The sequence below is a fragment of the Miniopterus natalensis genome, chromosome 1 (assembly GCF_054644295.1).
Source record: "Miniopterus natalensis isolate mMinNat1 chromosome 1, mMinNat1.hap1, whole genome shotgun sequence".
NCBI classification, from domain to species: domain Eukaryota; kingdom Metazoa; phylum Chordata; class Mammalia; order Chiroptera; family Miniopteridae; genus Miniopterus; species Miniopterus natalensis.
This window is the reverse complement of record NC_142081.1, coordinates 11,436,391-11,580,271: the sequence shown is the minus strand read 5'-3', so window position 1 is coordinate 11,580,271 and position 143,881 is coordinate 11,436,391. Positions and strand designations below refer to the sequence as shown.

General features: G+C 47.2%; 1 protein-coding gene across 1 annotated transcript; it reads left to right on the top strand.

The window, feature by feature from the left end:
* Positions 1-28,373: 28,373 nt before the first annotated feature.
* KCNK10 (potassium two pore domain channel subfamily K member 10) lies at positions 28,374-121,434 on the top strand. The gene is made up of 7 exons (XM_016210118.2): positions 28,374-28,425; positions 65,193-65,527; positions 81,808-81,925; positions 94,355-94,515; positions 114,583-114,769; positions 118,786-118,928; positions 120,811-121,434. The coding sequence occupies exons 1-7, from the start codon at positions 28,374-28,376 to the stop codon at positions 121,432-121,434; spliced, it is 1,620 nt and encodes a 539-aa protein (XP_016065604.2).
* The last annotated feature ends 22,447 nt before the right edge of the window (positions 121,435-143,881 follow it).

Below are 143,881 nucleotides of genomic sequence, written 5' to 3'. Positions count from 1 at the left end.
GGTTGAGAAATAGAGTCTAGCTCCAAGCACAGGAAGAGGATGTTATGGGTTTGGTTGTGGACATGCATATTGATGCCCAAATATGAAATCATCTGTAGGGACAGGTTGGATACTCTGCACTCTAGAAATCATAGCAACAGCTACTAAAAATAGAGCTCCTCTTCCGCCTTAGTCAGAGAGAATCTCTCACTCCTTTGCTGTTGATGTGTCATCTCCGCTTTGCCCTCTGTATGAGTGGTTACTGACAAGTGCAGTACAAATGGACATCAATGAGAACAAAGCCAACCTTGCTCCAATAAACCTCAGCTGTCTGGACGCATCTCTAATACCTCAAGTTCTGATCCCAATGTTTCTTGGAAGTGACCTCTTTAAACCAAATCAAGCCACAGGCACTGAGCATTCATCATCTCCTGCTTTTCTGCTGCTCTGTAGTATGAGCTCTGAGGCCTCTTGTTGGACCCTTTGTTATTGTTGAATAAAAACACATTTGTTTGTGGGGGGAGAAAGATGGCAGATTAGAAAAGAGAGCATAAGCCCATTGCAGCAAATAAATAGGCCCACTCTTCTTCCTGGGGATGGGCTATCATTATAACCCAAATGTCCTCACCCATGGCCATTCTCTCTCCTATAGAGAGGCTAATCTTACAGTGAGGTAGTAGGGCACAATGGAGGACTCGTCATATTCAAGGTGCTGGAAAAACCACAGGCATTGATCAAAACCAATATTTCTTAGCCAAAGAACATACATGCATAACCCACAGACACAGACAATAGTGTGGTGATGGCCAGAGGGAACGGAGGGTGAGAGCAGGGGCAGGTAGGCAAAGGGGAAGGGGGGGGATATGAACATCTGTAACACTGTCAACAATAAAAATGAAGTAAAAAATGAAAACTAAAACAAACAAAAAAACATTTCCTCAGCTTAACCAAAGCACAGGGAACAATTAGTCATTGCATAGAAACGTGGCCCGGCTTTGTCCACTAGAGGAGGTTTATGTGACATCTACAATGTAAGTGTGCATGTCTTTCCAGCTGTTTTTTAGGATAGTTCATCTGCAGAACACAATGAATTGCATCTTGTCATATATTTATGCAAACCAAATGAAAATGCTATTTTGTAATATGTGAAATATAAAATGCACATATGCGATTTCTTTGCAAGAGTGGTTACACAGAGTCTAGACCCTTCCCCATTGTGAATGTACATCAGCCCTAACGTTGGACATGTTGACCACAAGTGACAATAACAATTTGGAATTCAGCACCTTTGGGGGCCTGAGCTATTGCTCACACTGTATGTTGATTAGTAGCTGAGATGTGCCGTTTTAAACCAACGTTAACCATAGAAAATGGAAGATACAGAGGAGAGGAAACAAGATGGCACATAGGTAACAGCTGCACCCGTCGCCTCCGCAACCACATAAAAATTACAACCAAAATACAGAACCACCATCACTCAGAGCCTCCTGAGATCTGGCTGAACAGAAGCCCCACAACCAGGGGACTGAAGAAGCATCGAAACCAGTGGGAGGAGCGGAGACGCGGGCAGATTGGGGCTGAATCAGGGGACACGGCTGGGGGCCCACCCCCAGGGCCGCGGGTTAAACCTGGGAGGGCATCTCGGCTGTGGGGGCTTCCCGGAGGAGGGAGGGGTCCCAGCCCCACAGCAGGGCCCCAGCACAGGGCTTCAGGGATGGGAAGAGACGTCCCCAAAGCTTCGGGCTGTGAAACCAGCGGGGACTGTCCCTGAGGGTGGCGGAGGCCGCGGGAGCCCCAGCAGCTCCTCTAAAGGGCCCGGCACGGACTCACTCGGACGCTCCCTCTGAGCCCAGCGCCGGGAGCAGCCTGAAAGGACCCGGGACACTCGGGGGGAACTAACCTGCCTGAGATCCGGGCGAGAGGCGGAGGGCGGCTTCCTCCCAGGCAGAAGGGCTGGCGGAGGCCATGGTTCCTGTGGCGAGTCCTCCCCGCACAGCCGGCAGGCGGGCGCCATGTTTGAGTCGCCAGCACCTGACTCTCACCTTTGGCCCCGCCCAGTGACTCCCAGAGGCCCCGCCCCTCCCCACCTGCAGCTCATCCAGGCCATTTCCAGGGGCTTTTCTGTGCAAGTGGCCTCTCGAGCCTCATGCTTAGGACTTTCCTAAAATCTCTCAAACAAGCAGCAGCGGGCACCATGTGGCTTGCTAAGCGGCCCCAGGCCTGGCACTAGCGGCAGCTGCATTGGCTCATAGCTTGGCCTCTCCTGGGCATCTCCAAGCCCAGCACAAGGAGCAGCCAACTACAGTTTGCTGTGTAGCTCATGCTGGGTGGCCCTGGGCAAGGCACTGGCACAGGCTGACTTTGCACCTCCCAGGAGGCCCCAGAGACAGTGCACCTGGTGGGGAGACTCCACCTCGCTGGATTACAACCCTACCACATCCACGAGGGACACAATCAAGGGGTGTACTTGGTGAACACCAAAGCTCCCCTGAAGTAAATCCTGCTCCATAGGGGTGTCTCCAGCACAGAAGCTCTTTGGCTGTAGTTGCAGCTGGTCCTCACAGCCGATTGGCCTGGGGGTCAGTTCCTCCCAGTGATGCCAACAGCAACCAAAGCTCAAGTACAACAGGACAGTGCACACAGCCCACACAGGGGAGCACCTAGAAGGCCCAGCTCAGAGGACTGGGGAGGCTGAGCCACTGGGCCCCACAGGACACCTACTACACAAAGCCACTCTACAAATTCCAGGAGGCATAGCAGCTCTACCTAATACATAGAAACAAATGCCTGGAAGCAGCCAAAACGTGGAGGCAAAGAAACATGTCACAAAGCAAAGAACAGAAGAAATCTCTAGAAGAGGAACTAAATGAAGTAGCTCCAAGCAAGCTAACAGATACAGAGTTCAGAATTTTGCTTATAAGGATCCTCAAGCATATTATTATGAAAACAACTGAGACCATAGATGACATAATAAAGTACCAATTTGAAATGAAGGCTAAACGAACTGAAATGAAGAATAATTTACAGGGAAACAACAGTAGAGTAGTGGACACTGAGAATCAAATGAGCAATTTGGAACATGAGGGAAAAAAAACACCCAACCAGAACAGCATAAAGAAAAAAGAATCCAGAAATATGAAGATAGTATAAGGAGCCTCTGGGACAACTTCAAGAGGCCCAACATCTGTATTATTGGGGTGCCAGAAGGGGAAGAAAGAGACCAAGGAATTGAAAACCTATTTGAAAAATAATTACAGAAAACTTCCCCTACCTGGGGAAAGAAATAGACTTACAAGTCCAGGAAGCACAGAGGGTCCCAAACAAGAGGAACCCAAAGAGGCCCACAGCAAGACACATCATCATTAAAATGCCAAAGGTTAAAGACAAAGAGAGAATCTTAAAAGCAGCAAGAGAAAAGCAATTAGTTACCTACAAGGGAGCACCCATATGACTGTCAGCTGATTCCTCAACAGGAACCTTGCAGGCCAGAAGGGAGTGGCAATAAATATTCAAAGTGATGAAAAACAAGGAACTACAACCAAGATTGCTCTACCCAGCAAAGCTATCATTTAGAACTGAAGGTCAGATAAAGATCTTCTCAGACAAGGAAAAGCTAAAGGAGTTCATCACCACCAGACCAGCACTACAGGAAAAACTGAAGGGCCTTCTTTAACAAGAAGCTAATGAACAGAAGAATCTGATGAACTAAATAGATTCAGAGACATTGACGCATGCAACAGACGATCATATTTCAGAGGAAAGAGGGAAGGGGGGTGGAGGGTGGGAAGAGATTAACCAAAGAAGTTATATGCATATATGCATAGCCCATGTACACAGTCAATAACATGGTGAAAGCCTGGGGAGGGAATGGGAGTGAGGTGGAGGGGGTCAATTGGGGGGGGGGGGATGGGACACCTGTAATACTTTCAATAATAAAGATAAATTAAAAAAAGAAAAAGAAAATGGAAGTTACCCATGGTTCGTGATGGATAAAAATAATTATAACTATTATAGTAATTGATAAAGTCTAAAGACACTCTAGAAGTGTCAAGGGACTAGAGAGAAAATGTCAAAGGTATAAGATATAATAATAATTTGATCAGGTAAAGGCAGAAATTTGAGAGTACAAGTGGCTTACTTGTGCCCTGGAACTGAGTGTCTCTCTAACTATGGACCTCACTCTGTTCCTCTGGGCTCCTGGCTCCAAGCCTGGTCAGGTTGGGGAGGGGAGGGGGCTTACTAGTTAGGTGGTACAACCAGTCCTAGGCTCGTTGCTTTCTAGCTGCCAGAACAGTATTGTATGGTAACAGTGAGTAGAACCATCTCATCCAAAATGAGATAATTTTCCCTTTCCAGCCAGGTCGTCAGGCAGATAGGGAGAAGCATGGACAATACTTATTGAGCATTTACCATACACGAAACACCACATTGAATACCGAGAAAATAGCACCAAGTGGCATGTTGGTAGGGGTAGGTGGGGGAAGACAAAGGCCTGGCCTTAGGAATCAGCAGATGTGACTTGAATTACTTTATGTGAGTACGGTCGCCCCTGCAACTCCCCCCCTTGCTCAGTAGACTGTGTATTCCTGAAGGACAGGAACCCCAAAGAGATACTTCATGGCATGAAGAAAGAACTCAGGGCATGGGGAGAACAATTCAGCTTTCTAGTCAGGTTGGTCTGCTCTGATTCTGCTGTACTTAACCCCTTCTGAGCCCCATATTTTCCCTCTAATAATAAGCATAAAAGCAACTACCTCACAGGGTTGTTTTCACACATGTTACATGCTCAAGGTCAGCTTCTCTTCCTCGGGGATCTTGTTTATAATAGACACTTGGTAGAGAAATGAATTAAGGACATTTTGTAGAATTGTAGAATGTTAAAACTGGAAAAGCCTTTCAAAATCATCGGGTTCAATTGTCTCATTGAATTTAATTATACTTCTCCTTTTCTTTGAGTTATGAGTTGATGGGAGAGGAGCTGCTACCATCAAAATATAATGATGTCTTGTCTACTAGATGCGAAAAGATAAAAAATAATGAGCTGCCCGATATTCGTGAGGGTGCAGAGAAACTTCATTCACGTGTCTAACAAGCCTATACATAGATTGGCTCAACTTTAGTTCTTAAATTTTTAAGAACCAAAAATTTAAATATATGCATCCTTTGACTTTGCAATCTCACATCAAGGAATTTATCTTGTAGAGATAATTGACCAATTGCACACAGATATGTATGCAAAAAGAATCTTCATTGTAGTGCTGTTCATAATAGCAAAATGCCAGGAACACTCTTAATATTCTCAAGTAGGGGATTTTTACAATAAATTATTGATACATCTATGTAGTAGAGTGTATGACAAATCTATATTAATTGGAATGGAAAGGTCTTCCCAATGAATAGAGTGGGAAAAGCCGATCACCAAACATGATGCTGAGCAGTACTTCATGGCTATGATTTCCCAGGGCCTGCGTGTGCCTGCAACGGAGGGAGCTGGGAGGCTGGGCACCACAATTTTAACACCGGCCTCGGATAATTTGGGCTGAGGTTTGCTTTCCCCTTTACACTCATCTAACATGCATGGCCTAGCTCCTTGAGCTTGTGTTCACTTTATAATCAGAAAAAAATCATAAAGATATCTTCAATTAGAAAAAAGTCAGAAAAATCAAAATCCCTTTATGTTTCGCAGTTTAATACTGAAACTTGGACTGTGTCGCTGTGCAGAATCCAATTTTATCTTTATTGTTGAACCTGACTGCCAAGGCTGTTGTTCACAGGGCCCTAGCTGTAGGAAGCCCACACGCCGATCATTCTTCTCACTTTCTCCGGGTCCCCTTTTGCAGAGTCTGGGACTTACCACAGATCTCTTTTTGAAGTAAGGCAGTGAGTAAATCAATACATAAATAAATAATAAAAATTATTCCTGTCTCTCTCTAATCGTAAGGCTTTCACTATCATAAATCCATTTCTTCCCCTCAGTAAAAGCAGATGGTTGACCATGTTAGAGTGTAAATCTCTCCTTAAATGACAACCAAACAAAACAGATTTCCTGTCTTGTGATTAAAGAATTTGAAGGACTCCCGGGCAAGATGCAGGATGTGTACTGTGTAGTGGTTGCCATGGTTTTGCCTGAGGATGTGCTATTTAAGCTCATCCTTAATTTGGACAGGCATGAGTCTCAGCTCTGCAGGGTTAAAAATGGTGCGAAAGGCATGGCTGTTTTTAGATTAGATGGGAGTTGGGGCTTATAGTAGCAGTTAAAAATAGAGATCTCTAGCTAATTAACTATTTGGCTACCAAGTTGGGTAAATAAATTAATTGCAGTGGATTCTCTTTAGAAAATAAAGCTAGTATGACAGAGAGAAAGCTGGTGTCTAATCACATAGCATTTTAAAACCAACATCCTGATATATTTTTTAAAAACCTGAAATATAAGTATATGCTTAAAAGGCCTGTTTAAGCTTTAAAGTCAATTCGTATGGCAGCTTTACTTTGTTGAAAAATTCCAGATTGTAACCAATTCAATATTTTTAGCAGATAATTTCTTTTTCCACTTGCAAATAGCACTTTGGGGCAAACAGGCAGTGGACTCTATAGTTTATCCTTAGTTCTACTAACTGTATTTTTTTATGTAGCATGCTATGCTTGATTTTGAAAAATGCAGGTGGTCTACACTGAAGTAAGAGAATCTATAAAGGCTGCATAAATAAGCATATAATAGTTTCTGCTCAAGACTTCTACCCCCCATTAGAAACTGCAGAGGCTCTTTGATGGGCCTCCGGAGGTCAGGAAAGCCCATTCAAGTCAGAGTCAGAGAACAAAAGTCCCAGTTCCAGTCCTGCCCCAGGCTAGCTCTGGGCTTTGGGGCAAATCACTTAACTGTCTTGGGACCCGGTTTCCTTGATTGTCAACTCCTCAGTTTTAAGGAACTTGAACCTGATGAGTGTGTATACTTGGAAGTTTTTATTATTTCTTATTTTTTAAGTACTTGAGTGCTTTCTTCAAATGAAACATGTGGAAGCCCCCATGAAGAAAGAAAAAGCGGAGCTCCACTTGTTAATGTTGGCCCAGGGCTGAGGAGGGTTCTGGGTGTTGCTCTCTTGGTTCTCTAACCAATCCCTGGCCCCCCCTGGACAGACCAAGCAGGAGTCTCCAGGGCTCCCTAGAACACAATCTAAGGACCATTGGTTTAAATAAACTTTAATGTCTCATTCAATTTTAAAAGCCAGTCTATGGTTCTGAGAAATCTCAAAATATAATGCCATAAGGAAAGTTCAGAAGCTTGGAGTCTCCATGGTATACCAACAAGAATAAAATATAACAACTTTCAAAAGATAAAAGTTATTATTTTCAACATTAGGGGTTAGAAAAACTGTTGCTTTGATTTTCTCAGTAATTGACATCAGGGGACATTGTGTGAGTCATCTCCCCACTGCCTATTTGTTATAAGATCTGAGAATAAAACGATTTGCTGCTTGATGTATCCCCTTTGCTGTTTTGTCTGTTTATGAATGTCTACCCATTAACTTGTTTCATAATTTAAATTTTTTTTTATATACTTTTGGATTTTTTATGGCTTTGACATGGTCCATGAACTCTTTATTCTGAATAACAATTCTGCTCATAAGGATGACTTTATTCTCAATGTTAATCCAGCTTCTATCTGTATTTATTTATCTATTATTTCTCCCTTTCACTTTTACTTACAGAGGAAATTGTAACACTTAGAAGAGCTCTGGTCGGATCAAATACTTTTGGGCTCACGTGAAGAAAGCTAAATGGGCTCCGAAACAGAGATTTTTTTAAAAACCCAACCATTGGTTGTTCTATATCTGCTAGATATCGGCTACTAATGGGAAATAGCAATAATATGAAAAAGGACAGCAAATCTTCTTCGACTTTTTTCATTATTTCAAACAAGGTTTCAGGATCGACAAGGAAGGCCTTCTCTGATTCTTGCTTTAATTCGAGGTCTCTAATAGCTGTGGTCTTCATAGGAATCGATTGTTCTACAATCCATAGCTGGAAATCGTGAGGGCTGCTGAGTACAGCTCTGCACAGATAAAACATAACACTGAGTAAAAGTACTATGACTTCATAATGTGATCTCTCAGAGAAAAAATGCTGTGCACACCCCCTAACGCTTAAAACGAGCATTTATAGTGTGCTCCCCAAACAGCTCTACAAACTATTTATAGAGCAATCACATCAACCGCCCACCACTTGTTAAAACAGAGCAAGTATTTTAACACTGAAAGGCAACTTTATAAAACAGCAAGGGAATTGGTAATGGTAGGAAATGATAGGCTGCGAGTGACTGGTTGATTTCTTCCCATTTTATTTTTAACCGTTAAAGTATAATATGTATTCCGAGAAATGCACGTAAGTGTCAGCTCGCTGAATTTTCACAAACTTAACTCCCTTGTTTCATTGGCACTCATATCAAGAGACAGAATCATACCAAACCCCCCTAGATCTTCCAGTTGCTGTCCTTCCGAGGTCACCTGGTCAGTGTCTTGTCTTCCAATCGCATAGGTTACTTTAGTCTGCTTTCCGTGTTTATATAAATGGAATGACACAGTATGTGCTCTTTTTTGGTTGGTTTCTTTCACTTAACATTATTTTTGTGAAATCCATCCCTGTTGTTTCTTGTAATTGTTGTTTGTACACTCTGCTGCAGACTATTAAATTGTGCAACTATACCACAATTTATTGACCCATCCCACTATTGATGGGCATTTTGGTACTTTTTGGGTTTTGTGCTTCTAATGAACATTCTTGATCATGTCTTTTGGGTTTATATTTAAGAGTGAAATTGCTGTGTCCTAAGATAGGCACATGTCCACATTAATAGGTATTGTCAAATAGTTTTTCAAATGGTTGTGCCAATTTACACTCTCAACAGTAGTGGACAAGAATCATGGTCACTGTATGCACCTGCCAACACTTGTTATTTTCTTGTGGGTAAGTGGTATCACGTCATGCTTTTAATTTGCATTTCCTAGATGACTAACCAAGTTGAGCACCTTTTCACATGTGTATCGATCATTGGCATAGCTTCTTTTGTGAAGTGTCTTTTCAGGGATTTCGCCCACTTTTCTCTGAACTGTCTATCTCTTTTTATTGATTTGTAGGAGTTCTTTATATATGCTGGATATTTTCTTCACTTTCTTACGCACAATGTGATTTTAAGTGTTCAGACGTATGCTAGGTATGTTTATGTTGTCAGGTACTCTGTTTACTAGGCACCTTGGGCTACTGTAGGCTCAGGTCCGGAAAGCTCCTAGCAGCACTTAGGTAGAAAAAAAACCCGTATTCCAGAATCGAAGCGCTGCTGGTAACCAGCTACCTACAATAAATGCACCATCATTATTCAGTGACATTTTACATTCACAGTATATTTTCTCTTTTTAGCTTTTTCATATTGTTCGATTCCTTCCGTGCTTAGAATTGAATATGTAGAGAAAGACAAAAAACATCAGTGGGGGGGGGGGCAACGAGCTCGCTTTAAACTTGTTCAGATAGATCATGAAGCCTCTCATTTTGGGAAGTATCTATCGTGAAGTTGATAAAATGATTAAAAATACTGGTTTGGGCTTTAGTCTTGCAGCTTACTAGTATTCTTTGGTCAAGAGACACTTAACCTTTTTGTCTGCTCCTTTTGGTGACAGTGCCCTGCATCTTTTCCAAGGGCCACGCTGATCAAGGCCTCTCCCTACATTTGAATCCACCATCAGCTCCAGCAGAGAGCAGCCGCCGCTGATTCAGACCCAGGCCACTAAGCAGCACATCCCTTGGGTCACAGTCATTGGTTCAAGGATGCCCGTGTGACAGGAGGACATCAATGACATGTAACAGCACTTGTGCTGGAACTCCAGTGGGAGAGGAAGCTTCTTCCCTCTGGCCTGGCCTTCAGGAGGCTGTGATGTGGGACTCCTGAGACCACTCTGCGAACGAGAGGCAATTCTGTTGGAAATAGAGCCACCCTGGAGGAAGTGATGCTGAGATGCAGGCAGAGAGAAATGGAATCGGCATGACATCTTGAGCCCTGTGGATCAAGTCATGACTGAAGCCAGTAATATCTGGGCTTTCCAGTAACGTGAGCCAGCAAATTCCTTGTCTGCTTAAAATGGCTTGGATTGATTTGTCTGCCACTTCAGACCTAAAGTGCCTTGGTTGATGCAAATACCTGGCCCAGGTGGGGTTTTCAACATTCCGTGTGATAAACAAAGTTAACGAATGATAGGATTTTAAGCAAAGCCTTCTCTCTGAAAGGATAGCACTGTTTGAAATGATAGTTTTAAATTTTAGGTACCAAGATTTCCAGTTTCTTAAGGACTTGTGTATGGAGTTAAAAGTTTATTATAGTGATAACATTTGGTTCATTTGGAGGGAGTAGATGGGAAGAGAGAAATGTGTGTCCTTTCTACGGTCGTGAAAAATCACTGTGCTTCATAACAGTGGTTCCCAGACACCTGTCCTTAGACCCATTCTATCAGAATTTCTTGGGAAGCTTGTTACAAACACACATTTCAGGGCTCCAGCCCTTGAGATCTGAATCACTAGCTGTGGGATGGTGTCTAGAATCTGTAGTGGGAAACAAACTCCAAAACTGGGGAATCAGTGCTTTATTACAAGATCCCACCCCCAGCCCTGGGACACTGATGCCTCCTGAGTACTTTTCTCCAGGAATTCTGAACCAGGCAAGGGAGGCAACTGGGTAGGAGAGGAAACTTAGAGAAGGGAGCGGGAGATGCAGACAGGCTGTTAGAGAAACGTAACTGCTAAAAGATTAGAGATTGCTGGGGTGGGGGGAGGAAAGAGAGACTTTATATTAAGATTATTTTTAAGGAATCAGAGCTTTCTATAAATAAAAATAAACTGATTTGGGAATGTGAAGGTGCATGTGTAACCCTCTTCTCTCCCTGGACTCTTCAATCATGTGGAAGAAAATTAAAAGAAGTGGTCCCGGAGTTCTGTCCTGCGACACAGTGGAGTCAAAATATGTTCCTGTAGTTCGCACACAATGGTCTTCGTATGGAGCCACAAAGAGGAGATCAACTCTATTGCATACTTAGCTGTTGGTGCAATAGATGAAAAAACAAACAAACCAGTCATTATAGTCTCCTCAAGGTTAAAACTTTCTAGTTCCTTCAACTCTCTTACCATACGCACCATATACACTAAAACATAAAGGATTAATTTAAGGATGTGTTGACTTTAATACAGCTCCGTATGTGAAAAGACTCCAGGCTCATTTATTAAAAGAGAGAACAGATACAAATAGATAACTATTAAACTCACTTCCCTTACAAATCTGTACTAGAAAGGAGCTAAGCCTTCCCTTCCAGCTCCAGGACTGTCTTACATTGCACTTGACCATCGCCGGTTATATGTTAGGAGAGAGGGGCACATAATTGGAACCCAGTTTTATTGGAATCCATGTAATAAAGAGCTGTGAATCTGGAGCTTCAGACTCACATATTACATTGTATTTAATAACTGAAATGTTTTAAAAAATGAAAATAACATTAAATTAAAATAAAGCTGGGAGAACAAACTGGGGCAGCTGTCTAGTCTTGCTGTTTCATGTTCTGCTTTAAAACACAAGCAAAGCAGATCCTTTTCAGTATCAACATAGAAAAAAAGCTTTTCTCTTAACCAAATTCAAGTCCTTTGATTTCAACAATGGACTCAAATCCCTTTACTTGGTGCACAAATTGCCATTTACTGAGCTCCTTGACAAACCACAATGATAACTTTTACATACAGCCACAAGATGTTCACATTTTGCTTCCTATTTGCCAAATGTGTGTGTTGACTATTGAAATTATTGTGGTTCCTTTACATCTGGCAGCACAATACTCATCAACCTGAAGAGCTCAGCTGTCTTACTTACCTTTCAGTGGGAAAGGGGTGGGCTTGGCGGCTCACCTGCATCCTGCTACTAACCAGGTGAGCTACTTTGGCAAACTGCCGGCACCCCTGGCCCTCTGTCAAACCAAGGATCTATGTAGAGAAATGGGTGAGTGGGTCTAGGATTCGCTTATAAGCAGTGGCTCCCAGAAGGCACAGCCAAGGAAACAGTACACTTGTGGCTTCTGGCCTGAACCCCCAGAATAAGAAATAAAATAATAACAAAAGTAAAATTCATGATTTCCTAATAAAAGAAAACAAAAGAAAGCCTCATTGATTTGTCATCTTTGGAGGATGCTTGGGAACCAACTCCTTATTCTGAAAAGTGGTACATAGAGAGAGAGAACTGGACATCTGTCCTGTCTTTCCTGTATGGGCTACACCTCAAGGTCATCAAATTATTTATGAGAGGACCTGGCTGGGTGGCTCAGGTGACTGGAACATCATCCTATACACCGAAAAAAGTTTACAAGTTCAATTACCTGTCGAGGCACATACCTAGGTTGCAGGTTCGATTCCAGGTCGAGGCGCCTATGGGAGGCAACTGATCGACATCAATGTTTCTCTCTCTCCCTCTCTTTCTCTCTAAACATATCCTTGGGTGATGATTTTAAAAAATTATTTATGAGGGAACGTTTTTCTTTATATAATGGTTCCAGCTAATAAATGCAAAAAAGAGTGGTGGAATTAGAATATTATCATTTGCAACCCCAAATAATGACTCTAGGTAAATGAGCACAAATACACGTAAAACGATTAGGAGAAAAGCTAACTGGATTTGATAATGCATAAGTTAGGTTAACAACACCTAAAACCACCGGCCAGTCTTAACATTGCACAAAAAGAGGCCCAAGCATGAATGTGACGCGACACAAAGCACAAACTCCACCGAGGAAGCATTCTCACCAAAACTAGTGAAGCTGAACCTGCTCAAGATCCAATTTCTAGTTCACAGGAAACACGGGAGATGGGAACATACTGAAGACCCTCAGGGATGGGTTAAAATCCAGGAACTTGTACTGTGCCAATGACCTGACCTTGTTTCTCAAAGAATAAATTAGAAGCAAAAGGAAAAGAAGAGAGAACTCATACAGTAAGAAACTTAAGAGGCATCTGAGCCAAATGCAGAATGTCCCTCTAGTTTATCTCCTGTTTCAAACAAACCAACTGAAAAAAAAACCATATTGGGCACAATTGGGGAAATTTGTATACTGAATAGAAATATCTGATATTATTAAGAACATTCTGATAATTTTTAAGTGATTTATCACATTTTGATTATGTTTAAAAAAAAGTCATTATCTTTTAGAGCTATCTACTGAAGAATTTTTAGATAGAATAATAATATGATTAGGATTTGCTTTAAAATAATGCAGTAGCAAGGGATATATCCAGAGAAGTACGGAGGAAACTAGATTGGCCGTGTATTGACAATTGCTGAAACTGGGTTTGGGGAACATAAAGGTTCATTGTGTTACTCTCTCTGCTTTTGTGTATGTTCGAAAATTTCCACAATTAAATGTTTGTTTGTTTTTAATGGGAAAGAGTAATAAACACTTTGTGATAATTAAAAACAGAGGAAAACAAAAAATCACAAATCTAATCATTGTTTCTTTCTTGCCCTGTCCCTGAAACAGTGGTCCATTCCTTCCAGAATTAAACCTTAACTCTTTGCCATTGCTTCAAGGTGGGGGGTAATTCATTCCTCAGCTCTTTGACTGTTTTTTGGGGGCCATCTCCTTGCCAACCCTCAACTGTCCAGCCCCACTGGCTTCCCTGTAGCATATCAAACATGCCAAAACTAATTCTACCCAATGTAGACCCCCTCCCCACCAAAAAGAAACCAGGCAGCCATCACCACTAGAATCCTACTGATAATTGGATAAATTGATATTTTTAAAGTGGAAATAGTAATTCACGTTGAATACAAACACATTAAAAACCATGTAAACAAAATGAAATACTCTCCCCCACCTCCCAATCGTCCTGTCCTCCAGCATGATATTTTGGTTTATGTCCTTTCAGAATGTATGTTTAAATATCATCATTAAATGATTATATAACTTGGTAACCCGCCTTTTCTCCTTAACAATGAATCGTGGGCCTGTCTTCATTGTTATTACATACACTGCTTCATCATTATTTTTTAGGCTTTTGATCCATGTTTTCTTCGCTGCCCCATCACAGACTTGCACCAATTTGCATTCCCACCAGCAGTGCCTGGCTGTGCTCATCTCCCTACATCCCTGGGAATCTTTTTAACCTTTGCCAGCCCGGGAGATGAAAAGCAGCATCCCAGGGTTGCTTCAATGTGCATTTCTTGGATGGTAGTGAGGCAGCACTTTCTTTGCTTCTGATACTGCTCACCTGTAGTCTCAGAATTGTGTCTTCAAAAGTATTAGCTTACATTTAAAAAAGACATAGCAAACCTGCGAAGGAAGGGCGAAAACCGCTGGGCCCAGCGTTGCAGGGCCTGCCGCCTGGCCTCCCGGAGGCCTCCGCGCCTGAAGCTGTTTCCCCCGGATCCGAGCACCGCTGTGCTTTGGGCCCCTCGTGGCGAAGTCGGCATTCTCTTCTTCTAAGATGTGGATCGTAGAAAATTGTCCATGGTCAGTTTAAAAGCATATTGATTATATCTTCTGAACATCCATGTGGGGAAACAACAAGAAGTTATAGCTTCAGAAGCTCAGCTTCAGCCCGTGGCCCAGCAGTTGGGACCTGCCACTGTCTGCCTTTTGATCTTCAGGTTTCAGTCTGGAGTTCAAGTAACGTTAGGTATCCGAATATCCGGTAATCATTTTTCCTGTTCTATTAATTTTAAGAAGTTGTTCAGAGGAAAGTGTTGGGAAAAAGTACCTAATACTAGGATCCATTCATTTATGTTCTTCATCTGAAAAAAATTTTAAAAACCCAACCCAGCAGGATATTTCAAGGCACTGTGCCCTATAGACTTTCAAATACACAGAAGCTTGCTCATGTGGCCTTGCCAGGGATGACAGCAAGCATACTTTCAACTGTCCAAGGTCCTGAAAGCCTGCGTATTTTTATTCTACAATCTTTAGTATTATTTCGAACACTGAGTGACTTCCTATCATTCCATCCTTCTCATGTTCCCTTTCTTGTTGTGTATCTCAAGTCAGTGCATTGAAATGTGGATTGACTGACTGAATGCAGCAATCTTGTATGTGACAGAGTGGCCATATGTTTTAAGAGCTACTTCAAAAAACAAACAAAAAACAAACACAAAACAAATGTGCTTATGGTTGTGATTGTGAGACCAACTATCTTCTACACAAATGCAAACACATAAATCAACACGATCCAAACCAGAGGCCTAATTGCAAATAAAAATTCTAAAGAGAGAGGTGAATAGATCGGGTCATTGGGGACATGAATAAATAATATATGCTCCCAAATTAGGAAGGCTTAATTAAAATTAAAAAGAACCTGTCAGATAAAAGGGACATGAGGAAATAATGTTTTATTTTAATGGCAAATAAGGAGGGCTAAGGAACAGGACAGGACGTGCGATTTCAGGGGACAGGATGATGCCACTGGAAAGACACACAATTTGTACTATTTTAGTCTTTACCAAAACAAAGGTCAGCTGCAATCAGATCTGTGTGGCTCACACACCATCTGTGATAGGAGGAGAGTAAAACTGGACCAATGATGGAAGTGTCAGCATTTATCAAGTGAGCACTCTATGAAGCTTTGTGAAATAGGCTTCGTGTGAAAAGAACAATAAATGAGAAAAGATGGCCCTCCCTCCCTCCTTTCCTTCCTTCCCTTCTTCCTTCCTTCCTTCCTTGAAGAGATGAGGTAGACATATAGAAAGAAAGGACTCAGAATCTCAGAGTTCAACCCTTTCATTGAACAACAGAGGCTCAGAAAAACTCATTGACTTGCTTAGAGTCTCACAGCTTATTAGAGCTGGGACTAGAAATTAGTAGTTCCAATCTCTGTGATGGTGGTCTTCCCACTCTGTGACACCTGTCTCATATGCAAACACTTAACATTCCTATAAACAAATATGAATTAAAGTTAGAGAAATAGAGCAATAAAATGAAAGGATGGTGAATATTGAATGGTGTGGGAAGTAACTGTGCAATAGAATTCAACAAGGGAGGCATGTCTAATTTGATAAAAGTGTTAAGGAGAAGAAAAGTACTGATCAATGGGCATGAAAGAGACGGGGGATGACTGGTGCAAAGTTACCAAGGGGAGCCCCATAAAACATAATCAAGCACATGGGACCAATCAGAGAAAAGTTTGGAGAAATGTGCTCAGCAAATAAAGGCCAAGGGTGTCATACATGCTTAAATAAACCGGATGCCTCTGAAACAAGGAGTTTCAGATAACTAAAATTTCTGGTTATGTAACTGCTTTTTTCGCAACGTGCAATCTGCACCATGGTTGAAAATGTTTCTCAAATATCTTAGTCCATTTTATGAAGACTTGAGGCCTATCAGGATATTTCTGTTCCAGTCTCAGCTCTGTCACAGACCAGCTAGCTGCTTGACTTCAGGAAATTCTTACCTCTCAGGACTCACCACCATATTTGTAACACAAAGGGCTGCCCAACGTTGCATGAAAGAATCACCTGGGGTTCCTGTTAAAGAAATAAATCCCCAGGTCCTACCTCAGCCCCACTGACACAGGGTCTCCAGAAGAAGCATTTGGACCATGGAATCTACTTCTTGTCACCAGATAAGTTTGGGAAGCTCTCACTCTATGGTCTCTAAAGTCCTATCTACTGATGATTATAGTCAATGATTCACCTTTCTCACTGAGGGTAAGCTTAGAAGTTCTAAACCAACAAAATCTCTGTTTGATGGACTGGGAATGACTGCAAGTATTATAAACTTTGTCAGGACCTGTAGCTTTCTATGGAGAAAGGGCAAAAGAATGAAAAATGGATAACCCTTGGTTATCCCCTTTTGAATATAAAATTTAATAGATGAGCTCTCTGATGTCAGCTTTAAAACTTTTATTTGCCAGGAAAAAAAATACCCTACATATCCAATGTACCTGTTTCACCAATAAAAGTCTTAGCATCAAAGACTGAAAATAATAGATGATGCTATTTCCTAGGAAAGCAAAACATAACTGTAAATGTAGGAACTTCACCTCCTCTCAGTAGCTTTCCTAATAAAATAACAATTCACCCAGCTGGTCAGAGGTAGAGTATGGCTTTCCCCCTAGTGTTTTAGAATTAAATTCATCATTTTCATCACTCGTGGCTCAGAAGCAATGGAGCTATACACTATGCTATGAAGTTCAAATTTAATGTTACAAATTTCCTGAAAGAACAGGATTATGATCTTGCAGATCTATGATAGTTTGAGCTTCTAGTAACAGAGAAAATTAAGGAAAACAAGAGAAGCTAAAAATGTCCAGAAATGAAAAACAATAATATATTTTCTCTTTCAAAATGAATCTAAAATAAATTTGAATTCACATATGACAAAAGGTACTTAAATATTTCCCCCCCAAAAAACTGACCTTGTATAATTGGAACCCATCATATACTCTCATTCATTGTATCCATCTATACACCTATGTTAAGGGCCAGAGCATACAGTTGCTAGTCTGTGCACTGCACACAGACTCCAGGCTGAGGGGGGTGGGGGAGTCAAATCCATTCCAAGTCCTGGACACAATGCCCTGCTTCCTGGTATCAGTATGTCCTTTCCACCCCCCCCCCCCCAACCCCAAGGAGCATTGAACAAAGGCAGTTTGCAAGTCAAGACAGTGCCCTGACGCTCTTTCCACTGGAGGGAGCGCCTTTCTCTAATTGTCATAGAAGATAATGACCACATCGTATAGCAGTGACCATCTAGACTTATAGTAGCCTTTCTTATATACTAGAAAATATAGCATTTGACCCTTCCAAGATGTTGCTGGGTGAGTTTAGATGAGCTGAGATTTTATTACGGTGCAACATATAGTGGGGGCAATAATTGGTGGTTTTCTTAAAAAGTTGGGTTCTTTCTAACTGAAAGTGATGGTAACTGACAACTTTTTGGAACCCAAGAATATGGCTCCTTGGAAACTGTTCTTGAAAAATAGAGTCTCTTATTTGGAAAGAAATGAAAAGGAATTATCTTCCATAAAAGATACAATGAGACTCGTAGAAATTACAGTTGTGAGCTTAGCTTTGGTTCCTGATAAAAAGAGTAGTAAGTACGGGTCATTAATTATTTTGCAGGTCTGAGTGGATCAATATTTCAATGCGTGCTGGTAACATTAGATGGCTATTTTTAAAAGTATAGTATCAGAATCTAACTATAGGAGTATTACATAAACTAGAAAAATATTTTCTTTCTATAAGCAGCATTATCAATTGACTACTGAAAGTGTGGAGTAGACCCAGCAACGTAATGTGGTCATGGAGAAGTAGGCTTGACCTGGAAAAGTCAACCTAATTCCAACAAGACTACTTATCTGACTAAATACTTGGTGGTGGCCACATATTCGGTGTGACTTGGTATAATCTCAGGGACAAAATAAAGGTTTTCCCACCTCCCTCTATGCTCACCTCTTCTATAATACTTATTTGTTTGATGATGCCTACTGGTCTAAGGTTCATATTCACTGCTATGGCTTAAAGGTTCACTTGCTGTTAAAGTGCAAATACTTCTGAGATGGGGAGAACATTCATTAGACAACATCAGTTCTTTCAGAGAGCACACTCTGATGGGGCACCCGGGGGGTAGGTAAGGGACTCCAGAAGGTGGATAGATACCATTGAGAGGAAAAAAGAGTCGAGAAATTTCAGGGGCAATTTTGAGAGAAACTGACTCTACTCCAGAGATCAAAATAACTTTATGTAATTAGCTGTTCATAAGGAATGGTAATTTGACTTACAGGTGAGTAGGGATCTGGTTTGATTTCTACTTCCATCCCTAACTCCATGTTAACTTGGAGAAGTCACTAGCCTCGCCTGGCTCCAATTTCCTCCTCAACAAACATGCACATGCCTAAACCATGCCAGGCATTGTTTTACATCAAATCATGGTGATAAGAGGGCCCATATTCTAGGACTGCTATGAGAAATCAATGGGGTAATCTTAATATGCTTGCTTGCTCTGCACCTGGTGCAGAGTAAGAAAAATCTTACAAAGCAAGTAATCATAAGAATGATCCTTTAAATCTGCAAGTCCCTACCCAGCTTTCAAAGCACTTTCACACCTATTATCTCCTTCAGCAACCCTGTAGGTAGAAGCAGCCAGATATACAGTATCCCATTTGACAGATGACGAAACTGAGTGAGGCTCGGCACAGTTCACTGGCTTGGCTGTACTTCCTACTGAGGAAGATGGCTGGCTAGCATGTGGGTAAGTTGGCCAAATACTTTGTACTCATTACTTATCCCTATTTATAGATGGAGAAACTCGGTAAGGCTTAGAGAGATTTTGGTTTTCTTTTCTGAAGCTTGTATTGAAAGATGCTTTTAAGAAAAGTATGAGTTGGCCAAATGCTTGTACATATTGGTAAAGGGGTAAAAAGAGTCACTTGGCATGAAAAAGGGAATGTTGGACAATTTAATCCCCAACTGATAAAAGTTATTGTAAGGGTCTTGTTGCTCTTTGGTTAGGTTTTGGAAAATTAAGGAAGGAAGATGTAGACTGGAAACAAGAGATTTGCCCTAACCGAAGTTCCTTAAAATATGGGAAGTCTACCAATGTGGAGTTTGGAATCTCTTTACTAGATGCATTTAGAAATCTTGGGTGGTCCTATAAATTGGAATCCTACTCAGAGGTGGAGAGCTGAATCAGGAAGTATCTTGACATGACCTCTTCCAAATAAGCTGTATGATTCAGCAGACCTTTAGGTGACAGTGGCAGGAGTGACATTTGGTCCAATCATTTCCAATCAAACACATACTTGCTTCAAAAGCAGCAAAAATGAAATGAATTTATTTCAAACATTCCCATTGGATGCTGAGACTATGTCCCACCTCCTCCTGAACAAAATCTCTTCCCTTGGTCAGACTATCTAGAGTCTTTCATCGGCTGCATGGGAGAAACATCTGTCAATATGTTTAGGTGCCTTCTAAAAAATTTTCAACTCTTTTTTTTTTTAATTTATCTTTATTGTTGAAAATATTACAGGTGTCCCATTTTCCCCCCCAATTAACTCACCCACCTTGCTCCCACCCCCTCCCCAGGCCTTCACCCCATCATTAACTGTGTCCATGGGCTATGCATATAGGTATAAACTTCTTTGGTTAGTCTCTTCCCACCCTCCACCTCCTTCCCTATTTCCTCTGAAATATGACCGTCTGTTGCATGTGTCAGCGTCTCTGGATCTATTTAGTTCGTCAGATTCTTCTGTTCATTAGCTTCTTCTTAAAGAAGACCCTTCAGCTTTTCCTTTAGTGCTGGTCTGGTGGTGATGAACTCCTTTTCCTTGTCTGAGGAGATCTTTATCTGACCTTCAGTTCTAAATGATAGCTTTGCTGGGTAGAGCAATCTTGGTTGTAGTTCCATGTATTTCATCACTTTGAATATTTCTTGCCACTCCCCTCTGGCCTGCAAGGTTTCTGTTGAGGAATCAGCTGACAGTCGTATGGGTGCTCCCTTGTAGGTAACTAACTGCTTTTCTCTTGCTGCTTTTAAGATTCTCTCTTTGTCTTTAACCTTTGGCATTTTAATTATCATGTGTCTTGCTGTGGGCCTCTTTGGGTTCCTCTTATTTGGGACCCTCTGTGCTTCCTGGCTTGTAAGTCTATTTCTTTCCCCAGGTAGGGGAAGTTTTCTGTAATTATTTTTTCAAGTAGGTTTTCAATTTTTTGCTTTCTTTCTTCCTCTCTGGCACCCCAATAATATGAATGTTGGGCCTCTTGAAGTTGTCCCAGAGGCTCCTTATACTATCTTCATGTTTCTGGATTCTTTTTTCTTTTTGCTGTTCTGGTTGGGTGTTTTTTTTCCCTCATGTTCCAAATTGCTAATTTGATTCTCAGTGTCCTCTACTCTACTGTTGCTTCCCTGTAAATTATTCTTCATTTCAGTTCGTGTAGCCTTCATTTCCGATTGGTACTTTATTATGTCATCTATGGTCTCAGTTGTTTTTATAATAATATGCTTGAGGATCCTTATAAACAAAATTCTGAACTCTGTATCTGTTAGCTTGCTTGGATCTACTTCATTTAGTTCCTTTTCTAGAGATTTTTTCTGATCTTTCCTTTGTGACATGTTTCTTTGCCTCGACATTTTGGCTGCTTTCAGGTGTTTGTTTCTATGTATTAGGTAGAGCTGCTGTGTCTCCTGGAATTTGTAGAGTGGCTTTGTGTAGTAGGTGTCCTCTAGGGTCCAGTGGCTCAGCCTCCCCAGTCACCTGAGCTGGGCCTTCCAGGTGCTCCCCTGTGTGGGCTGTGTGCACTGTCCTGTTGTAGCTGAGCCTTGGCTGCTGTTGGCGTCCATGGGAGGAACTGACCCCCAGGCCAATCAGCTGTGAGGACCAGCTGCAACTACAGCCAAAGAGCTGCTGTGCTGGAGACACCCCTATGGAGCAGGATTTACTTCAGTGGAGCTTTGGTGTTCACCAAGTGGGCCCCTTGAGTGTCACTCATGGATGTGGTAGGGTTGTAATCCAGCGTGGTGGAGTCTCCCCACCAGGTGCACTCTCTCTGGGGCCTCCCAGGAGGTGCAAAGTCAGCCTGTGCCAGTGCCTTGCCCAGGGCCACTCAGCATGAGCTACACAGCAAACCGTAGGTGGCTGCTGCTTGTGCTGGGCTTGGAGGTGCCCAGGAGGGGCCAAGCTATGAGCCAGTGCAGCTGCCACTAGTGCCAGGCCTGGGGCCACTTATCAAGCCGTATGGGGCAGCTGCTGCTTATTTGAGAGATTTTAGGAAAGTCCTAAGCGTAAGGCTCGAGAGGCCACTTGCACAGAAAAGCCCCTGGGAATGGCCTGGATGAGCTGCAGGTGGGGAGGGGCGGGGCCTCCGGGGATCACGGGGCGGGGCCAAAGGTGAGTCAGGTGCTGGCGACTCAAACATGGCGCCTGCCTGCCGGCTGTGTGCAGGGAGGACTCGCCACAGGAGCCATGGCCTCCGCCAGCCCTTCTGCCCGGGAGGAAGCCGCCCCTCCGCCTCTCGCCCGGATCTGAGGCAGGTTAGTCCCTCCCCGAGTGTCCCGGGTCCTTTCAGTCTCCTGCCTGGCGCTGGGCTCAGAGGGAGCGTCCGAGTGAGTCTGTGCCGGGCCCTTTAGAGGAGCTGCTGGGGCTCCCCGCGGCCTCCGCCACCCTCACGGACAGTCCCCGCTGGGTTCACAGCCCAAAGATGTGGGGAAGTTGCTTCCCAGCCCTGGAGCCCTGTGCTGGGGGCCTGCTGTGGGGCTGGGACCCCTCCCTCCTCTGGGAAACCCCCACCACTGAGATGCCCTCCCGGGTTTCAACCGCGGCACCGGGTGTGGGCCCAAGGCCTCGTCTCCAGGATTCAGCCCCGATCCCCCCGCGTCTCCCTCCCTCCTACCCTCTTGGTGCGTCCTCAGCTCCCTGGTTGTGGGGCTTCTGCTCAGCTGGATCTCAGGAGGCTCCGAGTGACGGTGGTTCTGTGTTTTAGTTGTGATTTTGATGTGGCTGCGGAGGTGGCGACTGGGGCTGTTCCCTGCGCCGCCATCTTGTTTCCTCCCCCAGGATTTTCTACCCTGTGCGGAGCTGAAAGGCTCGGAACTAAGGCTTTCCCATAAGTAAACAGGTTGTTGAAAACATGCATGCCTTCTACGGGCCTTATTTTGGTTCAAATTAAAGCCTTCCTAGAATGACGTCAATATCAGGCCTCACTCATTATGGTGTGGAACCTTGCTGAATTCTTGTTTTTAAATTCAGTAAAATACCATATGTGCCTGTCAACTTGATGTGTATGTGTGAAAACGCTCGTCCGTGCCTGGAACGCAGCTCCTTGAGAGATAAGAAACAGAGATAACGACTGGGACTGAGGCTAGGACCACGTCCCGGGAGAAGCAGGAATACCACTGGCCGCCTCCCATTTCAGGGACATTGGCGTGAACGCTGTGCTATTTTTTATTTTTATTTTATTTATTTATTTATTTATTTATTTATTTATTTATTTATTTATTTATTTATTTATTTTTAAACATATCTATTGATTTCAGAGAGAGGAAGGGAGAGGGAGAGAGAGAGAGAGAAACATCAATGATGAGAGTCATTGATCGGCTGCCTCCTGCACGCCCCCGACTGGGGATCGAGCCCGCAACCCGGGCACGTGCCCTGACCGGAATCGAACCCCGATCTCCTGGGTCCTAGGTCGATGCTCAACTCCGAGCCACGCCCAGCCAGCTGCTGCTGTGCTATTTTAATGAACTGCTTTGGTCTGGAAATCGTGGTTCTCCCCCCCTCCCTTTGACTCAACTATCTTTAGCTGCCTCATGACCTTAAACATTACCGGAAAGCAAATGAATTTGGACTCTTAAAAAAATCAATGTCATTAAAAAAAAAAAGATGGAGGAAATTATAGAATTAAATGCACTAAAGGTACGGGGCAACAAGTGCAATCTTTGATTGGATCATGTTTGTTACTCAATGAGCACAACCTTTCTGTGTATTTGAAAAATTTTCAAAATCAAAAAATTGAGGGGAAAACCGAAACAATCCAGCTCTCAGAAAAATTACCTGGGGTTATGTTTTGGTGATAACTCATCACCTTAAAACTTTTAGTAAGAAGCTCTGTACATTTTGGTAAAATGCTCGGCACAGTGCTTTATGGGTGCTTAAATTGTACTTTTTAGGGGCTAAAATGTAAAACAAAGAAACTCACAAAGGGAGAGGGCACCGTTCCTGGTTATGAAGCACGTTCATCAACCTCATGCTTTAATTACAGCTTCTTCGGAGCCCACAGCACGTCGCCTTCATCAATCCCCAGCCAGAGGTTTGAGCCACGGAAGTGAAGCTGCAGGACGCGCGCCGGGCCGCGCTCTGCCCCGTAGCGGCCGCTGCGCCTCCAGCTCTGCAGGAGCCAGAAGCGGAGCCCCGGAGGGGGGCAGCCTGTACTTAGGGGGTGTTTTTGCAGATGCCGGTTGGGACATGCAGAGAAATGTAGGAGTGTTTAAATGCTGAGAACAGAGGGGAAACTTCACTGGGGAAATACAACGTTCCTGGTAGAAGCAGCTTAAGTTAACTTCAATGCGTAATGACGCCCATCGGTTTTACGCTCAGCGGCTGTACCCAGGGCAGGTATGGGGTTAGCTTCACATAATGACGTGGTTCTTTGGGGAGGAGGGTTTGGAGGGGGGGGTGTCTTGGGAATGGGGGAGATCTTGGAAGAGTGGGATTCCTTCTGGACCTCAAAGGGAAACAGCCCAAGTTGATTCGAATCGGATCTATTCTGTTCTCCTCTTTCCGTTTGCCACAGCAGCACTGAGCAGGATTCCCCGCGCTGCTCCATGTGCGCCCGCGATTCGCGGTGGGGACTCTCCTGACGCACCCGAACCCCTGTTCAGCAGTTCTCAGGCTGAGCCACCCCGAGACGCCCCACGAGGCAGTCGGCTCCCCTGGGCGCTCACACGCGTCCAGGGCTGCGTCCTGGGGAGGAGGTAAAGGCGCCAGGTCCGGGAAACTTCCTGGCGGGAGGTGGCCGGGGTCTCCGCGCGCCCCAGCCCTCCCGCCGGCCCCGGGGTTTCCCTGAAGTGGTGCCGCAAGGACTGCAGGTCCCCAGCTGCGGACACCGCGCGACCTGCAGCCACGCCTCCTGGCGGGGACCTGCGTCCCGCCCGAGTGCGCGCGGACAGGGCCGCGGGGGCTGGCGGGGCGCGGGGCCCCTTTGCGCCAGGATGCTTTGTTTTCCTGCCGCAGGAGCCCGAGGCGGCCTCTTTCCACCAGACGTGACTCGCCCGCAGCAGTAGCCATGGAAGTCGAGGCGGCTGAAAACGAGAGGGGACCGCTTGGCGCGGCACCTTTTTCGGATGCTGTTTCTCTGCACAGCCCACTCCTTCCCTCCTCCTCGGGGTAAGTGGAATCCAGTTGGCAATAACGAAGGTGGAGAATTGAAACAGTAGCACAAAGGTCTAAAGTGCTAAGTTGTCTCACTTGGCGGGGTGGGGGGGCTTCCCCCTTCCCCCCACCGCCAGCCGCCGGCAGTCCATTCCAAGTACTACGCAGGTCAGGAGTTGGACTTGATTTAGGCCAGTTAGAGGGGGCTAATTAATTGATTATTTTTTTGGTGGACACCCCCCCCCCAAAAAAAACTTGTCTTTGTCTTCATTCTGAGAAAGCAGAATGAAAGCGGAGGTGAGAAAAACCCCGGAGGTGGTGGTGTTGGGGGCGGGGGAGAGGCACCTAGTGACTTAGCAAAGAGATGATCTTAAGGGCCAAGGACCGGTGCAAGTCTTTAACCCGCAGGGGGACCCCACAGCCCTGATCCTGCTCCCTCACCCCAGTAGGCCCACCCCAAACCTCCCCAGCTTCCAAATTATCTTCCTGCTGATGCTTTCCTGGGAAGGTTCTCCAGGTCCCGATGTAACTTTTAAGAAAAACTGCAAACTGTCTTGTACGCAGGAGATGCTCAATAAATGTTGGTTGATTGGCTGAAAGATGTGCCCTAAGGCTGTGTTTTGTGCTTTGGGAACTTGCCCAGGACAGTGAACTAATTCCCTGATGTAGACCCCAGGGAACAAGGTTGTCCAGCTCACTTGGCATTGGAGGGGCTGGAGTCTTAGGTTATAGAGTGTTTAGATTTCCGTTACCCAGAAGAACCCATGAAGACAGCTTCAGGGGGTCAGATTCATGGGGTCAGGGACCAGATGATGAGCTCACTGGGGTTTATATCCCCCTGTTGTGACCTTGGGCATGTTCCTTCATCTCTCTGAGCTTTGGTCTTCTCACCTGTAAAATGGGACCAGTTAGAGCTTCCTCAGAGGAAAGATGTAGGGAAGATGAGTGGAGAGAAGAGTGAGAAGGTGAGGGCTGTGTCTGATAAATGTTAGTCTTATATCTCCCTCCTCAGAGGATTTGGAGAGAGGGAATCTTTCTCTGTGGACACCTCTCTGACTTGGATGCAGGTTTAAAAAAACAAACAAAACACACACGTGGCATTGCAGTGACTGGGCTGGAGCTTCCTGCCCATGAGCAATTAAGGAGGGGGCAGAAGGGGGCTCTGGGGGCTCTCTCAGGAACTTAGAAGCAGTTCCCTTTGGGTTTGGAGCAGAATTGACATACACACTGATGTCTCTGGTGGCATGGCTGGAGAAGCAAAAATTCCTTGTTTGTCTCATTTCCATGTCTCATCCACCCTCTCTGCCTTCTAGTAGAGGGAAGCAAAGTGTGGAAAGAGTCCCAGAGAAGGTGTCTCTGACGCGCCTGGGGAACCTGAGCCTGCCCAAAGGGCATTGTCAGATTGGTACCAGTTTTTCTGAACAGGGTTTGCAGAGGACTCCAGGCTCTGGCCATGGCAGCCTGTAGGGTCAGTGACAAAGCACTTACCAACCCTTCCCACAGATGACGGTGGAGCTCTGTGGATCTTGCCCTGGAACTCAGAAACCTGAAGTGACAGTGGAGAATAGATGCTGAAAATGATGCTGCTGGCCCAAGGCTCCTCAGGAGCCTCAGGGTGCCCCATCACGCAGGCAGTTCAGAGAGCAACTCCTGGCCTAGAGGCTAGGGCCATAGCGGGCAGGCTCAGCGATGAGCCAGGCAGTGACTTTCTCTTCCATAAGTGAAGGCAAGGACCACCTAACCCACCTGGTGGCAGCAGGCAGGAAGCTCCACGAGGGCAGGTCCCGTGCCTGTCACATTCTTTGCTGTCTGGCCAGCACCTAGTGCACTGATGGCGCAGAGAAGGGGTCCAAGATCTATGCAGATGGACAGGGAATGGGCAGTAACTTAAACCACTTCCTCTCCAGCACTGCTTTGTGGAATTCATGCCTTCATTTAGCAAGTATTGCTCCAGCATGTGCTATGCGCAAGGTTCCATTACCAGGCATCCGAAGTAATTTCCAGACATTGTTCATGGGCACTTTCAGTGGCCCATTCAGGACCATCTCAGCCCACTAGGTTCTTCTGGAGGCTGAGGTCCCACGCAAGTCTTTGTGTAGCTTCAGGCAGGGGCAGAGAGAGGCGGGGAGGGGGAATTGCCAGGTTTAGCCTCTTTCTGGGAACAGGTCTGGAGGCCCTTTGCACCTGTACCCGCTGGGCCCTGGAGCTGCCAGGTCTTGGCAACTCCGCTTTCCTCTGGAGGCTCTGCGTCTCTCTCCAGCCTCCTCCCCGGGTCTCGGAACAGCGGCCTCAGCTACTGCAGGTAGCTGGGGAAGGGACAGGGCTGTGCCTGGGGAGCGAGGCCCAGGGAGAGAGAGGCTGATGCTGAGCGGCCCCAGAACAAAAGGCTCATGGCTGGCACGGGTCTCCTCCGAGCGCGCTGGGCATGCAGGTTCGGGGCGCAGGCGGGAGAGCCTGGCGCTGGAGGGGAATGGAGTGAAAAATGAAGTGAGAAAAGAAGGGGGGTGCGCCCAGGGTGGGAGCGGTGACAAGAGGTGACCCCGAAGCAGAGGTCTGCGGCAGGGCCACCGCGGCTCTTCCTCCGCCTCCTGCAGCGCCTTCCAGGCAGCCAAGCGCGTCTCCGGCTGCAACTCCACCGCGCGCCGCGGCCGCCTCCACGCCCGCCCGGAGCCAGTAAGTAGCGGAGCGCCCGCCGCCCGCGCCCCGCCCCGCAGCGGCTTCCCGGGCCCCTGCTTCCCGCCGCTGCCACCGCCCCGCCCCGCCCCGCACGGCCCCGCGGGAAGTCCGCAGCCCGCCACTGCCTCGGGCCGGGCGCCTGGGGCAGAGCCCTGGCCAGGCACCTCCACCCGCCTGGAGCTCTCCGGTCTTGGCGCAGCTTCTGCAGAGCAAAGCGCAAAGCGGGGAGGGTCTCCTTCGCTGCGAGCTCCCCGAGCGCCGCGCCACCCCTACGTCCAATGGCTTTTCAGGGGTGGAGAGTGGGGGGCGTCGCCTGCAGGCGAGGAGCCACCGCTGGGGTGGGGCGTGTGCGCGCTGCACCAGCGAGCCCGGCTGACGTGCCACCGGAGCCTGCGCCTGGCGAGTGTGTGCGCGAGTGTGTGTGTGCGTGTGCGCGCGGGAGTGCGAGCACACTCGCCTTCGGGGGCTGGAGTGACACTGCAGTGGGCTTCTCCCTCGCGCAGGCCCTCCGGCTGCTCAGCCCCAGCCAGCGCGCGGCGCATTTGGGGAGCTTGGCCCTTTCATCTTCCCGAGGCTCCTTCGTCTTCACCTCGTGGATCTTACTTTTCCTTTTTACCCAGGAGGTTGCTGCCTCCCACTCCTCAGCCGGTGCAAACACCCAAGCCGCCTCCAGTTCTCTCCTAAGCCAGTCTTTCCCACTTGTTTTCCTCTGGGGTTCCTCCACGAGCCGGTCCAGGGCTCCCCCATCCTGGGAAATTGTTTCGTTGGACTGCTGTTACCGCGGCGGTTAAAGCTTGAGGAATTTGTTATTTTGTTTCTTGTTATTTCCTCCCCGTCTGGGCAACGGAGCAATGAAATTTCCAATCGAGACTCCAAGAAAACAGGTGAACTGGGATCCTAAAGGTTGGTACTCGCTACTTTCGGCCGCCCTCGCCCGGCCTCCACCTCCCGCGTGTGCGCGCTGCCGCGAGTGGAGGCACGGGCGCTCCTGGCAGCGAGTGTCCTGAGGCAGAAAAATGCGCCTGGGAACTGCACCCGGGTGGGAGGAGGGCGGAGGCAGCGTGGGTTCCAAACCCAGGTAGCGCCTGTCATTATCACACAGTCATTGTCCCTCCTGGATTGTTGCAAAATCTATTTAAAGATGCACCAGGCTGGCTGTTTGGCTTGAAACCGCACCAAGTGTGGGTATTTGCTGTTGACTTTGTGTGCGCACGAGTGTGTGTGTGTGTGTGTGTGTGTGTGTGTGTGTGTGTGTGTGTGTCCTTTGTTTCTGGTGATCTTTGTCTCTCTAGCAGATGGGTGGGGTGCCTCCTCTTGGACCTGGGGCTGTGCCTGCCCAGGGTGTCCTCAATGGGAAAGGTTTCCTGGCAGCAAGTGGGGCTGGATGTGCAGAACAGTCCCTGGAGGTGGCCCTTCTTGTAGGTTGTGCGTAATAATGGAGCCCAGGGGGCCTTCCGAGTCTTCCCTCAATCTTATTACCAAACCAGGCAGCTAGTTTGCTCTGATCTGAGAAGGAGGAGTGGGGAGTGGTGTGTGAGCAGGGTGGGGCTGGAAAGGGCTGGGGAGGGGGCAGTCCAAGCAGTAGTATTGTTTCACAAGCTCTTAAGAATGTTGGACAACGGTTCCTCCACGCCAGCCACTAAGTCAGATTTGCGTGTGCCTAGCGTTGGCCAGCGAGTCTGTAATTAGCATGCAGATGCTAAGTAAGGCTCCTCCTGAGATCACATGGGGACAGGATAAGTTGAAAGCTAGTGTCCAGTTTTGACAAGAATGTGCTTTAGCTTTTCTCTTATCTCATCTGAAGGCTAATTCTGGCTTGGACACACCTCCGTGTGCATTGGGGTTGAAATTTCTTTTTTGATGTGTATGTGTGCATGTGTGTGTGTGTGTGTGTGTGTGTGTTTAGTGTTCTTTACAAGTGCTTTTTTTTCTTCTTTTCTCCAGACTGGAAAGAGGAAACCCCTTCGTGCATTAAGTAAATGTCTTATAAATTGACTGGCTGTTGAAGAGTGAAGAGATAGTGCCTATTTTCAACCCTGAGGCTGTTACTCCTTAAATACGACTCACACCTCTTTTGTCTCTAGATCTCTGGGAATATGAAAGTGTGCCTTGGCTTTGTTTGTTTGTTTTAATCCCTGCGAAACATTTTCATTGAATACCTACTACAAACCAGCCAGCCGCTGTCCCAGGTGCTGGAGATACAGTTAGAATAACACAGAGGCTCTGCCTTCTTAGAGTTGATTGTGAGGGAGACAGACCTAAATCAGTCATTGCACAGAGGAATGCATAATTACAGGTTATGTATGTTCCATGGGGGAGAGCAGCAGCATTTTAAGAAAGCGGTTGGTCAAGGAATGTATTCAGACACTTGTACTGAGACCTAGAGGATATGTAAGGATTAACTGACTAAGGAGGAGAACTGTTGCAGAAGAGGGGCAGCATGTGCAAAGGCCCTGAGACAGAAGGAGCATGTGCATTTGAAGAACTGAAAGGAAGTTTCTATGGCTTGAGAAGAAAGAAAGGGAATGTGTGTTTTGAGGTGTGGCTGGGGGGTCTATAGGGTCAGACCCCAAAGCCTCAGGTCTTGCAGGTAGGATGTGACTACGGTCAGCAGGATGACCATAGTCTTTATCTTAAGCCACTGAAGGGCTTCAAGCTAAGGAATGACAGTATCTGAGCTAAGTTTAAAAACAAGTGCTGTGTAGCTCTTGTGGATGTGAGGGACCAGATACCATGGTGACATGGACCAGGAATGGAAAAGTGGATGGAGTGGGGAGCTACTGAGGACACAAAATCTACAGGCTTCGGGTGAAGCAGGATTTGTGGAGATGGAGGAATGGGAATGACTGAGGCAGCAGCCAGGGCAGGACCAGTCTTGAGGGAAAGCCTGTGAATTCAGTCCAGGACTTGCTGAAGGGGAGATGTTCCTGTGTCGGTCAAGAGGCGTGTCCAGTGGGCAGTTGTCCAAAGAGTCAGATCCGGCTCTTCAAGGAACTCTGATAGGGAGGGCTGTGGGGCTGCCTGTGTGAAGCTGGCCTTGGCTTTTAAATACATTTCTATATGACTGTCTTTCTATATATTTATGCCACAGTGATAAACAGATGAGTCCCACGTTATAGCCCAACACTGAAGAAGCATGCAAGTAGCATCCACAGTCACAGCCACTGGTGCTAAAGATAAAAAGACGCTAAAAAATAACATTCAATGAGCAATTATTGCACGCCAGGTGTGTTCTGTACATTATTTCATATGATCATTCTCATAATGCTTATCTGATGGTACAACTGTTATCGTCCCATCTTGATTATCATCAGGACACCTCTGAGCTGATATCCAGCAAGGTGCTCTGCCTTCCTGCACAATTGTTCCTGAAGGTGGGGGTGACAGGCCTTTCCTAGCCAAGAGGCCAGAGGCAAGAGAAGAGTGCGGAGTGAAGGTGACACACCTCACACCTGTATAGAACTGTGCCGGACACCATGTAGTGTTTTACCTGCATTCAATAAATAAATTATTACTCAATTAATTATTATTTAATTAGAAGATTAATTTATTTAATCTCGAGAAAAAGATACTGTCCTTATTTTACAGTTGAGGGAACTGAGGAACAAAGAGGTTGAATAACTTGCCCAAGTTTACACAGATAGTAGGCGGCAGTGTTGGACTATAAGATGGACCCTCAAACACTTTTCAACTCTCTCTCTTAAGTTATTGGACCTCTGGCTCTTGCCTTGCGAGGCTCCCAGAGCTCAGGGACCAGAGAAGCTTGTTTCTAGGAGAAAGAGGAAAAGAGGGGAGGTGGGGCGAGGAGGAGGGAGGGAGGTAGGCAGCGAATCAGCCTTTTCACAGATTCCTTTCTCTACTGACCCCTCCAGCCAGATAGCACCTCTGCTTCTTCGGTGGACCAGTCACTGGCCACTGGACAGTTTGGGTCTGTCCTTTGGAGGTTTGCATTTACACAGGCCAAGTGGGCTTAGCAGGACAAAGATAAAGAGGAACCTAGCATTATACCTGAAAGGCGAAGGGGCAGTTCACATTAAACAGGCTGCACGATTTGAGTGTTCACAGATCTGAGCCTTCAGGTGGAGGCGCTCACAGATTGCGGAAGGAAGTTGTAATTATGATGTTTTGCTTACGGCCCTGTTACCTGACAATTTAATAGCACAAAATGAAGGTGGATTGTGAACAGATTGGTTTTGATTGCACTTGGGTGAATTAAGCAAAGCACCGTCAAGAGGTTTAGGTGCAAAAGTAAGACCTAAAGGTAAAATGATTACTCTCTGGTGAGCTCTGGCCTTCCTCCTATTTGTAAAGCTGAGCCTTTAATCAATAGTTACTGTTTGTGTGGGACCTACACAAAAGTAGGTTGACACTAAGTCTTAGCTTCCGTAGCAGAACGTATGGGTACTTTAAATTGGTGGGATGGCTTGATGATTTTCTGCTGAAAAGTGGGATTCGCTTGTTGGCTTTATGCATGTTAAGGGCTTTTAAAAACCAATAAAATTAGTGAACAATATTCCCACGGTTTGAGAGAAGCTGATAAATATGGCTTAAAGAACTCTGCATTTGGGAACAAAAGGATGAGTTGCTAGAATGAGCTGTAGCAATAATAAGCTGTTAGACTTTGGGCTGTTCATTTAGCCTCGTTGGGCTTCACTTTCCTCCCATGCGCAAGGGGGTCATTGACCCTGTTGACCTCTTTGACCCCATCTCTTCAACTTCCCCCCTTGGTCTGACCTTTGGACCACTTGGCTTCTTTTGGTCCCTCAAATAGAGCACCTTTGTTCCTGCCTCAGGGCCTTCGCACTTGCACTTCCCATAGCTTACAATGCCTGTTTGTGTGAATGACTGCTTTCCACCCTTTGAATCTCAGCTCAATTGTCAGCTCATTAACAAATGGCTCCCCTGTCCCCTCTGAAGACCTCTCCTCTCCTTCCCCAGCCCTGTCACTTATGTCACCTGTTCAGTTGTCTTCCTGGCACTTGTCATGATCTGAAGCCCTCTTACTTAACTCATGTGTCCTCTCCAGCATGTGAGTCCCATGAGCAAGAACTTTCCCTGTCATAAATAACCGCAATACCCAAGGAAGGGCTGGCACACAGTAGTAACTAACTCAATAACCTTTTGCTGAATGAATGGATGGTAGGATGGATTGGAGGGGATCTCTAAGGCTTCATGCAGATGGACTCCTCCAAGCCACAAATGGCAAAGTGCAAACAGGGAGAAGGAAGTGTATCTCTAAATAATGGAGCACCAGAAAGGGCATCAATACTGCCTCTTCCTTGCGGGCCCCCAGCTCTCGAAAGCCTCCAGCCCACTGTTTTCCTTCTGTTCTTCTCACCGGGAGTCAAAGGGCTGATCGGGCATGAGGTGGGGACGGGTAGGTGAGCTGGCACAGATACGCTTGGTGTCTAAAGAATAACTTGGCTCATATTGGCCATTGGTGTGAGGCTCTTTTGAGGTATTTAAATCCATGTAAGAAAGAAGCAAAGCTGCAGATCTGGAGATGTATTTTTTTAACTGCATTTTTTATGCATACTTTAATGCAAAATTCTGGAGAGGCTGTATTGTATGTGCATAACATCTTTCAGTGTACAGAACACTTTTTACAAGTTATCTCACGTGTTCTTTAAGCAGCTCTCTTTTTGTCAGTTTTGGATCTAGATTTACTGTTGGCAGCACAAAGAGTAAATTACTTATTTGGGGGGGAGGGGAAGGTGTCCAAGGCTGCAAACAGGCAGAGCTGGGGCCAACCCAGGCCTTTCGATGCTTACATTCAGGGCAGTTTCTCTCAGGCTTTCTTCCCTTTCAGGGTCTTTGTGCCTTCCACACTCCCCTGTTCCTCCTTATCCAAAAATGTGTTCAGAGGTTGCTCTGAAAGATTTAGAGAAAAAAAGGCTCTCAGTTGATCAGTGAGTTCTTAGTCAATGGCTGTTTTCTGCAGGTTGGGTTTGCACCAGCCACACATCATCCCAGGAACTCAGTGGAAGACTCTGGGATCCCACTTCTCTTCTGGCTAAAACAAGATCCCGGTCTCTTATGAATGTGAGCCACGCTCAACTTGCAAGGCCGCTCAACTGCATCTTTATTAATGTGTTTCCAAACTCATTTGTGTAGCTTAGATTTCCTGGAAAGAAAATAATCTGTTTTGATTTAATATCCAACTTTCCAGAGATCAGCTTTCCAAATGGGATTAATAATGTGCCAAAATCACCACAATTATCCTAGAAAGTAAAGAGGAAAGATGTTCCAAAGACTGCCTGAGCCAAGACTTGGTTTGGGCTTCTTTTCCAATGGTGTCTACAGGAGCTTCATTAGCTTTTGCCAATCCCAGTGATTTCTGGGTAGAATTAAGACTAAGTAGGTAGACTTTGTTATTTCACCCATTTCCAAAACATCTATGCTTTGGCTCTGTATTAATCTGCTCAGACTGTCATAACAAAATACAATAGACAGGGTGGCTTAAACAACAGAAATGCCTTTTCTCACAGTTCTGGAGACTGGAAGTCCAAGATCAAGGGCTAGCAGGGTTGATGTCTGGTGAGGGCTGTCCTCTTGGGTTACAGATGGCCACCTTCTTGCCATGTCCTCACATGGTGGAAAGAGTGTGCTCTGATGTCTCTCCCTCTTCTCAAAGGGCACAAGCCCTATGGATTAGAGCCCTACCCTTATGACCTTATTTAACCTTAATTCTCTCCTAAAGGCTTTACTTCTAGTATAGTCCCATTGGCGTTAAGTTTTCAAAATGAGTTTTGGGGGACATGATTCAGTCCATAGCAGTCTTTATTATGAGCATCATCTTAAATCAGATGTACTTAAAAGAATACAATCCACATTTTGCCCCAAATTGGGAAACTTCAACCACAACTGAGATGTGGTATAAAGTATATCTGATACAGGCTTAGAGCTAGGGACCCGCTGTTGGCAAGAAACGTATTTTTGAGATAGTGGATTCCTTTTACTTTTAGTCTCTAGGGAATGAGAGTGTGTTCAATGATGAAACAGAATGAAGTGATTTTATTGATGGCCAACGAGGAAGTTTCCGTTTGAATGGCTCCCTTGGCGGAAGCAGCAAGGAGCATATAAGTGACTATTTTTGCTGCACTCAGATTCTGGCCTAAAGGGCACTGGCTGGATGGCCAGACAGGGTTAGAGCTGGCTAGGGGCTCAGACTTGGTTACAGAATCTACCTAAACACGGCACCAGCACCATGTTGGTTATACCCAGTGGCAGATTTCTTATGGAGGAAAGAGGAAAGATGTTGAAAGTCAGCTGCCCAACCTTAATCCTACCCTGCAATCACTGAGATTGGCAGAAGGATGACAAATCTCCCCTGGATGCCACTGGAAAGGAAGCCTGAACCAAATCTTGGCTCAGACACTCTTTGGAGCATCATTTTTCTTTACGGAGGTCGAAGGGATCATCCACTTTTGGGCTCTGGTCCTAGTGGTGCTCTCAGTGGGAACTTGACTGTTTTTCTGTGTCAGAATGAAGAAACAGAAATCTCATGTTTACTTTCTAGAACATTTATTTGTGGTCTGCAGACAAAGTTTCAAACTCATTTTTCCCTCTTAGGTGCCTGGAACTGAGTACTATGAATTGAGAATGAAGTCTGACTTTCCAACCCTCTCTTTAATGTTGGGGTGAGGGGGAAGAGGGCCTGGACCATTGGCAAGGGGGGGTCACTAGGGGAATGCACTCTCTTCCTTCTGCATTCTCAGAACCAGGAAACAGGGGAGGGGTGAGCATAGAGGTTGTATGGAGGGGTAGGTGGGTAGGATTCCAAGGGATTCCAGTTTCTATGCTGCCAACAGCTTTGGTTCCATTACTTCTCTTTTCCATGGAGGAAATTTTGAGGCAGAGTGGAATGGTGGGAAAACATGGGATTTGGAGAGTTAACCACTGCCATACACAAACCATGTAATCACAGGGAACTTCACCTCCCTATCCCTCCCTCCCTCCCTCCCTCCCTTTCTTCCTCTCCCCTCCCACTTCTATGGAATTCTGGTCTTAATGTCTATTTCTTATGCAAAGGATCCTAATTTTTGTTAATTCAACTCCCCAATGGGTAGGGTGGTGGTAGTGTTTTCCTTTTAAAAAGAGGTGCTTGAAGAGATGAGGTAGATTTGGTCAAGCGATGAAAAATCTGGAAGTCACCGTGACTTTTGCAGAATGGGCTACAATGCCAGTATTTGTAATTCCGACATATAGCTAGAGACAGTTTTGCTACCAGGAAAATGAGTTCCTTATATGCAAGCAGGGCCATGGGTTCCTCCAAATAATAACATCCAATAGTTTAGCAGGACAAAGACAAAGAATATAAGGTACCAAATTTATTGTGATGGGAGCCTGGCAGTTCGAATAGGGATTCTTGGTCTTGGGTGTGATATTTGACAGTTGAACATTCACTCGCTTTTGTCATGTGAAACAAGGAAGCCATGCCAAATGTTTTTTTAAAATGATGGGAGGAAAAGCTTAGAGGTGAAAAGATTCTATCCATTAACTTATATTTTTTCTCTGCAAATTTGGGACAATCTGTTGTTAACCAATTTTAACCATAAACCAACCTGGGTCAGCTCCTAGATTCTACTGGTTGAGAATGTTGCTTTAGGCCAGGGGTGGGGGAACTTTTTTCTGCCAAGGGCCATGTGGATATTTATAACATCATTCGTGGGCCATGCAAAATTATCAGCCTAAAAGTTAGCTATGAAAAAAGCTCCTACATTTATTGAATTCCAAGTCCCGCCTATGGTTGCTTTGGCAGGGCCAGACCAAACAATTTCGTGGGCCATATACGGCCTGTGGGCTGGACGTTCCCCACCCCTGTTCTAGAACAAAGGAGCAAGTGAAATTATTATCCCTGCTATCTGAGTGAGGAGGCTGAGGCCTACAGAGCTTAAGCAACATGTCCAGTTACCTTGTAGCTCTGTGACTTCAACCTGGTGTCTGCTAATGCTGGAGCTCTCACCTCTACCTTGTACACCTCCCCTGATAATCCAGCAGTACAGAGACCTGGGCGATTTGTTTAACCCTGCATTTCCCAGTTACCCACAGAGCCACGACTCATTGAACTCCAAGCCTGTCTTGTGTGGCCACCATGCTACGTGTAGATCTGTAAAACATTCACCAAAAACTGACCACACGATGTAGTCTGTTTCTTGTCACTGTGGGTCAAGAGGTTGAGAGTGACACCTCCCGCACGTGTTTGTCTCACAGAGTCCCTTCTTTGACAGCCCCCTTCCTTTACACAGCCAGTGACTGAGAACGCTGCCTCCTTGGATAAAGCCGGAGGAACAGAATATCCTTCAGGCCGAGCGGTAGAAACGTCAGGGGATGGGTGTCTGCTGTGTGTCTGCAGCAGACCTCCTGGCAAAGGGCGTGATTTAAGCACAAGTCAGGCGTAGCCAAGCTGGCAGGAACTGTGAGCGTGGGGGTGACATCACACACATAAGCAAAGCCCCTAGTGGAGGACTGCTAACACTCCCTGTCCTATTTCCAGTAAACATTTTTTTTAATCCTTACCTGAAGATATGCTTATTGATTTTAGAAAGAGAGGAAGGAGAAGAGAGAGAGAAAGTGAGAGAGAGGGAGAGAGAGAGAGAGAGAGGGAGGGAGAGAGAGAGAGAAACATTGATGTGAGAGAGAACACCGACCGGTTGCCTCCCATTCATGCCCCCACCAGGGACTGAACCCGCAGCCTAGGTATGTGCCCCAACGAGGAATCGAACCCACAGCCTTGAACACGGGACAGTGCTCAAACCAGCTGAGCCACACCGGCCAGGGCCCAGCGAACATTTTTTGACTAACTTGCTGCTGCTTTGCGTTCTGGGAGAGAAAATGATTTCCAGGAAGCAGGACGCATTTCATAGCTTAGAGGTTCCCGGGCTGCCAAACACTGCTCGCCCGGCTTCCTTCTGAGGCGGTTTCATATTCTGAGCACAGTGCTGGAGCTCCTGCGTCCTGGGCAGAGGGCAGTGAAGATAGTTTCTTTTGAGTGCCACCGTGGGCTTTGTTGAATGTGTCACTTTCCCCGAACAAAATGGCAAAGAGAAGCCAGCCCCAGGGCAGGGGGAGAGTGGGCTGAATGGGGCCGCCTGAGCCAACTCTCATGGCGTCTGTAACCATAGTAACCGTGGGCTGAAAAATTGTTGGGATGTGGCTATGTCATTGTACCACGTCTGGCTCTGTTGTATCCCCCTCTGTTCCTTTATCCAGAAACGATCCCCCTTCCCTGTGCCTTTCCTCTCTGCTGCCACTGGCGATTTAACTTCCCACCAACTCTTCGCTCCCTGAGGCCCCATCTTCAGTTCTTAGACTTGCAGCTGGTTCATTATGACCCAGTCTAAGCCACATGCATGTGATTCCTCAGCGTTTCAATTTCTACTATGAAAAGTTGGTCATAAGTCACGTGATGTACACATACTCCAGATTTCGTTGTAGCTGTGCATAATGATGGTGGCTGATGGCCCTCATGGTTTCAGGTAACACTCCTACAGTTGCGTCTGGCTTAGATCTCGAGAGCGCTGGGATGTGTTCTAAAAGAACAGAGGCGCAGTATGGAGAGCTCGGGTCTCCGGCCAGGAGGCATGGAGTTTGGAACTGGCTGGAGAGCGAGACGTGTCGTGGTGACTGACATGAGGGTGAGGAGGTGGGTGGCGGCCAGATTATGTGGGTGTAGACGACATTGTGAAGGAAATTTTTTTTCTGAGGATAGTGGGAAGGCACTGAATGGTTTGAGGCAGGAAGATGACATCGTCAGGTTGGTATTTTTAAAAGCATTTACACCGCTTATAAATCAAATGATTGTTTCAGCAAATGTTTATGGAGGACCTACTATGTGTCAGGCATGGTGCAGGAGGCAGAACTCATCTGGGGGGTTCAGTTTTCTTATAGAAATCTTAGGAATTTTTGAAAAATGTTTAGACAGGAAAATAGCTTTTCTTGACATCTTTGGTTGCAGACTTCAGGTTGCAAATGGGAGGTGTATCTTAAAGAAATCACCCCCACCCCCCACCCCTGTTTTCAATTTCTATGAATTAAAGATACATTTTCCCTGGCTTTGTTGCTGTGATAATTTGCATATCTGGAGTCAACAAACAATAGACCAAAATCTATGGTGCACCCACATTTTATTGTATTTCAGACGCTTTGGGGAAGCATTCAGCTATCAGCCCAGCATAATGGGCCTAATAAAAATTGCCAGCATCCCTCCATACCCTCTGTCACTTTATTCTTGGAGTGTGGGGAGGCATTGTGACACTGGGATATTTCTCCTTTGACTACAATGGGGCCCCCTGCTAGTTGAGCCTGTGTGGCCTCAGCTCAGAAGCCACCCCGCAGCCTGAATTAATGAGAGGCTATGGCGTACTGGTCCCTTTCCCTGGCAGGGTGAGAACACAGCTTCTATAGGAGCATGAATGCCTGCTCCTCACACAATAATCTCTGCACACAGACTGAGTCTAAAGACGAGTGGAGCCAACAGCCCCCGGGGGTGGGATTAGAGGAGCCCTGTAAGTCCCTGCCTGCAACTGACCTACACCACTCCTTCCTGTGACGATCAGATTGCCTAAAATCTATCAGTTACCCTGTTCACCAACCTCTTGTTCATCCACATGGTTATTCCGTAAACATTTACGGAGTGCATGCCCACAGAAATGGGACTAAGCACTAGACACAGAAAGATGAAAAGGAACTGAGGTTTTATACCCAGAAAAGTGACAATCTGGCCACCGAGGCAGGTGCATAAATAAGTATTCTGATACACCGTGATCAATGTACTGATAGAAATGGGATTAAAACATCATCTCCTGAATGTGTCTAGTTCAAACCCAAATGTATTTCCTCTGGATCACCCATGAGCTCTCAATTACCTATTGGCACAGCCATGCTAATCAAATGTCTAATGGAAAGGTGGGCCAAAGGGAATGGAACCCAGGGCTGAACCGTATTGCTGGGTTGAGATAAAGTGGGGAAGGGGGAAGCTGGGAGCACAGAAGACAGGCTTTGGGAAGTGCCATGCAGGGAGCAGACTGAGGACCCTGAATACTGGTACAGTTGTGTGATGGGGCAGGTGGGACACAGGTGCCACAGGGGTGAGCAGAGGGCAGAAGGTACCGTTATAGAGGGCGAGGGAGCTGACAGCAAACTTTCACTTGCTTAAATGTCATCCAGTTCACCAGTTCACACTGAACTCACTTCAGAAACTGGAGGGGACTTTGAGACACCGAAACCCTCTAAGGCTTCTCTAAGGATCACGCTGAAGTCTAGGGAGGTCAAGTGGCTTGCCCTTGCCCAGGCGGGACAGGGGATGAAGCACATCTTTGAGCCCTTGTCTGCTAACCGCCTTTACTCAGCATCACCTCTCATGGTAACGCTGACAGGGGCTGGGGCCTGCTTTTCTCTCCCCCTCCCTTTGGGAAGAATTAAGAAGGAGCTGTGGCTGCACTAGAGCCTCCAGCATATTGGTTCTGAGAGTGTCCCTGCTCTCTGTAAGTCTGTAACGAGTCTGGACGTGAGTGTATACCCAGCCTCTTGGAGAAGATGTCCGTTCGCCTACCCAGTGAATAATTACTGAGTGCCTGCCTTGTGCCTGGTGCTGTCCCCGACCTGGAAGCACACGGATGGACAGCACAGTCCCTGCCTCCTGAAACTCACCACCTGGCCAGAGCTCAGCTGTTCTTACAGACACTCAGGTCAGCTTCCTCTGCATGCGGGAAATCTCTTTCAGGTGCAAGTAAAGGGGTTTAAAAACTATGATAACGAACATGAAAACAAGGCAGTTCTGATGTTATATTGCTCTGCAAAGAAATGTTTCATTTGATAATTTAGTAGGAAAGGAGATTTGATCCTGTTAAAGGCAGCAACATTCTGTTGGAAAATTCAGCAATTTCAGAGAGGGCCTCAGAACTGCCTCAGTTGTATTGAAATTTTATTAAGAACCTTTGTTAATTAGGACTGTGTGGTTTGTGCGCGGATCACTGGGACGAGATGAGAGTTTGAGTCTCCCCGTGATGATGACATGTAAATTAGTCTCCAAGGAATTGCAAGAGGCTCAAATATCAGCTGCTTAAATTCATTCTCTCTCTCTCTCTCTCTCTCTCTCTCTCTCTCAGATCGGACTTTCTGGTACATGTGATTTCCAGAGTGTCTAAATTTGCATGTCTTCTGAATAGGGCGAAATTGGGGCTCCTGGTGGTTATGAGCCTGGCAGCCGCTTTGCTGCATTTGGGATGCTGGGGCAGACTGAGGCCAACAGTGATTCCAGGATGCCAGCCTGGGCCAGGAGGGCTTAAGGAGGCAGCAGCTGGTCAGAGTGTCCACTGCGAGTCCAGGGAATGACTGGCTGGAGTGTCCACTACGAGTCCAGGGAGCTGTGAGAGTATTACCTGGAGAGTGCGGCACTGTGGGCATGAGGACACACTTTCACTGCTACAATTCTCGGCTGAGTGACTGGGAGACCTCTGTAGGAGCCATCCTGCCAGCAGCTACCAGACCTATCTGTTTTATTTTTAACTGGTCCTAGTGATCGGGAGAACCCTTCCTGGTGATGCTAATGGTGATAACAGTGGCCATTCTGTGATGGGGATGAGAGGTGTGTGATGAGAAGGTGTGCCAGAGCTCAGGTTTGTCCCCAGCTCTGCCACCCCCAAGCTGCTGGTCTTAGGTGCTCACGCTTTACCTTTCTGTGCCTGTGTTCCTACCTGAGAGCCAGAGACGATGACAGTACCCACCCCCTAGGATTTGTGACACTTCAATGAGACAATGTACACAAAGAACAGAGTACAGTGCCTGGCACTTAGGAGACGCCTGATAAATGGTGATAGTGATATTACTGGTAACACCATAGACTGAGGGTCTGCGTGAGGCACAACCCTCAGTGCTGATCACAGGAGACTGAATTTCTTCTTCACAGCAGCTTGAGCCACTTTGCCTCCTCTTCCAGTAGATATCCTAATGTTTAGCCAAATGGCCTGGATGCTCATGGGCTCCAAAGAACCTGCACATAGTGAAGGCTCCAGGTCTGTTCCCAATATATTTTTTTAGATGACAGCTTTATGAAGATCTTATTTACAGCCCTGGCCAGTGTGGCATAGTAGGTAGGGCGTTGTCCCATGTACCGAAAGGTCGCCGGTTCAATTCCCCATCAGGGCACATACCCAGGTTGTGGGTTTGATCCCCAGTTGGGGTGCATGCGGGAGGAAGCCGATTAATGTTTCCCTCTCACATCGATGTTTCTCTCTCTCTTTCTCTCCCTCTAAAATAAATAAAAACATAGTTTTTAAAAGATATAACTTATATAACATAACATTTTTCCATCTAAAATGTATAATTCAGTGGTTTGTACTATATTCACAGAGCTGTGCAACCATTACCACTATCTGATTTTAGAAAATTGTCACCACTCCCAAAAAGAAACCCCATCCCCATTAGCAGTGGCCAGGAAAGGCCTAGCACCAGCTGGCTCTTGGGCAGGGATGTGTGTTCTTTGGAAGTTCATCAGTGAACTAGCTAGTCTCTGATGGTGACACAGCCCATCCAATGAAGTGCTGGATTCCCCATGATTTCCAATAACTGCTTCTGTCCTGCTGTTCTCCCTCCTGCTATTCTAGGGAAAAGGTCCCATTGGATCATTAAAATGCAAACAAACTTTCCATTCTCTACCAAAAAAGAAGGTAAATAGCCAGATGTACCTCCAAGGTCCTCTAAAGGCCCTCTAGAAACATCATTAAAACTTACTTTGACTTAAAGACGAGTGGGAATTGGTCTTTGAATTAGCTAATTAGCTAAAGTAGCTGAAGACCCCAGGACTTAGGAAGCGGTGATGTGCTTGTTCTGCAGATTTCCAGGGACGCGGCCTCGGGCCTCACCTTGGTTTATGCGACTTGCAGCTCGAGCCCTGTATAATGTCACAGGCGCATCCATCTTCATCCCTTGGCTCTCTCCACTCAGTGAAAACTGGCTGACTTTTGATGGCCAATTCCTTTTTTTTGTTTGTTTGTTTTTGCCTTTTTCTTTGCTGCTCCCATGGGAGGCAGAAAGTGCAGGGGACTTAGTGCACCCCAAGAGCAGCCTGCAATCAATGACTGATGGGAGATGGTGTATAAACACCCCAGTTCCCTCAGCCTTGGTGGGAGAACTCAGGAATATGTTTTGCATGGGGCCCCTCGTTTCCCCAGAGGGAAAACTCCCATTGTCCCACAGTGATAGCTAGCTTGGTGCTGAACCTTTTATTGGTTTTCTTGGCTGCTTTCCTATCCCTGTCTGTCTTTCCCACTCTCCTACGGTGCTTTCTTCACCTCCCAAACAACTACTGTGCTCAAGTCCCTATCTTAGGATCAGCTTTTGCGGTAGCCCACATTAAGCCCTATGGTGAAGCTTTATTTTTCCCTGGCTTCTCTGCCTGCTTCCCCAGCCAGCTAGCATTGAGTGAGAGGATAGGGTACAGCGCCCCATGACACTTCCAGGCAGGCTAATGGCTCTCGGGGGATACAGTCTACAGCTAATCAGCAGCTTTCTTCCCAAGACACTTTCAGCACACATCCTGGTGCTGCTGAGTAATCCATAAAGCATGAAAAGAGAAGTTAAGGCTTGATGAGACTCATCTCAGCCTCATCCATCCACTGTTTCCGTAATTTTCCTTCTGAGAAGATGGCAAGATGAAGTACAGTTGGTTCTTTGTTATTTGCAATAGCCATGTTCTATAAAGTGGCTGCGATTACAGAATTAGTGACTACCTAACTATTGCTTCTAGGGGAAATACAGGGGTAGGCTTCTGCAAGCCTCTGGTCACCACGCTTTCATCCACTGATCAATATGTAACTTTGTTTTATATGTGTTTCGGTTTAAAGACACCTTATGTGATGTATAATGCTTGTTCATTAACCTTGAGCTCCTGACAACAGCACAGTAACCCGAGCCTGATGGAACCTACCTAGTGAATGTATTTTCTCCATAAGGTATCACAACCTTGCTCTCAGAAACATGAGACAGATCTTCAGCGCTGTGCTTGAGTGCAGTTTCAAGCAGTGAAATGACCAACAAAAAGCACAAATCTGTGAAAAACGTGGCACTAAATAGACCATGGATAGGACACCCATCGTATGAGAGCTGACGCATGAAGGCTGTGCATTGCCGTGCTCGACCGCAGCTGCGAACACGTGTGTTGAACTACTGTACTCAAATAGTCTGCTGCTCTGCACTTGCTTGCAAATGACTGCAAAAGCGCCATCAGTTTTGATTTGGGGGTTACAGATAAATTTCAGCAAGCAGGAGAACTTGGAAATCCGGAATCTGCAAATAATACGGGTTTACTCTCTTTTTAACCCGGCACATTGGGACTCCATTTCAGTTCGGAATGTTTATGAAACATGTGTGCCAGGCTCTGCGGTGGATTCTGAGATGATAATTAGATGCTCCCTGCCCTTAAGGAGTTTCCATTCTGAAGGCATAGGAAATTAAAACTATGACAAAAGACAGGATCCATCCTCCAGAAGAGAGATCATTCTATGGGTGTGTGAAGGAGGGAATTGAGAGTACAGGTAGGTCAGGAAGGACTTCTCAGTGGAGGGAGAGTTTTGAGAGACATTTCACAGTTTGAGCATTTCATGCACCATTGGAAAAAGGGGCAACTGGTCAGAACAAGCTCACTTCCCCCCACCAAGTCTGCCAGACCACCTGCATCTGTGTGCACCACCCTCCCCCGTGTGGTTCTCCCTAGGTGCTCACAGCCCGAGTACCTCCCAAGTGTGTTTCTCCAGATTTCCACAAGCACCTGCCTTCTGGATGGTTCTACTCACATGCCCAATGGCCCTCTCAAACTCCAAACACTGGAACAGGACTGTGCACTTCCCAACCGTAACCTGTTCCTCCCTGATATTTCCTCATCTCAATAAATGGCACCACCATCTATACAGTTTCTGAAACAAAAGTCGAGGAATGATGCATGAGTCTTTTCTTTCACGCCCCCTGCCCTTTCACATCCATTCATCAGCGGGTCATGTCAAATATGACATCTAAACACATTCAGAATCTCTTGGTTTCTGTCTCCGCTGGATGGCTGATATGAGCTATTTTTTGGTTCTATTGGCCCCTATTTCTGCTCTTTATAATCCGTTCCTATTATTAAAATAATTAGCTAGTTATTAATATTAATAATAGGAAGAGCAAAAGGGTGGCCAGACATCATAAGCATGGGCATCTGGGCCATTTCACCAGGAAGCTGCAGCTTCACGCTCTCCAGGTCCATTCCCTGCAGATCACTGGGGAAGGGTCAAGCAAAGGGGGAGATGGGCACAGGCACAGTGAAGTTGGGGTGATGTAGGGAAGGAGCTTGCCTGTCAGTCTAGCCTGGGAACAATGGATTGGCTTGGAAGGTGGACCCCACCAGAAATGCATGAAATCTTGGAAAGCTAAAATCCCCAGACAAGAGTCACCCCCTGCCCTCTCTCTCTCTTCTTCCACACTCGCCAGAGCACTTGCCTATGCTCTCTCCATAGCCATGTGGCCTTAAGCAGCCGCATGGCCCATGGCTGTGTGGACCCCACACACAGCTGGGAACGCAAGCTAAGCTAGCCAGATGCTGGACTGCACTGGACTTTTATAAGAAGCCGAAATCCTGGGCAGTGACTTAATTCTGGCTCTGCTGAAGGCAAGATTGGACTTCTTCCGTGGCAAGACAGACAGAAAAGGGACCTTGGAGAGGAACCCCTTTAATTTTAGATCATCAATAAAGCTTCCATGAAACCCCATCTTCCCACGGGGGCCTCAGGAAATTCTTTTCCTCACAGCACCCCGAGAACTCCACTTCCACCAATAACATTCCCACAGAGCAACCAAAGCAAACTTTTAAAAATGAAAATCATTCCGTGTCACACTCACAGCTTGGAATTCTCGAATAGTGTCCCTTTCCACTTGGCATTCACTCCGAGCTTTCGTTGGCCTGCAAAGGCCTGTGAGGTGGCTGTTGCTTCCTTCCTCTGCAGCCCTCATCTGGAGTCCAGCCCTCTCTAGACCTATTTTTGCCCCTTGAATAAACCACGCCCCTCCTTAGCCTCAGGCCTTTGTAGGACCCGTTTTCTCCTCTTGGCGTGCCCTTCCATGGGATCGTTATGGGACTGGCTCCTCCTCACTTCTGAAATCTCAGCCCAGCGTCACCTCTTCGGTGATGCTTTTCTAAGCAGCCACCCATGCAGGTCACCCTCTGTCACAGTGCACTGCACAATTCCCTGCATTATGCTCCTCACTCAAGGACCATTTTCTTTCTATTCACTTAATAAGACAAAACTAAAAAGTTAAAGTAAAAATGCTAAAATGATATTTCTATGAAGTCAAGGGAGGAGAGTTTTAAGGCGGGGAATTTAATTAGAGGCTTTAAATGCTCTACAAAGACTAAAGATGATGATGATGACGATAAAGATAATGACAGTGACAGTGAGGACCAACATTTATCATTGCTGTGAGCCTGGCACGGTGCCAGGCACTTTGCATACATTATGTTATCAGTCCTGACGAGACCTCTGTTGTCAGGGAAAGCTCTCATTCCCATTTTACAGAGGAAAGCGTTGAGGCTTACGGAGCTCGGGCACAGTGCCTACCTGGCACCCAGTAGCTGGAACTGATGTTTGCTCTGTGAGTAACTGGATTTCTCCGAGATCCTGGGGCTGGCACATGTTGAAGCTGAGAGTCTAACCTGGGTCTGAGTGAAACCAAAGTCCGTGTTCATAACCCCTGGACTGTATTTCCTCAAATGATGATTGAAATGCTGAGATACCCCTTAACAAAATGAGAAAGAGACGTATAATATGGCATAGATGATTTATTTATTTTAAACACGATAGCTAAAATTGATTTTCAGACAAAAGACCTTCTGACTTCTGGACTCCATCAGATTCTTTTGAAGGGATAGTTGAATTTTGTCAAAGTGTTAGGGATGAATCCAGATTGAGCGATTTCCTCCTTAAAATACCCTAAGGATATGGTCTAATGATCAACCCAGATTCATCATGCGGGAAGACTGTGAAAACTCGGTCCCTGGGATGAGTGCAGTAGGAGGCGCACCCTAAGCCAAGTTCACACTGAACGCAGTGGAGCACCCCGGGTGAGGCATCTTCTGGATGTGCTGGGTTTTAGTTTATTCTGTTACGACACATATGCTTAGTGCTCGTGGTATGCTCAGCGCTCTTGCAGGCGGGTCGAGACTTCACACAACATTAATGGCATAGTCTTTGTCCTTGCCCAGCCCACCGTCTAATCAGGATGATGAAATTCCCCAGTGAGTGAATGAATTCACCAGTGGAGTGGACCGAGAATGTCTGGTGCGAGGTGGATCGAAATAAGAAATAGAAGAAGTGAAGGCTTTGAACTTCCATCAGTCGGGGGAGGGAATGCACGTGGGTTGGTGGAGAGGAAAGGGGTGTGTTGGAGAATGTTCTAAGCACAGGCAAGATGGTCCACATTTTCAAGGTTTGGCCAAGGGGGAGGAAGGGCAGAGTCCCCCTCCGGAGGAATCAGAGGGAGTCTGGAAAAGAGTGTTAGAGAAATGAGAGCTGTCCGTAGAGGCAGTGAGATGTGGCTGGTTGTGGGGAGCTGCTGTGGCTCCTGAGACCTGATGTGACATGAAGGAATATTCGTAAGGGATGAATCTAGTAATGGGGATGGGATATTTGGGAGCAAAATCAGTTTTGAACTGGAAATACTAGTTAGGGTCAGGTTTCTTAACTTCAGCCTTTGCTATGCCACCTTCAATTTTTAATTTTTTTTTGGCCATATTTGAATATCACCTCGACTGCTATTTAGAAGAATGGTCTGAATAGAGGGACAACGCAGAGGTCTAGGGATCTATTGGCCACCAGCAAAATGGAGGCAGTTCCTTCTTTTAAATTATAAGAAGGAGAGCAGTGTCATCATGAGAAATGGAATATTGGGGAGCATTGATCGCAGGGGAAATCGAAGGTAACGATTGCTGTTGTGCATGTGGACGAGGGGGAGGTGGCGTCCGACAGATAGCACTTCACTACAACAGAGCAGAGGCAGCCAGTCCATAGTCCGTGGATTCCTTTTATTTTGTCTCTAAGCGCCCACAATGAGAAAGAGCTGTATCATTTCTGTGCCGACGTTTATGCTCCAGGGTCATTTAGGTCGCACTGAAAATGGACATCATTGCTCTTGATTTGTACAAGGGTAACATGTCTTGGGAAACTGGCCTATAGTCTTCTGTGAAAAGCCATTTGAGTGACTTGCTTTTATCTCTAGAGTGGCCATTTCCCCTGTATGTAGGGACACTTATTGACAGGACTCCTCTATTCCAACGCCTTGTGTTTCACCTGTAAAGGACCTGACCTCCCGTGGCTGTGGATGCAGTTCTCCCTCAACACAGAGACAGGCCTAGTGTGGATGTAGCCAAGCAAACAGCAGACGAAGGCTTAACAAGAGCAGGGCCCGGAATTCAGAGCAAAGAGAGGGGTGGCTGTCTCTGATGCTGGTGACATCTGTCACTGGAAGTGTTCCCGGAGAACCTTTTAAGTTTATGAATCTCGAAAATCTATCTATATTTTGGGTTCTTTATCTGTCTGTTTTATATAATGCCTATCTCTGTAGCACACTGATGGATTTTTATTGATTTTTAGAGAGAGAAGGGAGAGAGAGTGAGAAAGAGAGAGAAAGATGGATGTGAGAGAGAAACATCGATTGACTGCCTCCTGCACCCACCCTGACTGGGGATTGATGGTAGGAATAGTAGGAAACACTCAAAACCTGGGTATGCGCCCTGACCGGGAATCAACCCTGTGACCCTTCCATGTGCAGGACAATGCCCCAACCAACTGAGCCACACTGGCAGAGCAAAATGCACTAATTTTTTTTTTTTAAATATATCTTTATTGATTTCAGAGAGAGGAAAGGAGAGGGAGAGAGAGAGGTAGAAACATTAATGATGAGAGAGTCATTGATCGAGCCCGCAACCCGGGCATGTGCCCTGACAGGGAATCGAACCCTGATCACCTGGATCTTAGGTCGACGCTCAACCGCTGAGCCACGCCCGGCTGGGCTGCACTAATTTTAATTGCAACAAATAGGGCAAAGCAACCCTTGGGAGCCTCTCTTGCAGGAAGCGGATGCTGAATTCTTCAATTGCTGGGCAGGACTGGAAGGAGAAGTAATTCCCTTCACTGTGCTCCAAGCACCCTGAGCTTTCTAGTTCTTTCACAGAGGGCTAGATGCTACATCTCTCCAGCCCCTGCCATGGTCCACAGCTGCAAGTTCATGGCCCTGTCCTTTGGGCAAATGTTGCCTTGTTTTTAAGAGAAACTAATAGCATGTGTTCATCTTCTTACTGAACTGATCCCTTTCCAAGATTGTTTGTCAAAATGCCAGTGGGGTCCTGCTTCAAGCTGAGGTAGCAGGCGGATAGACTAGGAAGAGCCCAGTGAAACCGCTCTTTAGTGTTTCACAGAGAAACCACCTGGCGATTTTAAAGGGCAAAAAGAGAGTACATTAAGGTGAGTCTGAAGGGAATCATTTGAATACTAAAGGCCATATTATTCTTGATTTTCGCAAGAGTTTCCTTTGGTGGAAATGGAAATGTTACATGAAGGACAAGGTGAGGGGAAGGTTGGCCTCCTGATTAGGAGTGGTGTCACAATGACAGTGACACAGCTGCTGGGATGACTGGCACCAGCTTACCTGGGTATGTTAGATGCTGGTAGGACAAGGAGAGGAGGGAGAAGGTGAGGAGGGTTGGCCCAGACTCTGGGATGGGGCTGATGAACTTGGAAAGTGCTGATGCCTCCCCAGCTCTGAGCCGAGAAGGTGCCACAGGCGAAGGTTTCCTGAGCTCTCCCTTCTGTGGGGCAGGCTGCTGGGGGAGGGTTTGCATTTCCACCTTCTTATTTCCTGAGACCACTCTGTCCCCATGCCTTTGGTTGTACCTGGAGCCTAGGAGACACATTTTAGACACAATCACAGATTGGCTAGTAGAAAAATGCTTGTTAAATTATGGCAGACATAGGGTGGCCAGACATTCTGGTTTTTTAAGATAGCAATTATTTTTTAATACTGGTGACTGATTAAATGCATTCTATATGGGGTTTAATTTTGGGATATTTGTAAGATTTCACATGTATAAAATCACAAGTCAGAAAAATTCAGTGGCATACCATGGCTTCATTTCCTTTTTCCTTCCTTCTCTCCCTTTTTCTCTGCCATTCTGTCTATCTGTCTCTCTCTGTCTCTTTCTCCCTCACTCACTCTCCCTTTTCTCTCTTTCACTGGTTACTCTGGGATAGACTTTGGACTCAGAACTTGGGATACAAAGATGAATAATTACCGTCCCTGACTGCCAGGGACCGGTAAAGGAATTCATTTATTGTATCCAACAGCTATTTATAAACTATGGTGTAGCGGACACTAGTCTAGGGTTGGAATGCAGCAATGAACAAACAGACCAAATCTTATATCCCAGGTGGGAAGTCTGGGTTCCAATGGGGGGACACATAACAAACGAACAAATACAGAATACAACTGGGCTCATGCTACTATTTCAGCTGCGAAGACAATAAAGTTAGGCAATGGGCTGGAATGTGACTAGAGGGGAGACTGGCCTTTTTGAAGTGGGGTGGTGAGGCAGAGGCCTCTCTGAGGAGGTCACATTGAGAAAGAGCTACCCTGCAAGGATCTGGGCAAGAAAGTTCCAGCTAGAGGGCACAGCAAATGTGAAGTCCCCGAGGTGGGAGCTAACTTGAGAAAAACTAAAGGATCAGGGTGGCTGGAGGGTGTTGTGGTGGGCAATGAAGTTGGAGAGATGGGCAGTGGCCAAACTGTAGCGAACTAAGGAAGGAAGTTTGGATGCTCTTTGGGGTGAAATGGGGATGATCTGGAGTGTTTTAAGCAAGGGGGAGGTGGGGCTGAATTTACATTTTAGAAAGAAGTCACCTGGCTGCTGTGTGGTGAAGGGGAGAGAGCAGGGGCAGGAGTGGAAGAGCTGGCTGGTTAGGACACTGCTGTGCGGCTTGGACTGGGGCTGTGAGGCTGGGTGGGGAGCGGTGGACATCAGGATATATTTGGAAGGGAGAGTTGGCCAGATTGGCCGACACGTGGCTGGTGGCACAGAATGGAACCACGAATGACTCCGGACTTTTGGGCTAAACTGCTGGGTGAACAGCAGTGCCAGTAACTGACTCAGGTGGTCTGGAGAAGAGGCAGATTTCGGGCAGGGGTATTATGGGTGAAAACAGGATTTCTCTTAAATCATGTTCTGGTTAAATTTGAGAAGCGAAATGGACATTTAAGGTGTATACTTTTATGATAGCTTTGGAGATCACGTAGTGTCACTTCTGCCTTAGTCACAGCCTGTCCGGATTCAATGAGACGGAGCATAAATTCCACCTCTTCATGGGGAGAATAGCACAGTCATACAGTGAGAAGAGCATGCAGGACGGGAGAGGTTGCGGCCAGTTTCAGAAACACATCGTCTACCATGAGGCTTAACCAGGAAATCATTTGTGAGACTAACTGGGCTTAAAGGATTCAATTTCTTCTAAATTTTGGACATGCTCTGAAGTCAGGGTCTCTTGTATTTATTAAAGGACTTGACTGCCTAACTTGTATTAGAGCTCAAAGGTTGACACATTAGAACTGGTAAGCACTCATTCGTTTAAGGAACATGGATGGAACACTTACTTTGTACAAGACCTGTGCGAATTGCTGTGGGGGCAAATCGAGATACCACAAGACATCAACAAGCTAAAAGGTGAAGACCAATACAGTTGACTTTCAATTAACTAGTCTCTGGAGAGGAAGAAAGCCATTGACAATCCCTAATGATAATTACAATAAAAGTACTCAAAACAAAACACAAAGTGAATGTAATGGAAATTTGTTCAGTTGGCATTGCACTCAATGTTCAGAGATATATTTCTTAGTCTAAAGACTTTATCAATTAATTATTACAATTTAGCAATTATTCAATACTTACTCTAACCATTCAATATACTAAGCGCCCTACAAGAATGATATCATTTAATTTGCAATGTAATCCAATGAGGCAGATTACTATGTCAGTTTTACAGATAAGGGAGAGATTAGTAGGGAGGTTAAGTGACACAGGCTGGCATTTGTACCCGGGTCTTCTGCTCTCACAGTGTATGTACAAAGCTGGGACAAGACTCAAAGTTCTGGATTTTCTCTTTAATGCTCTTTTCTCTAGACTCATGCTTTCCAGTCGTGTTTCATGAATTGTCTGAGTCCTAAGGGGGTCTTAGGACCCAGCAAGTATTGCGAGGGAGGAAAAGCTCGTATGACTCTGGGCCCCTACTCTAAATTTCAACCAAATAACCTTTTTGAGATATGTTACATTATATATATTCTATTACACTTGTGATATTATATATATTTATGTTATATCATAACCTATTATACTTACTTATATATAGCAATGCAGTATATAAAATACTGGTTTGATAGAAAATCAGTGATACTTGAATGAAAAGAAACTCCCTGGTACCTGTGACACTACCTAGAGAATTCCATAGAATGAGCTTTACGTGGAAGTTCTCAGGGAATTAAGGCACTAGTGGCTGTGCTGGAGAAGTCAAGTACTTACTCCATGACTCACCTGTTTTAGCCCCACGGTTCTGGAGCAAATGGCTTTGCTGATTTTGGGACATCCCAGTTAGAAGCTTAAATGCAGCTGGCTTCTGAGGGGCCATTAGAAATCTTTAAAAGGCAGGGCGCTCTTAGAAATGCCCACAAATTCCGAGACAGCCAGTCAGAGTCATTCGCTGTTTTAATTGAGGGCACCAGTTTCTGTGCCTTCCTTTCTCCCCTGTTCTCTGAGGTGGAGAAAACAGAGCCACAAGACTGAATTTTCAATGACCCCTTCAGAGGCCATTTCAAAGCAATTAAGTACAAGTTGAATCTGAAATGCAGGACGAATTAACTATCAGCTAGGACTTTCTATGAAGATTCTGTTCCTTGGTTAAAACCTGAGAACTCAAAGGTTAGATTTAACTATCTATGAAAATGGTTTTTATTCTCTTGGGGGTTTTTTCCTGAGCTGTGCTGTTTACAAACATCTTGCTTCCACAGTTAACATTCATTTGGCAAGCTGAATGTAACATTTGCATTCTACACTGATTGATTGAGCCCTACTGTGTGCCAGTATTCAATAACTAATTTGTGCTTCGATCAAATTAGATTTTCAAATAATGTCTCATGGCTCTTATAACAGTTCCTTGAAAGGGAATCTGCTTATGGTGGCTGCTCAGTTGTGACTAACCTATCACATACTGAGTGTGCCTGGGTAACAGATTTGGGTCTGGGTGTGGTATATGGAAGAGGGATTCACCCCTTGAAAACGAACGACGGCATGCTCTTGCTTTAGGACCTGTTTCTTGGAGAGCAACTTAAGGACTAGCATAGAAGCTTGGCAGATTTCCATGTGATCCATGTAAGGGTCTGTCTGCTCTCTGAGGTTTGGAGGCATGCTCTAGAACCTGAGTGCTTGGTCTTTTCTGAAAGTACCGCCACCCCAATTCATCCAGCCTTGATTTCCTGGACAGCGGGGTTCTCTCATTACCTTTGTGTCCTCTGGTGCCTGAAGCACAATAGACACTTGGCAGACACTCGTGGAATCCATTCTGGGACCCTGAAGTGAGCTTTTACTGTAGGCTGTGCACTACAGTTGAGACAAAGGGACCATGCTCAAGAGATATCCAGAGGAATTTACCTTCTGGCAGGAGGAATTACTAGTGAGAAAGGACTGCAGCTATTTGGGGGGTAGGGTGAGGTGTCGGTTTAGCCAGAAGCTCTAGCCCACATTCAGCAGCTCCCTATCGTGGAAAATTTCCCCGAGGCTGGTTCACCCTGTGATCCCCCTGGCAGTACTGACTCTTGCCTTCGTCACACCCCCTTTCACCCCCTAGACCTAGGTGTTGCTGGGAGTACACGGAGCTGGCTTACTGAGGCTTCCCTTCCTGCCTTTGGACATTCATTCCCCCAACGTAAGTCTCTTGACCCCTCGAAGACTCCACTCATTAAAGCTAATGATAATGTTTCTTGATCGCTTCTTTGTCTTGGGAGAAATGGGCCTGTCCGTTTCCTGCGTCATTCTGGGCCCAGCCGGGAGAGGAACAAAGCAGGTATTGTTTCCCTGCTGGTTCAGCGCCGGCTCACCCCCACGCACCGCAGGCCTGCGCCTGGGGCTGCATTTGCAGCAAGTCATGGACATGCTGATGTCAGCAGCAGCGGTGCCGCACTGGAGGAGCCACTTCCCAGGGAGTTGGAGGGTGACGCTGGAAGGCAAAGCTATTTTCTAGGGTATTTCATAGACACTGTTTTCTTCCTTAGACGGATTTCATTCATTTTTGCCACTTAGTAGGCACAGCGAAGGGAGAACTATCTAAAAACAAATTTTCCCCATCTAAGTTTTTGGTAGGAGGTTTTTAGTGGCTATGAAATGAGCCGGAAGCACTGAGCCATGAAGCTGCTGAGACTGTTTGCTGAGCAGAGTGTACTGGGGCATGGAGACTCCATCTCGGTGACCCCGGGAGAAGGGCAAAGCAAGGGTACCCCTCACTCTACATCAACGGTTCGTTCTTAAAACTCTGTAGATATAAGCCAAAGCCCACTTACATGCACACAGAGCTTTCTGTTTTAACCCATTCTGCAGAAAATTCATCTGTAAATATCTGTGTTGCAGAGGGATTTCCATCCACGATTTCAGGTTTGTTTATAGGAAGATCCACCTTAATATCTTCATGCCCTGGGTCCTGACTGCTGGCTCTGAGCAGGGAAGCAGGGCAGGCTTGCAGTGCAGCTTCCAGGGCGGGTGAGGGAGAAACTAATCCCTGAGGCCGTTCAGTTTCTCTAGCAGCCGGGATGTGGACCCTGATCAGAAGGAAAGAATAACAGTTTCCAGGAAAGGGAGTTGAGTCTATTAGCTGATGAGTGAGGTGCTGGGCACGGAACCTAAGCTGACGGGAAAGGAAGAAAGGGAACTTAGGGAGGACAGGATAGAGGGCGAGATGGTGCGACAGGATGGGACCTGGGAGTAACTGAGGGTGAGGGCCCACAGGAGAGCATGCTCAGGTCTGAAGTGGGTTTCCTTAATGGGGTATTTCAGAGGAAGGGCCATTTCGTGCAATGACAGGGCCACTGGGGGAGGAGGCAATTGTAGTGGGTGCTGTCAGTGTTCCCAGCTCTCACAGATGGTCTTCCTGGACCTGTGTGCCCATCCTCCAGAGTCTGTGTGCTTGTCCCCACAGTGCCTACCTACAACTGTTCTCAGAGGACTGTGCTGGGCCTGCTAGAATCTCTTTCCAGGCTGGGCCTGGACATTTATATTCCCCAGGGCTTGTGTGAAGCCAGTGACTGACTGGGTAAGAGAGTGAAAGTTTAGCCCCCTTACGTCAAGGCGAGATGAACTCGGAGATGTAACACATGCGGCAGAGCTCCCCAAGAACTCAGGCAGAGATGGGGCCTCCCCTGGAATTGCACCCTCGCTTGGCTTCCTGCCCTTCGCGGCCCCGCTCCCTCACTCCCTGTTGGCCTTATCCTGGAAGCGCTTCCTAAATAAATTGCTTGCAAACCAATGTTCATTTCAGGACCACTCCATGGGTCTACTTAGGAATCTGATCTGCATCAGTGGTTGAAGTAGAACGGAGATGGTGATAATGGTGATAGAATCATGGCGATGGGCGTGCAGGTATTGGATGGATTGTCTGGGGGCACTGAAACTGCCCAGGAGGAAGGCCAGATCTGATGGAAGTCTTCAGGGACTCTAGGCGAGAAGTCAGGTCTACCACCAACGGCCATGAGGAAAAGGAGAGAGTGGAAGAGCCAGAGGGCTTGCGTCTCAGACGAACGGGGGCTTTGACACAGAGTGTAGACTATTGGTTTTCTGGGACAGAGTGGCCCTGATGTTGTGGGTGAGGGAGATTGAACAACCTGTACCTGAATGCCACGCTCAGAGGACAGCATCCTCAGGGGAAGTCCAGGTATCAGAGAGAAAAGCGGAGGAAGGCTCCCTGATGAGGCTGAGGAAGTAAGGGTGGTCTTCGGTTCTGTAGCGAGGGGTCTTGAGTGTTTGGGGGAAGGTTTGGGATGAGAGAGAAAGGGAAGGTTGGATCAGAGCAGAGGAAGCAGAGAGTAGAAAAGGGACCAAGGCTACATGGAGGGAGATGAAAGCTACAGGGGGGCTTACATCCCGTGGCTTTGCAGGCCTCATGCTGCTCAAAAGAATTGATTCCTCCTGTTTCCTCGTGGATGGTGGCTAGTACTGTTCCTGGCACCTAGTTGACATGCACTGGCTGAGTGAGCCGACAAATGACACAGCAAATTTCTAAATGCTGCCTCCTTGTTCATTATTGTAAAACATCGGTGCGCTTGTCACCTCAATGTATTTTATGCTCTGATAAATATGGAACTTTTTTTAAAATATGGAACTTATTGAAGTACCCCTAGCTACTCTCACCATCATTGGGTGGGCTGCAATAAATAGATTTCCTAGGGCTAAGGAATTAGGCAATTGCATGGCTTATGGACTTGATCATAGAATTTGTCTCCCTGATGGGTTAACACGTTGTTCAGTTTTGCTTTCTACTGTGGACATTTTATTTTATTAGGGTTTTTTTTTGTTGTTTTTTTTTAATATATCTTTATTGATTTCAGAGAGAGGAAAGAAGGGGGAGAGAGAAAGATAGAAACATCAATGATGAGAGAGTCATCGATCGGCTGCCTAGCCCAAAACCCAGGCATGTGCCCTGACCGGGAATCAAACCCTGATCTCCTGGATCTTAGGTCAATGCTCAACCGCTGATCCATGCCCGGCCGGGCTACTGTGGACATTTTAAAAGAATTAGTTAGATCAGTACAACTACTTATGTGTTTGCTGATATTGATGGGAGTCGGTTGGGGTTGGAGGAAAGCCTGGTGAGGGTGAGGTAGGGCTGAGCCGGGGCCTGAGCACGTGGCACATTGGAGGCCACGTGAAGAGTCACGGGAGTAACAGGGGTTTTAAGCAGGAGCAAGATTGGAATTTTAAGAGGATCCTCTGCTCCAGCCTGGTTGTGGGCATGCTCTGTGTGGAGCCCAGCAAGGAGAGGTATCTGCTTTAACAAGACACCTGGGAAAGGCAAGCCTGTCCCTTGAAGGAATAGGCCCTGACAATAGGATTTAATACACTTGGCTCCAGGGTAAAGGAGATATTTTTGGAAGCTGCAGCTGCTTCTATTATTTTTAATCCCTAAGGGAGGGGAAAAAATGTCTTTCCTTTGAAAAGTGCTGTGGTTAATTTAAATTGTGGAGGAAAAATATTAGGACAGGAGACAAAATATGTTATCCATGAAGCATTTGGGGACAAAGCAAAAGAACCCCAGCTGTGGCTGTGCACCTTTCGTCCTTGACCATGGAGTCAAGACCAATGAGTCTGAGGTCTGATGGGAGAACCACGAAGTAGGCAGCCCTGGGTTCCAAAAGATGAGCAGTCCAGTGGGAAAACTCCGGGGCTATTATGACCAGCTGCAGACGCATAAGGACTCACTCTGTCCTAGGCAATTTGTGCTCGTGTGGGTGATGAGGGTCCACTTCATTGTAGCAATGAAGGCAGCCCACCTACTTCAGGAGTAACCTACAATGCCCAGAAATTCTGGAACAGGCGTTCTTTTGAAGAGAGCTTCCTGGCAGCCAGGGAGAGAAAATGGTCTATGAGATAACCGTTAATGAGCAGCAACATAATGCTATATGGCAGCAACCAATTCAACAGACACACACTGAGGCCTTATGAATGATGGTGCAGACAGAGAGATGGAATAAGAGCTGCTGTCTCTGATGCCCTGCTTCTTCTGTGTGCATTTCTGCCCCCTGCTATCCCTGGAAAGCTGCTCCCTCGAGCACCATCTTTCAGTCTCTTCTCATTCTATGTATTCCCCTGGATCAGTTCATCCAGTCCTGTGCCTTCAATACTACTTCTATTCTCATTGCTCTCAAACCTGGCTAGATTTACCCCCATCCCGAATTCTAGTCCCTTAAGCCTAGTGTCTACTAATATCTCCACCTGGGGGTGCTACAGGAGCTGCAGGCCAAAGCCTCCTGCCTCTTCTGTCCTGGGGAACACCACGCCCTTCTAAGCCAGGTACCTGGGTGTCATCCCACCCTCCGCCCCCTCCACACTGCTCATGTAGGTTTTCCAGCCCTTGTCTCTGACCCCGCTTCTTTACCAACTCTGAAATCCTTATTCTCTGGGCCCTGTGTGTTGCTAAGGACCCTGATTGTGTGCCATGCCCCTGGTTATAAATATAACAGGAGATTTGGGGGAAATCAGGAGAAGCCATTTGCTTACTGGTCCTGAGAAGTCACTGGTCCTTTTAGCCCCAAATGAACCAGCAACCTTTGTACTCTTCCTGGGGTGGGAGTCCACTGGGGTGGGTTGGGGAGGGCTTCAGCCTTGGGGCCTTCTAATCCAAATCATGCTGTTTGGTCCTAGTCAGAGGGACCCAGATAAGCAGATTGCAGGGAAATTCTGCCTGCTTGGCACCAGAGAGGTGACTCACCAAGGGTGATTCATGCCATTCAATAGATTTTTTTTCCACCTAACGAATATTTTGTGTCCATGAGTAAACCAGAAACTTCTAGCCCTTTGTGAAGAGAATAAGAAAGCTCAGTGTTTGGAGCACAGTGAAGAGAATCACTTCTCTGTCCCCTTTCCAATAGGACCAATTGACAATGGAACCATGAATAGCTCTGCTTGGACTATTGACTTTCTGAGAACTTAACACCTTGACTTGGGATATCTGTCTATGGAATAAAAAACATGCACATAATAGTACCAGGGCTACTCATATCAATCAGACTCAGTGAACTCTGCAGTTAGATTTTCTTGGGGGCAGGTGCGTGAGCTTGATATTATAAATGCCAGCTCCAGGCAGATCTATGGAGGGATGCATGAATGAGTTCAGATCTATGGAGGGATACGTGAATGAGTCCTAGTTCAATTATAACTAGGAGCCTTCCAGGTGTAGCACTATGCTAAGCTCCACACTGAAACACCGAGAAAGCATAGAGGAAGGGCATCTGATCCCACCGGGGGTTGGACAGCCAGGGAGGACTTCTTGGAGATGGTGACATATGAAATAAGTTTTGAAGTATAAGGAGGAGTTGGCCAGATAAAGAGTGGGGAGGAGAAAGGCATCTGGGAAGCAAGACCCACTCTTCTGGGCTCAGCATGCAGGGACCTGGGTGCTGCTGGGTTTGGCTGGGGCGAAGGTTGTGTGTGAGGGCGTGGCGGTGGGAGAGGCTGGGGAGACAGCCGGCACCAGTTTCTGGAAAGGAGCCTAGGTGCAGGCCACCCAGCCAGCACTCATTCTGAGTCCCTGCGGTGCCCCAGGGGAGCTTAAGTACAAAGTGGATGTGACAGATTCACACCTCGGGGATTGCCACCTGGCTGCGCTGTGGAAGATGGACTTAAAGGAGGCTGTCCCGGTGATGCAGGTGAGACCAGGGTCTGGACAGATGTGCGTGAAGGTGGCAGCGTATTCTCAGCTCCCTCTTCCTCCCCTCTCAGCCTCATTTCCTCTCACCTGGGCTGTCTGTCTCTAAAGCTTCCCAGAAATTTCACGATACCTTGGTCTTTTCCAACTGGAAACAAAGCCTGAAGTTTTAAAGAGGGCGAGGAGGAAAGAGCAGATGAAGCTCAAAGGGAGAGCCTTCTCCGTGGTGACATTTTGGGGCCCTGGCTTGCTCATTTAGTGTGTGGAGACGGAGCTGTCACTGTACTCTTACCAGGACCAGCGAGAGCACCTTTGATTTACAGCCGTCCCGTGGAAACTGGAAAAACAGGGTTTGGAATCAGAGGGCGCACACATGCTCTTTCTGCTCTTCTCACAGTCAGATCATGGCTGGAACCATGTCACAGCTGCTGTGGCAAGGTGGGCAGATGGGGTAAAATTGTCTGCCCTTCATTTCTTCTTTTCTCTTCCCAGTACACACCCCTCCCCTATGCTCTGGGCAGCCTTTGGGGTTCCCGGCACAGCTGTAGCCTGCGGCTCTTCGGAAGCTCTGAGCTGCCGAGCAGGTGGCCCTGGCACAACTCTGGACCTGAGGGCCTGTCGTGGGGAGAGGCAGGTGTTCTCTGCCTCTTGCCAGTGTGTTGTGGTCACAGTTGTACTTTGCCTGGGTCAATAGGCAGAGTCACGTTGCTGTGCAACAGTGGCACCTCTGAAGTGGCTGCATCTCAGGTTTCCAAGAGACCCTGAGCCCTGCGGGTGACATTTGTTTCAGGTGGTGTGGAGGAGTGGAGGCACTTGGGAGTTAAGTGTCTGAAGACAGGTCCAAGGACGTCACTGCTTGTGATGGGCTAGTCCAGATCACCTTTCAGGGCCTCAGTTCCTCTCCCGTCAAGGGGAGATAGATAATGACCCCTCGCCTTTTGTGAACATAAGCTAGGTTCCCATATGGTAAGATTTTTGTCCACTCTCCCACCAACTCTGACGGCAGGGATGTTTTTTTATTTACTTATATATCCCCAGCGCCAAGCATGTTGCCTGGCAAACTCAGATGTTGTTGATTGAATGCATGAATGGATGGTACACCGAGTATACAGAACGACATGGAAAACTCTGAATAATGTAAAATTACTAAGAACACGTTCAACCAAGAAAAAGTAGATTTCCACACCAGCCCTCCTGTCTACCTACATTTAGGTAAAAATGGATGGGCTAATGTTTGTGAGGAAACATTTTAAAATGAACATGAGCGGAAGAGATATTGTCTGCCTGCCTTTCCTGTCTCATCAGTTGGAGCCAAGAAGCAGGATAGGCTGTTACTGATGTGACCCACCCACTATTGATTCATCGTGTGGGGAAAACCTCCATCACCTCCAGGAAATGATAATGGTTAGTCTCAGAGACTGGAAAATATTTTCATGCCTGTCAGAGATAAGTGCCTCTGAGTTTTGGACAAAAGGGCCTTTTCCACCTGGAATTACTTTGTTTCCTATTTTTCTGTTCCTGTGCTCCAGACGAGAACTGATTTTGAAGTCAGATTTCTCTCATTTTAATCCTGACCCCATTACTCCCTGCCCACGTGGCCTCTGTTGAGTCATTGAACCTCTCTGGGTCTCAGTTTTTTCTTCTGTGAAGTAGGGATGGGTGGTGGCCATGAGCAAGCGTGCACCTTGTAGGCCTCCAACTGGAGGGAGCATAATCGACCAAGAACCTGGGCTGCTGCTGTGGGGGTCCACTGTGGGCTTGCCCCGTGGGCACCTCCCAGCCCGTGACTGAGTGCGCAGGGACTCTAAGGCAGGTGTCTTCCTGGGAGACACACGACTCCTTAGATGCCAACTTTGGCTCAAGATCTCCTCGACTGCCATGCTGAACCTTCCTTAGGCTGCAGGCGGTCTACGATGCTTTTGTCTATCCTTCCCTCCCTCTCTTCTTTACTTGGGGCCAGACTCACAATGTGCTAACCTCCAGATGGACTCCCATCTTCTCTCACACATGCGTTTCCCCTAATAAAATCCATGCACAAAATCCCCTCCTGGTGTCTGCTTCTGGGAGGACCTGGACTCACACAGGGCAACAATGCTTCCTGGTGAGGGCCACACGCAATGATGTAAGCAATGTGTTTATTCGAGTGTTTACTAAAGTAAGTGCCCAGTAAGTGGTAGGATGGCCCATTGCTTTCACCACCACCTCTGCCATCATCACCTGGCCTTTTGCTCCTTGGCTGGCATCAGGCACAGAGAGCTCCAGCAGCATCCCAGGTCACAAGGCACCTTTGTATTAGAGTGAGAGCCACTGTGGCTTCAGAGGAGAAGAAATGGATCAATTAAAACACCCTTTAAAAACTTAACCAATTAAAGCAAAAGGCAAACCAAATTCTTTTCCAGCCAATGAAATGTGTAGCCAACTTTGCTAAGGCAACCAACTCCAATTTTAGTCCGATGCACAAAAGGTTTTTAATGTTTGGAGGTCCCTGCCAGTGCTCCTGATATCCGCAAATATGCTCCAGTCAATAAACCTGGCAGCTCACTTGCTGGTCCTGAGAACCCTGTGGGGCTTAAAACAATTGGCCTTTATTATTCATATTTTGCAGCTAAGGAAACAGAGAAACTAAGAGGCAGTTTCAAGGTCACCCAGGTGCTCATGGGTTTGGGACTAGAACTCTGTTTTTCACTCCTGGTGCTTTGGAAACTCAGGGACTGGTGGATTCTGTTCAAACCCTGTTCCCAGGGATGGTCTCTTAGCAAACTGGCACCCATGAACTGGCTTGAAAAGACCTTTCTCAAGCTCAATTCTTCCCAGCCTCAGGGTTTCTAGAAACCCTGGAACCATCGTGATGCAGGAGTCGGTGAAGGAGACCCAGTTCAGCTGGCCTCCATGCTTAGGGCCATCATTTGTCACACAGTGAGGCTTCATCCTGATGGTTGCTACCTGATGCTGTGGACTATGTTCTCTAAGTACATTGTCACTCTCCCCACCCCCACGCTGGGAGGGACAGTGACTCAGCCCCACCACCACACAGCTCCCCATGCTCATTTAGTGCTACATGAATGCTTGTTACAGAGGGTGGTGGTGATTCTGATGGAGCTTTGTTTATAGTTTGAAGGAATTACCAGCAATAACAATAACAGAAAACAAATACTTGCCCTATGCTTAGCATTGGGCCAAAATATGGAGATCCAATGATTGAAAAACGCACTTTCTGACTCCAAGGAGTTTATAGGCTCATGGGGAGACAGAGGTGCCAAGTCTGCCTGGAGAGTACAGGATGGCTTCACAGAGGAGGCAGCTTTGAGCTGAGACTGAGGAGGCTGGGAGTTTCCCAGGCAGATGAGGGTGGGGAAGGGGCTTCTGACCCAGGGACAGCCGTGAAGTTGTAGAGGTATGAACAGCACTCTGCTGGTTGGAGGGCCTGCTGTCCAGTCTTGCTGGAATGCCAAGTGGTTGTCCACTCAACACCACTCATCCACATTGTGTGTACGGTTTGGAGGCGCCAACATTTCTTTCTTCCTACCATTCTCCGTTCTTTTCATCAACCATCATTGATTGGCCTCCCACTGTGTACCAGGCACTGTGCAGGACACTGGGGCACAAAGGTGAGGGGGCAGCCAAAGTGCCTGCCCTCCTGCAGCTCTAAGTCGAATGACAAGTAGACAGGCTCTATCAATACCTCAGTGCAGTGGGTGTGGGCCAAGGGAGACTAAATTAATGGGGGGGGGGGCAGGATGTTAGTTCCTGTTGCTGCTGAGACTAATCGCTGCATATGTAGTGGCTGAAAAAACACACAAATTAATCATTTTATGGTTTGGGAGGTCAGAAGTTCAAAATCTGTCTCACTGAGAGGAGATTAAGGTGTAGGTGGGGCTGAATCCTTCTGGAGGCCCCAGGGGAGAATCTGTTCCTTGCCTTTTCCAGCTTCTAAAGGCAGCCTGAATCCCTTGGCTCATGGTTATCACTCTGACCTCTCTTTCTGTCCTTATATCTCTCTCTTTCTCTGGTACTCCCTCCTCCCTCTTATAAGGACACTTAATTGAGCTCACCAGATAATCCAGGAAAATCTCCCTATCTCTAGATCCTCAGTTAAGTCACATCTGCAAAGTCCCTTTGTTCCATGTAAGGTAATATAGGCATAGGTCCTAGGGATGCTCATGTGGACATCTTTTGGGACCATTATTCTTCAGACCACAGTGGGAACAAGGGAGAGGTGCTTCCATAGTGGTACTTAACCCCAGATTTATGGGTCAGAAGTTGGGTGGAAGTGGAAGCAGGTAGGTGACCTAGGAGGCTGCTGGATTGATCCGGGTAAGACGTGGTAGTGGCCTGGAGGAGGCTAGTAGCTGTGGGTTTGGTGAGAAGTGCAAGGGATTGAGATAACAGCAAGGAGGTCGAATGGATGGAAGATGAGGGCACGGTTGCAAGACAGCTGCCCTAGACAAGGCTCACCCTCTCAGGACCACGGGCAAGTAGGAACTTGAGCATAGCATCTTCAGGGAAGGGTTAGCAAGAACATAATTCCCAGGGTGCTGATTCTCACTCTTAAATCTTTCAATGAGAGACTCCAGAGAGTTATATATTCCTGTAAGTTAGAAGGAAGTGTAACATTTAATGATTTTATTTGTTAGAATAATATATAATAAAAGCTGATGCTCCGGTTGGTTTCCAGAGAAAAGCTGATTTTGAGGCTCTGGGAGGAAAGGCTGATGTATGTACAAACCTAGATTCCCTGAGATGGGCATCCCCCTGGCCAGGTGTTGTCATGGTTGCTGGTGTTTTGAACAAGGAGTGACATTCCTGCGTTTTTATTTACCTTGAGTTTCCCAAGGCAGAGATGGAGCAGTTAGCTCTCAGGAGTGAGATTGTTTGCCCCACTTAGGTAATTGGGTTTGTCATCTCCTCATACCTTATTTACACAAAGGTCAGGCTGCACCACTATGGAGATCATAATAAGCGTTAGTAAAAATAAAGGGAGACAGAATCAAAATGAAATGGCTGTTCTCTGAAATGCATGGTAGCATTGCGTGCGCAACACTACCCTGAACTCCCTGCCGTTGCAGAGAAGGCCCCAGCTTGCACATTTATTTCCAAGGTAGTGAAGTTCTCACAGAGACTAGGGACCTTTGAGAATTCCATGTGTCCTGAAAACCAGGGGAAATTTCCTTTCCAGTAGCTTCTTATTAGAGAAAATAGAAGAAAATTGTTATTACTAATAGCTCAGGAGTGATTACATTGCATCTGAGTCACGTTTTCTGTTGAGAGATATGGTTGGGAGGCATTTTATTATTATTATATTTTCCAGGAAACCAAGTTAAGTGGCAATAACATGACTCGTTGCTTCCTTCCTTCATTATGGCAGCCTTTCTTTTTCTTCAACTTTAGTAGCCTGCAGAAACCCAAACTTTCTTTACTGTGTCTCTTTTTTTTTTTAATATGTCTTTATTGATTTCAGAGAGAGAAAGGGAGAGGGAGAGAGAGAGACAGAAACATTAATGATGAGAGAGTCATCGATCAGCTGCCTCCTGCAGGCCCCCGACTGGGGATCGAGCCACAACCTGGGCATGTGCCCTGACTGGGAATCAAACCATGATCTCCTGGATCCCAGGTTGATGCTCAACCGCTGAGCCACACTGGCGGGGCTACTGTATCTCATTTTTTACTCAGATCCCTTATGGCAAGTTCACCCTTCTTTGTTTTGTGACCACAGCTCTGGGTAACAGGGCCTGTTAAACTTGCTGGTTGTGCATCTCCTCTCTGCTTATCGGTTTCACCTGGTCCTCAGTACTTGGACGGAGGAGCTGGGTATCTATCTGTCATCTGTTTGCTCTCCAAGTTGAACAATATGCCTGTTTTTCCAATATGGTGATTTGTTGTGTGTCTTACGTATTATTTAAAGGAGGAAGCTGAGAGAAGAAATGAATGATAACAGAGGCCTGGCTTCAACTTTGGACCCTTGTAGAAGCATTTCAAACTCAATTAATAACTTTGTTTTAAACTAGGACTCCCGGTGCTCACTTTTTTTTTTTAGAATTCAAATAAGCACCTGATAACGTTCCCTAAAGGCAGTCTTGGTGAAGCAGTGCTAATCCCCACGGTTGAAAGCTGGCTCGAGGGTGGCCTGCGCGTGAGGGCTGAGCGGCCTTGTGTTCTGTGTTTATAAATGACTCTCTCTCCCCCCCTGTTTCCCAGTGGCCGTTCCCGCCGCAGCGCCCCCCGTGTGCCCGCCCAAGGCTGCCGCTAACGGGCACTACCCGGCCCCACGCCTGTCTATCTCCTCCCGAGCCACGGTGGTAGCCAGGATGGAAGGCGCCCCCCAAGGGGGCCTGCAGACAGTCATGAAGTGGAAAACCGTGGTGGCCATCTTTGTGGTTGTGGTGGTCTACCTTGTCACCGGTGGCCTCGTCTTCCGGGCACTGGAGCAGCCTTTTGAGAGCAGCCAGAAGAATACCATCGCCTTGGAAAAGGCAGAATTCCTGCGGGATCATATCTGTGTGAGCCCACAGGAGCTGGAGACGCTGATCCAGGTGAGCGGGGAGGGACTCGCCCGCAGAACAGCCTGTGGGAACAGAGGACAGCATCGATTTTGTCTCTCTGGTTCTGGGATCACCTGCCTTTGGTTATGACGCTCCTAATGGTCCGAGAGGACCTCTCCGGAGAGGTGACATTTGAGCTGAGACCTCAAAGAAGCCAGACAGTGCGGCATGTGAGCATGCGGGGGCCACGGGGCCTCGCGTGCAGTGGCCCTGATGTCGGAGCCGCCTGTGATCTGCATCACCCGCCTCTGGGTGTAGCTGTCAGAGGCAGCAGCAGGCGAAAGGGTTGTCGATTTTCAAACTCAAGTCTGCTTATGTATGCTGATTAACGTCCCGGTTCTGAAGTCTCTGTGAGACGCTGGGCTAAGAGGGTGCCCCAGAAGCCGAAGAGAGAAGGCATTTTACTTTATTTTTTTTGGAATAAAAATAATTTTTATTTATTTTTTTAAAATTTTTAATTGAATGTATTGGGGTGACATTGGTTAATAAAATTATATAGGTTTCAGGTATACAATTCTATAACACATCATCTGCATATTGTATTGTGTATTCATCACCCCAAGTCAAGTCTGCCTCCATCACCATTTATTCCCCTTTACCTTCTTCTCCCTCCCCCCACCCCCCTTTCCCTCTGGTAATCACCATGCCATTGTCTATATCTGAGGTGTGTGTTTTTGTTAATCCCTTCACCTTTTTCACCCAGCCCCACAACCCACCTCCCCTATGACAACTGTCAGTCTGTTCTCTGTATCTATGAGTCTGTTTCTGTTTTGTTTGTTTATTTGTTTTGTTCATTAGATTCCACATATATGTGAAATCATATGTTATTTGTCTTTTACTGACTGGCTCATTTCACTTAGCATAATGCTCTCCAGGTCCACCTTACCAAAGGGTAAGATTTCCTTTTTTATGGCCAAGTAATATTCCATTGTGTAAATGTACCACAGCTTTTTTATCCTCTCATCAACTAACAGGCACGTGGGCTGCTTCCAAATCTTGGCTATTGTAAATAGTGCTGCAATGAACATAGGAGTGCATATATTCTAAGAAAGAAGGAATTTTAAACAAGCTAGGATGCTTTAACCTACCAAAGTCCATGAGGATGGAGTAGAGAAAAGGCCACCAGATGTGGGATGAGAAGGCTATTGTTGACTTGGGACAGCCATTTTGGTGGATTTATAGGCTGAAATAATAAGGATATCAGTAATAATCAAGGTTGCTGTTTTTGAACACTTACCATGTGTTGAGGCCCTTCCATACCCTGGATATTAAGGAGGGGAAAGACCCATAAAAAATGGAGGCAGAGAACTACCACCTAGAGAAGCAAGGCAATGAGAGCAGAGGGTAGAAGTGGCCTTGGCAGTGGTGAACTGGCCTGGGAAGGGCTGTGGGAGAGCAGAACCATCTAAGGTGGTGTGACAGCAGGAAATGAAGCAGTAGGCTTGAGGAGTCTGCAAAGAGAGAACTGAGTCCCAGGAGGAGGGAGGGGAAAAGGTTGGGAGTCCAGCTGGAGGGCTTCCCCTTGGAGGTGAGGGAGGGTGGCTGCCTCTGAGGCTGAAGCCTGATTTCCAGTCCTGCACACCTTCCTGAACCAGAGGAGCTGGCCATGGGGAAGGTGGTGACATTTACGGAGGCCAGGCAGAATCTCATCTTTCTGGAGGTTCTAAAGTTTGGAAGGCAGGGGGATGGGAAAGACAGCTTCCATGATTCCTTCTGGCTCTGGGATTATCTGCATTAAATTCTGATGGCGAGGACAGTCCAGGATTCTGTAGGATTTGCAAATCCCGGCTGGCTTATTATTTATCCATTTCAAATTGCATTGATAGGAGGGGGGAATTCTGAGGTCACTCATGATCTGGCACCTTCATAGTAATTATATTCTTTTTAATTAGTTTTGATCATCTGACTTGAGTCTTAAATAAATAAAAATACACATTTTCCACCCTGGGAATAAATATGATTTTATTCCTATGCCCTACAATTTTTATTTTTAAAAGTAACACTTTTAAATGCTAGCATTCAAGGGCAGTGTTTCATATCACTCTCACTTAGATGGTCTTATCTTTTTTTTTTTTCTTTCACGAGAAAATGCTACCAAATGTAGTGATGAGAGTATTGCACTAATCTGCCGGATTTAAGGCCTGGAATGCCATGAGAATGGAGGAAATAACTGTGAAGTAGTTTTAACTAAGAATGCAATTCCATTTATACATGTTGTGATATGCAGTGAGATCCTTTTTAGTTACAATACATATAATAAATAACCCAAAAGGTGGCCTGAATTGAGTCTACGCTCCTGCTTGAACTTCCCATCCTTAGACAGGGAGACCTCAAGGCAAAGGGCTGTGTCCACCTTTGTATCCATGTAGAGCCTATGCGTTGCTTTGCACCTAAGTATTACCCAACAGAGAAATGCTTTTGGAGTTGGATATCAAACTAGATCTATACCACTGGGGACGCTACGAGATATCCGAGCTTATTCATGCGTTTGTTTACTATTTCAGTATTAATCCTTTGGCTCTCTCCTCTAAAAAAGGGCTCAGAGGCCAGAATGAAGGACAGGGTGGGGGAGTGTAGAGGTTCTAACTCTGATGCTGCCAATTAAGACCTGTCCCAGGTTTTGAGCTGAGGGGTTTCTCTGTGAAATGGGGTGTGTGTGTGTACGTCCTTAAGATCATCTTTATAACAGTTTCAAAAGCTACCTTTTTTTAGGCACCTTTTATAAGTTAGGCATCTTATACCCATTATGTCATTTAATCTTTCCAGCAACCCTCTAAGTTGGTATTATAATGCCCATTTTACAGATGAGGAAACTGATGCTAAAAGAGGTTGAATAACTTTCCAGTTGTCAATGTAGCAGATCTGGGATTCAAAGTGAGGTCTGTCTGACTCTCCCCTGCCCCGCCTGGTGAGTCTACAAGCTCTTAAGTAGGTCTTGCTTTATCATAAGCTCCACTCTTTCTTAAACATTTGCTTTAGGTGTCACTTTCCAGAATTCTAGCAGAGTCAAGAAACATTGGAGTTCTTTGCTCTATAACAGAAACATTTCTCTGTTTCTTCCCTCTATACCCACTGAGTCTTAGAGCTGGAGCTGGGGTACCTTAAGATCTCCACCTACTGTGACTGAAGGATTTTTATTTGTGTTTAGCTCCAGTTTTTGTAGGTTAAGTAGGTTTAAATGCTGAACCTTCACAGGATGAAAATGTCCACACTTATACACCAGGCAGCATTCTCTCGTGTTATTCCTCTGAGCAGCACCACAGTGCTCATAAGAAACATGGTATTTGGGAGGGTTTCCAGTGTAGTGTTTTCTAACCTGGAAAATAGTATGATTGTATCTTTTAAAGGTCGGAAAGAAGTGACTGATAGGTAGAAAATTGGATGGATGGCATTTATCTGGTAATACCAAGACTCTTGTCTAGATTGAGTGATCCCTTCATAAAGCTAAGCTGGACGATATGGTTAATGTCATTAATAACAAAAACAGAGTTATCCGGAACAGCGTAGCCCCCATGAAATGGCCAGAGAGCCTTGCTGAGGAGTTTAGATTTTATGCTGTGGGAAGTGGGAGTCACTAAAGCATTTAAGCAAGGTACCGACATGATGGAAGTTATCTGTTGGGAAGGTAACTCTTTTAGCAATGGGGAAGTTGGGTTGGAGGAAGGAGAGGTTGGAGGGAGAAAGACCAGTGAGGAGAATACTGCGGTATCACAGATGAGAGATGCTAAGAAATAGAGACAAGGCCACAAGAGAGGCCTGTCTTTTCAAGGTCAAGAGAGTCTGACCAAGAAAACTTGAAAATGAGGAAACTGGTCAATTAGAATATTTAGGATTTGAAGCACCAGTGGACATTTCAGGCACTTTCTTCTCTGTTTTCTTAGCAGAACCCCAGGATGCCATACCTCAGGGGCTTTCTGGTTTCTTTTGTCTGCCTTCCCTAATAAATAAGTGGTAGCAATCACAATAGCTGTGCTGCCTACATGGCCTTTATGAAGATTTCTGGATGCCTTCTCTGTTTTCCACGTCCCTATCTGTTCAAGCATAGCCTGGTGGTCGGCATCCGGACTCTGGAGCTCACCTTCCCAGGTTAAGTCTCTGCACTGTTCATGGGTGTCGTGGCTTCGGGGAGTCACCCTAGGCCTCAGTTTCCCTTCTGCAAAGTGGAGATTATAATAGTAGTATTTACTTGTTAGAGTGCTTTGAGGAGTAAACAAAAATAGCTTAGTTGCTTTTAGCTATTGTGATTGCTATCGTTTATTTGTTAGGGAAGGCAGAAAAGAGAAACCAGAAAGCCCCTGAGGTATGGCATCCTGGGGTTCTGCTAAGAAAACAGAGAAGAAAGTACCTGAAATGCCCACTGGGGCTTCAAATCCTAAACATTCTAATTGACCAATTTCCTCGTGCTTCTGTTAAAGTGTGCAGTCCTTGTCACAGAAATTGTTCCCCCGAGCGCTGGGTTGGGCTGCTTCCTCCATGCTGCCCTGTCTTTGTGGCTTGAGCCCAGGGAAGCCACTTAGCAGTTTTCTATTCCATGTAGAGGGCTTACTCTGGCCACCTAGGTAATCATTTCTATGCTGAGCTTTGGTGGAGACTCTTAGCCTCATATCTAGTTGATAGACACTAGGCCTAGCTCTGTTGATCTCTGTTCCTCCTGGTTGTTCTCTGTGTGGTTTGAGACATAGTTTCAGAGGCCCTTGGGGACCCAGAAGGCTCAGGCAGTCCCCAAGGAGCAGATCACCTGAACCATGTGGTGACCACTGATTCCAAGGTGTGACTGAGGGAAAGGGTTTGTATCCTCTGAGCCTGGTTGTCACTTATCCCCCAGTGAAGCATTGGATCTTATAGTCTGTGCCCTGGGGCAAGGCACTTAACCTGAGCTGGGCCTCAGCAGTTCAGCCCATAGAGGACTGTAAGATCCAGCCATCTCCAGGATCTCACTCCTGAGATATGTGAAGGAGTCTAGATGACTGTAGTAGAGAAACCCTGCAGAGCTGTTGTAATATTAAAACATAGCTCCTGCTTATTGGTGGTTTACTTTCCTCTAGACACTGTTCTAAGTGCTTCTGTCCTTGAGCTTATTCAACCCTTGCAGCAAGCCTCCAGGCTCTGTCATAGTGGTTCCGTTTTACAGATGAGCAAATAAATTCTAAGATGTTAAGTAGCTTGCCCAAGTTAAGTAACAGTCAATAAGTGGTTAAACTGGCACATGAGCCTTGAGAGCAGGACTCCAGACCCCATATATTTGACCATTGCACTACACAGCTCACTTGTGTCAATGATGACTGTCTGCTACACGACGTCTGGGCCTTTTCTCAAAGCTTTTACTCCAAGGGAAAGACTGGAGGGAGAAAGAGAAATTAGTAGGGAAAAGCTGGGCTGTCTGGCGTGGTACCGTTGCCCTCCAAATGTGGACTGTTGATTTTCGAAGCAGGGGGTGTCCAGGAGGGGAGGAGGCGCATTAGAGTCAGGTAGACCCGGCCCCTTGCCCCACTGAGCATCAGGCTCCCGCTATAAAGGGACTGGACAGCCCCTTTCATTGGGAATATTGAGGGGAGTGAATGAGAGAACCCACATGAAGTGCCTGACGGAGCACCTGGCATACAGTTGGCATTTAGGAAACATGGTTGCCTCCCCCTGTTCCATCTTTCTTCTCCAAGGTGAAGCGCAGGGAACGGAATTGAACAGACAATGATAAGCAGAGTCGGAGTACTTGCATTTCTCTGGCAGTGGAATAGAGTAAATTGAATATGTTTTTGAAGTCACCAGTTCGGGAAACTTGATTTGACAGTCACTCCCTCGCAAGAACTTTGTCAGATGCTTTCCTATGCCACAATTGCTACTTTCCCTGTCCCCAGTACAACTGTCTGAGAAACGTCTGTCATGACTGCTCTTGGAGAAAGTAATGCATTCATCTTCTGCAGTCCTCAAAGACAAAATCACGAGACGGTTTCGCTGACAGACAGGACAGGATGAATGCTTGTGCCCACGTGGATGGGGATCGGTGGTCCTCGTCTTTCAGGCCGCGAATTCTTAGATGTTAGAAGATTTTGAATGTCCTCAGTGCAGCTGCTGTGGTCACATGGCTGTGGTTTCTCCAGGTAATCACCACGTTGAAGGGAGGGGTGTTTCATGGGTGTGGGTTCAGTGCTGGATGAGAGTCCCCCAGGGAGCACCCAGGATTTTTCATAGGAAGTGCCTACATGTAGCAAAAGCAACAAGGTTTCCTTTCTACTGGAGAGCATCCTGGGGGCAGCTTGGGGTAACCCCAGAGTGAGCAGGTTACCTCACTGCCTAGAAGGCTGACTTTGCCCCGGGCATACTACAGTCTCCGTCTCGGCAAGTTACTTAACCTCTCAGAACCCTCTTGACCTCAAAGTGGTTACCTTCTACTCACAGCAGCCTGTTGTCTGAAGGAGCCTGAAGCTTTCACCTGCCCAGCAAGGGCCAGGCCTGACTTAGCAGGACAGGGATTCTAGGAGAGGGAGCTGAATGAGGGTCTGCAGTGGAAGGAAGCTGGGCTGTCTAAGGACAGAGAGAATGGAGCCAATATGGTCAGAGGTCAGTTAGCCAAGGGAGCTGGGTAAGCAATTAGAATGGAGACAGGCAGGGGCCAAACGGTGCCGGGCTTGGTGTTGGATTCTATCCTAAGAGCACTGTAAATCCATACATTGCCATTTTGGTCCCTCATATAAACCTCAAGGGTAGCAGTGGTCATCATGAGCTGGTTTGAAGTCATTGATTTATTGATTCGTTCATTTAACAACTAAACATTTGTGGAGTACCACCTATGATCCTCTACTAAGGGTCTTGATCTGGATTTCTGAACTGGTCTATCCTCAGAGGTGCCAAAATTCAAGTCTGGAGGGACGCCTTCATGAACCCTCCATGGTGGGCGGTGCCCTGCTTGGCACTCACGCTCGTCTCTACACTTTTCGGACTCTGTTGGATAATCATTTTTCTCATTTGTCTCCTTTCTATACTGAGCTCTTTCAGGTTGAGTCTGTGTCTTTCATTGATACATCCCTCGTGGCTGGCACAGTGGCTGGCCGAAAAAAGATGTGTAAGGTTTCAGGAATTAATGAATAAATCAGGCCTCCTAGATCTGTTTTGGAGACCAAGAGCCCTTTGTTTAAAATCATCAAGAAACCAAGCCCAAGATGATTTTGTTTCTGTGCAGAATAAGACCTTTCTTTTCATTCTGGTTGTCAAGAGTACTCCTTTCGAATCATCTTTCTGTCTCCTTCATGCAGGAGCAGATTCCCTTGGTGTCCCTAGCTGCCAAAGCTTTCCATAGTTAGGAATATATAAGGATTATAAGGAAAGCATAGCACCTGAGACATCCGTTCATCAGCCTGCGGAGATCCTTGCTGTGAGTGGAGATCAGAGCCAGATAAGCTTTCTCCTTCCTGCCCTTGGCCATCCCTTCTTCCCAGCAGCCTTTGTGCAGGAAGTTTAGGCCACAGCCCAGGCAGCAGGTGACCCCTGGTGAGTGCAGGTGAGGGTTCTTTGTGCCTAAGGACACAGCTCTGACGAGATGAAGTGACTCCTCCCAGCTATTGCCTGCCCTTTCTCCAGCGAAGCCCTCACATAGAAGACTGTTCAATGAGTGCAAGATTGGGCCTGCAGCCCCTGCCTGTCTCTACGGGTCTCCACGTCAGTATTATTATTGTCTGTATCCCTGGGGTTGTTGATTCCATCACTGTTTGGTGAAGAAAAGCTAAAGCTTTTAAGCCAGAAATTAAAGAGCTAATGGAAATTGGCATGTCACTGGAAAAACAAATTTGCAAACAAAAATTCAGTGCTTCCCGCAAAAAAACCCATAAAAATAAAACCAAAAAAATGAAATGAATGCTACTGTGTTTACACCTATATACAAATGTGCACGTGTTTGCTCTTTCTTTAAAGTGAAGCTAGAAATCTTTTAGCAAGATTTTGATGGCATGTGGCTCGTACAATTATTTCCATTACTTATAATCAAATGTATTCATTTAGATAGCTAATATTTACTGAATGCCTGCCCTGAAGTAGGTGCTGTGTTAGGCTCTGGTGGTCAGAAAAACACAACAAAAGGTGCAAAATGCCCTGGCCAGTGTGGTTCATTTAGTTGAGCTTCATCCCATGCACTGAGAGGTGACAGGCTCGATTCCCGGGCAGGGCACATGCCCTGGTTGCAGACTTGACCCCCAGGACAGGGCATGCAGGAGGCAGCCGATCGATGTTTCTTTCTCAGCAATATTTCTATCTTTCCCTCTCCTTTCCTCTCTCTCTGAAAATCGATAAAAATATATATATTTTAAATGTTTTAAATATGGTGCAAGATACCTACTTCCTGTCCCCCAGACGCTTCCATTCTAGTGTTAATAGTGTCCCTAGCTAACACTCGCACGGTGTTTACTGTGGCCAGGCACTGTTCTAAATGCTTTCTGTATTCTAAGTCATTTCATCCTTACAATGGTCCTTTGAGGTAGAGGTAAGCAGCCAAGGAGCAGAAACATGAAATAACTTGCCCATGCTTACGTGAGAAGTAAAAGTGGGATCTGGAATCCATACTTTTTAACCACAGTGCTGTATTCCTGGTTGGGGAGACCGACTTGGCTTGGGTGGTTAGTTAGAGCTCAGTGTGACGGTGCTGGAGACAAGGAAACACTCAGGCTCTGTGCACAGAGCAGGGGTCTCTGACTCAACCTGTGGGGCCCTCAAAAGGACCTTCATTCACCTGTGATAACACCAGAGTATAACGATTATCTGTTGACTGTGCTCTCGAGGGACGTGGCTTTTCACCTTCGCATCAGGTGTTGAGGCTGGGTCAGTACAGTCTCTTTAAAACCAAAGGGCATGAGTTATTGCTCAGGTCTGCAGCGGTCTATATGGAGGACATACCTTTTCTTTCCTTCTCAGAGAAAATGGGCAGAAGGGATGAAAGACTTCCTGTTGCAGGTTAACTTTACTGAATAAATGAGGTTTTTGTCTCTTGTTCTTTGAAAAATGAGGACCAGAAGTACAAATTCCTACTTCTTTTATTGGCTTTTTGGGGGCGTGGGGTAAAGGAAGGTGACATAACAGATGAGCTTTAGAAAAATGTCTGCAAGTTGGGCAGGCAGATATCTGTGGGGGAGAGGAGAAGGCCAGAGCTAGGAAGGTGGACTTTTAATCCATCCCGCTCTGCCTTTCACTAACTGCTACAAGCATGGGCAAGTTAATCCTGTCTGTTGCCTCGTTTAGAAAACAGGAATAATAATAGAGTTTATTATTACAGGATTTTTGTGTGTGTGAAGGCTGAATAAGATAAGAAGGCAGGTTGCAAATGCTGGCAACTATGATTATTTCTATGAGAATTCTAGACCTTTCTTTGAAGTCCCTGGTATTGTCCCCACTTCTGCGTCTGCCCCCACGTCAAACAGCGATCATCAGAGGCAGGTGCTGACCTTCTCTAAAGGTGCACAGGAAATGAAATATTAATTGGGGATTAATATTGAACACTCAAGAGCAAGAGAGAGTCTAGGTGAACAGCAACAACAAAAACAAGGTAGCAGAAACATCTTTTTTTAAAATCATGGTTTTAATCATCTGTTAAAGCTCAGACTCTCGCGATGCAGTGGCAATGGAAGGAATAGTGATCTTTGAGTTAGCTCAGGCTGCAAAGAAGCAGAATTCCTGTAGCTGCTTTTGTAGCCTAGTAAAAAAAATTTCCCGGAAAGTGGATAGACTCACCTTTGATAAGAACAATCCCAAGTGCAGAGATAGCAGGGCATACATCATACAATCTCCCCAGGGCCAGGGCGATTTTTCAACATCACTTGGCAAGTTTGTTATTGAGTCTGTAGAGCTTGAGTTCAAACTGAGATGAGAGATGACAGTGTGAATGTTTACTGACCTTCTCAGAGCATATATCCTCGCTTCCTTGGTAGACTTGATGCTTTCCTCGTGGTTTAAAGCTTCTCTTTTTTCATCCTCTCATGTAGTCAAAGAGAGAGAAATTAATTTTACATTGTTAGGCACAACTTGGAAGGGGAAGGAGCTCCCCCAAATGTGGCTGGATCCCACATGACAATGGTTAGATAGGTTAGTCATGAGCGTAGACCTAGGTGCTGATGAGCTGAGTTTTTAACATTTCCCCCCCGAAGAATTAACTAGCGGTAACAAGGAAAGCGAGCTTGTCTAAGACCGTTGGCTCTGAATGTGTGGTCCAGTTCACCTTGGCTTTCTCCTGCTCTCATTCTCCATACAGGTTTTCCATTTATCCTGTCCAGTCTGCAGCTGGGCTTTACTTTAGATCATAACCAGGCTGTGAAGTTCTGATGAAAGCCTGCCGCCTGGCTCTCCCGGGAACTAAGGAAAGGCTAATATTTGCACATAACTGACACTTAGGACAGCAGGAAAATAAACACCATCATAATACTCACCGTGGCCCTGAAGGTGCCTCCCTCTTTGCCTTTATATGGCCTGGCCTGGTTTTTGTCAGTGTTTATTTGTGGGAGCCTCTCAGGTGATGTGGGCATAGGATGGCCCGTCTGCTCCGGCCAGCACAGCCTGACTGCCACATGGATCATCTGCCTCGGTGGGAGGTGAGGCCACGTGTGCATTGGTGTTCTTTCCCTTCTCCCTTCCCCTCTCATAGACACTTGAGGTGCCCAGCCTGGGTGGGAGCCAGCCGGCTCTCCCCAGAGGGTCGAGATGGGGAGAAAGAAGAACACAGAGGGTGAAGAGAAGCTGCCTTTCTGCATACAGGATGGAGATCTTCCTGTTGACAGTTCTAATAGAGCCCACATGCTGGCTGTGCCTTGTACTAGCTGTGTGGCCATGGACAAGGTACAGTACTACACTAGTCCAAGTTCATGTGACCCATGGGGACAGTAGTGATGCCCATCTCCAGGGGTCATCATGAGGGTTAACTGAGTTAACCTGTGTACTAGTAACTGCTCAGAAAGTATTCCTGAAACAGAATTAATATTATTACAGATGAAACGACAAGGCACGCTGTCTAAAATCAAATATACATTTTTTTTAAATCCTGGCAAGGAAAGTCCCCCATTTTAAAGATAAGGAAACTGAGGCTCAGAGAAGTTGAGTTACTTGCACAAACTGAACATTTGCCTTTTAATCCATGAAATGTCTCTGTTGCAAAAGAAACATGAGTTGGTTACATGCTTTACCTCTCGGCACTGAAATCAAAGACTTCTTGGAATCAGCCCCGGAAGAGCCTTGCTGGGGGTGGGTCCAGATTTCCTCTCTGACACCCTCCCACTGCTATTTGAAATATTACTATTTTTAATCACTTTTTATTTTTAATTACAGTTGACATACGTTATTAGTTTCAGGCGTACGCCCCAGTGATTAGACAGTACATAACTTACTAAGTGATCATCCTGATAAATCTCGCTCCCACCTGGCGCCGTGCATAGTTATTAGAATAGTATCGGCTATATTCCCCGAGCTGTACTTTACATCCCCGACTCTTCTGTAACCACCCATGTATACTTCTTAACCCCTTCCCCCCTCACCCATCCCCCCGCCCCCTCCCATCTGGCAACCGTCAAAACTCCCTCTGTATCTATGAGTCTCTTTCTGTTCTGCTTGTTTGTTTTTCATTTTTAGATTCAACTGTTGATAGATACATATTTCTTGCCATTTTATTGTTCATATTTTTTATCTTTTTTTCCCCTTCCTCTTCTTAAAGAAGACCCTTTAACATTTCATATGACACTGGTTTGGTATTATGAAGAAAAGCTATCATTTAGAATCGAAGGACAGACGAAGAGCTTCCCAGACGAGAAAAAGCTGCAGGAGCTCCCCACCACCAGACTGTTTGAAATGTGGGCCTGACACGGGCCCTCCCCTGGCGCCAGCATACTCGCTTTTGCTGCAGTGAAGTATTCGGGTGTGAAACTCTCCCGAAGCTGGGAAATAAAGAGCACCTGCGGCAAACAAATTGCTACTGAGCTTCCACTTCCAACCCAAGGCCCCTCGTCCCCACCGCATGAGGTGCGGGTGCTGCTGGGGTTCGGAAGCACCAGGGGCACCTCTCCGTGGGAATGCGCGTGGCCTGCCACTTGCCTTTGTCCGTCTCCCAGGGTCTGTGGCCCCCCCTGTCCATTAATGGCTGAAAGTCTGCTCACTTTTAATACATTTACGAAGCCCTTTCACTCTATTTCACACCACCATCCTGCCTCAACCCCTGGCTAACTGTCCCCTCCATCAGTCCCTTTGCTGGCTGGGACTAAGAATGCCGTGGGCTCAGAGCCATCTCCGTGCCCCCCGATGAGGGATCCTTTGCTTTCTTCCGGGTGGTGCAAGCTGTGAGGACAGTGACTGTACGTCCTGGGTTACGCCTGCCCCGTGGTCCCAGCATGATTATGAACAGAGCCCCCTTTCACTCTGCAAGTGTCCTGGGTTGCGCCATAAATCAAATGGTCACCCAGCTATCAGTGCGCAGGCGTATGGCACCCGTCGGTGGCATTCTTTAGCCAGTCTCAGACAGGCTGAGTGATTATTGTGAGTCTGTCTTTGCGGTGCCACATAAGGACACAGATGATCTCACTGAGCACACAGATCATAGGAGAAAAGCCACAGACAGTTAGTGGTCCCCTGTGGGCCATCGATCATCTCCGTGTAATGCTAACACTCATGATGGTGTCTCACGCCGTCAAGAGAATGATTTACACAGCTGGGTTTTGCCTTATGGGGTTATGGTGCTGGGGGCAGGTGGGGGTGGGGGGTCCGAGTGATCATTGCCCACCTCCCACCTCTCTCCCCGCACGTCAGCCTCGGGCTCGCCTCGCTGGTGAGAGGCTGCACTTTCTGTTAGGCCTTTCAGGTCCTAATGCGGGGGGGGGGGGGGGGGGGGATGGAGAGAGTTTTGTCTGATCTTCAAGCCAAACAGTACAGAGCTCAGTCACATCTTTACCACTGCCTGTGTGCTCAGACCTTTCTAATGGGCTGGGGTGTCTCCCCTTTTGCAGCCTGAATGCAGGGAGAAGGGGGGAAAGAGAAAAAAGCAGCTTAAGAGCAAATGCATTTCATTTAAAACATTTTCTTGAGTTCAATTAAGATCGTTGGAAAATATTTTAGAAGATGAGTAAAGTTAGAACTATAAACTCAGAAATATTCTTATTGAACTGAAAACGATGCTATTAATTCAAGCGATAACAGCTGCTTGTACTGGGTTTTCCCTGTATGTCCATACCCCGAGTTTGCTGATTCTTTTTAACACTGGTGGTTTGTTGGGGTCTTTCTGCCTCATCAGGTCTAGATGGAACCAAACCTCACTCCTGGGACTGGGGGTTGTCCAAAGCCTTAGGAAGAGCTCAGTGACTCGTTGAAGGGCTTACCTTTCTCCTTCCTACTTCTGGTTTGAAATCACACTCTGGCCCCGCTGTGCCCATGACAATCCTTAATTTCCACAAAACGACTTCCCAAAGGCATTTGTGTGTATAGCCCACTTTACTGAAGATTTGGGGGAGCGAGAGAGGCAATTACATCATACGTAAAGCAAGTTAAAGTTGGATGCTGGGTGGGTGTGTTCTTCAAAAGTCCTGAGCAATGCTGGAACTGACCTCGAGCCTCCCACGTCAACTGACTCTCCTTTCTCTCTTTTCCCTTCCTCCTTTTTCAGGGCTTTCTCTCTCTTTTCTCTGTTCCCACCCTCTCAGGGTATAAAATCAGCCTTTCCCAATTTTTATTTATTTTTAAATTTAATTTTTAATGCAACACAGTTAAGCTTTCACCAGCTCCAAGAGCCCATATAAAGTTCGATGCCTCCACTTCCAAGGAATTCGTCTAATTAGAATTCATCCCTTGGGAGGTCCCTTCTGCCTAAATTCTTAGACAATGGCAGTCCTTTCCCCTCATCTCTGTCTGGAGGCGAGCATTGCTGTGGCAGAGGACTGTGTTCTGGGTACCACACATAGAGGAAAGAGCAAAACCATGGCTTTGGTCCAGCCAGGGTTTGCATTCTGACTTTACTTCCTGGCTGTGTCACCTGAGCCTGTTTTCTTACCACTGAAGTGGGGGATAATTTTACTTTTTTGCAAGTTGTACTAAGGATAAAACTGAACTTCTATAGCACCTCAGCGCGAGCACTCAACAAATGTTAGTTTTCTTTCCTCTCAACCGATAAGCACTTTCCTTGAAGGTAATATATGTAAACATTAAATATTTTATAAGTTTCATAATTCAGAAAAAAACAAAACATGAGAAGGAACCTTACTTCGGAATTTTTGATTAAATAAATAGTCATCTCTGCTTGTCTTTGCTGCAAATTTGTATTTTATATGCAGCATGGGGTCTGCTTATGATGTTTGTATGCAACACTCAGCACAGGGAGAACTGATTGAAACCAAGCTCTCCTTGCTGCTTCACAAAAGCTGTAAATATTAGGTATTGATGGTGTGATCTGAGGTCACCCAAGTGCCTGAGGCCTAGAGCTGTTCCCAGGTGCTATTTCCAGGTGGGCCCATCAGAGCTGAATAGAAAATGAGGAGATAAACACTAGTTGAGGCCTGTGGCTGGGTCTGATGGCATTCACAGCAGAGTGAAAATGGATTATTTTACTAGCAGAAAGGACTCACCATCTGTCTTTTCTCTACAGCAGAGCAGAGCAGAGTCCCTAGTGAATAAATGATTGTTGTCAATTAGGCCAATTTCAACCATCGGCAAAGACAGCCTATACGCATCCCAGGCAGCTGGATTTTAAATTCTAGGGTGCCGGGGTTTACGTTAGAAACAGTGGCCAGCATAGAATTTCATGTTCTTAGAGGCAGGAAAGAACCAACTAAAGACTTAAACAAGAGGGATTTTTTTTCTATTGTCCAGTCAACTGTCTAGGGTTCGGCCAGGTCCAGCCCGCATGCTGTTTTTGTGCAACACATGAACTAAGAATGGTCTTTGCATATTTAAAGGGTTGTAAAATGAAGACAAAAATATGCAACAGAAATCATAGGCGCCCCCACAGAGCCTAAAATATTTATTATCTGATGCTTTATAATGAAATCTTGCTGATCCCTGGTCTAGAGAGTTTATAATATCCCAGAATCATGAAGGCAACATTTAAGGGTGATTGACTTTGTCACTTGTAATCTAATTTGAGGCAACCCCAACAAAGCTTCCCCAACAAAGCTTAAAGGGCATTACTTAGGATAAGTATAATCACATTTCAATACTTAATTGTGTCCTGTCAGCTCCACACAGGGTTATTCCAGGAACAGAGTCTCTAGTGTTCTAGAAGTAGCTCTGTGTCTGTCACCTCCTGACAAAACTCCCTCCTGTCCCTTCCTCCCCTCTCCTCTGGCCTAGCCGGGGTTGGCCGGGCCCAGCTCAGAAGGGCTGCTGAGAGATTTTCACTTCATTCTGCACATGGCTCCCAAGGAAGCGGGCCTGGATTAGACCCTGAAGTAGGAGCACTTTACGAGAGGGCATGAGCAAAGGTCCAGAGTGTGAGGGACCGTCCCATGGAGCGTCCTGCCCCAGCGGGAGGCTTCGGTAGCCTGACATGAGGGTGAATCATCAATGTGGATAATTTCTTGGGAATTTTAAGGTGTGCGGAATTCCAAACCCAGTAGTCAACAAGGAGTCTCTGTCATCTATTTTTAAAAAGAATACTATGTGTCTCTGTGTTGGGGGGACAGTGAAATGACAGTCATAACATTGGCTATCCGTTAAACTCGGTGCAGGACACTGAGCAGAGTGCGTTACACGGACCGTCTCATTTAAGCCTCACAACAACTCCGTGGGGAAGGTATTACCATCCCCAGTTTTCATAGGAGGAAATTTAGGCTCAGAGAGGTTAGAGTAACTTGCCCAAGGTTCTGAAGTGATAAGAGGCAGAGCCAGGGTGGTCTGACCCAGGAACCCAAGCTCCTCCCTCCTGCACTCCTGCAACAAGCTCAGTGTAAGGCATTCTAACAAAGCAGAAAAGAGGCAAAAGCAACCGAAACCCTGTCTGTCAGGAATGACCGCTTTGGGTGAGAATCTTTTAGACATCTTTCTATGTAGTCTATGCAAAGCAATATGTATGCAATTTGCATAACCCAGGCTGGACTGCATAAATCTGCGCCTGAAAATTTTACATAAATGGCACCAGACGATATACCCTAGCTTTTCCCCACTTACAACTCATGCTCTAGTTTTAATTAGTGGGTGTGTAGTGTTTCACTTTGTGACTGTACCCTCATTTGAGTAGCCAGCCCTCTGGAGGTCACTGCAGGTTCTTGAGCAGGGAAATTATTTTTTTACCTTTTTTAACCGAGTCTCCTGCTTTCTCACTTTCTTTGCAGCATGCCCTTGATGCTGACAACGCAGGAGTAAGTCCAATAGGAAACTCCTCCAACAACAGCAGCCACTGGGACCTCGGAAGTGCCTTTTTCTTTGCTGGAACTGTCATCACCACCATAGGTATCCATTTGCTTGCTAATCTCGTTTCCTCGGCAGGCCACCCTGAGTAATGGCTCTTGTCAAACGTTTGTCCTCACAGAGTACACAGCAGCTTGAGTTTGCAAGGAGGCTTATGTAACACTGTCACATTAACGCAGTGGTTGTAGTGGATTTCAATAAAAGACAGAGAGGGATGAAGAACAGCACCCAGCCGGGTAGCTCAGGTCCTTAGAGCGTCATCCTGAGACACCAAGGTTGCGGGTTCGATGCCTGGTCAGGGCACATACAAGAATCAACCAATGATGCATGAATAAGTGGAACACTTCTTTCTCTCTCTCCTCCTCTCTCTCTCAAAATCAATTTAAAAAGCGAAAAATTCAGTAAGTGGCTTCTGTTGCCATATCCTGAAGCATAAAAAAATAAAAACAGTGAGAGACTTGGGAGCCTTCAGTTTGAGAGGACCTCGCGAAAGGTTAGATTGAAAAGTCAGAACATGAATCGGTCAATGACGCTCAGACTGCTCAGTTGCACTCAAATTCCTTTTTAAAAATTGTACTTTTTATTAAAGTTATCCATGAAAGAACCATATAAATGTTCTGGAAAGTTTGTTAACAAAAAACAGCAGTTTCCCATCTCCCCAGGGCAACCACTTTATTCCCTTTTGATGGTTATTTTGATATTTACCTCCGTGACTCTGAATATCTCGCTTGTATAGCCACTGCCTGAATTCCCAGTTCTGGGAATTGTGTCCTGACTTCCTACAGTGGGACATGGGAGGTGAGGAACTAGCTCTCTTGCATCCACTCCACGGGAGAAGGGCTCTCTCCCTGTCCTCCTGTCCTCCCACTAGAGTTTAATTAGAGCAGAAGCGAGCGTTTGCATTTCTTGGCCTAGGTAAGGGCTCTTCACAACTGATCATATGGTGATCTATAATTACTTCTCTCCTGCAGCATTTTTTGTCTTATAATATTTGTGTGTGTCTTTTTTCTGATACTTGAGGAGTTTTGTATTTTTATCTTAGGGGTTTTTATAATTATAATCGTACATAACAGCTTAGTGTTCTAGCTTTAAGCAGTATCTATTACTTCCCTATCGTGGGCGATGGCATCTCCCTCTCAACACGATCCCTTTAATGTTTACTTTTAAATTATTAAATATACTTCCGCTTCTGTTGGATGATTTGCCCTCTTTAGATGACACCTCTTGACCCTCAGCTGTTGCCTATAAGGTGAACTTAGCATCCCACCTTCTTTCCTTTCTCCACTATCAATTACTACTCTGTGTGTCATTCTGTAACATCAGGGTGTATAATGTACATCCTGGTCTGTTGTCCTGATACATTTGTTTTAGTCGTAATTCTCAGTTAAATGTGGTCAGTGTTCACCTCGAGTCCTTTTGCCTTTTGAGGTTTTCTTCCTCCTCACCTGATTGGCTGAAATTCACCTTCAAGTAGTTGCCTTAAGAATGGCTCAGTGGTTGAGCATCGACCTAGGATCCAGGAGGTCTCAGTTCGATTCCCGGTCGGGTCACATGCCTGGGTTGCAGGCTCGATCCCCAGTCAGGGGTGTGCAGGAGGCAGCCGATCGATGACTCTCTCATCATTGATGTTTCCATCTCTCTCCCTCTCCCTTCCTCTCTCTGAAATCAATAAAAACATATTTTAAAAAAAAAGAATGGCTCATGGGAGCAATATTCCCTGAGGTCTTTGTTGTTCAGAATGGCAGCTTTCCCCTTGAATGGCGGTTTGGCTGGAAATGAAAGCTTTGATCACATGTCTTTACAGGGTCTTGCAGGTGTTGTTTCACTTTCCTCTGATATTTATGCTGCTGTGGAGAAACCTCATGTCGGCCCAATATTTATCCCTTTTGTAAGCGACTTGATCTTTTATTAGTCTATGTAAAAGATATGTCTTTCTCTTTCATCTGATAGCACGACTAGGTTTTGTTTGATTTCAGGGAAGTTTTCTTGATTGTCACCTCTAAACGTTGTCTCTGTTGTATAGTGTTAGTTCTGTCCTTTGGCAATGATTCCAACTACACATATATTATCACTTTTTTGCCTGTATTTTATGTCTGTAATTTTCCTCTGTGCCTTTTTAACTCTGAAGATTTGGTTTTCATTTTGGTAATTTTACCCTCTCTGTTCCTTTTTCGGATGTCCTTCACAGTGCCTATTCCGCCATCTGTTCCTCCCAATTTCATTTTCATTTTGTGATCATTAGTGGATTTTTTTCCTTCCTATTTCTTTCCTGAATTCCATTAGCTCCCATTTCATCTTCACTGTTATCTCACTGTATTTTTTTCCTGATTCCTTGCATTTCTGCTTTGTGGTTTCTCTGTGAAGATTCTTGGAGGTGATTACTTCATAGTTCTTTACAATTTTGTCTGGTTGGGGCGACATTTTTCTACTGTCTTTCATCCATTGGTAAGTTTTGCTGCTCTTTTCACTTTTTTTTTTTTTTAATGGAAGCTTAATGTTGATGCTGGGCCGGTTTCTTTTTTAAATACTTGACACCAAACAGACTGGATGTTCCTGTACCAGCTACCTGCTGAATTTTCCATGGGGCTGGCGAGAGGAGAGCAGGGCGAAGCAGGTAGCCTTTCAGGTAGCACATCCCAACACTCTCTCCTTTCCTGCTGCCAAAGAGACAGCAGGCCCATCTGTGTTCTTCTATGAATAGTTCTACCTCATCTGTTTTTCTGGACCAGATTAAATTCAAGGGGGTGAGGGGGTTCTGCTGCTCTCCCTCTTCAACCTATATCCACACCTGGTGCAAAGACATCTCTTTTGAAATTCAAGGTGAGACCCTTACCTCCATAATTGGATTTTTGCTGGTACTTTCTGAGATTTGCCACTGATGGGCTCTTTTATCATTCTCTGAATTTCTTTTTATTTTTTTTCTATATGGTGGAATCACTAAATCATATCCCCCTCCCAGCTCTGCTGAAAATGAGTTTGGCAGTTATCTTCCTCCATTCAATAGTGAAGTCACACGGCAATAAAACTTCTCATTCAGAAGAATGGGAGACACACAGCAGCCACCAGTCCTTAGCAATGAAGGACAGGCATTGGGAGGCCCCTGTGCCCTCACAATGGGAGGATTCCGTCACTAACACCTGCACGGAGCTCTCTCATCTGTTGCTCTCTGAAGACTGCTATGCCGCCTGGGAGGCTCTTCTCCCTCCCTTATCCTTCATGACCACATGGTAAGTGGGTGCTGCAGAGTATACCTTCCTTGGGGGATGCACATCTTTTGTGATCAACTTTTTATTGGTGTAAGTTTCAGAGGCTTGTTTTAGAAGCACAGATTTTTGTTGTTGTTTTTAGACCTAGCCTTTAGGACCTATGTTGCCTCTACCTTGGTGCAATCAAGAAAGTTATGTGCAATAAGAAAATTCGGAATGAAAGAGAATTGTCATTCCTTCTTAGAAAGACTCTTCGACTCATTCTATGGCAGACTAGGTTCACACTTGCAAAGCTGCAGATATATTAAGATCAGCTATTACAGATACTAGAGGCGTGCATTACACTAGCTGGACTGGGACCTAGAAGTCTTTTCAGACACTCCAGACCAGATCCTGCCATACTGGTCCACAGCCTCACAGCCCCCAAGATGAAAAGCATTCACATTTTCTTGTTTTATAGAATGGCTAAATCAGCGGTCTGTGCGATGCACTAAAAAGCACTCTAGCTTCTTTCATATGAGCCCTGATGGTACTTACTGTGTCAACTCATTAGGAACCCAGAGGTTTGGTTTATTGAACAACTGTGTTCATTGGCCCCACATGACATTATGTGATTAAGGAATGCTGCCTCTAATGAAAAACATTTGCTATGTAACATCTCTTGCCTTTTTTTAAAATCTTTATTATTGAAAGTATTACAGGTGTCACATGTTTTTCTCCCAATTGACGCCCTCCACATCGCTCTCACCCCCTCCTCAGGCCTTCACCCTGTTATTGACTGTGTCCATGGGTTATGCATATATGCATATAATTTCTTTGGTTAATCTCTTCCCACCCTCCACCCCCCTTCCCTCTTTCCTCTGAAGTATGATCGTCTGTTGCATGTGTCAATATGTTTGGATCTATTTAGTTCATCAGATTCTTTTTGTTCATTAGCTTCTTCTTAAAGATGACCCTTCAACTTTTCCTGTAGTGCTGGTCTGGTGGTGATGAACTCCTTTAGCTTTTCCTTGTCTGAGAAGCTCTTTATCTGACCTTCAGTTCTAAATGATAGCTTTGCTGGGTAGAGCAATCTTGGTTGTAGTTCCTTGTTTTTCATCACTTTGAGTATTTCTTGCCACTCCCTTCTGGCCTGCAAGGTTTCTGTTGAGAAATCAGCTGACAGTCGTATGGGTGCTCCCTTGTAGGTAACTAATTGCTTTTCTCTTGCTGCTTTTAAGATTCTCTCTTTGTCTTTAACCTTTGGCATTTTAATGATGATGTGTCTTGCTGTGGGCCTCTTTGGGTTCCTCTTACTTGGGACCCTCTGTGCTTCCTGGCTTGTAAGTCTATTTCTTTCCCCAGGTAGGGGAAGTTTTCTGTAATTATTTTTTCAAGTAGGTTTTCAATTTTTTGCTTTCTTTCTTCCTCTCTGGCACCCCAATAATACGAATGTTGGGCCTCTTGAAGTTGTCCCAGAGGCTCCTTATACTATCTTCATATTTCTGGATTCTTTTTTCTTTTTGCTCTTCTGGTTGGGTGTTTTTTGTTTCCTCATGTTCCAAATTGCTGATTTGATTCTCAGTGTCCCCTACTCTACTGTTGATTCCATGTAAATTATTCTTCATTTCAGTTCGTTTAGCCTTCATTTCTGATTGTCACTTTATTATGTCACCAATTTTCTCGGTTGTTTTGGTAATAATATGCTTAAACATCCTTAAAAACAAAATTCTGAACTCTGTATCTGTTAGCTTGCTTGGGTCTATTTCATTTAGTTCCTTTTCTAGAGATTTCTTCTGTTCTTTCCTTTGTGACATGTTTCTTTCCCTCCACATTTTGGCTACTTTCAGGCGTTTGTTTCTATGTATTAGGTAGAGCTGCTGTGTCTCCTGGAATTTGTAGAGTGGCTTTGTGTAGTAGGTGTCCTCTAGGGTCCAGTGGCTCAGCCTCCCCAGTCACCTGAGCTGGGCCTTCCAGGTGCTCCCTGTGTGGGGTGTGTGCACTGTCCTGTTGTAGTTGAGCCTTGGTTGCTGTTGGCATCCCTGGGAGGAACTGACCCCCAGGCCAATTGGCTGTGAGGACCAGCTGCAACTACAGCCAAAGAGCTGCTGTGCTGGAGACACCCCTATGGAGTAGGATTTACTTCAGTGGAGCTTTGGTGTTCACCAAGTGGGCCCCTTGAGTGTCACTCATGGATGTGGTAGGGCTGTAATCCAGTGTGGTTGAGTCTGAGCACCAGGTGCACTGTCTCTGGGGCCTCCCTGGAGGTGCAAAGTCAGCCTGTGCCAGTTTCTTGCCCAGGGTGACCCAGCATGAGCTACACAGCAAACTGTAGTTGGCCGCTCCTTGTGCTGGGCTTGGAGGTGCCCAGGAGAGGCCAAGCTATGAGCCAATGCAGCTGCCGCTAGTGCCAGGCCTGGGGCCACTTATCAAGCTGCATGGTGCCCGCTGCTGCTTGTTTGAGAGATTTTAGGAAAGTCCTAAGCATGAGGCTGGAGAGGCCACTTGCACAGAAAAGCCCCTGGAAATGGCCTGGATGAGCTGCAGGTGGGGGGGCGGGGCCTCCGGGAATCACGGGGCGGGGCCAAAGGTGAGAGTCAGGTGCTGGCAACTCAAACATGGCGCCCGCCTGCCGGCTGTGTGCGGGGAGGACTCGCCACAGGAGCCATGGCCTCCACCAGCCCTTCTGCCCGGGAAGAAGCCGCCCTCCGCCTCTCGCCCGGATCTCAGGCAGGTTAGTCCCTCCCCGAGTGTCCCGGGTCCTTTCAGGCTGCTCCCGGCGCTGGGCTCAGAGGGAGTGTCCGAGTGAGTCCGTGCCGGGCCCTTTAAGAGGAGCTGCTGGGGCTCCCGCGGCCTCCGCGACCCCTAGGGACAGTCCCCCCTGCTTTCACAGCCCGGAGTTGTGGGGACGCCTCTTCTGGGCCCTGGAGCCCTGTGCTGGGGGCCTGCTGTGGGGCTGGGACCCCTCACTCCTCCAGGAAACCCCCACAGCCGAGATGTCCTCCCAGGTTTAACCTGCAGCCCTGGGTGTGGGCTCCCAGCAAGTCTCCGGGATCCAGCCCAGATCCTCTGGCGTCTCTGCCCCTCCTCCCGGTCTCGGTGCTTCCTCAGTTCCCTGGTTGTGGGGCTTCTGTGTAGCCGGATCTCAGGAGGCTCTGAGTGATGGTGGTTCTGTGTTTTAGTTGTGATTTTGATGTGGTTGCGTGAGGCGGCGGGTGCAGCTGTTACCTACGCCGCCAGCTTGTTTCCTCTCTTGCCTTTTTAATATGCTTATTCTAGAATCTCTGAGTTTGTACAAATGACACGTGGCCCTTGGTTTCCTATGCCTGGCATCCATTTACTTATTCTGGTAACCACTTCCACAGAGGTCCTCTGTCCCACTCTTGGCCTCCAGGTCTGGGGGAAGAATCACCTTGTCTAGACTAAGAAATCCATTACCTTGCCCGTGAGTGGCCACAGTCCTTACCAACAAGAACCTCAGCTCCTGGGCTGTTACTTAACCTTTGGAGGAAGTGACTTCCTTTCTTATCGGGGGTAAATCTGGAAAGAGATAGGCCTAGGCCCCTGCTAGTGGTTTTCTTCCTTTCATGGGTTGCTCTGCCTGGAATTCAGCTAAAGATGCAGAGTAAGAAAAAGGGAGTGAAAAGTGGGGTTTTGTCCACACCCTTTGAGCTTTGGGTGGAGCTATCCATGAAGTGTTAAGAAATAAATGTCAAATCTCCTATATACTGGGCACAATGCATTTCCTTTTCTGCCTAAGCCAGTCTGCATTGGGTTTTCTATTACCTAAAACTGAAAAATTCTAAGTAATACACACCTATGCGTCAGAGATCATGGAAAGGCAGCAAGTATCCTCTGACATCCATGGCTGGTGCCTGACCTTGCTGGACACTGCAGCTGCCATCGCCCACCTTCTTGGGCCACTTGTTCTAGATTTAAAGTCTTAGGCAGAGCATCCCATTGGGTGGGCCTCTGTGTCCATGTGCTTGTGTCCTGGCTGTTTGGGAAGGTGCTGCCTCTATAGTGGGAGGCAGGATACTGTGTCATACCTAGACACAGGATAGGGACCTTATCTAAAAATCTGAATGGAGATAGATATTGAACAGAAAACGACTATAAAACAGGCATGAAACAAAAACAAACAAGAATCAAACCCAACCTAAACCACAAGCACACTTCAGTACCGTGTCTCGGTGTTAGTGCTAGAGACTGGGTCCTTGTTCTGTTCAATGAAAAAAAAGGCTATTTGGTCTCTCTTTCTCAATACATTGTAGAATAATGTGTTGTAAGTTGACCACCATTTAGCTGGCTAGATTTTAACTCCAGAGTGGAGAGTATTTATAAAGGCACATAGAGAATTCTAAAGGGAACCATAATACAATGTCAGTAGGATAATGAACTAAGGAAACAATTGTTTTTCATCATTCATTACATGTGGTAGCAAGGCTGAAAAGAAAACTCAGAACTCACTAATTCTTTTCATTTTTCCTGAGAAATTTTCTATAGTTTAGGAGTCAGGCAGTGGAGCAGCTGGAGCCAAGGAGCTGTCTTTTCACTGTTTGTGAAATGCACAAGCGTTAGCCTGCTTGCCTGAGTTCATATAATATATGACATAACACTGTAAACATTTATCCATATTACTAAGCTTCTTCAAAAAGCAATCTTGGATGGGTTCCATTGGATCTACCATCCACGCTGTGACCCCACACTGTTGGAGGCTGAAGCTGTTTCTTCTTTCAGCATCATGATGAAAACTTCTGTGCGTGAAGTGTGGTCTTCATCTCTGGTTGGTGTTTCCTTGGAAAGATCCCCAAGGGATTGCTGTGGCAAAGGTCATGGACCTTTTAAAGGCTCACCAAATTGCCTTCCAGAAAGACTTTCATGAACCGTGTGAGGTTATGTACTTTTCAGACACACAAAAGTGTGTTCATTGCTTAGAATGTGGGTAGAGAGATCTGAGGAACAATAGATTCTTTTCTGAAAAGCAGCGACCCTACTCAGTATCAGAAGTCCTTTTTATCTGAAGGTATAAAAGCCTTCTTTTTTTTTTTTTAGAAAGCTTTTCTTGTTCTCAGACATACAGATAGACAAGTATATGGCCAAAGAGGATGCATTTAGGCATTTTCCAAACCAGAAGCCCTGTCACAACCACAAGGAAGACTGGACTCAGCTCCATCTCCGTTGAGATCGCCCTGCACCTGTCCCCTTTCTCAGTAACTGATGCTGATGTGAGAAGTCCCACCTGCCTTTGAATGTGGACTCGGCGGGTGGGTCCCCAGCAACCGGCTTTTCTAAGCTGGAGGCATGACAACTCACTCTTGTATGCAGAGACTTTCCCACAATCACTTGCAAAAGGGCCACCAGGGATGGCATTCTGACCCACAGCTCCGAATGCAATTGCAGTTCAGTCTTTGAGGCGTTTTTGGATCGAGTCAACAGACTCCACCCACATCAGTGAGAGCCCGTGGTCAGGTTCCAGATGGCAGCCAGTAACTGTGTTACTTGCCTGGAGGCCTCATTTAACAGTTGTGCCTGCCAAGGAACCAGAGCAGCTATTTCTAATTAACCGGCCCTTGTGTTGGCAGTTTAACCCATGATTTTGGAAACAGTCACTGTGGCTAACGTTCACTGAGCACTTACTAGGTTCCAGGAGCTGTGCTCCACATGCTTTGTTTCAATCTCTCATTAACCACATAAGGCAGGTACTGTTATGAGCCTCATTTTACCAATGGGAAGACTAAGGCTCAGAGACATTAAGGAACTTGCCCAATATCTCACAGTGAGTAAGCAACAGAGCTTCATTCAGCAGGACCAGCTACCTAGTGTGCGGGGTCCTGTGCACAGTGAAAATGTGGTCCCATGCTAAAGAATGACTGAGAATGTCAAAATGGCAAGAGCAGAGCATTAAACTCAGCTCGGGGCCCTTCTAAAGGGGGGGCCCTGTTTGCACAGGTTATACACCTATAACGCCAGCCCTGTGTGCACAGACATTCTGGTTCTAGAGTGCACACTCCTCACCACACTCCAGGGCTGCACAGCACGTGGTTTGGCAAAGATGGGACTTTGGCACGTAAATAGCAAATAGGAGCATAATCCGTGTGCTTCTCAGCCATGCGTCCTCTTTAGACATCAGCTTTCTTTTCATAGAAGGTGGGGACTATTTCCTAGCTGGGGGTGAACAGAGCTGAGCCCCACCGTGGTCCTTCTCTTTCATAACAGACTGTCCTCTCTGGGCCAGTCATCTCCTCTGAAAGTCACCAGAAGCCAGTTGATGGAGTAGCTCTCTGGATGTCTTTTGCTCTACTTAAATCCAGTTCCAATCTTCTGGGCTAGTTCTACCTGACTGGTTGCTTCTCTAGCAGCTATGTATCCCCTCTCACGTCCCAGCTTTCACAGCCCCCAGCTGCACCAAGTGATGCCCGCACCCCAAATCCAGGCATAGGTGCACACAGGTCTTTGGGCAGCCTGCCCGAGGCACAGACATTTTGTCCCTTGTCCTGGTGCTATGGGAGAACAGCAGAGTTCCCGGAAGGAAAGTAGAAGCCAACCATCTGTTTTCTCCTGGGGCTTCACTTTCCTGGAGACATGTTGCTCAGAAGTGATTTCTTCCTACAGAAAACCCGTAGCAAGATGATAATTGCTAATACTTACTGAGAGCTAGCTTTGCATCAGGCTTCACATACACGTGTTTAATCTTCACAGGTAACTGACTGCTTCACATGTAGCTCATTTCAACTTTATTAGCTATAAAGCGGGTGCTGTTAAGTAGCCTCACCTCTCAGATGAGGAATGTGAGGCAGGGAGGGCAGGGAGGTTGCCCAAGATCTGCGAGTTAGTAAGAGGAAGAACCAGAACAGGAATCCACATGATCTCTAGCTCTAGAACCTACGTGCACCCCTTACACCTCACTTTCAAGCTCTCCCAAGCACTCTGGGAGGCTGGGCAGGGCACTCTAACAGGCCCTGCAGAACTAGAGCCAAAACCCCAGGAACGTGGCCCTACTGTTGCCTCAGAACAAAGTTCCAAAATGTAATTCCTGGGATTTTCCTAGAGTGACAGTGTTGACGGTCAGACTGAAGTAGTCACTCCAAATAGTTCATGAGAGGCAGGGGACCACAGTGTGTGCGTGCACACGCCCGCGCACAAAACACAGCGTTGCTCAGGAGTGGCGAGTACTTTGTGTCTGATATGATTGCCCTTAAATGTACTTAGAGACTTATTTAAATATCACTTCGCTAGTGCCCTTACCTAAGAACTTGGCTTTAATTTTATTTGTTCTTGTCTGTGAAACACTGAATAAATAAGGAGCCAATAACAATAATGCTCCTTTGCATTGGTATAGTGCTTTACACATTTTCCATGTCGCCTTAGAACCCCTCCAACACTAGGGTTTGCAGCGGGAAGTGAGTCTAAGGACAAGCGGGTAGAATGAGGTGACTTGGATCTGGAGCCTCTGTCTTCTTACTTCTCTCTCAGGCTCCTCAATGACTCTGGAAGACCCCTGACCCAGGCAGGGATGGGGGTATGTCCTGTCTGAGAGCTGGAGGAAGGGAATGCAGCACTTGTCAGGGCTAAGAAGATGCCTAGTCAGCAGGTTCAGAGCCTCGGTTTGTTTGCCAGTATCTGCAACATATTTCTTTCTGAATTATTGGACTAAAAAAACACCTAGATTCCCTGACAGTAATCACACAATTATGAGACAGCCAAGCAAGAGTCATAAATGTTTCCAGAAGTTACTAGAATGTTTCCCAGAGTCACCCATATAGGAACACTCCCTTTCCAAGAGGGCTATGTTATATAGATCGGATTACTCTTGAGGGGGATGGTTAGAAAAAGGATTGCGTCCAAGTTCCTGAAAGTACCTGAAAAAAGTTCCAAGGGGTTTTTTTTTGCATTAAGTCAAAGTGGTGGTGAGTAAAAGAAGTGAGAGGTTAGGAGGCTTGCCTGAACACTCATTGATGAAACGGCAACTGTAATTTAGATCATTTGTGATAAGAGGTTTGAATGACTCTGAGTGGGAAATTGAAAAGGAAAAAAGCTAGGTGACTCATTACTCAAGGGCAGAAAGTGAGCTCTGTGCGTGCGTCGGAGAATGAGCGAAGAACTCATCAACAAGGTCCTTTCCTGTGTTGCATCCCCAACATGCTGATAACCGTGAACCCAATCACTCTCCCACTGGTGGCTTTAGAAACTGACCTCACCTGAGCAACCCTGATACGGGACAATAGTTAGGTCACTATCTAGATACTCCTTGGCATGAAAATGAATAAAGTAATTCAGACTCTCGTTACTATACAACATGTGCTAATGCCATAAGCCATCTTCTTTCTTTCAACACTGCTCTCTTTAGCCCCATAAATAAAGAGTAAGGCCACTAGTCACTGTACCTAAGTTACTTAGGTAATTGCAGAATTCTTAAGAATGCAGATGCAGGTGTTTTTATAGCACTATTTGACAAACATACTAGTAGACCTGGCTATGAAAGGATTCTTTTGTATGTAACATCCATTCCACTGGCAAACATTTATTTAGCACTTGATAAACCTCAGTGCAAGAAGTGGGTGGGAGGATAGGCTGGACTCAGAGATAATGCAGGGTTCCCAGTAAAGAGAAAAAGAGCCAGGCCGAACTCAGCATCACTGTCCGTGTGGGAAAGAGGCACGGTCTCCCCCCCACACCCCGCTCTTTGCTGTTGTCAGGCTTCCCAGGGTAAGGCTGTACGATCCATGGGTCCTTTCTGAATTTGTGCTAGACCACATAGCCTCCTTAATGCGGCGCGCCCGTGACCCTAGGAAGGCAAATGTTGAAGGCAGCCACAGTCTGGCCAGTGGAGGGGCTGCCCATGCGATGGGACTATAAGGGAGGGGCTCTTTTCCAATCTAAAAACCACAATGGCGAGCCCTTTTCAAGGTGTGCAGGTGTCCCGAAACCAGACCGGTCCGGGATGTTGGGTGTTTCTGCAATGGATGGTTCCATTTTCCATTAGAAATGCAAGTCTGGGTGACCACTAAATTCCTAAAATGTAATCTAACTAAAAACATTCAATGCAGGAAACCTGGATCTCCTTTAAACTATTTACAAGAGAGAAGGAAAGGAGGCAATGGAAAGGTGTTCTGAATTTTGTAATTTTATGGGCCTTTGAAATGAAGTTTACTTCCTAAAGCTCATCAAGGGTGGGGGTGGGGTACAGAAACGTTTTAAAGGCTCTGTGGAGTCTTTGCTTCCAAACTCTCCTTTCTCTGCCACCTCACCACTCTCCCTCTCTCTTTTTAATATTTCTCACCAGGGTATGGGAATATTGCTCCAAGCACTGAAGGAGGCAAAATCTTTTGTATTTTATATGCCATCTTTGGAATTCCACTCTTTGGTTTCTTATTGGCTGGAATTGGAGACCAACTTGGAACCATCTTTGGGAAAAGCATTGCAAGAGTGGAGAAGGTCTTTCGAGTGAGTACTGCCTCTATGTCAACCCTGACCTCTGGGATCCAATTGGCTATAGTCTGGCGGGATCCAGAAGGAATCGGCTGGGTGCTATCATATCATTACCTCTTCTAAGGGAATAGCCTAATGTTATGATCATATTTTCTGTTTGGCTGATGGTAGTCAAAGGTATCGTGCCTCAACTCTTCTCTTCGGTAGTTAGTTATCTTCTGTAGAGTGCTATTTCTGGAATCGCAGCACAGAAGGTTAAGTATGGATTTGTCAGCACAGATTCTCTGAAGATGTGAAGCATACTCTGTGGTTCCTTAGTGTATTTGCAATAAAGTAGAGAACTGTAAATTCATCCATTTTGTTTTGGGAATATCTTTCTTCCATTTTATTTGGAAGCACAGTGTCTTTAGTCTGATCCTGGCTTCTGGGATCTCTTCCAGAGCCTGTCTTTTCTAGACACTGCTTCCTGCTTTGTATCTGTCTCCTCATGGCCCCTCCCTCTTTCTCGTTCCACTACTGAGTGCTCCCTCAGCAAGAGTACACTGATGTACTAATTCATACTAAGGTGCTGATGACTGCTATTGTGTTAGTGGGGGTGGGGTCTCCTCTTAAGAATACTTACCTTTAAACAAGGGACAAAAGCTTCAACTCAAGTAATTTCTTTACTCAAGATGGCATCGCTGGCACCAGTGACAGGCATGTGAAGTACATGTGATTGGACTGGGGTTCCCAAGGAAGGCCCTTTAGCTCATAGCCATTCATAATTTAACGGAACACTTGTTTTGCTTTGCTGTAAGGTGGTTTCTGCTGTTTTTCTCATTATTGCCCCACAGTTCAAGTGTTTCAAACCTTGAAATTTTAGGAAATTTTTCTCATGATGACTTAATATTTAAAAATGACTATTTGAGATCTTTTTTAGAATCTAGCAGTGATGGGAGAAAGATAGGTCAATGAGTGGCAAGCTCTAAATCTGAACTTGTTTTTCCTAGACAAGAAATCATGACTTCAGTTTTTCTTTAGAAGATTATGCAAGGGAGTTCCCCAGCTCAGTTTGTCAGAGCAGTTTCAGCTGGTCAGAGTGGATGGATCAGACCCTACGGCTGGCTTAGAGCCACCTTTTATAAGCTCAGTGATCCTGGGTGAGCTGCCTCAGTTTACTCATTGGCAAAAGGGGGTAGAATTCTCATCTACTTCATAATCTTTTAGTTATGGTTAAATGAAATAACATATGGGAAGAGCCTGGCTTGGGGCCAGACACTTAGAGTTCAGAGCTACTGCGTGTCTGTCTCCTGAACAAAGTGTTTGTTGGCAGGCTAGCCACCCATTCAGATGTCATGCTAGCAGCTCGGGAGTATGTGTGCTTTTTCTGGAATGTCCCCCAGCCTTTGCTCCCTAAGTTCGGGCTGGTCAGCCAGCCTCATTAGAGCCTGCACCTGGGCTCAGCGGTCACCATGGAAACCGCCAGAGCTCAGCTTCTCTGTTTCTCGGAGGTTCAGGTCTCCCTGAACCAGACAGGGCAACCCTGTCTCCAAGAGCTGTCCTTGGAAGAGCCCTTTTAGCCCTCCGAGCTAAATATAAAAATGTATTGCTGCGTCTTTATTTGTAGAAAGAAATGATTGGAGTACAAGCTTTTGAAATTCCTCTTTATAAAAAAAATATGAGCAACTATATTCTAAACGAGGAAGGAGGTTGCACTCATTTGATGACATCTGCTACCAAATTTGGGGACTTAGTTTTTCCCCTAATGTATTTTGAACTCTGAGTCCTGTTCTCCTTCCCCTGAAAGCTGCCTCTCAGTGGACCATTCATCGGGCTCTGGGACAGAGCCTGAAAAATCTCACATTTCACTTTTATGCTCATGGCCCACTCAGTTCCTTACACCACCATCCAAGACTGGGAGTCTTCCAGGAAGCTAAGGCGGAATATTGTGGAACTGGCGTCACACAAAGCAGGCATTCGCGGCCCAGTGGAGGGCGCTGTTGGAAGGGATGAAGAGTTCCAGGACCCACACAGGGGCAGTCTGGCAGCAGCAGAAAATCTCCAAACTCCTTGCCATTCATTTAAACTACATCTAAAATGCCAGTTACTCTCAGGTGATTATTTGAGACTTTGAAATTATGCAAACCAGTAAGCCTTGGGGTTGTGATTTCTGTTTCCTTCGGGGAAGGCTCATTGTTTTTGTTTTTGTTTTTGTTCTTTCGCCTGCTCAATGATTGTTAAGCCTTTCCCTTCATTTGTTGTGGGTTTTTTCCTCAGTTCTTGGGGTAGAGAGGATTTTTAGCAGAGTGAAGATAAAAGTTAAAATCAACCTTCTAGCTGCCCGTATTCTGAAGTGACATGATTTGGTCCTTCTACCACATCTGAACCTCATTTTAAAGAGTTGCTGAGGGTGTCTGCATTATTTAGGAATGCTTCTGGCTACAGAGGAATAAAATGCTTGGCTGTTGGAGTTCTTATGGGGTGAATCAAAGAAAACACCCTTTCGCCCTCTGGAGCTCAGAACTAATCAAGTAGACATAGGAGTCGTATGGAATTAAAATATCAACTTCATTGCTAATAACCTCATCAGAGAATGCAGCGTTAGCTTTGATGCCAGAGGGACTTAGTAACCACCTCATCCTAAATTAGAAGGACTCCCTGCTGTATTAGTTTTCTATTGCTGTATAAGAAATTATCACAAATGCAGATGCTAAAAACAGCACCCATTTCTTATGCCACAGTTCTGGGGCTGACCACATCGCTGTGATGAGCTAAATTAGAATTCTGTCCGTAAAGAAGTTTGGGTAAACAAATGACAGCATCTGCCACAGGTGTCATCAGCTTCTAGTCACACAGACCACTTACAGGAAGCTGACCTCCCTCCCTTTTGTCATAAGTCAAGGATCCTTTGGGATCCTTGAATCACTTAGGGAAGACTGGATTATGCTATGGTAAAAACAACCCATTTACTCTCACCTCTGCCAGGTCTGCCAAAGCCCAGGCAGCTCTCCAGGTTTTAGGGTGTTTTTTGGGGAGAAGGGGGTTGTAGAGATAGGCATTGCACACTGGTTCTTAAGAGCTTTGGCCTCCAGTCATGGCCATTGGCCTGAACTAGTCGCATAGACCCACTGCAAAGGGAGCCTGAATTGTTTTGTTTGATCTCCAGGAAGGGAGGGAGATGGGAAAATTGGTGACCACTAGTGATCTCATGTGCATATTCCCTGGGACTGTTCCTGGGCTCACTGTAGGGCAACAAGCATCCTTAGGATTTAGAATAGAAGGCCTGTAGATCACTCTTTGGGGAACACTACTCTGGTGAGACTCATTTCACGTCCAAGGATTAGAGCCCGCGATTTGCTCAGTAATTTCCCTAGAGTGACACAGTGAGTTGGGGGCACAGCCTGGACTCCAACCAGTAATCTTGTCTCCTCTTCCAGGTGGGCCACAAATATTTACTGTCAGAGGTGTGAACTCACACCATGAAACCATTGTGGAGTTTAGGTGTTTTGGATATACCATGCTAATTCATGAAGATGATTTAATTTATTTATATTTATGTAATATAAAGTAAAAATAATTTTTCCTACGTTCCCAAGGGGACATCTGGGCAGTTAGCAAGGAAGGATAGTGATTTGGGGTTATGCAGGGCTGATCTTGGGTTCCAAAGGAGATTTGGGGAGTGGGCAGCCTCTCTCTCTCCTGCTGTGGGCTGGCTTCTTTGCTGGACCAGACCAACTGTCATTTGCTAGGATGCTGAAGGAAAATTGGTCAGATTTTGGACTGGATCCCATTTTCTTGCTCTGAGCTGGACTTTAGCCTCTGGTGGGAAGCAGCCGCCTCTTTTTCTCTGGCTGACCAGCAGGCTTCCTGATATTACCTCTATAGTCAAGGGGCACCCTTTCTCTTTTCCTTCTCTAGTCTTTTCCCCCAAGAATACTGCAGAAATGTTTATTTGCCTTTGGACCCAAAGAAGCCTGGGTGTGGCTGACAAATAATAAAACATTAGTCTAGGTTTATCGGTGCCATGATAACCCAGGGACTTTGGAGCCTGCCAGATGCTTAAAACCAGGTGAGGACGGTCTCAATCTGCTAATGATGTTCAATTAGTGAGCTAATCAATCACTTTGGATTGTAGGAAGGGGCTGGCGGTGGAAGCCAAGGACTCCTGGAGGCCTCTGCCATGTGCCTGGCAGAGTAGAGGAAGGATCTGAAGGACACATTGTCAGGAGGCTTCTGTTTCTCACAAGGAGTCTTTGAGCTAGTTCCCAGCTCAAAGGGGTTAACTTAAAAAATTATTATTTCAAGAAGATAAAAACCTTTGTTTTGGAAACGGTGTTATTTTCAGCTCTGCAGGTACAATTTTCAAGTCCTAATAGTAGTGGAAATGTTCACTGAGGAATTAGTTATGCGCATCAGCATTATACCTAAGTAGGTGTAGGAAGCCAGGTGGTGAGCTGAGAGTGCCCCAGAGAGAGAGAGAGAGAGAGAGAGAGAGAGAGAGAGAGTGTGTGTGTGTGTGAGTGACTCCCTCTATAAAATGCCTGCCCTACTGCATACCCTACTAAAAATTCCTGAGAGCTAATTCAATGTGAGCTTATTTTTATCACAACGAGGACTGCTTTCACAACATGAACAATTGCTTTCTTATTTTCCCTAAGGGTCCAGAGGGAGTGGGACGTAATTGTTCTAAAATGCAAAGAAGGCAAATATACTTAAACCTTTATCAACCAGGTCTCTTCTAAATTAGGTCAAGGATGTTGTCTAGCTTTAGTGATAGATCTGGATGTGCACTTGGGACGGACCACATAAACGACATGCACAAAACAGACTACATGACATCTCTCAATGACAGCCCATGTCACAGTTTGTCCATAATGGACCCTTCTTTCCTTCCCCTTCAGCCTCAGCACTACTGACATTTTAAGCTGAATAATTGTCCTGTGCAGCATCCCTCTCCCCTTACTCATTAGATGCCAGTATCATGGGGCCCGCAGTTATGTCGGCCAAAAATGTCTCCATACATTACTAAGTGTCCCCTTGAGGACAGAATCATTCCAGTTAAGAACCACGGCTCTGCTGAGATATAAAGGGTCAGTTGCCCCACAGGTCCCACAAGTCATGTCCTGGTCTCCCGGCTGAGTCTTCCACACGAGTTCTTGTGTCTCTACCAACGGTCTTACCCAGTTCTTCACTGCCAAGGCCGTTCCTACTCAGAACTCTCCTCCCTCAGGTCCTCACAGTGGGCTTTAGAGATTTTACACTCTGGAGTAAGACCATGTTTCCTCAATAAGGGAAAATGCCTGGGGGCTTTCCTAGGATAAACATATCAAGGTAGGTCGTTCTGCTATTATTATTTTTTTAATATATCTTTATTGACTTCAGAGGGAGAGGAAAGGAGTGGGAGAGAGAGAGAGAAACATAAAGGATGAGAGAGTCATTGATCGGCTGCCTCCTGCTCGCCCCCAATTGGGGATGGAGCCCGCAACCAGGGCCTGTGCCCTGACGGGGAATCGAACAGCGATCTCCTGGATCCTAGGTTGGTGCTCAACCGCTGAGCCACGCATCGGGGCTCTGCTGCTGTTCTTGAGCAGACTCAGTGGGATCTAATCAAATATACGAGCCTTTCTCCTCCTCAGCTTCTCTTTCATAGCCGGCCAGCGCCCCGTTGGTCTTTCCAGTTGTCCTCTGAGATCACTGGCCTTTAAAATGTATCGCACTCTTTTCTATAAAGAGTAAAGCTCTGCCTAACATATAACCACTTAAAAGAGCACCTTGATCATGTTGAACACCAAAACATTTTTATTGTAGTTTTAACAGAGTCTCTCTTTTCCTTTCTGACAAACTTTGTAGGTAATTTCTGGCAATCTGTCGCTTCTGGGAAGTCACTCGTGAATTCCGCATGTAGGGAACTTTGCAGGGAGACTTGGATTTGCCATTTGTCCAAGAGGATTTGATTCTGTTACATTGGGGGCAAATGTGAGAGGCAGGGCCCTGCGCTGTGCCTCCCTCTGGCACCTGCCCCCTCTCCTGTCCTCACCTCCACGTGTGTCCCCTGCTTGTTCCCATCCTGCTTCCTCAGCCCTGGCCCTGCAGCAGAGCTACTGGGAGGGAGGGCGGCCTAACGCCAGGCCACCTGGGGCCTCTGCACACTGGTGACGCCGGTTCCCACCCTGCTTTGCCGCTACTCTGAAATCCCTTTGTTCACCCAGCAGCGATTCCCTCTCCAGCTCCCCCTCATTGCTTCTCCTTCACACATCTCCCAGGTCAGCTTAATGAGCAATTATTAAATAGCGGCCTCTGTGTTCACAACTGTGGGATATGTGGCAATAAACAAGAGAGTTTTCTCACCTGAGTAGAAAACAGGCACGCGTAACGACCAATGTCTCTGGTGAGCCCGGCTCTGGGGCAGGCAGCCTCTGAGGTCACACTGCCTCAGTGCCTAAGCCCTGCAACCTCAGGCTGTGCCTCAGTTTCCTCATTTGAGAAATGGGGATGAAGTTCGTAGCTACCTCTTTTGGTACTTAGCTGATGCTTGCGAGCAATGCCTGGAGTACCATCAGCACTCAATGAGTGGTGAACGCTGTTATGACAGGCACCTGTCAGCTCTGAAAGCTCAGAGGAAGGACTGTGAATCGCAGCTTGTATATTTGACAGCACACACATCTTCGGTGGTGCACCCGTCTTAGCTTGCTGATGGATTCTTCTCTTTAAGTGAAGCATGAGGGTCGTGAAACTAAGGGCTACCGTGTCTTTCTTTTCCTGTACGCCTGCTTAGCACTAAGCACTTTGGAGGTGTTCAGTAAATACTTTATCAATTTTGAATTCACTGGGAATGAGGGAGGAGTGAACTAGATTCCTTTGCACACACCCAAGGTGTGTAGGCTGTGCAGCACCCTGACAAACCCAGTGAAGAAGAGATGCGTGATGCTGTGGCCCTCAGTCCTGCCTGCTGGGAGGGAGGGCTTGGGGCTGGGACTCGTCTCCCCTCACCAGTTACTGCCCTCAGAGGAAGAGCTGCCTTGGCCTTGACTCGGCCAAGAAGAATACGGAAGGTCTGAGTGTACCCCTGCCAGTCTGTCTGTGCAAGTGGGGGGGAAGGTGCTCTGCGCTCTCAGCTGAACTTAACGGGCTGCAACTGTTCACGCAGCTATGTCCATGATATTCACTCCATACATAGATTCTAGTAAAAGGAAGATCCAAGAATGAGACAGGATTTATTTCAGCTGCTTGCTGGTTGCCTCTCAGCCTGTGGCTGCTCTTACTAGATCTTGAAGGCATGGGCCAGTTCATGTTTTTTTAAAGCATCAAAGTGTTCCTACACTTTCTTCCCCAAAGATAACTGGCCCTCAAATATCAGAGGAGAGATTTGCTGCGTTTGTGTTTAGATACTGCATCTTGCCACGTTGGTGCCAGTTACATGGAGCAATGTCCCCTAGGTTAGTTTTTTCCACCCTTTGGCAGAAGTGAATTTGACTATAAACATCAACAGTCGTTCTATGTGAGCCTGGGGAATGGTTGAAAGGGCTCGTGTTATATTATTAATATTTGTCTCTCTACATGTCTACCCCCAGGTTCCCTTTACTGCCGAGTTGGCACAAACCAATGCATTGGGCATCTCCTATCAGTTATCAGGACTTTCCCTTTTAATTTAACACTGCTTTGCAGTTTAGTTTGAAGGGGTAGAAACAGGGATATAAATATAGCGTGCAGTTGAAAAAGGGAAAGGAATCTCTGCATGATTTTAAGGGTCAAGTACAGAAAGCTCCTATGTGGTTTTTTTAAATGAATTTTACTGAGTACCGTAACAGAGCTGGCAGCAAAGCCAACAAGAGAGCAAATGTCAACATTTAAAATGGGATGCATGACATATAAATGCCATGTGTTCTTGAGGTGTGATTATCAATTTCTCTCGGCTTTTTTTTTCCTGCTCTTTGCTTCTTGCTTTGCTCTTTTTAAAAGTCCCAAAGGTCCTTAGCCCTTGGATTCTGTGTTTCTGTTAGGTTTATTTCTCTCCTGCCTACCCTTTGGAGGTTTGTCAACCTTCTCTTCACGGGAGAGGAGGAAGAGGGCCTGTCCAGATGGCTGTACAAACATGCGCCACCTGCTTCTGGGAGCCTCTCCCAGTGGAGCCGGAGGGGTGCTGACATTGCCCCCTGCCTAGAAAATGGGCACATTGCTCCCCATCTTTTCTGTGTGTGTTTTTTAATTATCACATGTCTTTAGTTTCAATAATATATATTTTTTAAATGTCTTCAAATTCTTTCTTATGATTAGGGAAACAACAAAAAATGAACCCACTAACCAGATTCTGTGGAGAGTTCATCTTGGCCAAATGTTGAAAAGTTTTTCAGTTAGCATCCTTGTTTGGAGTAAGATCCTTGAGGATCGTATTTGGGGAGAAATCTGTTTCCACAGGGAAATTCAAAGGCCCGTGCATGTGCACTGAACATGTCACACCCTGTCACTTCCAGACTTTGCACGTGATATTTATGGTGTTTCCAACAGTCCCCATCCCCCCTCCTGCTCTCAGGATGTATCAGTTCTTCAGGGAGGTTTCTCTGACTCCTAATTCGGTCAGCACCCTGTCCCCCCTTCCATCACACCTTGTACACCCCCAGAATAACATTCACCTCTCTGATTGGAGATATGTGCTCGACGCCTGCTGTGCCCATCAACCCGAGAGCCCGCTGGGGATGGGTCCTGTCTGCCCGGCCAGCACAGTCTCTAACACAGGGCCTGGCACCCACACCTGGTGAATGAAGGGGCATCGCTAGACATGAGCTCATTTTGATGTAGAAAATGACCTTGAAACCAAAAGGAGTATCGTATGCAAGTAAATGTCAGTGGGAATAAAACATTCGTAACCTTTGAAATGTAATTATTTTGATGAAAGGGCTTTTAGTAGGGGAGCTGCCCCTGAGAATGATTATTGCCTGTGGACTTTCTCTGCACAGGGACCTTCTCTCTGCAGGCAATACCTGTAAGTGTAATTCTGTAGGCTTCTCAACAGGGTTGTAAAAAACTTCCAGAAGCTCCTTAAGTGCAATACACAATTTAATTTTATCCAGAGGTTCCCAACCCCGTAACACACAACACCCACCCTTTTTAAAAGATTGGTTCATACATTTTTAATTGAATGAATTGGGTAACATTGACTAATAAAATTATATAGGTTTTAGGTTTACAATTCTATAATACATCATTGGTATGTCGTATTGTGTCCAACATCCCCTTTTATAGCAAATATGAATGCCCTTTTACCACATTGAAATGAATTTTATATTAGATAGTGCTACTTAACCTACACATCTAATTTTGAAAAATTCAACACTATTTTCTAGCTACAGTGTGAAGGAGAAATAAAAGGAAGGTCATTTGCAATAAATAATACATGTTGCAGTAATAGGTGCTCGCTCATGAACCCCCAGGGGACCCGCCAAAGCAGTGGGACCTATATGTAGGCATCTATATGTAGAATGCCAGAGCTCCAAACGCAGGCTGGTCAGGTGTGTCGTATCAGTGACTAAGACGCCACAGGGGACTTTCCGTTCAATGATGTGGTTTACGAAAATGGAGAACCATTCTTGACAAGGCTCCAGCTAATCCAAATTCAGCCTTCTCACAGTTTACATTAGAGTCATACTCTTGTAAAATTCAGCCTATATTGAAACTGTGAAAAAAAGTTGTGTGTGTGTTTATATGTAAACGGGAGTTCTCAGCTTAGTTATTATAACCATGAATTTTTTTCAATGGGCCATTGAAAACTCATGCTAAATTTGGGGTGATTCTCTGATCTGTGACACTAAGTCTTGTATTAAAAGACTCTTGTAGTACAGGAAGTACCCCACCCACTACAGGCCAGGAGTGTCCCTCCAATTGTGTGACAACCACAAACATCCCCACAGATTGACCAATCACTTCCCAGGGTGTTGTGATCTAAACGGGGTTATTTAAAAAACAAAAACAAAAAACTTCCAGGAGCTCCAGTGTAACTTTCAGGAATACACATACATGATTTCTATTCTTGTGTCAATGGCCGTGTTCAAATAGTCAAGACTCGCCCCTTGACCCAGTGCCTATGGTATTAATATTCAATCCAACAAGTACAGATTGTGTGCGTGTGTGTGCGGATGTCCACCCCTGTGCCTCTCTATCAGACATGCTCTTACTAGCATCCCACGGTACAAAGTCCTGACAGTTTATCTCTTGCTGGATGAAGAGTTTTGTTTTATTTCCTTCATAAAATAGTTTACCTTCAACAATGACTCGCAGTTTCTCTAGGTGCTAGAAAAGAGGGAGCAGGTGTAGAAAAATGCGCTGTGGAGGGCACCCAGGGTGCAAAGATAGGGAGACACACAGGCAGGTAGACAGCAGTTCAGGAGGAGCAGGTCCATGGACAAGGGAGCACACAAGGAACGGAGACAGCAGGGAGGAGGAGTCACTCTAACCAGAAGGCCGGAGGGCTTCCTGCAGGAGGCAGTGTTGGAATTGTGGTTCGAGGAACAAACAGGAGTTTGGCGAGCATGAAAAGGGGAAGGACATCCTAACAGATGGGACGGCCTTTTAAAAGGGCACAGAAGCGTGGAATGGTGCAGTATTTGGGCACCAGTCAGCGATCCAGGCCCTTTGGAGAGTAAGGAGCAAAAACAACTGGTATTCTAGATGAGATGGAGAGGGAAGGCAAGTGCTTGCCTGCAGCAGGGCTCCCAGCACTTTTTTTCGAAGGGAGGTTGCGGGTTTCTGCGGGAAGGGGAGGTGCAGGACACGATGACTGGATTGGAACAAGGCTTCCTCCCGGCGCCCACCCTCACCTTTGCAAAGGTCCCTGGGATCCCCAAGGCTCAGACAAGGCCCGTCTCTCTTCCTTTACTGTGGGGAATACTGTTCTCCTTCTAGTTTTCCCTCGAGGGCATGGCCGTCACCCCCTTTCCCAAGGAAAGGAAGACAAGTTGTATGACTCTCAAGGGCATCGTGCTGTTTCTGCAGGGACCCACCCACCGCACCCCTGAGCACGGTCATTGTCACCGCCTTCCTGTCCCTCCTCCGGGTCCCTCTCCTCCTCCTCTCCCCCCCCTTTTCTTTCTTTCCAAAGATCACAAAGCGAATGCACGGTCCTTGTGGAGACTCTGGGAGGCACAGAAGAATACAATGAAGCAAATAAAGGCTCATCTAGAGGTCCGCCATTAACGTATCAGAAACTGTACTTGTGAATCTTCCCTCTGCATCTATATTTAGCCCAAACCCCTGCTTCTCCACTGACCCTCCCCAGCGCTCCTGTCCAAGGCCCCCTCTGGGCTTATGTAGAGGATGTCACCAGGTCTGTCCTGGCACAGCCTGTGTTCCCCATCACCTCCTCTGGATTGCCAGTCTCTGCTCTAACCACCGGCTCCTCTGGCAGTGCTGCTGGTCCCCTCCTGCAGGTGGCAGAGCCCTCTGCCTGGATTGGGGGTTGCTACTGCCCTGCCCACCTCGGGGGAGGAGGCTTGCACCACCTATAATGCCCATCCTAGGAATGGGCACAGCCCCTTCCACAGCACAGCCAAAATGAGCTACAATTTTTTACAAGACTCTCCTGAAATTTAGGAATGTCAGACATTAAAGCCAATAAATCAGATCTGGTTACAGTTCTAGCTGACCTTGGAGCAGAATTTCAGGCCGGTTACTGGGGGGCTGTGGTCAGGAAGTCAGCTTACCCTGATCTCCAGGAGACGCATTTGCAGGCAGGCAGCTTAGCTGAATCGAGAGAAACCAACTATGGTAATTTAAACTGAAAAGAAGGCTTTTAAGAAGGTTATTGGATAGTTACCAAATCCTTGGGATGGTTGGAAATCCAGACTTGGAAGGTAGCCAGATCAGAAGATTGACCCAAATCTGGCCACAGCCTGGTCCTGGGAGAAGCTACTGCGGCGTCTGCCTGGCACAGACAGCAATGGGCCCTGCCGGCCCCAACTGATGCCGGGCCCTGGGTGCAGCTGCTGGAGCCGCCCTTGTGACCACCCCTAGAAAAGGGAGATCGTACCACTACTTGGTCCCCAGCCCCCAAGTGGATTCCCCAGTCCCTGCCTCTTTGTAGATCACCAATGGCATGTCCACTCTGCCTGCCATGCCCCCCGCGGAAGCTCCCACCTGGTGCTGTGCAAGGCCGCCCTGATTGGGGGGTGGTTCTCCCTCCACGTCTCTGCCCCACTCGGTGTCCAAGTCCCTTACTCTCTGTTCAAGAGACAAGAGGATCCAGGGCCCTGGAGAGGCGGGCTGTGCCAGGTGGTGAAGCTGTTGGTGCCCAATAAAGGGGGCCTCTGCATCTAATCCCTTCTTCTTGACCCCCGGTCCTCCAGGCTGGAGGTTCCGCTGATCTCATGTGGAAGACCCTAAGAAGACGCAGCTCCTGCCGCACTTACTTCCTCCCTAGGATGAGTGGCCAGCCTGTCTCCAGCCCTAGCCCAGTCTTATCTAGTCTCTGGACAAGGAAACAGTGGTTCTGCGGGCATGCCTCTGGATTCTCCACCCTTGGGATACAGGAGAGAGATAAAAGGGGGAGGGAAACACACAGAAAGCCATCGGATGAGTACTTCAAGACCAGGTCTTTCACAGCTGCCTCACTGGTGTCTGGTTTGATTTTTTTTTTTTTTTTTTAGAGAGAGGAAGAGAGAGAGAGAGAGAAAGAAACATTGATCAGTTGCCTCCCACATACACCCTAACCAGGGATCCAACCCACAACCTGGGTATGTGCCCTGACCTCAAAAATTGAAGCCGCCACCTTTTGGTGCACGGGGCACTCTCAGCAGGAGTCCCGCTGGGATCTCACTCTTTCTTTTCTACTTTTGTTACATGGTCCTTCCCATTAAAGGGCCACAGCCTAAAGAAGGAATGTCACCTTCCATTGAGGACAACTTGGCCCACAGCAGATGGCCTGACATCTTTTTTTCATAGTGAAATAATCATTGAACTTTCTACTAAAATTAAAAAAACACACACCATGATACCAGGAGGATGGGAAAAGGAGAGTTGAGATGATTGGAGTCTTTGAAGGAGCCCAATAAGGAGCATCCCCTTTTTCTCAACCAAAGTGTGAATTAATTGAGAAATAAGACAAAAGAGATAGCAGATTGAAGTCTAATATAACTATATTCCCCTGACGCTGGGGAATGTGGCCTCTGTCTGTGGCCAGGTGGGTTTCCTGATACAGCCCCAGAATTAGACAGGAGATTACTAGGAGCACTTCTTGGGGGCAATTTGTCCCAGAAGGGGTGGGGGGAGAAGAAAGGCCAAGTCCTCCGTTCCTGGGTCAGAGTAGGAGGCGGGAGTCCACGTTGTTCCAGTGGGCAGGGTTCCCTGCACAAGGAGAGAAGCATCGGGTGGGAAGGAACATTCATCCTATTGGGGGAGCCCTGCGCCCTGACTCTTGTGGACTGCTTGGCCATCAAACTATGACCTTGAACCTTTCTTGGCCAGCTGAGGGGGGAGAGGGAGCCTGCCCTTCAGCTGCCTGCAGCCTTGTGGCTGTAGTGATTTATTAATGAATACTTGTCTGTGTGGTGGCGGGGAGGGCACGTCAGGGTGGAGACTTCGTTCAAGCGCTGCTGACATTTGGGTAAAATAAATTTGGGATGTGGGGGCACCGCTCAGGTTGCCAGGAGCTATTCTGTCAATCTGGCTCATCTGGAGGTGACCGATCCTCCCCTCCTTTCTGCGGCTCTGCCTTCCTCACCTCAGCTGGAGAGGACCATTCTTCAGCCGGGGTGGCATCTGGGCGTTTCCGACATTAGCGTGATTGCTTATGGGACATGGTTTCTGAACGCTTAGCTATCAAAGATCCAAGGATCGTCCGCTGCACTTGGCATATTTATGTGTTCCACATACCAGAGCTGCAAGAATATTCCTTCTCTCCCGGGTGATGTTTTCAATCAGTGCTGTGTCATTAGGCACCAACCTTTGCCATTAATAGCTGGGCACCATGGACAGCGCCACAAGGTGTGTTTTGGGCCCAAGACAGATATTCCTACCCCACTACTGCCCGCCAGACTTCGTGTGAAGCACGAAGGAACTTTTTCTTTCTTTTCTTTTTAAACTGGTGTGTTTCTTGCAACTAGGACAGCCCCCGACATATAAAATGTTCTTAACGATTATGTGCTGAGTTAATTGGTTGAATCTGAATGCAAAAATCTTATGTTTCAATAGAGTATTATTTTCGAATGTTAAAAGCCACTGACTTTTAGAACAGAAAACTTTCAAAGATTTTAACTGAGGTGTTCCTGGAGTGGAACGGCTGGGAATTTTTATTGTTTGTGGATTTAAATTTTTCTCCATCCCAGATACACCTGCATTGGCATTTCAGAGCTTAAAAACAATTTGATTGTATATATGAAAAGCTTTTTCAAAAACTTTGCTTGGCAATACCAACAAAATACTGAGTCAGCCAGTAATCTGTTAGATGCCACAGCACAGCTCAGCGTCAGATGCTCGCTATAACTTTGTTTTTTTGTGTGTAGATTGATCCATTGTGTATTCAGCTTTTGAGTAGGACATTTCCCATAGTCTCCATGGAGATTTTACTGCATGACTCTCACAAATTGTGGTTACAGTATCTCTGTTGTGGGGATTATAGGCAAGTGGTATTTTAAAAGTCTCCTCACAGTTTACATGGTGCTACACGGCTATTTGTTGTGATGCTGAAAGTAGTATTAGAACTGGACCTATTAAAAAGAAATCTTTGTGGAAAAATCATAATATGAGAAAATCAAATCAATTCTTTTGTGAGGCAGTTCCTACTATCTTTCCATTTGGAGAAATGATTCTCAGTTCATTTGTATTTACCATGGTGATATGTCCACATTTCAACAAAACTGGACCATAAACGAGAGCTCTAAGTGTCAAGTCCTGTCCTAGGACCTTTATCCCGATATCTTTATTATTGTAAAACAATCTCCAGTGTTCTGGCTAAAAATTGCAACAAGTCCACAGTTTCTCTGCCAGACACAACAATTTGGGTTGCTGTTCTCAGAATTTCTAAGAAATCGCATAAAAGTGAAAAAAAAAAAAGAATGGCCATTGGCAGGGGGGTAAAAATCAAAGTAAAGCAGCAGCCCAGATGGATGGAGATAAGCTTGCTCTCTAAGATAAGACTGTGGAAGTAAACAAACACGGCCCGGCGTTACGCTTCATGAGAACTGGGTGTGTGGCTTAGCCCTCCGAGGTCTGAACCGCGTCAGCCCTTCCAGAATTGTCCGCGGGTACATCCCTCCCTCCAAGGAGGGCACTTAGAGCTGGCTCCCCGCCACCTGCTTACGAAAGACGCGCACGTCACTCTTTGAAATGATTGCACATATAATTTGACCATTAAACGAACTCCGCAGCCCGGCCAGGTGTGGCTCAGCGGTTGAGCATCGACCTGGGATCCAGGCGATCGGGGTTTGATTCCCGGTCAGGGCACATGCCCGGGTTGCAGGCTGGGCAGCCGATCAATGACTCTCTCATCATTGATGTTTCTGTCTCTCTCTCTTCCCCTCCTTTCCTCTCTCCGAAATCAATAAAGATATATTTAAAAAAAAAAAAAAAAACTCCGCAGGCGGTGGGTTCTGAATCCTTCAAAACTTCCAACAGTTAATGTCCATGGAACGCAGGAAATAGTTTTGCATAATTACTATTTGCACAAGGAGAAGGCAAGAAAACATTATCTACTCTAATCAACAAAGTGGGAAAACAAGATTTGGACAAATACGCGCAACAATCTATCACTTCCACTCAGATATTATATCAAGCCATCTCTTCTGGGATCACAGTTTTTGCAGTGCGGGAACACAGATCCGGGCTCGCCTGAAGCTTTGCGCCAGCTGCTCCGCTTGCTGGTAAATAAGCACTGAGATTTCGCCTGGCAACCCCGCCGCGGAGACACAGCTCGGTTCCCTGCGTGGTGAGGGGGTGGGGGGGCAAGGAAAACCAGCCCCCCCCCCCAGGGTCCCTCTGCAGCTGGTTTCTGACATCACAGACATTATCTGCGATTCTCGGCAGTGATCAAGAACTAGGGGGAAATTAATTGAAAGGCAAATAAAAAAAGCTTTCAAGGTTGTGAGCTAAGACCACCCGGCAGCTCACTCCGGAGTCAGCATGGAAGAACCCATGAAGATTTTTTTTCTCTTATCAAAAATGAGGTAATCATATGAGAAAATGTATCCAGGAAGGGAAAACCAACAGTTACCTCCTGAAGCTAAACAAAGATTATGTTAAGCCAGCCATAAGGAAACATTCCTCCATAGCAAAGGGCAGTGTCAAGTCTGGGATGGTCCACATCAAAGGAAATACTTGAACTTTTACATCAAAAATGGTCGTTAACGTTAACAATCATTGAGCACTTAGCAGGCACTGTGCTAAGCTTTGACACACTTATGTAATCTTCCAAACAGTCCTATGAGGCGGCTTCTCTTATCTCCACTTTATAGAGGAAGAAACAGATGCACAGAGAAGTTGAGTCAGTTGCCTGAGGTCAATCAGCTATTTAGCAGTGGGGATGGAATGTGTCTCAGGCAGACAGTCTGCCCCTGGACTTCTGGTTTAAACACCGTTTTACAGTAGTGTGAACAGGTGCAGGGCTAACCAGACTAAGAAGCCCAAAGTATAAGATAATTTGTGGCTCTATCTTGAAAGCTACAGTTTCAAATGTTCAAATAAGGCAACTTTTTTTTTAATATCTAAAAGGCAGCAAAAACATCCAGAAAAAAACAGATATAGCTAAAATCTTACACTCATACCTCTTCCTTTCATAGGTTAACACACACACACACACACACAAGACACTTGATTTCTTAAATCCCTAAAATACCCCAGTGATCAAATTCTCCAAGCCTTCTCTGAGCACCACCCCCAGATGTCTGGAGGGAGCAGCCCAGGGACACACTGGTTGGCTGGGACAGTGAGGGGTGCAGACACGCTTACCTGGCTGAGAAACTATCCAACAGATAATACAATTATGGCACCAGGGTCTAGGTTTTGTTACACCCCTCCCCCTCTGCCACCAAACAAATCCTGTCCCGGGCCACCTTCCCTCTACCCGCCGCCTGGAGCCCGGAGTGTCCCCGGCTTCCCCCGGACTTTCAGCCCTCCTTCGCCAACCTCGACCTCGTTTCGTCTGCAGTTGCATCCACAGCCTAATTTATGACTTAAGTGTCTCACAAACATTTAATTCACTTTAATTGCATTATGTGTTTGAGGAGGACAATTTATAGGTGGGGTGGGGAATGATGTTCCCATTGCCAGCAGTTAGTTAACCTAATGATCTGGTAAGATCTGCTTTGGGGCTCTGGATATTTTTTGCACATGCTTGCAAACAAAACTAAGCTAACGATAACTAGGTTCCTGGATTCTCAGAGCCGCTCAGCTGCTCCCACAAAGGCCTCTTTTAGTAGCCAATATGGAAATTCATGAACGGGTAAAACATTCCCCGGGGTTCTCAGGTCATTTATCTTGACATGATACTTTTATTTGTGAGAAAAATGGTATTTCATATGCATTTTCAAAAGTATCGATAAAATGCCTGGGGTGGTTTTTTTTCAGATGGCTTCTCTGAGGAGATGCTCTATAAGAGCACGAATCAAATTACTGCTCCCTGTTCCCACTTTATATCCCGAGTGTCCTCTGGGGAGTTAGAGCACGTGACTTCTTTTTATAAAGAAGGATGGTAGCTTTTAGCTTTTCCTGCGCACGTGTAGGGAACAAATCGATCCGGGACACGGGGCGTAAAGAGTGCTCATGCAGATGTGCGCGGATAAACGTTCTCCACTGTAACTATTGTTCATCTCGCTGTCCTCTCCATTCTCCATGTTGACTGCACCCGGGACTCGGGGCCCGTCGGGGGACTGAGTGGCTTTGAGGCTTGATCACAGGGGAGAGCTGCTTTTTCCCCCTTTTCAGCTCTTGTTCCCTGTAGCTTTCCAGTGAGAGGCAGCACCAGTGGACGGGGACGAAGGGGGGTGGGGTGGGAGGAAGGGAAACAGAATCGTCATCAACCCCCCTCTCTGAGACCTCGTGGTTTCCTTGGCTAGCATTTCCATGGCGCAGCCGCGTGGCTGATCGCAGGAGACTCTCTCTTGATCACTTCTGTCCTGGGAAACCTGGCCCAGGTGTCCCTGCTGTGACTGACGCTTCCGAATCCCTGGACAGACGGTCCAGTGACAACTTTTTATCCCAGTCTCCCTTCCCAGAAGGGAAACGGGGCGGCCTCTTCCTCATGGAGGTCAGTCTGGTTTCTTTTGTTAGGAGAGGACTCTGGCAACTTCGTTTGAGCTGGTGAATTGTTGGTTAACTTGAAAAGCCTTTTCTGGACTCTTTTCATTACTCCCTGGAACAGAGACTTAATCACATCAGAATTCTATTCTCGGCTCTGCCCTTAATTAGCAGCAGTGTTTTAGGCAAGTCCCTTAACCCCTTTTGGCTTCTGTTCTTGCATCTGTCAATGAGGTGTCTGAATGTAAAGGTCTCTCTGCACTGGGAGGTCACCTGCCTTCTAATTCACTAGAAGGCAGTGGCTAGAAAATAGATCACGTGGCAAGGATTTCCTGCATCGATTGTCCTAAATGTGCTGTGCTTTTGCAGAAAATCGATCTAGGCAGTATAGAAAGGCCCAAGCATTCTCCTGTTGAAGATATATTTATGATAGCATATTCTTTCGGTGAGGTTACTGTACTAGGGTCTCCTGAAGACAATCTCCGGTGCCAGTTCTGGGAGCTCCGAGACCTTCGGGATCATTCAGTGTGCAGGGAGTGCCACGGTGGTCTGGAGTACATGCGAGGGGTGCACTGACGCCTGCCGTCCACCCCCGGCCTGCGCTGGTGTGACCCCTTTACCCCAACAGCAGCGTCATTCCCATTCCAAACGCATTTTTACCTCTTCACCGTTGACTCCTACGGACGCTGATGTGAGCTGACGTGCCTGCTACGCATTTTAGACAGTGACCCTGCCATTGTGACTTCAACCCCCGTCCTGGCCCTTGTGGGTAATACAGCAACAAACACGATGACCGTGGCACCAGCTCAGACACGTGTGTTTAAAGGAAAAGTGTGTTGTACGTGTCCAACCTCAAGCAGGGCAAGGAGGGTGAGGGAGCACACAGATACCTGCCTGGAGTCTGTCACCAACGTGGATGGGGGTGGCTGTGTTTCTTCTTTTCAGCCAAACATTCTGGCCTGTTTCAGGTCAGCCATATTTTTGACCAGCACCAGACCAGGTAGAACCCCATCGCCGGCACTGTGGACGGAGCTCCACCTCTGGCCTCCGCTGGTGCGATTCCTTCACCCCAATAGCAAGCCCTTCTTGGGAGATCACTGTTTGCACTGGTGAGGGAGGTAGATCAGCGTCTGGGCTGCACTCATGAGCCACGCAGAGGACAGTCAAGGAGGCGTGAGCCAAGCAGGGTTCCTTGACCGGGTCTATGAACAGGCTTCCTGGGGCCTGAGAACCACCCAGAACACCTGAAAACATCTGCATGTGCGTTTTCCTAGGGAAGGTCATGGCTTTCATCAGATTCTCACAAAGCTGCCTGCCCATGGCCAAAGGGAGGTGAAAAGCCACTGACAATTGTGTTCGTTAGATTCCACATATGAGTGAGATCATATGGTGCTTGTCTTTCTCTGACAGGCTCATTGCACTTAGCTAATGCTCTCCAGGTCCATCCATGCTGCCGCAGAGGGTAGGACTGACTAACTAACAAAATAGAAACAGACTCATAGAGAACAGACTGGCAGCTGTCAGAGGGGAGGGGCGGTGTGGGGCTGGGTGAAAAAGGTGAAGGGATTAAGCAGAAACAGAAGAAAAACTTGTGGACACAGATAACTGTCTGGTGATAACCAGAGGGAAAGGGGGCGGGGGAGGTAGGAGAGGGTAAAGGGGGGTAAATGGTGATGGAAGACTTGTGGTGAACACACAATGCGATAAACAGATGATATTTTATAGAATTGTACCCCTGAAACCTATATAATTTTATTAACCAATATCACCCCACTAAATTCAATTTTTAAAAAAAAAACCACTAACATAGTACATTTTCTTCTGTATCTCTGTCTCCTGGCTCCGGGGCCATGAAACTGACTTGTCTTTCCCCTTTGCTCTTCCTAGAAAAAGCAAGTGAGTCAGACCAAGATCCGGGTCATCTCCACCATCCTGTTCATCCTGGCCGGCTGCATTGTGTTCGTGACAATCCCCGCCGTCATTTTCAAATACATCGAGGGGTGGACAGCCTTGGAGTCCATCTACTTTGTGGTGGTCACCCTCACCACGGTGGGCTTTGGCGACTTTGTGGCAGGTGAGCACCTTGGGCATCTAGGGGAAGGTCATGGCTTTCATCAGATTCTCACCCAGGGTCCCTGTGGGTGGTGGAAATATGCTGTTGGCAGTGTTTTCCAAAAACCATGGGAAAATGAGTTGTGGGAGAAGCTAGTGAAAAAGGCCCAGCCCCCTGCTACTGTAGGGGTGGGGGAGGCTCATTTCAAGCCCATGGTTCCCCTGTGATCTAAGCAGCACAGGCTCCTGCTGAGAGAGGAAAGCCAGCCTCTTCCTCCCAGGATGTTTATCGCCCTTATCGTCACATGAATTATGCATGAGTGAAATGAATTTCTCGTTGAATTTTGGACTTCTGAATTGTATTAAGGCTCCTTGAATCAGTTGATACTGTATTGGCAAGTAGCAAATGTGAAAGCCTGAAGAGATTAGCACAGAGTTTAGCCTGCAGTGATCTGCAGTTTAAGCTTCCTACTGCCTCCTGAGGTGAGGGCCATTGTCCCTGCAAAAGTCGTACTGGGCGTGCCAGCCCACAAGGTTTAGGATTGGCCCCTGAGGGAACATAGTACAGTGGCTACTTCGTGGACGTATATAGAAGCAGTAGCCTTCACTGTGAAAGTAAATACCAATGGGGGTTTATGGAAGCAAAAGAAAACCACCACCGCTTGCATTAGGGCCAGGGAGCTGACAGTGAAGTAGGATCTGGCTTCTTACACGTATGGCTTTCCCAGCGTGTGGGAGGAAGGCGGGAGCAGGAGCCACCCTTTCCCTTCTCACGGGACAGCTCCAGGAGGTCAGACTACCCACTGATCCTCTTTCACCCCAAGAATTGAGTGTGAGCGCTTTGATTAAACACCTCCATCGTAAGTTCAGTGTTTGCGTGGTGTGCGTGGCCTTGCCCAGTTCCCAGTGAAGCAGCAGCCTGGACATTTGCAGGCCGCACTCCCAGGCCAGCTGTCCTTCATCGGGCATTGGATCCTGGCTGCGCCTTGGCCTCTCCATGGAGTGTGGTACACAGGAGGACAGGGACCTGGTCCCTGGGAATCTGGGAAGCAGGCGGCTCTGGAGGTCACCGTGGAGGCTTTTCAACAGGCACGATACAGATAACCAGCACAGTGGTCGTGTGATACAGATAGCCAGCAAGCGGACAGGTGAAGATTGATGTCCACGTTGTAGGAAGAGTAGCTTTAATTTTTCTTCCTTTCTGTTGACTAAGGGCTAGTAATAATTGCAAGGTCAGAGTGATTAAACACTGTTTCTAAAAGCCTGGGAGCCCACCAGTCTTTCCTTATGCACAGTGCTCAGCCACTGTGCAGCTCCTCACCTTGGGGGACAATTCACCTGGCGCCATCTGACTAGGGGCCTGAAGCTCTGGAGAGAAACCACAGAGAAAAGTAAGAGTAGCAATTGTCCAGTTAATTCCTTAGCATCATCCGGAGCTAGTCTGTGGGGAAACTCCGTTGAGGTTCCAGTGAAGGCTGCAGTGGCAGCTGGAGCTTAGAACCATTTCATAAACATCTTTAAGTTCCCCCCAAGCATGGTTCGCACTGGCCAGGCCTCAGAGCACTTTGTGCCAGCCCTGGGCTGTCCGAGAGACTGCCTGTTAGAGGACACCTCTGAAGACTCCTGCTCAAATACTGCTCAATTCAGTCTGTTCATCTGGGCCACAAGTAGCAGAGCTCTGGGAATGTGAGCTTTAAAAAATTATGATTTTTCTTTATTTGCATTGGGCTCCATGGACTGTGAGCACTCAGCACATCCCAGCACTTATCTTTACTTACCTGGTAAGGGCGTGACCTCCACAGTCACAGGCTTGGCACTGTTTCATTTCCCTTACTTACCTCTCATTACAGAGCTGTATTTCCTTTGTCCCGAGGTCTTAACAGACAGGGATCTCTTATAATTCCCAGTGCTGACTGCAATTATATAATTCCCAGGCTCTTCTCCAGTTTCCAGGCTCACATAGACTGGTCCGAAGAATGTGTGCCTTAAAAGACTGGAAGGTAATCACAACCTTTTTGGCAATACTCTCAGAGGGAAGGATGCCCGGTAGTTTAAAAAGGTATATTAGCAAGAGTTGATGGTTGCTGTGATTTAACACGGTATCAATTCTACTAGAAATATAACCGGGAACACCAATCATCACACAGGATTAAGTGCTAGTTTATTGGGTAGCTGGCTCAGTTTAGGACAGCAGACAACATTATAGCATTTCACAGCTCTGACTGGGAGTACAGGGAGAGCTCCAGATTCCTGGCAAGCAGCTCATCAAGGAATAGGCAGAGGGTGATTAACTTCTTGCTCACTAGCGCACCCTAGTGACAGTCCATGTTGGGTGATGGTGACTGGCTAAGGTAAATATTTGCTCTCCGATAACAGCCCCGAGGAGAAAGCTGCAGAGTTCTCTGGCATAGCGCAGAAACAAAATGAACCTCAAAATCACTTAATGTTGCAGGAACTCCAATAACATCCTAGAGAAAGCTTCCGGGGAGAAGGGGTTCCTAAAGGGAAAAAACAAAGGCAGCTAAACCGAACCGTGGGGGGCTTGCCCTGAAGCTCATTAGCAATGTTCGGAATTCTAATTTTCAGAACTGGCAGCGGCTGTTGATAACCTCGTGGGCTACATTGAAAAGTGGGTTCCAGAGCAGAGGGGGTTTGGGGGCTGGGATAAAGAGGTGAAGGGGTTTAGAACAAATTAGTAGTTACAAAATAGTCACCGGAATGTAAAGTACAGCATAGGGAATGCAGTCAATCATATTGCAATAACTGTATATGAGTTGCAGTTGGGTACTGGAAATATTGAAGGGAACACTGTAAAGTATATGACTGTCTAACCACTAAGCTGTACACCTGAAACCAATACAAAATAATATTGAAAGTAAACCATAGTTGAAAATTTTTTTCTTAAAAGTGGGTTCGGTTGCATTGAGAAGAGCCACAGGCCACAGGCCACAGGCCACAGGCCACAGTGCCTGCCCCACTGCCTTTGGAAAGTATAACTGATACCATAAGAGTTCAGTATGGACTCGGTGGTGCTAGATGAGGTTACAACCATGACCCAGTGGGAAAAACTAGTCGTCACTCATCATGTAATAGCATAATTACCAATACATTGCTAATGTCTGCTGTCTTAGAAATGGCTGCCTGCCTGGTTCATTGGGCAACACGTCTCACAGAGTGAGAACAAGGCTGACAGCAATTATTTCGTGGAACATCCTGACTTCTTCAGGAACCTATTTTGCATAGTTAACTCTGGCAGTGCCTGCAGGAGGGCTAGAATAAATAGGCTTATTATTTGGAACAAATGACTAGTCCTTTCAATGCAACAGCCATTCAATGCAATCGGGCAACAGGCCAATTTGGCTTGATGGATTTTTTTCTGTAATCCCTATTTATAACAAAGGGATTGGACTAGCTGGCCTTAGAGGTTCCCTTTTAGCTCTAGCATGGTTGTGGTGGCTCTAATTACTCAGTCTAATTGACCCTTTGGATTAGCATCATGTAAGCACCAGCCCTTAGCATTAAATCGCTATGGCTTGGATCAAAGTCTCAGGAATGCCGGAAAGTTTGATTTTACACTTAGCTCTTGGTAAATAAATGCATGTGCACTTAAGAAGGAAATGGTCCCATGAATTCCAAACAATTTGGGGTGATTTAATGTTTTTTATTTTTATTAAATTTAAAGAAGTTTAAGAAGAAATTGACAGCTGGGTCCGATCTGTTGTCCTGTAGCTCAAGTCAGTCATTGTCAAGCTCAGGGAGAGAACAGGTGGATCAAGTTGGCCACTGACATTTTTGTTATGGGTACTATGGTTAGTGGTCAAGAATCAAAGGAGGTTCAGCCACAAGTCAGGCTTCTTTAGAGACAGGATACATCTTTCCCTTGCCTTCCAACCCTCCCCACGTCTTGTATACAGCAGGCCTAACAGCTGAGTATTAGATGGTGATGGGATGACATCTCGGCTACATGGACCAGAATATGTTTGCTCTGCAAAGACCGCATGCTAGCTCCTGCTTACAGTAACGTTTGGTTGTTTTCAGGGGGAAATGCTGGCATCAATTACCGGGAGTGGTATAAGCCCCTAGTGTGGTTTTGGATCCTTGTTGGCCTTGCCTACTTTGCAGCTGTCCTCAGTATGATCGGAGATTGGCTACGGGTTCTGTCCAAAAAGACTAAAGAAGAGGTAGGACCCCTTCCAGATTCTATGAATGTTCCTGAGATCAGATGAGCTCATGTCGAGAACTTCCTGTCTCTCTCTTCCATGGGCTAGAGTGTTTCTTACTAAATGGAGGGCTCACAAGGCTTCCTTGTTTGCAGTCGTTACCTAAAAGCCAAGTGCAATGGAAGAGCAATTATTTTTGGATCCTTTTTTGGCAGGTGAGAAAATCTGGTGACTCACCAGCCCACGGATCCTGGAAAGACTAGTAAACAACGACTTAGTTTTTTAAATGGAATGAAAAAGACAAGAAAAATATAGTCAGCAGAGGTAGACTGTGGTTGAGGGAGGCGTTCAATTGCCCCTTATTAGCAAATGTGTGGGGGAGGCTCAGAAAATTCATAAAAAGCCTGAGAAGGCCCGCCTGTCCTTCACGTAGCGGGGTCTGTGTGGAAACGCGCTTGAACGCCACAAATCTTTCTTGATTCCTTGTGAGACTGAAGCCACTGAACAGTGGCCAGCCATGGGGAGGTGAACTCAAGGGCCCGCTTTCACCAGTATCCCCTCCTGGTTGTCTGATCTAAGAAATGAGTATGTCCCAGGAGCACACAGCCTTTATTCCTGCATGTAAACATGTATGAAAACCTACACAAAGGCAAGAAAAGGAAGGCCTAGGAAGGGAAGGTAGATTCTTTGTGAGTTAAAAAAAAAAAAAAGTCCATGTAGGTCTTCTAGGAAGAGAGGAAAGAAATAAGAGGAGGCAAGGGAAGGAGAAGTAAAGAATGCAAAGGAGATAAAATAAATCAATAAAAAGAGGGGCAGCCTCTTTAGGAGCAACTGTGCACTCCCCAGAATGTGGTCATCCCGCATGGAAGGGTGTGGGGGACGGCTGCTGAACGGGGAGACTTGCCCTCTCACTCCTGGGCACAGCGTCATTTCCTGGCGTACAGAAGCACCAGAAATGCAGCCCCCATCCAGTCTGAGTCCCCAGGTGGCTAACTCACCTGCCGAAAACCAGCTATAACGAAAGAGAAAGTGCCAACATAAATACTGACTTTCCTCCATGCAAAAGTCTGAGCTCCTCACGTGTCTGGGAAAGAGTGGGGCTTGCACTACTTGCCCTGCTGAGGAAGAGCCCCGAGACTTGATAACGACCCTCATGCAGAACTCCACTCGGAGCCAGCCCCCTTCCTGCCCCCTGTCCAGGGAAACCTGGCTACCCGGTGCCCCAGGGGGCTTCTTAAACCAGGGTAAGCCTGAGTCTACCTGACAGCAGACAGCCCGGCCCAGATACAGGGCGACGGGCTGTCCCAGTTTGCCCGGGACTGAGGGGGCGCCCACCTAGGCCCACTGGAACAGGTTGGTCCCCCTCCCCATATAGAGGCACTGGTGGGACAGGGAAGGGCCAAGGATCTTCTGGACATGTACTTCGTGCCCGGAACTGAGCTAGACATGATTCCCGGGGCAGTGCTGGAGGAATGGGCCATAGGGTTAACAGGGAGTGGACACACGGCTGGAACCCTGCAGGCCCGTCCAACTCACAATACTGTTCCTTTAGGCAGACCTCCATCCCCCCCATTCCCCCCCACCCCTCCCCTCCAGCCCCATCTCCCGGTCTCCAGCTTCCCTTGCCCTCCAGCACGTGTGCCCCCCGGAGCCGCATCAGTCAGGAGCTGGTGTGAGATGGGTATTTAGGGGGCAGGGGAGACAGCGCTTCAGCCCTGGCCCTGGGCACATGCCCCACCGCCCCTGGGCCTCTCCCCCCACCCCCACCCCCCAGCCGGCCTTCCCACTGGGACACCCGAGGGCTGCGGGGCGCGGGGGGCGCGGGGGGCGCGGGGACCCCGGGAAGAGCGGACCTGTCCTCAGTTATGCTCAGCGTGCCCTTGCTCTCCTGTGTCCCGGCCAGGTGGGTGAAATCAAGGCCCACGCGGCCGAGTGGAAGGCCAACGTGACGGCCGAGTTCCGCGAGACGCGGCGGCGGCTCAGCGTGGAGATCCACGACAAGCTGCAGCGCGCGGCCACCCTGCGCAGTATGGAGCGCCGGCGCCTGGGCCTGGACCAGCGCGCGCACTCGCTCGACATGCTGTCCCCCGAGAAGCGCGCCGTCTTCGCCGCGCTGGACGCCGGCCGCGCCAAGGCCGCGTCCCAGGAGAGCATCGACAGCCGGCCCAACAACCTGCGCCTGCGGGGGCCCGAGCCGCTGGGCAAGCACGCGCAGGGCGCCTCCGAGGACAACATCATCAACAAGCTGGGCTCCACCGCCAGGCTCACCAAGAGGAAGAACAAGGACCTCAGGAAGGCCCTGCCCGAGGACGTCCAGAAGATCTACAGGACCTTCCGCAACCTCTCCCTGGACGAGGAGAGCAAGGCGGAGGGCGCGGCACAGGCGTGCCACTCGGACCACTCGAGCACGGCCGCGCTCACCGCCTGCGCGCAGCCCGCCGGCCTGGACGGGGGCGCCGACGGGGCGGCCGCGCGCGCCCGCGGCGGGGAGCGCGAGGAGAGCGCGCTCCTGGGGGGCGCAGACTAGGCGCCCGAGGGGGGGGGGGGCGCGGCTTTACATTCACCCTGAGACACGTGCCTTAAACAGACTTCTGCTTGGTCCGAAATTACATAGCATTGAAGAATACATCTCACTGTGCCATAGAGGACTGAGAAAGCTTGCTCTGCCCAAAGGAGTCGAGGGGCAAAGGACTTCGCTTCCGACGGCCGCCGACCGCAGGGCGCCGGGGAGCGGCTGCGCGCCTCCGATGGCGGTCAGGGCGCCGCGGGTCCGAGGCGCGGCGCCGCCCTGGATGGCACACGGAAAAGGGCAGCTATTCCTCAGACCAGCCTTCCCAAAGGAACAGGTGCGTCTGTCACACGGGGTCTCGCTTCCTGAGCCGACTCCTAGTGGCACAGGCGCACACAGAAGGGGACCTCGGGCTGGGGCTGAGCTGGGACCTGTAGCTAAGGTTCGAGTGGGCATATTCTGGCACGTTGCCCGGAGCTTGAATGCCGAGCCTACCCACTCAGCGCACACCTAGCCCTGCTCGGCTCCAAATGAATGTCCCTGGGACCTGAGAGCTCCTGGGATGTGTTGGAAGCAGATCAGAGCGCACGTATTAAATGGTGCAGTTGCTTTTCCTCATTACAAAAGAAAAAAACATGTGTCACAAACATCACACTGTGGAGATCACCTCAACCAAGGACGGAAGCCTACCGAATCTGGTCTTTCTCACAGGGGTAGGTAGTCCAGACGGACTCGCGAGCATCCGTGAAAATTCAACCTCAACTGCTGCATGGTTACGGGCAGAAATCATGCATTTTCCTCAGTGGGCGCAGTGGTGAAAATAAACTGGCTTGGAAATGTTCATGTTCCCTTTTCTAGTGGGACCACAGTTACAGCTTGTGTCCATAGGAGGGGGGAAAAAATACCAAAACTGTTGCCTTGCATGATGCCAGTGGCTTGCTGTTCTGTCTAGCTGATCCTAAACTTTTATAAAAATAGACATCCTGCATGTCTGAGACATACCAAGGAGGACCATGGCATCATTCCATCTCAGGGCTTTTTGTCCCTTTGGGTGTCTTAGGGTAGACATAGTTACGAGAGCCAATCTTGCTATCTCCAAACAGAAGGAAAGTTAATCCCTCAACCAGCCCTTGTACAAGAAGATTGAGTCGTTTTAATTGCTTGCAGTTTAAGTGCCATTAATGCCATTTAAAAAAAAAAAAATACTTAAAAGTTAAGTATCTCAAGTATTTTGCTTTTACATTTGGGAGTTCCTTTATTTTGAAAGCATTTCTTTTCCTTGCTCGTTTCCTCACCAAATACCTGCTATCGCAACACCAGTGGGAACGCCCATGTGAGTGTTTCAAGGCAAACAGGAACCAACCAGCACGGGATATGTGATTGCTCCATGAGGTTAGAACATCAGTGAAGGAAAGTGGGGGGATGGCTAGTTGTAAATTTTGAGTGGAAGATTTTAAATGGATTTTTAATCAGAAAGGGGGAAAAAATGTACTAGGCCAGCCATCTCATGTGAGCCTCAGCCTTTCTCATAATTGGCTGGTGCTTGTACTGGTTCAGGTTCAGCTGTTTGGGCCCCACACTTAAACATTTGGATCTGGCAACAACAGGGAGCTGATGGTTATGGGCCCCCACTGCTCGGTGCCACTTCTGGGGAATTTCACGTGACTCACGCACAAGTGGATTTATCAAAAGATCACAGGAGTAGTGGAGACTTCCAGGGAAATTTTTACCCACCACATCCATGACCACTGGTACCATGGGGAGACCTCTTCCTGACTATTTCCCCCAAATGCCTGTCACACAGGCAGCACACCCCTTCCTGCCCCCAAACTTTTAGGCTCTTAAAGATTTAGCGCTGCTTTGGGAAAGGAGACAAGTAAGAACCTAGTTTTCCTGTCCAAGGTAGGTTTGGGTTAATGCCTCCATGGGGCTGGAGCGGTGGCTCACTGTGACATCCGATGTCCACACAGTAATAAGCAGATGCTTGAGAAACAATATTTGTGCAGGTGAGGACAAGATTTGTGCAGGTTCTCACTATGGGACCATTGCAGCCTGAAGAAATGTGTTTTAAGAAATTGTTAGATAACTGGGACTTTCTTACGCTGTCACGTTAAAAGCTTCCTGATTCAACCACCCATGGACGTCATTCATTTGCGTTTCCGCCCTCTATGACTTGGTACCTTCTTCACAGTGGGGTGTTAAAATTCTAGACCCAACAGCCAAATCTGGCAAAGAGGCTTCCCTGTCATTTATCCAGTGGCTTCCATGGGTTGGGCATTAGTTTAGGCACTTTAAAGACATTGAACCATCCGAATATCATAAAGACACCCTGTGGGAAGTGTTTGCAAACCTCTTATACAGATGAGGGCACAGAGTCTCAAGGAGGCTCAGTAACTTACCCAATGGCACACAGCAAGAAAGTGCTAGAGCTGCTCTTCAAAACCCGTCTGACCAAAGTCTGCTTTTGACTTTGCTACAAGGTCCATGTTATGCACCCTTGTGTGTGTGTGTGTGTGTGCGTGCGCACGTGTGCATGTGCGTGTGTGTGTGTCTTTCTAGTTTCATGGACGCAGCACACAAGTGGGGAGAAGATCCCTACTACCAAGAGGGTACGAGGTCTTTGTGTAGACATGGCCTACGGTGTTGGCCTTGCAGACACTTTGTTATTTTGGTTTGGGTTCTGGGAACGCTGCGTGTGGCAGCCTTTCTCTTTTGTTCAAATTGCCCCTTGAAAGCACTCTTTTGCACTTTACTCGTTACCTTGCAGGAACTCCGCCTACAGCAGGAATAAGTGAGCTGCGCACTCTACCAAAAGGAACGGCTGGTGGCATGTGCACAGATGCTCCCCCACGAGTTAAGTCACAGTAGCATAAAGGGATTGAGATGGCCCTTGACGGAGAGCGGGAACATCTCCAGTGCATGTAACCCTCTCCCCAAGGACAGATGAGGCCAAGGCCCTGATGAACAAAATCAGAGAAGAGCCCTCCCTCTAGGGAGACTGATCTAATCACATGTAGGCAAAGTGGTTGACAAACTTGAAGGTAATCTCCAGAGGAGGAGCTGAGGGGGAGTAAGAGGTTGGACTCTTTGTTGTATCCATGAGCGAAGATTGTGGGGGTCGGGGGTGGCCAGTCATTTTGAAGTAGCTTGAATGTTACTTTTCAAAGATGAGGCCAAAGTGTATGTAGAAAACATGTGGATGAGGCAAAGCTGCCACAAAGTCTAAACGCCCATCAGCACAGCCCTGCCCTTCCAGCCTGCTCTCTGCACCCCACCGCAAACCTGGAATAGACGTGCTGACCCTCCACACGGGAAGGGGGCCTGTTCAGGGTCTTTAGTGGGCAGTGTCTTTTGCTTCACCTGGTAATTAGGTCCTGAATTTTTCTTCCAAAACAGATCTGGAAGTTTATCGGTGAGAGCCAAGGGATAATTTGAAGAGACTAAAACTCAATACACAGTCCTAACCCAATTGGGACGCTAGGAATTTTTCACTTTGGGGGGTCAGGCCTTAGTGTATGTGTAGGTAGGGGTGTCCCTGGCCTACAACTAGGCTGACTGGGACTATTTGGCTGTGCTCTATCAGTCCTAGCCTGTGATTGTGGGTACCCCTATCCCCTTGCCTACATCTCTGTTACCTCATCAGCACATCAGAGGAGTTGAACAAAGATCATTGTCAAGGTCCCTTTTAGTTCTGCAGTTCTCTGACCAAACATTCCCTGGTCTACAATTAAACTTATTAAGCATGTTTATTAGCTGGATTTGTGAATACTGACTAATGGGCCCACTCATTTTAGGCTAACATGAGAGCTTAGTCTCCTGCTCTTTGGGATTTGTGTTCTGGGTGATTGATGGAGACCAGATGTATCTGGGAGCCTGGTGTCCAAATTAGGACTGTGCCCTGTGTGGGCTCAGTCTGCCCTCCCTTACAGCACACTGTCACCCGGACGGCTCATGCTACACGGGCATTTTTTGCATGGCGTTAAGACTATTTGAAGAATTTTAAGCTGTTGCTATTTGCAGTCAATTGTAGTAAAGCTTCCCCCTTTGATTACTTCACAAATTCATTTACTATAGACATCTCTCGCTCAAACACACACACGTACACACATGTGCACACACACAGGAAATGGTTGCTTTGGGATCTGTGGGGACAGTTGGGCATTCGAAGTCCTAGCTGTGCTAGACATTAGCAAACCACCCCCTTGCCTCCGTCTGAGACGATGTCATTTCCCGGCTGAGTCAATGCCGCTCATCTATCCGTGTGCTTGGCTTGGGGGATAAGTGAGAATGTGGGCAGGGCAGGTGTTTTCCTCACTAGATGGGGTAAGGACGTAGACCGTCCAGCACGCGGGGACGGCATGGGAGGGCAGACAGGCCTGCAGGGACTCTCTGGAGAGAGGACAAGCCAGGCCTGCGCGCCATGCCTCTGCTCTCTGCGTCCGCGCCCGTGTCAGGCGGGGCTCGTCCTCGCTGTGGCGACGCGCTCGTGTGCAATGCCGCGCTGCCTGAGCAGAGGGGGCTTGGGGTGGTGTAATGTGAGAGCTAGTTAGCCATGGCCTTAAAAAAACAAAAATGGTCACTCTCAGAAACAAAGGTCACTTCAAATTGGCATCGTAGGTGCTGTTAGTTCCGTGCATTGAAACTCTGCGATGCAGGTGGATGGCGTGGCGGCAAGAAAGCCCTGCACTCTGTCCTTGCACCATAAACCAGCGGCCTTGAACTTCACCCACCCGTGTCCAGCCTCCGTGTGAACCTCCGTCCCCCCCAGGGCAGGCCCTAAGTCACATGACATCAGCGCAGCAGCAGCATCAGGAAGAGAAATAAGAGGTGTCTCTGATTTTACTGAAAGCGATTATCATTTTCACAGGTGCCTAAGAGATTTGGAATCTACTTTCTATTCTCGGTTCCTAAGAGAAAAATCTCAAATAGTTCCCTGTGCATTAAAACCATTAAATAAAATCCTTGCGAGGATTCCCGCTCCGTCGACACAGCAGACCTGTGCAGCGGAAGATCATTGGCAAACCTCTCCTTGGCCATCAGGGTGCCGAGCTTGAAGGCAGAAGGTGCTGCGGTGCCTGGAAGAGATATGCAAACCAACCCCCACGCCAGCCTCAGGCCTCTTTCCCTGTCCCAGGGTCACAGGCAGGGGACCCAGGGACAACGACGACGATAAACCCATGTGTGGAGGGGTTTTACCTATTTTTCTCTCTGTAGGATTTCATGGTGCTTTAAAAAAAAAAAAAAGGCATTTTACAGAAAATAATGTGGGTGGGGGGAGGAGGGAATTTCATAATGTTCTTAGGAAAAGTACAAAAGCAAATCTGCTTGTAACATTTCAGTAAGCTGTGCTGCTAACTGTCTTTATTTGATGATGTAATTTTTTTTTTTCAATGTTGGAGAAAATTACAACAAAGACCTTCTGGAAGATCCAATGTCTCTCCTGTTTTCTTTTCTTTTGTGGGGCGCCAACTGTGGTTGACAGAGGCTGGGTTGGAATCTATGCTCGGGACCATGGGCCCTCTGGGAACGGGCTCCCTGCCTGGCTGGGCGCTTGAATGTGATCCTCGGGCAGAACCTGTGAAAACTCACGGTCTCGAAGGTGGCGGAACCTGCTGCAACCCAATAAGGGCATCTTAAAACAACCCAAGACTGCCGGTGCTTGCACGCCCACAGTTCTATTGGATCCTGATTGCATGTTCCAACTGGAGGTTGGCCAGCATGATGCCACATCATCTAGGCGAAACACTAAATTTGGACACTGACAAGTCTGGCAATATAAAGTGAACAGCTCCTCGGTTGTCCACATTTTCTAGCTGTATTGGTTTTGCCCTTGCCATGCATCCACCAGCCATGGGTTTGGAATAATGACTCATAGAGAGAAAATGCCCCCCATTCTTGAGCACCTGTTATGTATGAGGTACTGTGCTAAGCAGTTTGCAAACCCACCCGCTAGGCTCCAAATGAAGCAGGCTGGGTTTCTTCATTTTGTGAATGAAGACTTTGAGGCTTAGGGGGGGAAAAAGTTTCCAGCCCAAGTGAATCAGCTCCAGACCTGAGTTTCTGTCGTGCAGCTGCGAGGAGTATGTGCTTTGCGCCCTCTTACAGGAACAGTGACGTGGCTCTTTCTGACTTGTCCTCGCTGCCTTTCCCCTCCTATCTGTGAGAGAAACATGCCGAGATATCAGAAGTGAATTCCTGGCTGAGGGACTGGGCAAAGCCAAGTGTCCTGACGTGGTAGTCAAAGCTGAGAACCTCACCCAGGCTGACCCGGCGTGACCACTGGCTCATGGGCTGGGCAGGGACAGAGTGGCTCCTATTTTTACTGGTTTAATGGACCTGGCAGACAGTGCATGGCACATGGCAGGAGCTCAGAGTGATCTCTCTAGAATGCAAAGTGGTCATGGCTCTCCTTGGCCTTCAGGGAAAAGCCCAGCAGCGCTGGTCTATCAGGCCTGTGTGCGTTTTCGCCTCCGTGTACACCGGCCTCTGCTGCTAGCGTTTCTGAATTACTAGTCAGCTGTCCAAATGTCCCCTGATTTCGTCTTCTGTCTCCAGGTCCTTGCACGTGCTTTCTGTCCCCCTTTTGAAAGTCCTCTTGGCTGATATGCCACCTGACTCATTCAAGTCCTTAGGTACTGAGCTCACACCTGCCCACCCCCTCAGAGAGAGTTGGTTAGCTGCCTTCCACACATCCCAAGCTGCCCTCAGCAATCACACTTGCTAGGCTGGTTTTTAACTGCTGGCTTCTTCGTCTGTTTGATACAGATTCTAAGCTCCCAGGGGCAGGTATTATGCCTGTCTCTTCCATCCCCAGCACTGAGCACAGCCACTGATACAATATAGACACTCAAATTATCGATGGAGTAAGTTTAATACCCTTATTGACAGCACATGTGCCTCCTTCAAGGCCGAGTTCATTGTTTCATGAACTGGAAGTCACTTGGAGCCAAGATTGGCGAGATAAGTAATTTATCCAACTCCCAAGTGTCATCTTGGCCGAAACCAAGTTTGCTTACAAAAGAATCAGTTTGATTTGTATTTGGGGTATACAAAGAACTCCAAAAGTGTAATCCCAGTGATAGTTGTTGAAATAACTTGCCTCTAAAGATGACTGCTCTGAAGAGTAGCTCTCATTTACTATATCGTATTGCTATAGATAGTCTGAATGTCTGTGAACTTCATGAAATATGAGATTAGGCTTCATGGGGATGTCAAATAATATGGCAATGGCCCGCCACTCCCAAGGCAGGAATCTTCATCGGTCACAGAATTTCTTCCCTGTTCATCCAGGTGCATTCTCAGAATCCAGGTTGAGACAACACTCAGGGTTAGTAATTCTCTGAATATGGCCCAGTGACCCTGGTAGGCCCCCCAGCTTCTTTCACGGGATCCACAAGGTCAGAACTGTTTTGAGAACAATACTGAGACATTACTTGCCCTTTTCATGCTTATTCTCTCCTGTGTACAGCACTTAGAATTGAGCAGCGTTGGTCACTCAGAAAACAGAGGCAGGATAATATGACACCTTTTGCTGTACATTATTTTCCAAAATGATAGTAAGTGAAGCTGCCGCATTTCTTAGAGAAGCCCAAAGTACCTGGGTATACTTTTCTTGGAAAGTGCTTCTTGACCAGCCTCTTAAGAATGGATCTAGCAGCAATATTTCTCCGGCCCTGCCCAGCTGCTCTGGGGTGGTCGGGCTCCTCTGACTCCTCTCCAGGTAGCCTTGAGAATCCCAGAGGGGTCTCACAGGTGCTCTATTTCTTGGCCACTGTGCCACAGGGGTCAGCTCTCCAGAAGCCTCCCTGCCCATCCAGGCGTGGATTCGATAGCCTCCCAATGATCCCTTGGAAGCAGTCACTCCATTTCGGTAATTGTTCATTTTGTCCAAATTGAGAACTCCTCAAGGGAGCTCTCTTTCCCTCATTGTTTTCATGGGCCTGAAACAGCACACGGAACATGGTAGGATCTCAAAAGGTATTTGTTGGATAAATACCAACTCTCAGACGATAGTGTTAAGTAAAGGGCCTCTGCGGCGAGCAGGGTCAGAAGAGGGAGCCCGAATCTGGGCGAGCTGGAGGGACGGTTAAAAGGTTGCACTGTGTGAAGGGATCCCAGGGCAAAGCTAGTGGTCCAGGCAAATAGAAAGCATCTTGGAAGATTTCTGGAGACAGAATACTGACCCCAGTGTTGACTTGAACCCAGTCCTTTCTATGAACTCCCGTCAACCACAGAAACCCGAGTGGTGCAAACACCCCAACCACAAAACTATTCCATCTTTAAAATGCGCGTGTGCACGCGGCTGCAGGAAACGGCAAACAAGTCAATATCCATCCATTGCCTTTATGGGAAACATTTCAAATTGTTGATGACTTCTTCTTAGAAATAAATTTTAAAATACACTGTAAGGATCTAAAACTAAAAAGAGTACTTAAAATGTCTCACAGTTTGAAATTCAAAAAGTATTTACAATGGCTCTCTATTTGAAAGAGACTTGAAGGTCATCATTCATTACTTGAAATCATTCCTTGTAAATAAGGGCTTTCCTCCCTTGGCCTATGGCAACAATAAAGTACTTTCCAATAGAGAAGCCTGTGTTCTCCATAAACTGCCTACATCAATGGCTCGTCTGAATTATTTGCAAACACCCTATACAAAGAACACGTGCAGGAGTTGAGAAAGATAAAAATGTGCTCTGATAAAAAGAACTAATCAACAACATTAGTTGCGAACGTAAGAAATAGGAACACATATCATGCTAGCATAGCTTACCGCTGCACATTTCAATATTTCACATAGAACATTCATCTATGTGTTAAAGAACATTCCCTTCTCTGGCTGTCTGATTCCATAGGGAAAAAATGGTGTGGGCCCTTCTATTATATTGTGAGTACGAATCATCTGAAACAATTTCTCCACTGAATTATGGGCGGCAGAAGGAGCTGATGGTGATGGTCATCGGCTAAGATTGTTCAATCCATCCATTTCACAAGCACTTATCGAACCCTATTCTGTGTGAGGCCCTGAGAGAGTGGCATTGGCATGGCAAAGCCACGGTCTCTGCCCTCAAGAATCTCAGGTAAAATTCTGCAGTCTGGTTAGAGGAAGAACAATAACAGGACTTTATGGGATTTGGTTCAAAAGTACAAGGAATTATCACAAGAATGCTACGCATTCAGAGAGCATGGGGACTGGAGTGCACCTTGGCAGTCAAAGCAGGCTTCCTGTAAGAGGCGACATCTTAAAAGAATACAGAGAGCAGAGGAACGTGAATGGCTCCAAAGCATAATTCTGCATAATCATATCTAGGACTGATCTGTTTGTTCTGAGGATACCACAAATAAATCCTCACTTGTTTTAAGACAATTTTCTGATGAAGAGAGTGCTTTAAAATGGCTGAAATAAATCACAGTCTCTAAGCCAAACTTAAAGAATGAACAGAAGATAAGCTCTCACAGTCACCGATTACAACAGAAATTGTAACTCCTTCTGAAAGCAAGGGTGATGAAGACTATACAGTATGCTAGCTTCTCTCCCGGGCCCCTGTGTGCGCCCCCACCCCCCCTTGTCTCACATCAAGTAGATCCCAGGTCTGGGTCTCATTTTCTCAAGGAGGGAATATAATGGCAAGAGTATCCCTGCCTTTGTTTCAAAAGCCAGGCCCTCAGGAGGATTTTATTGGACAGGAAGCAGAGTCACTTGGAGCACACGGAAGGGAAAGAGGCTTCCCAGAACCCAAAGAGATTTCCTTAGGTTGGGGACAGAGCACGGAGGAGCCTGGGGCCCACATGGGGGTGGGGGGTAGCTCCAGAAGTGAAGAGATTGCGTGACGGGTCAGCCCTGCCAGGAGGGACACTATGGGCAGGAACAGGGCCCCCGGGCCCCAGCCCAAACCATCAACTGAAGCAGAATTTCCCACATTCCTAGTAGGAGGCGTCTTGAAACTAAAATTATGTTAATTTACAGAAAAGAGTTTCGCCATTTCTTGCACACCTGGACTTTCTTTTCCCCCTGTTCTAAATGGTTCTTGGTTTGAACCTGTATTATCTCGTTTCTTAGGCAGGAAGAGAAGATCGGTGTTCTTCCTGGTTTCTGGAAGATCCCTGTTCTAGAAACACTTTGTGTCTGTGCATTGCCTTGGACTGGAGCCTCTCTTTCTGAGGAGGGGATGGGGGAAGCGGTTTCCTGTCCCTAGAGCCAAGGAACACCCTCAGCCGAGCAGGTGGGAAGGTGGGGCTGAGTCACTGAGGCGGGGCTCGCCTCTTCCCTCAGGACGAGAGGAGGGGACGGGAGGGGAGACCTGTGGGGACCCTGTGGGGACAGAGGGATCCAGCCTGCCCCACAGCCAAACAGGGCGCAGAACCGGCTCCAGGCCCGCCCTGGCCGGCCTGCCCTCATATTTAATGCCCGCCCCTTTGCTGTCCCCCATCGCCCGCTCAGCGCTGTGGGACCGGGGATCCAGGGCCAGCTTGCTGCCAACATGAGGAGGGACTCATCTCAGAAAATAGGCCTGTGTGCGGAGGAGAGAAGGGGGAAGCATCCCGCCCCGCCTCCTCCCCTTCTCCTCCCCGGCCCCTGAGCACCTTCTAGAAGACAGAACCATCAACAAAAAGTTGACTGCATATGACGGATGAGGCCGCGTGGTTGCTGGGCAGCATAGAAAGGTTTTCCTTCTTTCCTTAGTTTGTTTTCCCTTTTCCCATCCCCAGCACACACACAACCCCCCCCCCCCCCCCCAGTTCAATCAGAAGGGGACGGTCGGTGCCTCAAGCAGAAGGACCAGCTTGTCGCTCCCTCCACATCTGAACCCCCAGCGGGCGGCGCCCACAGGATCAGAACTGGTCAAAGGGAAAAGACGCGGGACAGGCAGAAACGTCCTCCAGAGACAGAGACGCAAAGGAAGTTGTTCATTCTGGGGGGGAAAGGAATGAAAACAGGAAAGGGGAGGTGCCTGCAAAGTGCACCTGGGCAGGTGGGACCAGGCCCTGCTCCCAGGCAGGCACGAATTCGGGGGGGGGGGGGGGGTGACATGACACAAGGTGTAGGGTTGGGGGGAGTGAAGCAAATGTACTGGACAGGGAGGAGGAGGGACAGAGGTCCTGGATGACCGCATCCTGTCCCAGGCACAGGGCCCTGTCAGGACGCTAAAGGCAGCCTGGGGCTTGAGGAAGGCCGGTCCCCAACTCACCTCACCACCCCACCTTCTCCACCACCCCACCTTCTCCACCACCCCACCTTCTCTACCACCCCACCCTCTCTACCACCCCATCCTCCCCACCCCACCCCCCACGTGATGATCTCTGAAACAGTCAAGAGGAAGTGGCCTGAGACCATGAAAAGGACCAGAAGGGAATTGAGCTGAAGGGATTAGGGGCTGAGCCTGTGGCGTGTCCTGGCCTGGCTCTGGGAGACTTTCCCTGTCCCCCCTCCCCTGGATTTCAGCAGCTGCTCCCCTGCTTAGCTCCACAAAACAAAGAAGAGAGGTGGCTGGGGCAGAGGAGGGAGTTCCACCGGACCGATTCCTTCAAGGGCCCCACCAAACACTCAAGACAAAACAACTCATCCATCAGGGTCTGAAATCGGGTGCCAATCGCACTTGGCTCTGACCGGGAGATCTTGGGAGATCCGAGGCCAGACACTGGAAATTACTTGGCTTCAACGTGATACATCACAAAGCAGTGTGAGGGCAGAGGGGGTCCATCAGCACTGAATTATGTGCCACACCCCAGCAATATGTCAGGTTTTGTACCTCTGCACAAACAGCTCCTATCTATTGATGGAGAGGTGAACAATTTTGTTGGTGGTTACCCAATAGGAAGACACACATATAGAGATATGGGGGGGGGGGTGAGATATTACTTAAGACAGGAGTAAAGAGGGAGGTGAAGACCTCACCTTGTCTTTTCCATGACACACTTGTTCCTATCCTGGATAACCTAACACATTTTTGGATAAGTAGAAGAGTTCCTGACCTTCTTTAGTGATATTACAGAGACCCCCCCCCCCCCCCCCCCCCCCCCCGCCAAGCCTGAGCACTGACTCAGCTTTCTCACCTGAGATTGTTACAGGTCTCAAGGGGTTCACCACTTGGGATACTGTGTTTAAGAACAAGACAAGGTCATCGAAAGTTAGTTTTATTTACTTGGAGCCAGTAAAGGAGACAGGGGATTCATATCCAATGCTCTGTCTCCCCAAAGGGAGCCTTAGCCATGGCTCATATACACTGTTTGGTCAGTTACACACTGGTTTCTTCTTTGCCAGTGGCTATACTTGCAACCAAGCACCATACAATTTAACATTGTTTCTGTGAATGATGACCAGTTAGCTAATAGGTGACTGCAGATAAACAGCCTGTTGGCTTAAGAATCCTAGGAACTAACTTCAAAAGCAGCAGATTCCAGACCTTAGACATTCTGGCTCCTCCTGGAATAGCAAATATCCTATTTGCTGACCTTCAGCCAGTTATCTGAATCGACTGTGTGGCCTTGCAAGTAATCCCCTCAATACCTCCTTTCAATTCCTTTGTTCTGCTTTCTTTTCCTCCTTTACCCTACAAATAAAAGCCCCTGCCGGTATCTAAGTGTTTAGATGGTCTTTGTGACAAGAGTCCATCTTCTCAAGCTGCGGACTCTGGAATAGGCCACTTTTTCCTTCCGCCGGCCCCTGTCTCTGGATCATTGGTCTTCGAGCGGCAGGCAGCGGAGCCTGGGTTCGGTGAGAGAATTCTCACGGCAGCCAGGAGGGCCCGGCTCCCGATCGGGCCAGGCCTTCTCCATCTCACGCTCCCCGGGAGGAAGCAATGGCTGGTGGGGAGTCTCGGGTGCTTGCAGCAGGCTGACCCCATGGCAGGGACTACGGGGACTTCCCAGCAGCTGCCGAGAGTTTCCTGCCTCAGGGAGCCCTCCCTGCTCTCCCTCTCCCGGCACCAGCCGCCTGTAATCGCTTTCCTAGTGGAAGGAAATGGTCACTGGGGGAGCCCATAGGCTCCCAGGCTGGGTAAGCCGAACCAGCAAGCACAGGGGAATCCTGTCTCCACCGCCGTTTGAGCTTTGTGCCATTTGCATCTTGTAAAGGTCCTCCGAGGTACTGGTTGGTGCGGGGTAAGATTCTAAGACTCAGTGCCTTAGCTGAGAGACAGGGACAGGGACAGGGGAGCTGGGGAGGTGGGTGCGCAGTGTGCCCTTCTTTAGGCTGGGCTATGACAAGCAGTAGCGTTGCTTCCCATGGTGCCACCATGCATAGGCCCTGCCCCTGTGCCCCCAGGCTGGGCAAAGCACTCAGAGGCCCCATTTCCTGGGTCCACGTGGGACAGGAAAGCCTTCCCTGCCTGTCACTACTGGATAATTTCAATAAAAAGCGGTTTTCCTCCCCTTGTCCCCATAATTGCCATCTGTCCTGTCACTGCTGTCAAGCAGCAGGTTGCCCTGGGCCTTCCCAGTCAGCCAGAGCCCTGCATGGCCCGCGGGTGCAGGCTTCGGCTGCCACCCCCACTATTCAGGGAACTGCTGTGGGTCCTGAACCGTTTACTCCCAAACCCTCCCTCGCGAGTCCTCCCTGTCCAGTTGTTCTGAATGCAACAACACTGTGGGGAAATCGCCCATTACCACGGGGGTTAGAATTGTAGCAACAACCACAAAGCCAAATTCCTCTGGCCCTGCCCCCGGCCCTGCAGGGAGTGGGCATGCAGCCCCTCAGGTTTCTTTCAGGTCAGCCCGAGAGTCCCGAGAGGGGCTCTCACCAGTGCTCATCCTGTTCTTCAGCCGCCCGACGTTCAAACTGAACCGGCGTGCCATTAAAGTGACAAAGGGGAGTAAGGCAGAAATGAGAGGGTGCGAGGAGAAAAGGCACAAAATATGCACCCACTGAGAGGCTGGAGGGAGGGAGCAACCAATACAGGTGGCTTCACACTTAGTTTTCAGTCCTCTAAAGGACATACGGGTTTCAAGTGGCGGGGGGGGGGGGGGGGGGGGGGGGGATGCTTGGTTTACTCATTTATCCCTTTCATTCAACAAACATGCATTGAATGCCTACTGTGTGCTGGGCATGGTGCTCAAAGGTGGAGATGGGTTTCTGCCCAAAGGATCTCACTACCTATTTGGGGGGGGCCGAAACCCATGAAACGATAAATGTCTCAGAATGAGGCCAGTGCAATGCAAGAGGCATGCCCAGGGAAGGGGGGGGGTCACATCTGCCACCTAGAGGCAAGGGGGTGAGTGGGCAGAGGTCATGGCAGGCTTTAGGAAGAGGCCTGAGTAGCAGTGGACCTGAAGGTGGGGGTTAGGTGAGGGTTCCTGGCAGAGCAGAAACATGAGCAAAAGCACAGAGGCTCAGGTTGGGGTGGGTCCAAAGATCAATGAGCCACGGGTGCCGTTAGAATGGGAAGACTAAGGTGGTGGGGGGGAGGGGCAAGGGAGCCAGGCCCAAGGCTCGGCAGCCTCAAATACCATGTTGAGGAATTTGGACTTTGGGGGAGGGGGCTGAAGGTTGGTGGGCCAGGATGAGGCCTTAGAGAAGGGTCCACTTAAAACTTTGTCTGAGAATGCAAAGTCAGAACCAAGTGAAGGAACAGACTGTGGGTTGGTAAAGTGCTGCTAGTTCTTTCAAGTAGGGAAGAGAGAGTCCACACATCTGACCAGCCTGTTAAAGGAACTTTTCCCAACTACAGAATCGTGGCACTGAGATCTAAACCTGGTTATTTAGAACTTTAATTCGGTGTCTGCTCAGAAATGAATTCAACAAAATATTTGGTGGTTTGTGGCTGTGGACTTGAGAAAGGGGCTGCTGAGCATATTCAGTTCTCACCTGTATCTCATCTGTATCTGCATATATGACCCTCCCTCCCTCTCTCCCCCTCATTTCCCTCTTCCCCCCTCCCTCTCCTTCCGTTCTCCTGGCCTGCCTCCCTCCCTCCCTCCATACCCACTCCCTCCAATCTTCTCTACTTCCCTTCCCTCGCCCTCCTCTCTGCCTCCACGCATCCTTCCTTCCACTTTGACAGTCCCTTCATAAATGCAGGCCAAAATTCATCAGTAATTCCTCCCGCCATGGCCTGCATGCCTTCTACTTAAGGCACAGGACAATCCCTAAATCACTAGGTGAGGTCAACCAGGCTGGGCTCCTTCATTAGTAAGAGCAGAAGAGAATGGAAGATGAGTGGAAATATGCCTTAAGTGGGGAGCTAGCCTTCTTCTGTATTCAGTTCAGTTGTGGAGGGCTCCAGTGTGGGGAAAATGTGGAACTGAGTTCTGCGGTGTAGACCATCAAGTGGGTTATCGGGGCAGATTCTGAATCTTGGCTCTTCTCCCAATACAGTGTCTGCTGTCATCAATCGGCAGAATGATCTCTCTTGGAGAAAACATTGGTTTGGTCAGCAGGACAGGGAGCGTCCCATGCTGCAAGAGCGAGGTTGCTTTCCGAGGCCAAGCTTTTGCTTCTGCCTCTGTCCTCTAACTTGCCATCCTATCAGTGCTGTCCGGCCCAAGCACGGGGTCAGAGGGATTTGCCTGTCACAGGAAACCCTGAAAGGCAGATTCCCATAACTTCAGAGCTGGAAAGGGCCTTAGAGATGTTCACATTCATTCCATGTGTTTTTGGGGAACACCTGTTGCCAGGTTCTGCGCTAACTTCTGGTCCTGGCCCTCAGGGGAACAAAGAATAGGAGACACTGTTCTCTGTTCCCACCCTCAGGCTTTCCCCTTTTGTTTTGGCTGCTGGAGCAACTGAATTTTTCAGTCTCTGGGTCTTTCAACCGTTTACTTGAGACAGGCCCTGCTGCTCTTTTTAAGTTCGTTTCATCTGTGTCTGTACGTAGGCTTTCACATTCTTTCTCCCCCCGCTTTCCCTCCCTCCTTCCCTCCTTCCTTCCTCCCTCCCTTCCGTGTTCATTGGCTTCCTACTCTTTGCCAGGCTTAGCTAGGGCACTGAGATATATTAAGTGGCTTATTATCAAGTGGGAGATGAACCAAAAACTGACTAGCGACTATGGGATAAGAGGCACGTGTTCACTTGGAAAGTGAGAGCAATCCAAGTCTGAAGCCCCCCACAGCCCCTCCCCCCAGACTTGGGAGTTGCAGCGGCACCTTGCCTTCCCCCAAGTTCCATTCAGTTAAACTGTCCTTTGGGCTGTTCCTCTCGACACTTGCATCCCCGACAGAGACACAGCAGCGGCTCTGTGTGTGTCTCATGACACCTTGAATCTCAAGGTTAAGATCTAATATCTCTAGCTTTAATCAGTATTTCCCTGCTAATGCAGTTTTTATGGGGTTTGTTCTAATCTCCAGTATGAATTTCCTGTTAACTTGGGGTTAAAGGTTTTCCAGGGCAACAGGTGGCCTGTTCTCTAATACAAGCTTCAGGGTAAACCTGCTTTGACGAATTGGCGCAAAGGTGAATTTTTTTAACAGCAACTTTTGGCTGGACAGGTCCTGGAGGGAGGCAAGGACCTCAGCACTTGCCCTGTATGTCACCAAAATCCTGAGGTCTAGTTGGAGGCATCTATCAGACAAGGAGAAAAGCAGTAGAAGAGCAACACAGTGTCCTTTAGTTAAACACGTTTTGAACGCCTCTTGCACTGCAGAGGTGTTGCTTGAACAGCTAACTGAAGCCAAATTTGGAAGTCGATTTGAAGTCATTGGACTGACACCATGATTTTGATATCAGTCAGAGTCATTTTCCCTTTCTCACTATAATATTTTAAGAGAGTATCTGACTTTTTGGTTTTTAATTCCCCTGGGGGAAAGTAACCTCGCAGGAGAAGTGGTTTCCAATGGTCATTCCCTCAGAGACGATGCCCTCAGCGCGTGCACACATGCCCATCACATATACACAGCCACCAGCCCTGAGCCACCCAATGTAGTTCTTGGTGGGCCTCACAGCCTATTTCCAAAGCTAAGCAAAAGAGGGAGTGACCACTCTCTTAGCTGACAGAAAATCATAGTAAGTTTAGATAAAAAGCCAAGGAAATGAATGTATGGATTTCTCACTCCATCGTCCCCCACCGCCCTCCCATAAGAGCTCAGTCAAATTATAGAAATGGTTAAAGCTTTTCGTTTACAATGTCGGTGATAAGGGTGAAAGGCAGTGAACAAGATTAAGCCTCTGGAAAAGATATGTAAGCTCCCCAGGGAGTACCTGTTGGGAGCTCCGAATGCCCAGGCTGCCAAGACCTGAAGCAACATGCAGTGTAGAAAATTCCCCTCCTCACCACAGGAGACGGGGAAGGGCCAGGGAGGGTGGGAGAGGAAAGGTAGTCAGATACCAGGAGGAGGCACAGAGTCTCCATTCCCTTCTTAATCTTCCACTCAAAATTCAATGTAATAATAAGGAAAAGACCACAAATGAGATCTGACATAGACGTTTTAGAAAACATCAGTTGGAAAGGTAACACTCTTTGAGCCAGATGATTATTGGATTTTATGGAGAAAGGGACTGGACTATGGGAAGACATAGGGAAATATCCTACCAAGCTTTGGAGTTTATTAGGCCTTGTGACATTCCTTTTTCTTCCTGTTCATACTCATATGCAGAGAAGCTTGTCAGGCCTCTCAGTTCCCCTTCTTTCTCCATGTGGCCATTTCTTGTGTCTCCAGGATCCTTGCTTAATTTCTCTCATGCTTTAGGGACCATGGCTTTGGACAGTGCCAGTCTGTGTTTGAGTCTTGTCTTTGGCACTTACTAGCTTTGTGACCTTGGGCAAATTAATTAACCTTGTTTGGCATGTATTTCTTCTTCCATAAAACAGGAATAATAACCCTCATCCCATAAGATTATCTTGAGTATAAACTGAGCTATTATATGCCAGGCGCTTAGTACTTGTTGGAACCTGTAGGCACTCAATAAATACTAAGTTGTCTTTCTCAGGAGAACATCTGCTATTTCCAAGCCAGAGCCCTCAACTTGGCCCTCAATCATCTCATTCTTTCCTGATTTTGTGGAGACCTTCCTCCTCTCTCCTGAGTCTTCAACTTTCCTAATTTATTGTGGTCCTTTCCTATGTGAAGGCACCCAGACTTCATGGGTCCCTTTCCCTCTTTGTGACTCAGAAGTTATGGGAAAGGAAAGAATGAACAGAAAATCTGGACCAGGAGATGGTTAGAAAGGGACTTGGTTACTCTGGGTCCTCCATCTATGAGATGAGGCCATGAGCATGGGTAAAAGCCCTCTCACTTGAGCATGTAGAGTGAAAAGACTAGAACTTTGGGGCATGCCATAGGAAAAAGCAAAACTGACACAAGTTAGTAGAGCAGGGGTGGGGGAGAGAAATAAAAGAGTGAGATTGATACCTTTGTTATTAGCTAATTATTAATAATAAGAAAGGAGCAAAGGGAAGGCCAGACACTATAGGCATGTTCCCTGTAAAACACTAGGGGAAGGGGACTGGACAAAGGGCAGACAGACGCATGCCTACTAAAGTTGGGGTGACAAGGAAGGTGCTGTCAGTCAGTCATACCTGGGAACAAAGGTCATTGGCCAGAATGGACGTGGCAACTGCAAGCTGGAGAAGATTTGGGATACTTCACCCCCCTAAACAAAGGAGTTTGCTCTCTTGTGCTCTTGGTTCCTCATGGCACGCTTGGCTCATGGCTCATGCTTGGCTTCCTGGCATTCTCCCGTGAGGCCCACAGCCACGTGGCCACAATGGACTAATGGACTGTAACTAGTCTCATGCTGTACTGGGCCTGTCTCCAACATGGAAAGGAAACCCTGGACACTGGCTCTGATTCTAGCTTTGCTGAAACCCCAGCTACACTTCTTCTATGACTGCACTAAGGGAAATGGGACTTTGGGAGCCCAGGGGTATAATTCCATGGAAATAAAGCTTATCTTCCTGTGGGGGCCTCTGGAAATGCTTCTTCCAGCTGTGCCCCAAGAACCCCACTCCCACTAGCAAAAGGGAAACACAAGGCACATTTTTCTCTAATAACAGGATCACAGAAGCCAGAGCCGGGACTGGAAGGGGGCCAGGGATTTTGGAGAAAGGAGCGATAGAGCATGCACACACAGTCCCAACAGTGTCTGTTGAGCCTGGGTTTGTTACTTGGGTGACCTATCAGCTTTTCCAGGGCATTTTTCAGCAGTGGAGGAGAGAGAGGTTTGGTGCAGTGAGCTAAAGGAGGCAGCGAAGGAAGCAAGTGTAGTCAGTCTCTTAGACCAACTTGGCAGGGAAGATGGAGCAGGTGCCCGAGAAGATGGGAGGAGGGTTGGTGGAGACCTTGACTTTCTCCACAAGTGCGCACACACTGGGGCACAGTTTAAAGCTGTGCGGAGGGAGCCTGATGAGAGAGGTTGGGGGGGGGGGGGAGAAAGCACTGGAGAGGGACAGGGTCCTGGGCCAGGAAGACAGGAGGGAGGTAAATGCACAGCACGGGTGATGAGGATGGCGTGAGGATGGGTGCAGATTTGGATGCATTCATTGGCCTAGGGGATCTCTGCCTGACCCTTTTGAGGGCTTTATTTTCCTCACTGAAGCAGGAGGCGAGACTGCCTGCTGAGGGCAGGAAGGCGAGAATGCGATGGGCTTTGGTAAGAGTGGTGAAGGTTCAGAACAGCTGTGGGTGGGATATGGGAGAGGGCGGTTATGTTGTAGGACCCTGAGATTCCAGGAGAGCCTGGAGACTGGCTGGGTGGTGCCTCTCAAGCAGCGCGCAGCAGTACAGGGGCAGAAGACCAGCTGGGAGAGGGCGTTCGGACCCATCCAAGGCCGGCAGTGGGTGCTGGGGGGCTGAAAGAGAAGGGGGCTAGCGCGCTGACAATGTCGGGAGGGGTCGGGAAGGGATTCCCTTTGAGTCTCACTATGAGTCCTTCCATAACAGGAAGGCAAGCCATGAAAAGGGGGTTGGCTGGGAAAGGAAGGTGGACAGGAGTACAGGAGCAGTGAGCCTGAGAGCTGGGATAAGGCCAGGGGAGAGCTGGAAGGATAACGGACAGTGGTGGCCAAGATTTGGAGCGTCAGCCCACACACCGAAGGGTCTCAGGTTCGATTCCCGGTCGAGGGCATGTACCTGCGTTGGGGCTTTGCTCCCTGCCTCCAGTCGGGGTGCATGTGGGAGGCAACCAATTGATGTGTCTGTCTCACATCAATGTTTCTCTCTCTCTCTTTCTCTTTCTCCCCCTTCTTCCCTCCCACTCTCTCCAAAAAAAAGCAATGAAAAAATATCCTCAGGTGGGGATTAACAACAACAGCAAAGAGATGGTGCTGTTTTAAGGGTTGGCCAAGTCCACACAGGGGGTCTGGCCATGGCATAGAATTCAGATTTTTTCAGCAGATCTTACTAATCTTGATTTTTGCTCAAGCTAGTACTATAACCACATTTCTCTGCATCTTGATGGAAAAATTCATTTTCCCAAGAAATCTCTAATAGCGGAGGTTAGGGCATCCAAAGCTCTATTACTTTCCCTAGCATTTAGGGACCTGAGTCCCTTAGTCTTTGTTTCATCTCTTCCTTTTATGACACTGAGTAACTTTTTAAAAAGGTCACCCTAACAATGACAGGAAGTTACAGACCTTGCAGATATAATCCATTCTGCTATTACCTGAATTCTTAGATTCTTGCCCAGCTGGGCAGATCCAAGTTTTTGCTTCTAGCTATGGTAATCCAGGATAATAGAAGAAATATCCTTCAAGTGAAAACACAATCCTTCACACAGGCACCAGAGGTCAGCTCCTTACCTGCCGTGGAGACCTGTTTGTCCCTTGGCTTGGCCCCCCTACCTGTCTCTGGGACCTACCTGTAGCTGGATTCTCAGGTTCTGCACCTCTTTCAGGGAGCTGCGGTTCCTATAAGCAGCAGAGGAAGTATACATTTTGCTAAAATTTCCCCCTTTGGCTTTTTTACTCTTTCCCTGAAGCTTTCAAATTGGGAATGCCAATTGTAAATTAGTTCTGAATTTGAGCCAAACAGAATCCATACTTCCAAACTGTAGGGAGCTGCTGGGATTCTTGCACAAACGACTCCCCTTTTCTGGTATGATAGCACATTCCCTCCACTGGGAGCTGGACTTGGGCAAGTCACTGTGGGCCTCCGAGTCCTCTGTGGACCCGAGAGTCTGGGTTTGCTATCCCTCCTAAGCTTCACGCACTGTGGGAATATCTGAGGACACCTGTCCGCGCCTACCCATTTTGTGCCAATGGCAACCATGGATGACTGGGAATCTTTTGATAGACTCAGGAAGAGCCAGGTGCAAGTGCTTCATTGGAAAGGAAGTAAATGCACCCTCCCCAGGCCTACTTAATTCATGTGTGGCCCATAATCACAGAAGGCTGGAAATTAAGAATGAAGGTGTCTCATTACCGCAGCCTGTTGAATTAATCTGCCCTAGCAGTTCACTCATTTGTTTATACAGTTGCATTTCTGGTGCTGAATGCACACAGCCTAGGCGCAGGTTGCCCAATGCCCTCTGCGGGCATAAATCACGCACAGAGACACTGGCAGTCTGATCTCACTCTCCCCCCCTCATCATTTTGGATTCCAAGAGAAGGTAGTTAAGGAAATCAAAAGCTCTATTTCAGTTTTGTTCTGTTTCTGAAATTGTTTTGGTGCCTGTTTAGGGGAGCTGCCGCGGGGCTTCAGTAAAGAATGTCCTCTGCTGCTCTTTTTTCAAGCCCCTTTTGCTTCGAGTGACCTTGGATGTCTCTGTCCCCCCCCCCCCCCATGCCTCTTGTGCCTTCCTTTGCCCTGTTGCTCCCACATCCTACCCGGTGTTCGGGCACAAAGGTCCTGGGGAGACTTTTACCACCAGACTGAACGTTTGCTTGCCTTGGATCACACCATCAGGCAAAGCCTGTTTTAATGATCTCAACCAGTGGGATCCAGAAGATGCCCAGGCTGGGAAGGTGAAAGGTCCTTTACGGACCAAGGTGTGGCTGGCGGACCAGCCACGTCACGAGCATCACGTGGGAGCTTGTTAGAAATACAAAACTCGAGGCCCCCGCCCAGCCTAAGGATCTGCATTTTACCAAGATTCCCAGGTGGCCGGCGCCGGGGGTGACAGCGCGCCTGGGGCGGCCTGCGAGGGGAGGCTGGGCGCGAACAGTGCTTTTATCCTTTGCCCTGTCTGATCTATGACTGCTGGGCGGCCTTAGCAGCGGCTCTCTCTTTGAACCCCGACGGGGAACTGAGGCCAGCGAGGTCCCATTGACGATGAGCAGAGGGAAGCCCTGCGGGGGGGCTGGGGGGGGGCGCCCTGGGGACTGGCCCTGCCGGCTTGGCTGCCGCCTGCCTCCCTCTGCAGTGTTTTGGAAACTCGGCTGGCACTCTGCCGAGAAAGGGACAATGTGTAGATGGAAGACACGGGCGACGGTGGCTCTGGTTTCCATCCTAAGACTTTGGATGCAAAATGCAGCCCAGCGATGGTGGTTGCTGGTGGGCTTTCAGGATAAGTAACGAGGGAGGAACAGAAACCTGTTTTGATCGCTCCTGTGACGTTACGAGCAGGCTCATTTTGGGCAGCAGTGTATGAAAGCCAT

Excerpts from the sequence above, each read along its gene's own strand:
- KCNK10 (XM_016210118.2), top strand. The coding sequence starts at position 28,374 with ATGAAATTTCCAATCGAGACTCCAAGAAAACAGGTGAACTGGGATCCT. Across the intron at positions 28,426-65,192 it reads GGTGAACTGGGATCCTAAAG|TGGCCGTTCCCGCCGCAGCG; the intron begins GTTGGTACTCGC and ends CCTGTTTCCCAG. Across the intron at positions 81,926-94,354 it reads AACTGTCATCACCACCATAG|GGTATGGGAATATTGCTCCA; the intron begins GTATCCATTTGC and ends ATTTCTCACCAG.